A 143002-nucleotide genomic window follows, 5' to 3' on the forward strand; every position below is an offset into this window, starting at 1 on the left:
TTTCATTTGAAAGCAAATGAGAGGGGGGATCACAAAAAAAAAAGTCTGAAAATTTTGATGATGAAAATTTACCAAGTTTTGCACAAATAAATCTAAAATAGTTAAAATTAGATTGTAAAAGGTAAAAATTTGTTTGCAGTAAGCTTCTCAGAGAAAGCTCCACTATCAAAAATATATAGGGAATGGATTAAAATTTATAAGAACCAAAGCCATTCTTTAATAAACAAATGGTCAAAGATGTGAACAGGCAGTTTTCTTTTTTTTTCCAGTTCAATTTTATTTTACTTTATTTTCAGTTCTGAATTCTCTCCCTTCTCTCATCCACCGAGGAGGGTGAGAAAAACAGAATCTATTACAAAGATGTATAGTCATGTAAAACCAATTTCTTGAATTAGCTACATACATGAAAAAGAGAAAAACAGAGACAGAAAAAAACAGAAAGGAGAGAAAGAAAGTAAAAAGAATATGCCTCAATCTGCACTCTATCTGAAGGTAGACATCATGTTTATTATGAGTCCTCTGGAATCTATGTGTTGATCAGAGTTCATAAATCTTACAAAGTTGATTATATTATACTATTCTAATTATATAAATATTTCTTGTTCTACTCATTTTAGTTTGCATTAGTTCATATAAATCTTCCTAGTTTTATTCTGAAACTCCTCATCATCATTTCTTACAGTAATGTCAATGCTATGTCCATTGTATCATTCCACTAAGGATGCACAGACAAAAATGAAACAATCCTTACCCTAAAGAAGCTTGCATTCTAATGGGGAGACAACATGATAATAAATAATTCTGCAAAAAATTTTTAAAACAAACTCTCTACTAATAGATGGTTGCCTGCTCTGAAACTTCCAGTCTTAGATGAACTGAGAACTTCAGTGACTTGTCTAGACTTACACAGCTGGTATATGTCACAAGCTGCACTTAACAGGTCATTCTAACCTTGAGGACAGCTCTCTATTCTCTATTATAGGATGTTCTGGACTGGAGGGCTCTAGTAACTGGAAGATGATCTATATGATGACATGCTAATTCAGTTACAGCCCAGGTTGCATAAAGAGGTTTAGTATATAATTCCATCTGATCCCTCTAAAAGCATATTTCAAACCCCAGATATAACATCTTGACTTCTAAAACACCAAAATCATCTGCTCTCTCTCTACCTCTCTGTTACTATTTCCTTTTGATGCTCCAATAGGTGAATTATCCAAGGTATTGTCTTGGGTCCTCTTTTCCTTTCTCTCCCTGAGTAATCTCATTTACTCCCATAACTTCAGTGATCACTTTTCCACAGATAACTACTCAATGGATGATATCTTCCTTTATGAAGATGATTCCCAAATCCCCACCTCAAGTACCCTCACCAACCTGATAGACATACTCCAATTTTTCAATATCTTTCCTAAAACAGAATGCCATATCCCAGATCTAGTGTGATTAGTGAAAAACACAGTGGTATTACTGGCTTTCTTGTTCTGGACTCTGATTGATTCAGTTTTAAGAGGTGGGTGTTACAGCAGAGAAACTTGGTTTTTGGATTAGGACAATCTCAGGTCTTTCTTCTGTCACATAATGGTTGTAGGGCACCAAGCAAATTGTTTCCTTTCTCAGCACCCTGGGGCAACTCTTTAAGGCTATAGAAGTTGCTTATCTTCCCATCAGCAGAAAGAGTTTCCTCACTAGGCACTCCCTACACAGATAAGGGAACAAGTCCAGAAGAAAACAAAACAAAACACTCAGATCAATATCTTCAAATGACATTAACTCTTTTGGTTTCCATGCTACAGCATACTATAGGGAAGAGAACAGGCCTTAGGATCAGGAAAACTTGGCTTCATGAATTGTTTCTGACATATCCTGGCACATCTACCCATATAGTGGGCAGATTACTAAACCTTTTGGTACTCTTGAAGTAAAGATGCCAACTTCCATTGTTAGAGGGATTTTCCCTAAGAAATTTCTCTAAGAAATTCTTAGACAAATGAAATCACACATCTAGTCTCCAGACAAAACTATATTGATTAGGCTTACAGCCCACCAAAACTGTACATTATTTTTCACATAAAGAGCTATTTAGCCATCCCTCCCCAATTCTATAATAGGGTAGTTTATTTTTTAAAACGTTTTTACCAATTACATGTAAAAACAATTTTTTATCTTTCATTTCTAAAAAAAATGAGTTTCAAATTTTCTGCTTCCCTATCTCCCTCCCCCCTGCCCTGAAACAGTATGCAGTTTTATATACATTATATATGTGCAGTCATGCAAAACGTATTTCCATATTACTCATGTTGTGAAAGAAAACATAAATAAAAAAAGAAAAGAAATTAAAGTAAAAAAAATAGTAGTTTTGATCTTCATTCAGACTTCATTAGTTCTTTCTCTGGAGATGAATAATACTTTTCATCATAAATCCTTCTAAAGTATCTTGGATCATTGCGGAGAATAGCTAAGTCATGCACAGTCGATCATTGTACAATATTGTGGTTACTGTGTATACTGTTTTCCTGGTTCTGCTCACTTCACTTTGCATCAGTTCACCTAAGTCTTTCCAGATTTTTCTGACAGCATCCTCTTCATCATTTCTTACAGCACAAATAGTATTCCATTACAATCATATCCCACAACTTGTTCGCCCACTCCCCAATTAATGGGCATCCCCTCAATTTCCAATTCTTGGCCACCACAAAAAAAAGCAGCTATAAATATTTTTGTATATATAGGTAATTTTCCTTTAAAATTTTCTCTGGGATACAGAACTAGTCATGGAACTGCTGGATCCAAGGATATGCATGATTTTACAGCTCTTTGGGTATAGTCTCAAATTGCTCTCCAGAATGATTGGATCAGTTCATAACTCCACCAACAGTACAGTTTTCCCACATCTCTTCCAACATTTATAATTTTCTTTTTCTGTCATATTACCCAATCTTATAGGTGTGAGGTGGTATCGCAGAGTTGTTTTAATTTGCATTTCTCTAATCAATAGTGATTTGGAGCTTTTTTTTTACATATAACTATAGATAGCTTTGATTGCTTTATCTGAAAACTGCCTGTTCATATAATTTAACCATTTGTCAATTCAGCAGTGACTTATATTCTTATAATTTTGACTCAGTTCTCTATATATTTGAGAAATGGAGCCTTTATCAGAGAAACTTGTTGTTTTTTCCCACAGTTATGATTACTAACTGTATATTTCCATCTATCCTATTTTCCCCCGTTTATCCTTCTCTTCTTTCACCCTGTCCCTCCTAAAATGTGTCCTTCCCTTCCTATGTCTCTTTAGGGTATGATAGATTTCTATAACCTACTGAGTGTGTATTTATTCTTTCTTTGAGCCAATTTATATGAGAATAAGGTTCAAGTGTTGCCTACTTCCCCCATCTTCCCTTCCATTGTAAAAGCTCTTTCATGTCTCTTTTATATGAGATAATTTACTCCATTCTATCTCTCCTTTCCCTCTTCTCCCAGTATACCCCCCTCTTACTCACTCCTTAATTTTATTTTTCAAATATCATCCCATCATTACATACCCTTTGTCTATATTTCTTCTAACTATACCAATTCTTTTTTTTGGTCAGAAATCAATTCACATTTTTCTTCAAAGCTTTGAATTTAGGTGCCTTGACTTTGTTGTCTCCTTCTGAGTTTGTGTTTTGATCCTCCCTGTCACCATGCTAACTTTCTATGGTCAGGTTCTTCATTGTTTGTTCATTTTTTCAGCCTATTTCTTGCCTTTTAACTTTGTGTTAAAATTGCACTTTGCTCCTGGGGTAGAGGGGGCACTGTCCAAAGCTTTAGGTGTTTCATACTGCTGTTTATAAAGCTAATTCTGGGGACCTGTAAGTTTTCAGTTCTTTCAATGTGGTATGATCTAAAGAGAGTTGTGATCACTGCTCTCCCAGCTTGTATTCCAGTCTTTGAGTGACCACAAATATTCTTTTTCTGTCCTGGAACTGTGACTAGGGTACTCTCTCCCTTATGGCTGCATGCTCTAGTGCTCCTCCTCACCCTGGGATTGCCACCTGGAACCTCATATGGCAATGCAACAGAGTCCTGCCCTAGAGCCAGTAAATGGTTCCCTGTAATTTTCTTTTGACCAGTTGTCTAAACCCCTTTTCATCTGTGGCACATGACCTCTGGAAGTAGCTACTGATGACTCAGTCTCTCCCAAGTCCTGCTGCTGCTTCCCCAGGTGTGGCTAGGGACAGCCTGCTTTAAACCACCCTCCACTCTCACCACAGTAAGACAGATATTTCCTGCTTCTAAGGTAGTCTTGGGCTAGAAATGTTTTTCATCAAGTCCTTTATTTGGTTTTTACTACTCCAGAATTCATTTTGAGGTGTTATTTTAAAGTTGTTTGGAGGTAAATTTGAGAGGAGTCCATGCTTATACTCCACCATCTTAGCTCTGCTCCACAAGATGGTTTTTTTTTTTTAAACTTTATGCCACACAGAAACTTCCTTCATTCAGCATAATCAATGTCTCTTTCTTTAACATCACTGGAGTACGACATTGAGTAAGTTACTGATTTTTTCTGAACCTTAATCACTACAAAATGGTGATTGAGGGCAAGGCTAGGATTATACTCACTATAGAATATCTATTGTCCTGTTTAGTTCAAACACTCCATGCTTCGATGGATTTTTGTTGTTTTCTGAGAGTCATACAAAGATCTTTAGCACGAACTCTGAATATGTTGCCCAGTATCACTCAGACTGTTGTAGGTGGATAACTCATTCAGGCTAATTCTGTGCCCTTAGACTCAAAGAAAGTCTCAGGGTGATCAAAATAATAGTGTCTCTGCTTGGGATGACTGGAAGATCCCCATCACAACGTTTACTCAGAGTCAAGAGAAAAAGAAAACTCTTTGCATATTATAGGCAATATAATTTTGAACTACATACTGGGGATCTCATTCTTCCTACTTCTAGCTTCTGTGGGAAGAGGTTGTATTTGGAGTAGAAGACAAAATCACATAAGTTGAATGAGAAGAAAACTTTGTAGATTATATGAAGGTTTACTATGTGTTAAGAGAGCTAGAGATTGAATTGAGGGAAGAGAAATTTTGGAAAGTTGAGAAAAACTTAATGTAAAATCATCTTAAAGTTGGGGTCCTGGCTTTTGTGAGAGGATGAAGAAGGACCAGAATTTAGGAGGAGCAAAGAGTATCTGAAAAGAAAAACTCAAGGAAAAGAACGAAATCATTTTTAAAGAAAAATAATAAGAAAAATTAAGTGAAACAAATCGGTGGGTAAAACAAATTATTACTCTGAATTTGGGTGTGGAACAAGTCAGTAGAAAAAGAGGTTGGTAGATGGAAGAGGAAATCAGTGTAGCTCTTGAGATGTTAAGATGGATCAAAGGAAATTGGGTGTTACTGTTAAGTTATTAAGAGGAGATAATACTTTAATGTCTTAACTAGGCATTTAGGAATAGCGGGCAAATACCCAGAAATAGTTTTAAAAGGGGAATAAAAAAGGCTAAAAATTTTATCATTATTGAAAGCTATTATTTTAATCATTATTGAATCTAACAAATTTTGCTATAACTTGCAATGAGTATGAAATATTTGGATTTCTGCCATACCTAGTGAATACTGTCTATTTTCCAAGTAGACTCTGCCTCCTAGAAAACAAGGTGAAAGGATTCAATTAGTACCACTCTACATTCCCAGTTATTAGGGTTAATGAACTATTCTTTTAGAAAAGGAACTAAGGGGTAAAGCCAAGATGATAGAGTGAAAGGTCACAACTGCCAAGCCTCCCTCAAAACCTTTTCTGTACAACAGCCACAGAAAAATGCCAAACAAAATTCTGAGCATGAAAGCCAACAAAATTCACAATGAATAATTTTTTTCCAACGCAGGGCCCTTTAGGAAAATAGAAAGAAAAGTCTGTAGAAACTGAGATGGGGGCTGGCCAAGAAAACAGCATGGCAAAAACAGTATCTGCTGTGGGTGGTAGCAGCAGCAAAAGAGAGCAATAAGTTATAAGGCTTTTGAGAAAGTACATGGTTTAGAAATCCCAGGGAAACTATCAGAAAATGGAACAGCATCAATACATGTTAAAGTCTCTAACAGTCATTTTAACTGGGTAACACAAATGATCCAAAGGATTTATAGGAGCCCAAAAAACAGACAGAAAAAAGACATATAGCATTCTAACAAATTGCCACTTCTCTCTATTGAACCACCAAAAAAATTGAACTTGGATTTGCTATTGGGTCAACCCTGTTAAAATTTTGACAGGTCCCATTTTCTCAGAATTCTTCATAGGCCCTCTGCAAGACTCACTTTGCTGCCTTGTGGTTTATATTCTTAACCTCAACCCTTCCTTAAAAGACAAATATGCTTTGATGATTGGAGAAAGTAATCCTCTTCCCATCAGACATTCATTATATTAATAGTTGACCAGTTTTCTTCTCCAAGTAGACTGGAACAATATGTATAATTATCTCCTTTCACCAAGAAGCACGCTGATTTAGGAAATTATTTATTGCTCTAGAAAGTCTAATTTCCAAATAACTAAATTCTCAAATCTGAGAACTCTTGAATTTAGTTCGAGTGAGTATCAATGTCTGCTTCTGCCATGTACTTCTGTAGGAATTCTTTTGAGGCATGGATGATAAAATTCAGTAGTTAGTAGTTCTTTATGTTCTCTTAGCAATACATCCTTCTCATGGGGAGATGTTTCTCACATCCTTCCAAAGGCTCAGGTTCTAAAATCTCATTTATTTTATTGAGGACTTTATGATATTGTCCAGCAACTCTCCAGATCAATCCCTTTTAAAATTTTCATTCCCAGTTAAATATTTGCTTTCTTGAGGGAAAGGGGATGAGGGTAGAGAAAGGAAGGCTTTCACACAAAGGTTCATACTTCCAATTTGAAATTCTTCTGTAAAACATGGACAGAGGGTCTAACATTTAGTTGTTCATTAGATTAGATATTCCCCATATTAAGTCTTTGTGAGAATCTGAACATCCAATATCTGGTAGGCATAAATATTATACTTAACCTTAAATATTCAGATAAATTCAATTTTAAAATTTTACAAAATTCCTACAGATTCATGTTCTATAATATTGTCAAGTTATGCTATCCCTCAATTCAGGGAGTTGAGGATAAATTCCCTGATCACCTGCCATGTCTCTGGGTAACAAGGTAATAGAAATGTTTGCCAACTCTGTTCCTCTACCACAATGTTGACTCAATTTCAGGTTTCATAAACCATGATTGCATAGTGGAAATTCTTTTCTTTTTTTTAACAGAGTAAGTACTTGTTGAAAAGAACAGTGACACAATAATGAGCTTAAAGTTTTCATTGTAGGCTTTTTCCTCAGAAAGTGTGCTTGGGCAAAACTTTTTTCATCCAGTAGCTGATTGCAAGAATCTTTGAATTAAGAGATTAAGTGTACTTCAAAGGGGTCATATGAAGACTGTTCTCTTCTCCTATGACTATGCTACTGTTAAGTTGGCTAAATGATATCTGGCTCATTTATTCTTTTAAGGCTATTTGTTATGTTGTAAGTCTCTCTGTCAAGTATAATACAAGATTTTCCAAACCAAATACAAAGCATAGCACAGGACAAAGAGAACAGCTTTGGTGTTATAGACCTCGAATTCTAATTATAATGTTATTATGCTCTACCCGAGTGACGTTGGACAGGTGCCTTAACCTCTCTGAATCTCAGTTTCCTAGCTGGTAGAAGTACATTGAACTCCAAGAGCATTGAGCTTTTAATCTGTATCTTGTATCATCATAGCAACTATACCCTGGCTGCTTAAATGATAATATAAGCAAAAAGGAAGAAATAAAAATGTTTTAGAAATTTAAGATAAAGAATTATGAAATGAAAAAAGTTATATACTACTTAGAAGTTTCACATTTTCATAAAATGAATCCTTCCTTCAAGAAGAGAGACTGAAAACACCAGTCATAGTGATCAAACAATGTCATCTCATGGAAGTGAATGCTGAAAACCAAAAATTAATGATATCATAATTTCAACAGCTCTGACCTGAACATTTTAAACAAGATTTTGACTTAAAAGTAGAAAGCAAATGAAAAAAAACCATAGATTCTGATGAGCATAAGAGTAGAAAGAGGAATAGATTTGGAGTCATGAGATTTGATTTCAATCTTGGTTCTGCTGTTTACTATCTGTATGATCTTGGAAAAGTCATTTGCTCTAGGCATCAGTTTCCTCATCTGTAAATAGCGGAAAGGAGAACAAATTACACCCATCACTAAATATGTGTTCTTATAATCTCTTAGGTTTAATACAAGTTATACTATTACCACAGTGAGGAAGTCAAAACATCTTCATCACCAAACATCTCATCTCTTTGACAAACAAAGAGATGAGCCAGCCAAACACAACTCCACTTTAAAGAACAATTTTATTTAAAAGACGTCATGGAGTGAATGCAAAATTAAGCAATATTTCCTCACAAAAGAACAAAACATGATGGGAATGGAGAATACAAGGAGAAATGAGCCTATAAAAAGTTGTTTGGTATGAAAGACAACTAAATCAGATTACTCTGAAAACAATCTGGAAAGATTCTCTCTCTCTCTCTCTTTGCCTCTTTCTCTATTGCTCTCTCTCTCTCATACACACACACACACACACAGGAAAAGACATTTCAATATTTCTATAGCTATCTGTTTTTATCATCAACCACACTGTAACCACCACATTTAATTTCTTCTACCTCAGTACTAAATGCCACATGAAATGCTAGAGTCCCATAAGTTCCCAAAATGGGCAACATTGCCCCCTGGGGTCACTGGAATGATCCAAGGGGGGCAGTAGTGGCCTCAGGTGCAATGGGGGGGAGGAGTTAATAAAAATAAAGAGGCAATGGAAGCATTAGGAAAGAAGAGAAGAAAAAACTTTTTTAAATGTTTAGATGTTTCATCTGTTGTGTAACAGAATTAAAGTCATAGTGATTACATCATTTTCCAAATAAACACACAAACAAGTTGTAACTGATCAGTTGTCAAGTCTGCTGACAGGTCTTAACAAGCAAGTGTTGGCAGGAAAGCATGTCACACATTGTCGGGAAGTCCAGCATTCACTGGCAGGAATATGTATGTGCACGTAATGATTTGTTTACAATATGATACAATGCAGTTATATGACACAATAGTGCAGCATCAAAATTTCAATGCAGGAAAAAACCCACAAATTTACAACAAATTATTAAATTTGAGATATATCATTTTTAAAAATATATTTTATATTTTTTGAAATTACTCAAATTTAATATTTTTTTCAAAATGATGCAAATTTAACTTTCAAAAAAACCATTAAAGGGTTAAAGAAAGTAGATTTCCAGGGTGGTACTGTAATTTTTTTTTTAAGGTGGCAATAGACCAAATAAGTTTGGGAACCTCTGAGCTAGATTAACTGGAGAAAATAATTGGTGAAAGTACCTAGATACGACCAACTAAAAAGAGAGGAAATTTATGCTGGAAATATCAAAATATGACTCCCTTTTTAAGTTATAGCAGAAAGAATGTTCTGAAAAGACAGATTAAGTTGTTGTGCTCAGCACATAGTAGGCAGCTGATAAATGTTTCTTTAATTGAATTTAAAAAAAAACTATACAGGGAAAAATTGTGAACCTCAGAAGAAGACTCAAACAAATAATCCCTTATACTAGGAATATTTTTGTTAGTCAAAGTCTTGGATAAAGTGGAAATGAATGTGAACGCCTTCAGTGATACTAAGGTGGTCACTGAGATGCCTTGCTGGTAATTATCTAGGATATTGCTAATTTCTCCTTATTGTAGCTTAACAGAAGGGTGAAGATATTGACAGAATTAGGTATTTATTGGTCCCACATACTGATACCTATCATTTTTATTTATCTTAAACATAATGACTAACTCTCACAGAATTACTATAAGTTTCTCCTAAGGAGACCAGTCGGTGGAAAATTTATATGCAGAAGACAAGAGGAAGCTTATTATTATTATCTAATCTCTTTTTTTTTTTAATATTATGCATGGTATGTAACTTCTCTAGGTTCTATATAAGATGTAAGATGCTTGGAGGAGGCATAAAGTAGAAACCAAGCATTGTCTGTGACACGAAAAGGAAAGTGCTATCACTTTGAGCTGCCTGAGCAATAAAATACCTGCATCAGATAAACTTAAAACAAATGCAATCTTGTCAAACCACCACCAACATCTCAAGCACCACTTTCCCTCAGGCTCTAAAGATATCCTGGGGACTTAGCACCCAAGAGCCTTGGGAGGAACAGTGTTACTCATAACACCAACCCAGAATCCATAACTATCCTTGAGGGAAATAATCACTGTGCAGAAAGGGCCCACTTTCCTTACCACCACCTACACCAATTTGCAGCCATCATCCTGTCGAGATGGGACCTGACACATCTTTGGATGCTGCTTCTGTGGGTACTACCTCAGCAGACACAGCAACTGAAGATCCAGAAAGAGAATTCTGATCTCTAAAGTACTTGAAACTTTCAAATGATTCAACATAAGAAACTAATATAATTATCAGTAGAAATGGCATTTCTGATCTGTTGCACTATCCAAAAGATAATCATCAGGCCTTTCTAGCTAATTTGCTGCTGAAATCTATATGTTATGTCTCTCTCATTAGAATGTGAGGTTCTTGTGATCAGGGATACTGTTGCTTTTCTATTTCTGTCATCAATGTTTTGTTCAACAAATGCTTTTTCATTCACTCATGTCCAGGGCAAGAAGTCATTATTTTGCATTTACCTTTTTCTTGCCTGATGCTACATTTTGCCCATGTCCTCTGCTTTTATCCATCTTTACTAATTTCCAATTTCTATACTTATGGCTAACATCAAATATGAGACAAGGGTTATATAACAATGGGAATGATATCTCTCTCTCTCTCTCTCTCTCTCTCTCTCTCTCTCTCTCTCTCTCTCTCTCTCCCTCTCTCTCTCTCTCTCCCCTCTCTCTCTCTCTCTCTCTCTCTCTCTCTCTCTGTGTGTATATATATGTGTGTGTGTGTGTGTGTGTATATATATATATATATATATGCAGATGTATGCACTGTATGTATGTATGGAAGTACTGCTCTTCCATCTCAACATTCATAGGGAGGACTGCAAACTTTGCTATAAGAAGGGAAAAGCCTTTCTACATGCTGTTGCCTTTCCTGATTTCAATTCCAAGGATCAGCATGCCCCTTCCAGGATAAGCTCATTACTTCTAAACTTAACACTATGCTGGCTCAAGTCTTGATTGACTTAATCTCTCTCAAACTTTTCTTCCCTCTGATTGGAGGGCTGAAGGGCAGTGTACCAAATGCCTCCCAATTCCTTCCTTTATAGAGGGAAGAAACTGGACTCTGAGCTCATTCCACTTTGCATCTGTTGCCCTGCCTGCTTTCAGCTCCACAGAACAAGATAACCCAGTACCAACGGCACCCTAGTGTCCTGTCCATCACATGCTATACACTTGCTTTCCTGTCTCTTTATGCGTGTTGTCCCACGTCTTAGGTCATAAGCTCCTGGAGCATAGGGACTGCCTTTCTTTTATATTAATAGTATCTGCAGTACTTAGTACAGTGGCTGGCATGTCGTAGGCCCTTAACAAATGTTTATTGAATTAGACTGGGCAGAAGTCACTCCACTCAATCATCACCCAGGCTGCAACCTTATCTCAGCCCAAAGAGGATCCTACTCATTCTTCCAGTGGAGGCAGATACAAAAAGAGGCTATTAGAGCCTTTCTGGAGAGAGGCAGGAGGCAAGCTACACAACTCTGCAAAGTCTGCATAATGTCTTGAAGGAACTGTCCCTCAACTCTCACTCTGTTGACCAGGCTTCTTTTTTCCTTCTCAAATTCCTCACCCAAAACAAACAAATAAACAAAACAAAACATGCACACATACACCATCCCCCCCCCAAAAAAAACCAAAAAACAAAAACTAGTTTCATGATGTCAACTGCTGAATTTTGAGAAAACATCTCCAGTTCCATGATTATTTTGATTCAGGCCCAGATCCCAAAACAATATTATAAAATCAATATATGCTATAATAATTGGTTATATGAGAGTAAAGTGGGCGTAGGGGTCAGGGAATAATAAATATTTTCTTCAGGACTAACAAACAAGAGAGGTCTAAAGTATGTAAATCATACAGAAGCCTCATGCCCCTCTATCATGAATAAAGCTTCCTTCAAGAAGAAAACTGGGAGATACTGAATTTAGCAAGCACTGTATAGCAGTTTTAAAAAGAGATTGAGCATATTCTAGCAAACAAGAACTGACAGATTGCCAATGTAGAAATCATTTCTGAATCATCTATGTGCAGTCAAACCATTTGCAATTCAGAGCAAAGATCAAAATCCACATTAACTCAAATGTACATATCACTTTAGTATTACAAAGGGATTTTGTCACAATGATTCCCTGAGGCAGGGAGTACTAGTAATGCTCTTCTCACTTTATGGATAAGGAGACAGGTTCTCAAAGTGATTAAGTAACTTTCCCAAGGTTACTTGGTCAAATCCAGAGAAGATGCTAGAATAAAAGTATTCTGACCTCAAGTCCAGAACTCTATCTAATACACTATACAGCCTTTCTAAGAGGTGAGTACTGCCAAAAGTGTATCATAACTGAGGGAAGACCTAGGCACCTGCCCATTTCCTTTACTTCTGAGACTATATGAATTAGCTTAGTGTCTCATTGATGGATCATTATCATTTCTAGTTATTGTAATTCTCTCAGGTTATCCAGTATCATTGAATTTGGGTTGTAATTATAATAAAACAATCAAACAGGACTACAGAATTCACACAGCACTGCTCCTACACCTGTGGGAAACACTGCTTCCTGACTTGGTGTGCTTTGTTTCTCTCCAAGATTAGGGACTATAGTCTCTGACTCGGGCCAAAAGTTGCTTGTGCTTTATTTTTTTTTTCCCTGAGGATAAGGTCAAATTGTGATTTACGTATGATTTTGGGGGTAGGAACTCTTTGACAGCATGGTCTTTTGTTAGTGGAACTAACCATGGTTGATCACCATCTTGCCAAAAATACATTCATTCCTTCACTTGGAAGGCTGACAGATTTGGAGTCATCAGGGAAGTTTAACTTACAAGGTCTTACCTAAAACACAGCAAGACGTGTCTTAGAAACTTTACTTTGGAATAGATGAGAATAGAACTCACTATGCAACAGAAGTTTGGTATCCCATATTCTCCTTATATATATTTTTTAACTTCTTAAAATATAAATAAGAATGTATTCTTGATACTGCCCGGCATGTACCTACTTTTTTCCTTTTTTTCCCCCACAAGAGTCATTTCTAACTATAAAACAGGACCAAATCGGTTTCCTGCCATCATTTCAGATTGTTGAGCTATAGTATGCAAGTCCTAGCATTCAGAAGGACTTTTGTGACAGTAATATTATCAACTACAAAATCATTTTCTCAGGGTGAATTGATAATTGAAGAACCATGCAATAAAACTTCCTGTGTAAAGCCCTCTGACACTTGCAAAGCCTCCTAGACCCCACAAAGATGCCTAAGAGCCACAAAAGGAAGGAAGCTATAATTCTTTTCTGACTGTTGCAACTGCCACTATAGAGTCACTTGTCATTTTAATACACAGTTGTATAGACAAGGTAACATATATATCCTTGTATCATTAAATGATTAAGTTGCTTTAAAGGGAGCAGTTTAGTAAGACATACATGTAGGAGGCAAGCAATACGATGCCATGGAAAGGGTATTGAACCCGAAATCAGGGGAGCTGAGTTTGTGTTATGACTATGATCCTAACTATATCACCATGATTAGTTCCTTTATATTCTTAGAGCCTATTATTTCCTTAAAATGGAAATAATATTTTCACTGTATCTGTGGGTCATGAAGAAAGTGTCTTGCAAACTTAAAAAGTTATGAATATAGCAATTTTTCTCTCTTTTGAATTTCTTAATGTTTTATGTCTCTAGTGTTTTGTGGGATTGTTGTGATTGTTAGAATGGTTTTTACAATAATAAAGTAGTCATGTTGAAGTTCTTCATCTCCTGCCTTTTACTGCTACCCAATATAGGAGTCAAAGAGGTCAAATTTTCCTATGGATTTGCATTAGAAAAGTAATTTGGTCAATGGTAACTTATGGGCACAAGCAGTATTCAAGGAAGGCTGAGAGGTATAGTGAAACTAGAGCTGGATTAAGAATGAGAGGGCCTGTATCTGAAAAATAGCTTCACTTATTGTTGACCTGGGGCAAGTCACTCAATCTCTCAGCCTCATTTAACCTCATCTGTAAAATGAGAGGGTTGAATTAGATAGTCTGAGTTCTCTTCCAGTTTGAAATCTGTGATTCAATGAACCTGATGAGACATGCCAGGGCAATAATGATAGACATACATGTCCCCACTGGAAGCTGAAACACTTCATAACCAATAATCCAAGAAAGATGTTCTCCAGACATGTATGTTCAATTCAACTCTACAAATATTTACTAAGTGCCTATTACATTCAAGGCACAGAACATGCTAGGAATGGAGAATACCATTTAAAAAATGAAATATTCCCTTCTCTCAAGGAGTTTATGTTTTCCCAAAAATAGGATATGAGAGAGAGAGAGAGAGAGAGAGAGAGAGAGAGAGAGAGAGAGAGAGAGAGAGAGAGAGAAGTAAATACAAGATAATTGGAGGAGAAAAAAAAGCATTAACAATCCATGGGAACAGGGAAAGCTTCACAACATAAGTAATATCAAGACAGTGTCTAGAAAGAAGATAAGGATTCTGAGAAGAGGAAAAATATATATTTTCCAGGCATGGGCAAAAGGTAGAACATTTTTTTCCTGAGAACCACTAGCAAGCCATTTTGACCAAAATGTAGGCTCCATCAAAGAAAATAATTTTAAATAAATCTTAGCAGGTAAATTCAAATCAGGTTACAAAGGATCTTAAATGAAAGACTGAGGTATTTGCATTTTATCCTAGACAGAAATGGCTATTTATTGCAGGATTTTGACCAGTGGAGTAATGTGTACAAATCTGTGGCTTTGGAAAACTGTTTTGGTAGCTATATGAATAATAGACTAGCAAAGAAAGAGACTATAGACAAGGGAATATCTCTGAAGATACTAGAGCAGGCTAAGTGAGAAGGGAAAAAAGTCTGAAATTAGGATGGTAACTTTGTGAGTGAAGAGGAGACCAATGAAAAATTAACAAGCATTTATTAAACATGTATATGAGACCAGCACTGTGGTTTGAAAAACAAAAATAAAATTGCCCATGCTCTCATGTAACAAGTTCATACAAGAAGATGGAAAAATGAATGAGTGTAAGGCTGGACCATGGTAAGGATGGTAATGACTTCCATAAAAATGAGGACAACTGGAAGAGAGGCAGGTTTAGGGGAAGATGTTAAAGAGAACAAAAAGGCAGGAGAAAAATCAGAATATTATGCTTTGGAAAACAAAAGTGAAGAGAATATCTAGTAAGAATGAAATAGTCTGGAGAAATAAACAGAGAACCATTCCAGTATCTTTGCCATGAAAATTCCAAATGGAATCAGGAAGAGCTTGACACAACTGAACAACAACAACAGGAAAATAAAGACTGAGAAAAGGACATCAGACTTTACAGGCAAGAGGACATTGTTAACCTTGGAATCTTGGAGAGACTGGTTTCAATCAGATGGAAGAGTTGGTAGCCTAATTACGAGGAGTTGAGAAGTGAGTGTGGCTAACAAGGAGTGAATGCAATAAGAACTGAACACTTTTTTCTTCCTAGAAATTGTCAGAGAAAGAGAAGTCTGTGTGTTCGTTCATTTTTTTAAGGATAGGATAGACTGAACATATTTGTAGGCAATAAAGAAAGAAGTAACAAAAAGGAAGAGATTGAGAATGAGAATGATGGCCAGAATGATACAGGCCCTGGATGAGATGGGAGGGCATGGGATCAGGGGCCCACATAGAGAAGCTGGTGTTGACAAGAGGGCTAATCTTGTTTACCTGCCTAAAAACACCATGATCTAAAACAGAGACACATAATCTTGTTGCTCTCAACCACAAACCTGTAGTTATAATTCATTCTATTCTTGAGATTGGAAGCTCAAGTTGTAAAGGCAGTGGATAATTTTGTGCAACTTGGAAAAGATTATTAAAAAAAATCTGCGTTTCTGTAATTATATTATCTGGAGGAGAATGGCTTGTCGTTGCTATAGAATTGAATATTCTGGAAAGTCTAATAAGAAATCCAAGATACTAAATTATGAAAGCCCAGCCTAAACTATGACACATCACCCCTACTTAATGCATAGAAAGATCCAATTTGCTTCAAAGTTCATAATGTGTGGGGTCCTGGTCACAGCAACTGATGATCTTTAAATTCTAGTGAGATTTTCAAACAAACTAAAAAGATTATACACCACAGGGGCAGTGCCAGCAGAAGCGAAATCCTAGATGATTATAATAGGACTTGAACTTGGAGAGCAGACTACATTTGGGGTTAATATTTGGCAAAGGGCCATAGAAGAGAACTAAGAAGTTACTTATTGCCCTCTGAGGGAAGAACAAGATGAATAGGTCACAAACTAAATGACAAGGAGTTAGTGTCAGCTGGAACAAAATGACAGATGATTCCAACTGGGTTTCTTTAACCTGGAATGCTTATTGTACTTGAGATTAACATCTGGCAAAGGGCCACAGACCTGACCTAGAATTTGCCCTTTGAAGGGAATACAAGATGAACTAGTAGGAGACACACAGGTATACACATTAGGATGTGATTAATAAGGATTTCCATCTTTCTGGGACACTTACAATGACTTTGTTTAAAGTTGGAAAGAAGACAGAGAACATTGGAATAGTTCCAATATTGGCAGGACAATCTCTGAATTGTAAATCCAAGCATAAAGTGAGGGAAGGAATTAATCAATCAACAAGCCTTTATTAAATAGCTACTAGCTCTGAGCATATTGTTTGTCCTTTGTTCTTGAAGAAGACCATGACATTAGGGAGATGATGGCATGACATGCAAGCGAATTGAATTTAAGTGAGGGAAGGATGTGCAAAGTCATGAGCCTCCATTTCTCCTCCAGAGCCATTTGGGCCCAGGGACCAGATATACATCAGGATGACTGGAAATGGCCCAAGATGCAGTAGAAGACCTTGGACATTTTAAAGCTAAAATCTTTAGCAGGTCTCAGTTTGACTGAGGCAATGCCCATTTAGTGATTTAGACAAGGTTAAAAAAAAATGAGGCAAAGAATGGCCTCTTTAACCTAGTAAAAAAAAAAACAACTGAGAGGGGAAGACCCTCAGGGTTCCTGGCCAAATCATAAATAATTCCTATATATATTCCCTCTGAGTCAATCAGGGCCTGCTTAATCTAAAACAAATATGTACACCTTGGCAGCAGGCAGGGGCCAAAATTAAAATAGGCCAAACTTCTTCAGGCCGCAGATAGGTTTTTAGTGGCTCACTTTCCAAGTAAAGGAATAATTAATGATTAAACTATTTTGCAAATAAACCATATGTTTAAAAGGAAATTTAAATTAATATCAATTATTTACACTTATTACTTAAGGTTTTTATTTATCATGAAATCACATTAATGTTAAACAATTACTTTGCTCAGTAGTATGAGCTTTAATACATTTTTCAGATTTTCTTACTTGTTTACATTTAGTTAATGGAACATATTACACTTCTTGTCAGCAATCAGCTTATCCTTAGCTACTCTTTGCTGCACAGTAGTCACTGCAGTCATATGGGACAAATTTACATTCCCCAAACCACTTTTTTTCATTGGGACATAATCCAGAAACTGCAATCAGCAAACACTTTTTTATGAAGTCACCTTCAGTTAAAAGACTTTCCAGTAGCAGCAAATTCTTTAGAAATCTGAAAACCAACCTTAGTAGCTATCTCATTTTCCGATTTTCCTTTCTTGAAAAACTGCTGTTCCTCACTGAGATTTTTCAGCAATTTGGATTCTTTAATTTGTTTTTCATTGCTGTCCAATTTGCTTAAGTCAGGATGTTTTGATTCAAAATAGTGACAAAGATTATATTCCTTTGGAATGGTTATTGTTTCTCAGCAAACAAGGTACACTATTTTGTCTCTCATGTAAGTAAACAAGTACCTGTCTGTCCACTTCATATTAAACACTCTATGTTCTCATTCTATCTTCCATTTTCTTTTTATCACAAATTTTACAAGGTTACCCCTAAAACTTTAATGTTAGAACCAAAAAATCTCCACAGCAACTGCTCCCATACAAAGCAATACTGAACTGAGTGTCTGACCTTGGAAAGAGTGCCAGATACTCATGTAACTTGGAGGGCGGCCACACGGCGAGGTAGGAGAAGAAGCCTTGGTGTTGTTGCCACTCATCGCATAGTGGGCATCAGCTGTGTTGGCACGTGGCTGCACTCGCTTTGTCCCTGTTCAATGCCAGTAACGACTGAAAACACAGCAAAAAGATGAGACTCTCACACTTCTTAGATTAGAGACAGAGTGATGATGGAAAACAGGAGAGGGAGCATAATGGCCACCTACCTGCCAAGTTACACGATAGGGACAATAGTAACTAGTGGAAGAAGGCTTAAGCAGGGCACAGACAAAGCACTCGTTACATCTTTACTTTCTTTCCATCCTCTACATTTTTTGCAGGCCACCTGAAATCCTTTGGTGGGCTACAAGCAACCCATGGGCCATATTTTGTGCAGGCCTGATCTAAAAGCTGGTGCTTTGGTGGAAACCTGAAGTATTCTTTGAGGCAGAAGTGAGGAAGGAATGCTTTCAAGATGCACTGAAATGAACAATGCAAAAGCACAGGGACAGGAAAGCCATGTGTGGGCAACACTGCAAAAGCTAGTTTGGTGGCTGTACAGAGTGCAAGAAAAGGAGAAATAAGTATGAGGCTGGAAATATGGATTGAGAGCAAATTATGAAGAATTTTAAAAGTCAAACAAGGCTTTATATGTTTATCTTTAAAGCTATAGGGAGTCACTGGACTTTATTGAGTAGGGGAATAACATGGTCAGATTTGTGCTTAAAGAAAGTCATTTTAGCCTCTACATGAAAGAGGGTTTAGAGTAAGGAAAGATTTGAGGGAAGGAGACAAATTATGAAGTTTATTGTAATAGTCCAGTTGAGACATAAGGACCTAAACTAGAGTTGGGAAGTGAATGGAAAGGGGACATATTAGGGAGAATGAAGAGTAGAATTGACAAGTCTGAAACTAATTAGATATATAGGGTATGGGAGAGAGAGGAGAAATACCAAAATTTCAAACCTGGAAGGATGGAAAAAAATGATAGTGCCTTCAACAGAAAAAGGGAAGTCTGGAAAGCAGGAAGAGATTGAGAGGGAAGTCAACAGAGACTGTTTTGAACATACTGAGTTTAAAATCTCTCTCAAACATCAGTTTTAAAATGTCTACTAGACCATTGGTGGTGGGGGACTGGAGTTCAAGAGAGGCATTGGGTAGGATAGATAGTATCTGTGAATCAGGTGCATGTGATAATTAAATCCACAGAAGCAGATTATTTCACCAAGAGCAAGCATAGAGAGAGGAGAAGAAAGTCCAGGACAAAGTCTCTTGAGTACACCTACAGTTAGTAGGCACGACATGGATGATGAATAAATAAAGAACTGAGGACAAATGTAGGAGAAAGACCAGGAGAACTAGTGTAATGAAAACCCAGAGGGGAAAAGTATCCAAGATGTCAACAGTGTTAAATACAACAGTGTAGTTAAGGAAGCTGACAACTGAAAAAAAAAATCCTCAGCTTTTACAATTAAAAGATAATTTGTAACTACAGAAAGTGTTGCATGTGGTGTATGTTTTCTCCATTCTTCCATGCTTATACATAGATTTGTGTATGTTTTGCCTCTCCGAGCTGATCTGGAGTTCTTTGAGAAGTCTTTGAGAAGTCGCACAGAACGTTCTGTGTTCTTCCATAGTTGTTCCTGCAGTTCTGCACACAGCAGATGCTCAATAAATGCTTATTTTATCATAAAGGTCTATTTTTTATGGATAGGTTAATCCACATTGAAAGAAAGTCCTCTGATCTGGCCAGATATAAAGTTAATGTACATTAATTAACTGGAAAGACAGACTTTTTAAATTTATTTTTAGGCAATTGGGGTTAAGTGACTTGCCCAGGGTCACACAGCTAGTGTCAAGTGTTTGGTCTGAGGCCTAATTTGAACTCAGATCCTCCTGACTTCAGGGCCAGTGCTCTACCTACTGGGCCACCTAGCTGCCCCGGAAAGACAGACTTTTGAGTTTAATTCTTCTTGATCTTTTATGCTGCAGAATGGAATCAGAGAAGAAGCAGAGTAGTCAATGGAGAGAATCAGAAGGGAAATGGAATGCAATGGGGGTAACAGAGTAGAAGGAGAAACCCCTTCTCTGAGATCTAGCTCTTCTACTTACTATCTATGTTACTATCAGGGGCCCTCAATTATTTTACTGTCAGAATTTCAAGCTTTCATATAGGCACACCAGAGAACAAAAGCTCAGAAGCAGTTGTCATCACAGATACAATATCAGTGAACTTATAATAACGTTGCCCCTCCCTTTGATCCTCTCTCTGTGTAAGACCACATGCATTTTATAGTACAACTGAGTGCATAAGGCTTTGTCAATCAGTACACAAAACACAGGGGTACTAAAACACAGAAAAATATGGAAACTACCTAGGAACACTAAGCGCTTTATTTCTCTGTCATGAAGTGATTCCTTTTGTGTCTCTTGCTATTTGTTTGCGCTATATAGAGGATTGTGCACCAGGTATAGATGTCATTGAAGACAAAATATGCTACCACATGCAGTTCACTGTGTTGGATCTTACAGAAATGCTGCTTAGAAATTTAACTACAGGACAATTATTCCTATCCTATTTGACTATGTCTCTCCCATCCGTCCAGTAGGTTCTAATCAGTTTAAAATTATGTTCTGTGTCCTACGAGAAAGTCTCACTGTATCATGACCTATTCCAACCCTCTCAATTCCAAAATTCAATTTAACATTTATTAAGAAACTGCTATGGTCATGTTCAAAGTGTTGAATGTAACTATCAGAGGGGCTACCTGATCCTGACCCCGCGGTTGCAGCAGTGGAGCAGTTTTGAACAAGTTGGAGTTGATCCTGTGGTCTTTCTGACCTCCCCCTTCTCCTTTCCTGTTGTTGCACCTGGAGTCTGCTATTCTGACCAGGTGTCATCATTCCCTGAACCCCCACAGCCTTCTCTGTGGACTTTTGGCTGTTCTGCAAAATGACTTATGGAAACGCCATTCAGGGCCGTGCCTTCCATGAGACTTCTTCCCTGTTTAAGTATATTCAGATCCTTCTGTTTCTCCCCAGGCTCTCTAGTACTGTGGTGCTGTGCAGTGTCCTGCATTGCAATTCCCTTGCTTCGATTAAAGACCCTTGTTACTGCAGCCGTTTGGGATACAGACATAACAATGCGGTAGCCCCTGACCTCAAGTAATTGAATTCTACTGGAGAGATACAATGTGTACACAGGTAAAGAAATGTGAAACACATTAAAAAGTCATCTCAAGAGGGAGAGAACGTTCTCTTCTCACAGGATAAGGAAATGCTTTTGATAAAAATTGACACATGAACTATACCTGAATCAGACAGAAACCCGGCTTCCAGCTCCCAGTCCAACATTCTTTCTACTATGACCAGTCTGAAGTCAATTTTATAGGATAATATCATTCTAGATTTATTACTGGAAAGAGAACTGAAGACAAGCTGATAACAGAATTCAAGTTGAGTGGGATCTCTGAGGCAGTCCCCCGACGGTAGAAACATGACTGGAGCACCACTTATCCCATTCCTCTTATTTTAGAGATGAGGCAATTGAGGTCCAAAAGAAGGCAAAATGAACTCATCCAAAGTCACATAGCTAATAGTGTGAACAGCGAAGATATAAAATGAGATTATCTGACATGAAATCTAGAACTCTTTCCTCTTCAGAATTTAAATAATTCATAGTAAAATCTCCACAATCAAAAATCAAAGATCAGAGCAGCTCCTACATGACCCATGGTTTCCATTATCGAGCAAGTCATATTTGGAGCCTAAAGGTTCATATGTATACCCAGACAACACACATAGACTCTAACATAGGCACATGTACATACAAAGGGAAACTGCACAGGCCCAGACAATCACACACAAGAAGAATTCAGTTTCTAGATCTTGAAGGTCCTTTCAAATTCTGTAATTCTATCACTGCTTCATGATTCGATGGTTATTAATTATAATTTACATTTCTTTTTGAAGGCATATAGAGGCAATAGTAGTAAAGCCTGCAATTATGAATTCACTTTTTTTATGAATGCTTTTTTTAAGGAATTAGTCTTTTTGAGGCAATTAGGTGGTGCCAAGAAGAGTTGAGTTCAAAATAAGGCTCAGATATTTCTTTGCTTATTTTTTGACTGTCTCAGATTGTTCATCTATAAAATAGAAATAATAATATCATTTCTCTACTAGGATTATTATGAGGTTAAAAAGAAATATTCATGAACTGTTTTGCAAAAATGAAAGTGCTAAATTAATCCTATTACTATTATTATTATTATTATTATTATTATTTTGAGGGCACAATATCCAGAACAAGAGAGGTAACAGTCTCACTATAGTCTCTTTCCTAATCTAATCATATCTGGTATACTGTGAACAATTTTGAGATTCATATTTTATGAAATACCTAGAAAATATTAATAACAAAATAAAAATTATCTTAACCTTGTAAAAAAAAGACCTAGAGAAACAAGTGTATGTCTAGAATACATACACTTGATGTATGTTTTATGTTCAGTAATATGCAATTAAAACAATTTGGCTCTGGGTCTCCTTGAGGATAATACAATATTGGCTCTTTGATTTCTATATAGTCAAGTACATCCTTAAATAACCTGTTCCAAAGAGTTTTTGCCTTGATTGGAATAGATGATGGAAGGGATGCCATAAAATGATAAAATATATCTTACCTAGTACCTTGTCTATTGTAAAAGCCAAAGTGTTCTTTTGGTAGGATTGTCTGTTCTTGGTGACATGGTCTGTTACAAGTTCTATGAGTTGCTTATATTCTACCTATCCACTCTCAAAAGCAAAAAATCCATGTATACCAACCACAGTTTAAGCTTTACAGGTAAGCTACACCAAACATAGGTCCCATGCATTATTTGTTATCTTCTGTTGGCTTAGGCAAATATAATTTCTTTTGCATCTGATCTAAATTTTGGTTTGTTTTTTTTTCCTGCCCTGTATGTTAGAAGTCATTATGAAGGATTTTCATAGTTAAATATCAATTAACCTTGGGTTATTACTAACTTCTTCACATATAGTGTATAGCACTGAATTTAATTCACTATGTGTAAGGGAAACTGACGAGGATAGATCCTCCCCAGCCCCCTGTGTAACCATCTTATGGCCTAATAGTGTAATTGCCTCATGACCTGACATAAAGATAAAATGGACTTATCAAAGCATGGCCAGGATCAAGGAGACTGGAACATTAAGTAACAACTAAACAATGTTACCTGGGAAACCAATTTATCTCAAGGAATATTTTTTTTGAGAAAAGCCTGTAATTGTCCAAGGAATTGATCACTCCTTGGACAATTACACAACAAACAGCTAGTTGGAGCTCTGATCAAGCTCCAACCATTTTTAGAATGTGTATCTACCCTGGATCTGAGTATAGGAGACATACCCAAAACAAAATATCAAGATTGTTTTTCCCTGGTTTACATGGATATAAAAAGGGTTATTGGGAAGGGAGATCTTGAAGACTTTGCAGAGATAGGGACGCTGACTCTCTGCTGGAAACATATCCTGTGCACGGCTTTCGTTGTGTCCAGGGGTAGGATGCTCCCATTGCCTCCCTGACCAGACTTTTTGGTCGTTCTCCAGTCTCCCCGGTCTAATAGGTATTTGAGCTCACCTGGTCAGTGAGTGCGTATCCTTTCTTTTCTTATTCTGACTTTCCTTTATGTTGATTATTACTTATCACATTGAATGTTATACTTATTGCTTGTGTGGTTTTTAATCATTATTAATCATTGTAAATAAATGTGATTGTTTGTTAAGTTTATCCTGAGTATGTGTCACTATATCTTGAAATCCGAACCTAAATTGAATCTGCACAGTACATAATCCTTTTGATTACACTATGGTACTCCATTGTGAACTGACCTTCTCTCTTGATAATACAGCTACTCTCTTGAGTAGCTGACCAGCATAGCTACTGACCCCTATCAAATAGAACCAATTATAGAAATTGTCAAAATATTTCAGCAGATTAGTGTTTGTCTATACCTGAAGTCAAAGGTGCTTGAAATCAGAAAAAACTTTACTTCAGAACCTTCGGATATGTATTGACTGTGTGACCACCAGAGTGACTTACGTAACTTACTTAAGTCTCAATTTCCTCATCAATAAAATAGAAGCCAAAATATCCCCTACTTTATAGAGTTGTTCTAAAGATCTATAAATTCATATAAATAGATGTGACTACATATAAAAGACAATATATTAAAAAGATAAAAATTAATATTGCCTTGAGTTACTACCTTTATTGATTTCTGCTGTATTGATTCTGCAATGTAACTGATTTTATGCTGTATTGATTTTATAACTGAGTCTGTATCTGCCTCAAGCCACATCGCTACATCCTTGAATTGAGCTCAGGAATTTAGCTTTACCTTTGACTTAGTTTAAAGATATAATTAAAAGAAAAGTTATTATCTCTTATATTAGTAGACCCTGGGATACTTCCAGGTAATTGGTTTGTTACTGTTAACTCCACAAGTTACCATCCCCCAAAGATGTATGATCTTTCTTTGCCAGTCCTGTGAAATTAGGGGAGTTTTTGGATCTTTCAAGGAGACAGCAAATCTGATAGTTTTGATCCCCTAGCAAAGATTACAAGATACAGGTGAGTCCCATAAAATAATTAACATTCCTTAATTATCAGAGAGGAATATGATTAGATTCTCCTGAATTCCAGCTCATCTTTCTTAGTATAGTCAATTGTAAAGTTTTATGACCACCCAGACCTCTTCTTTCTTATGTATCAATAAAGAAGGGCCCCCCCTTCTCATTGGGGTTGTTGGCTTTACTAAGGTGGTCAGTCTGACTCATTTTGTTAAAACTTATACTCATCACTGTTAATATACTATTTTTGCTTGGAGTGTGAACCTCATTTTACCCTTATTATATTTACTCAAGACTATATATATACATATACACACACATACACATACATGCATATACATATATATACATATGTGTGTATATATAAGTATATATACATATATACACATGTATACATATACACACATATGTGTGTGTGTGTGTGTGTGTGTGTGTATATATATATATATATATATATATATATATATATATATATATATATCACTATATAAGATAGTGTTTTGCAAACCTTAAAGCACCATATCAATATTAGCTATTTTTAACATGTGTACTTAGTCTCCCAATTTATTGGTGATAAACTCACAGAGTCCAATTTGTGGAGAGTAGGATATCTCATTATGAGTAAGTCCTCTACTGGCAATTGCACCAGACTTCTGATTATACTTACTTTCCTAGTAAAAAGCTTTTTCCCAAGATCTCTAGGAAGGTACAAACATGTAACACAAAGAATATTTTGGACTTTGAAAAAGTCAACAATGATGCATGTGTGAGGCATCTAACTAATATGTTAAAGATTTTCTTCTTTTCTGCAAACCATTTCTCTGAATAGCTTCAAGATATGCCATGTCTAGGGTTGTGATTTTTTTGCTTCTCAGTTTCAGGGGATCACAAACTCTGACAAAGACTTCTATTTCTTAGACAGTAAAAAAAAATCCTCCCCACCCCATCCCTTTACCAAAAGGAAGGAAGAGATCATAGCCCTCTCCAGATGTTAAAGCGGAAATGTCACCATTGCCCCTGCAATGAACTTCTCTGGCAAATGATATTGGAAAGGTAGCTAAGCACAATCTAATTCTGTCCTCCAACAAGTTATCGATGACATTGATAAAAACACAGGACCAAGAACAAATCCCACGGTTTTACTTATGCTAAACCTAGTGCTCTGAATTACTGTCTGTATTTCACATCTCTCCATCTCATCCTCAAGAGCTGTAGGAGATACGTTGTCAAACTCTTCATTGAAATCTAGGTAAATGGTAAGTATAAAATCTCCTTGATTTGCAAGTCTAATAATCCTATTGAAAAATAAAAGAACATGAAATTAGCCTACCATGACCTGTTCATGGGAAACTAGGTTCTTTGTGATTACTTCCTTATCTAGCTATAGTCAGTAACTAAACTCTAAATTATACATTATATAACTTTCTCAGGAACTGAAGCCATGGTCACTGGTCTGTCATGTACAGACTTTTCTCCTTCAGAAAAAAAAAATGTTTAAAAAGTCAGAATTTGCCCTTCTCCCCTCCAATATTATTTCTCTATCATCTGTCAAAGATCACTAACAATGGCTTAGGAATCATAATCACCAGGAACTTCTTTATCCTGGGGTGATGTTTATCTCTATATATTGACTCAAAATAATTATCGGCTGGTTATACCATTTAACTAATGTTTTCATCTCCCAATTAATGATTTCTAATTAGTCCTTAATAATTCAAAGATCATTCCCTTTGGCAGAGAAAACAAGCAAAAGTAGAGTTAAATTGTTCTGCTTCTTTTCTGTTATAGTTGTTCCATTGACTCATCTGTTCTAGCCTTTTTTTGCCCTAATGTGGCTTTTAAAAAAAGTTATCCTTAGTTTTCCTTGACAGCCTCAGCTCATTCTAATGCTTACTGCCCCTGACATTCTCCTTCTAGGACTATGCTATACTTTTGTCCATTAATACCCTTTATTTGTGTAGTAACTTCCGGACTCACCGTCCCAGAATGAGGCCAGCTATAATCCTTAGACTTCTAAGGTACCTTTGAAGGATAGGAGTATTTCTTCTCTAAGGTCATTGGTACAGGGCCATTGCATCCCTCTCCCCCTCTGTTAGGCAACAATATCCAACGTTTATCCAAGAATATAAATCAATGTTCAAAAGATATAGCAAGAATCAAAGATACAGCAAGAATATAAGGTCCAAACAATTCCCACTACACTTTTATAAGCATTCTCTTCTGCACCACCACAGTCCATATGAAGAGTGGGTTCAACCTTCACATAGTTTCTAGATAACATTCACCCATTAGGTTTATTTTCAACAGCAACATATGTCTGTATGACTTACTTATCGTCTCAGGTACTACCAGGATGAGTTCTTCAGGTTATTCCAAAAGGCATCAATACTGGGATGAGTCTAATAGGTCATTCCTTAGGACTTTGATGTTGGGTTGGCTAGTAATGAGCATTGACTCTAATTCCCAGACCTCTGTTGGCTGACCATTCTTACATTTCCAAGCTCACAAAATCACAGATGTTTTCAATATGCCTTCAGCTAAAACAGGAAAAGGCAAATGCAAAACAATTGCTGTTGTTTGGTCATTTTCAACTCTTTGTGACCTCATTTGGTGTTTTCTTGGCAAAGATACTAGAGTGGTTTGCCATTTCCTTCTCTAGCTCACTTTATAGATGAGGAAACTGATGCAAGCAGGGTTAAGTGATTTGACCAGGGTCGTATAGCTAGTAAGTGTCTGAGGCCAGATTTGAACTTAGATCTTCCCAATTCTAGGAAAGTGCTCAATCCGCTGCAATCTCAGCTGCTCCCTCCCCCCCCCAAAAAAGATGGAGGTTTCTATTACTGGGCCATATATCAACTTGAGATGGAGATGCCCCAAGGCCCCTCTACTTAATAGCGTTTTCTCTCTCATTAGAAGACAGTCATGCAGTGAAGTATCTGACCAAAAGCAAAGTCATACGTTTTGTGATTAATGCATTTGAATGCACCACAGTTCTGTCTATGTAGCCAATCAACAGTACAACTTGTCTTCACCTGCTTAGCAGATTTGAATGAGTTATAGAATGTTTGTTAGTGTTCCAAATTAGGAGCTAGGGCAATTCCATTGCAAATGATCGTGTCTTTCCAGAAGCAGTCTCCCCAAACCCTTCCACATACACAATTACATCAGAAAAGCATGCTCCCTTTCACACTTTCATAAACATATCTTTTAAAAATATAACTTTAAAAAATAAAATATAATTTATATTTAATTATTTTATATTATTTATTACATATATGAGTCATATAATGAGTCAATGATATATTATATATAATTATATATATGTGCTAATTAATTCCCTCTACAGATGCATTAGACTCATGACTCCCTTTGCCTTTTCATTAGAATTATATTTCATTGTGTCTTTAGAATTCATTGCTTAAAAACTTTTCATTTTCTTGGGTTGCCTTCTTATTGGGAATTTTATTCAGAGTGACCCACCTATATTTTCTCAACCCTGTGAGATATTGTTGAGTTGAATTACACTGTTCTCCAAAACTTTTAGGTTCATATTTAATTATTTCTGAGTTTCCAGTCCTCCTAAGATTTTCTCTCAAATTCTATGTTTGGATAATCATTTGCCCCAAAGGTTCCCGTAATTTCTAGTTCAGTAGTCTTTCCCAGTTGGTCTAATTCAGGCAGAGGATAACAGTTACTTTTTTTTTCCTCTTCTGAAGGAGTTATACTCATTAAGGCAAGCTAAGAAAACATTAACTCTGCTCTTGGCAAAGAAAGCTAAAAAAGATGTGGGGATAAATGAGGTCTCCAATCAGTATTACATAATTCCTCCATGCTAAAACTGCCATTTGTTTCCTGAACTATGCAACAATTTCTTCTTTCTGTCTAGGTAGTCTATAGTATAGTCTGATGAAAATTATATTTCTCTTACTGCCTTCATTGGTCTTTACTAAAATGGTCTTCACTATGTTTCCTTCCAAAAGTTCTCCAATTTATTGACATGAATATATCTTATTATATAATGTTATTCTGGCTATCCCACCTTTTTTTAACCTATCTTTTTTTGGAATTAATGTATAATCTGGCAATTGATCTCATACACTAAGACTCAATGATACCTATGAGGTCAAATTTGTCTCCCTATGATAGGATTACTAGTTTTCCTTTTTTTTTCCTTTTGCAGACTTTGTGCATGTTTTAATAGACAAAGTAAGCCATGGATTTTATTTCAGGCTCCTTTCTTAGATTTTTGTCTTCCATAAATTTCCTAATAAATCCAATGTAATTTTTCTCTCTACATTTTAGCTACTCTGTATGACATGTAGCTTACACATATTAAATGCTCAATATTCTCTCATATCACACCTAACATCTAGGCAGTGAGTTAGCAACCAATTCTACTTGCTTCTTTTAAAAAATATATTTTTATTTTATTTTTAATTTATGAAATAAAACAAATATTTCTATAACATAGTATAATTTGAAAAAGATTACAAATGAAACTGCAAATCTTTTTAATTATAAAGTAATATTTGGTAATTTAGTAATAAAGTTATCATGTAAATTTCTTTTTTCTCTCCCCTAGCCCCAGAGAGTTATCATCATATACAAATATGTACATGTGTAAATACAAATACATATGTATATATATACATATATACATATATACATGTCATTCTATACATCTACTTATCAGTTCTTTCTCTGTATGCAGATTGTGTCTTCCTTCATACATCTTTTGTAGTTAATTTGGGTATTTATAACAGTCAAAACAACTTAGTCACTCAAAACTTCTTAAAACAATATTGCTGTTACTGTATACAGCATTCTCTTGGTTCTGCTCATCTCACTCTTCATTATGTCACAAGTCTTTCCATGTTTTTCTAATACCATCAAATTTATTGTTTTTTATAGTGCAGTAATATTCCATCACAATCATATACCACAACTTGTTCATCCATTCCCTAATTAATAGATACCCCCACAATTTTCAGTTCTTTGCCACCACAAAGAAAGCCTTGTCTTTTCATCTTCTGACCCTTATTGCATGTTGTTTCATCTAAATGTTTATATGGAACTACATCCCAATACCTTGGAAGATAAACATGTGAACCTTTTTCAGGAAAACCATCATGTTTGTTTCTTAGCTATGAACATTCAGTGCTACTTATGTTTGCTCTTTTTTTTCTTTTATATCATCTTCTAACACCCTCTAACCCCCTAGCACAGATTATGATTCTCTTCTGACTCATCAGATTATTTTTCTACCTTTTTTCTGATAAAAGTCTTTTTTTTTCAAAGAACACTTAATTCTCCTGGGTAATCAAAAGTGAAGAGGCATTCTTCATGCTCCCTTATATTTGCCCCTACTAGGGAAGCTAATTTACATTTTGGGCATAGATGATAATTATTTGTCTATTGTATAAAGACAAAAATTCACATATTCCTCTGTGGTCACTACAAAATTCTACCAGCTCTTTGGAATTTATGGAAGCAAGTTTCTCTGTCCTTTGTCTAACTGGTTAGTGTATCTCACAAACATTTTCCTTGGAAAAATTACGTGGGGGCCATTCTCCTATTCTTTTTAGCACTCTTGAACTTCAATGTCTCCTTACTAGCACAGCCAGGTTCCTTCTCCTCATTTCCCTTTATCCCAAGGCTTCTCATCCTCCTTCAGTTTAAATTTTCTCCTTCAGTTTAAGTCTTTTTTGTTACAGTTAAAATCTTCATTTGAATTTATCTCTTCTCCTTTTTTTCTTTGTCTCTCCTCCTCCTCCCCATCCTCCTCTTTTCCTAATTCCTCCTGCTTTTTCTCCTCCTCCTTTTCCTCCTCCTCCTTTTGCTTTTCTCTTTTCCATATAAATCTGGATGTGTGACAATTCCGCTCAAAATCTACAGTGATTCTTTGTGGCATACAGAGTACTAATAAAATTCCTAAGTCTGGCATTCAACGCATTCCATAACTCAGTACCACCCTACCTTATAATTTTCAACATACTTTATATTATGTTCTGTATACTCTATCCAGTGCATCTTGGCTTAAGCTGTTCTCAATGCTTAAAATGTCTTCCCTCCACTGTCTTACCTGCTGAATGGTTCTGATGCTCCAAACATATATTATCTGTACCATAAACCTTCTCATATCCTGACCATTTGTAATATTATTGCTATTAATTATTATTATTATTAATAACATCAATTCTCATTATAATAATATTTCATCTTTATATAATAATTTAAGGTTTTAACAGTGTTTCTATCTTAATAGTACTATAAGATAGGTAATGTCAGCTTTATTATCACTATTTTTCAACTGAAAAAATGGGAGGTTCAGACAGTGAAGTGCATTAATTACAGTTAGACAGCTAATAACAAAGTATGCTATTCTAGAGTATTTTTCAGGTAATGAGGCATAATCTAGTTATCTCTAGATAGAACTTATTTTCCCCACTAACACTAAATACCATAAAGGCAGAAACCTAAAAACAATTACCAGAATTCCCTGCACATAAGTGGTATATAATAAATGTTTTCTGAATTAAATTGAATTTGGTTCTAGAATACACAGGAAAGATTTTGGCCCACCTTACTTTTTTTTATATGCAATGCTATTTGTTGGCTCTTTTCAGTACCACATCTTGAGAATAATTAAAAACTTTTTTTAAAAATTAGCTTCAGCTTCTCTCATAATTGAGGAAAAAGAGGTAGATAAAGATATGTCAAATAAGTTATGGAAAGTTATTATAGAGTAATAGGAAAGAATGTGGTGAGCCAAAGCAGACAGAAAGATTGGAAGCTTGGCTGAAACTTAGCCTTTCCTCATATAAGAAAACAATTTGGCCTTTCACAATTGTCTTAAACAGGGAAATCAACCATATCAGCTTATGTCATCTAAGTTGAAGCTCTAAAATCAATACAGTGTACCTATTCATACCCCACCACACCCCAGTACTAAAGGATTTGTCATACAATCAGGTAAGCTTGGTAGTTGCTGTGGTTTAGAAATAATTCAACCCAGAAAAGGCTCCAATAAAAGCCTGATATTTCTTTCTCTCAGATATTTCGAAAGACTATGAAGTTATTCATAATTAAGAGTAGCAGGGTGCTTTGCACACAGGTTATTGGGTTGGTTTTTTTTTTTAGAATAATCACCAACCTAAACTTCTAACCCACCCAAACCAAAATGCATAATTCACAAATAAGCTCAGGACTTAGAACCGAGGAGAAGAGGTAAAGCCATACACATGACACCTTCTGCTTTCTCCTAATGTGCTGAAAGCATTATTCACCTGCTAATAAACCTAGGCCCTAGCTCTGATTTATTCCTAGTTACAACTGAAAAAAAAATATTATTTGTAATATACACTTCATAATAGAACATTACCTTAACAATCCAATTTGGATATCTCCAAGGTTATATTATTCTCAAGAATTTATCTGTAAACATATCTGTAATTGGCTTCTTCACCAAGCCCATAGGAAAAAATGCCTCAGACAACTTGGGCAAGAAATCTGACCTGTGGGCCAAAGGGTTTATCCAGCATTCCCTAAGTTTTTTTTTTCCTTTGGATGAAAGGAAGCTTGTGGAAAGAAAAAGATTCCAGGTAAACTTTAGGGACAAACTGAATACACCCAAGTGCTATTTAAGGTGAGGCTACCAGAGTTCACAGGGTTCACTGACATGTGGATCAGATTGATGACCAGACATAAAACAAGAGGATAACCCAAAAACATGTATCTAGGTGCAGTGAGGAATCTCAGACAAACTAAAAATGCCTTCTTGTTTCTTTTCTATGCATTCAGGTAGAAGAATAGTCTTCCCTTGTCCATAAAATGCCCTTCAATGTGCTGTTTTCCCTCTTGCCCTCTTTGAAGGTTAGGTAAGCTATACAAGTCATTGAAAAGGGGTTTCCGTTTCTTTAATTATTTTACTTTCTACTTAATCCTAATTGATTGATTGCTTTTTGTAAAAAGTAATACTCCTTTTCAAATGTGGGAGATATGTTCAAGCTCAGTTAGGGCCTAAAGTCACAGGATTAAAGAAAGGGGTAGTGTTCTTATTATCCCAAACCATTGCAAAAGTATACAGACTAAATATATTCCTAGACCTAATATCTCAAAAATAAAACAAAGAAATCAGGAAGGGAGGGAGGAAAAGAGGAAAGAAGGAAAGAAGAAAAGGAGAGAAGAAGGGAGGGAAGATGGAAGGAAAGAAGGAAGAGAGAGGAAAGAAAGAGAAAACAGGAGAAAATGGAGGAGAGAAAGGAGAGATGGGGGAGGGGGAAATACAGTGATCCAGAAATCAATATTCTGTGAGTAAAATTCAGTCTGAGTGATTTTGAGTGACAGGCTTTGCCATGCACATTTCACAAAATTAGCCACTGGAGAAAAAAGACATGGTCTAGCAAGAACCTCATGTCTCTGCAGTAGCCTTGCAGGAATGTTTGTACTGTATATATGCAGTGACCATTGCGATTTAGCAAATACCTGAACTCAACCACATAATCTCTCCCTTGTAGTTAGAATCATTCATTCCTCCATTCATTCACTCAATTTTATCATCAAAATATCTCTCGTTTCTTTACTCTTCTCTCTCTGCTCGCAAACCTTCCACTCTCAGGCTTCCACTACCTCTTTCTTAGACTACAGAATTATAATGGTCACACAATAGCTATTCTAACTTCCCCTCTTTTTCCTTTCCAGTTTGTAGTACACCTAGCTATCAAATTAGCATTCTTAAACACAAATCTGACCATGTTACCATTTTATCCCAAAATGTTCATTGGTAGTTACGTGATTGGAAAGATTATGGTATAATAATTTATATATTACTTTACCACTTTACAAACTATAAAGGAGAAAAATTATATCAAATTTGCACTAATTAAAACTGAATACACATAATAAGGCAGAAACATTATGCAACTTCTAGGGCTGTATCCCAAAGAGATCATACAAATGGGAAAAGGACCCACATGTACAAAAATATTCATAGCAGCTCTTTTTGTGGTGGCAAAGAATTGGAAATTGAGAGGATGCCCATCAATTGGGGAATGGCTGAGCAAGTCGTGGTATATGAATGTAATGGAATACTATTATGCTCTAAGAAATGAGAACGGGTTGACTTCAGAAAAACCTGGAAAGACTTGTATGGTCTGATGCTGAGTTAAGTGAGCAGAACCAAGAGAACTTCGTACACAATAACAGCCATGTTGTGCGATGACTAACATTGATAAACTTAACCCTTCTCAGCATTACAAGGATCTAAGACATCTCCAGAGGCCTCGTGATGGAAAATGCTATCCACATCCAAAGAAAGAACTATGGAAGTTGAGTCGCTATCATTTTTTTTCTCTTCTGTTGAGTTTTGTTTCCTCTTTCTGATGGTTCCTCCTATCGGTTTTAATTTTTACTTACAACTTCACTAATGTGAAAATATGTTTAATAGGGACGTAAATGAATAGCCTATGTCAGATTGTGTGCTGTCTTGGGGAGGGTGGTGGGGAGGAAGGGGGAGAAAAATTTTAAACTCAAAAGCATATGAAAGTGATTGTTGATAAATCAAAATAAATAAAATTTTAAAAAAGAAGCATCATGCAAGTTAAAAGACTTATTGAATAATATTGATGAACTAAACACTGATAGCCACTACTTACCCTTCACAACTCTAGCCCACCCTATAAGTCAAGACTAGCCATTATAACTGAAGTCCCAGGCTTAGTGATTCAGAATTCAGAATACAGCTGCGTCACTGTGTGGTTCACCAAAGGCACTGACTCTGACCACCACTATAAGGGTATAGTGCAATACCCTTATGAAAGGGTAGAGTGTAATACCTTATTATGTAGTAATACTACATAAGAGATGTAAAATGTTGATTCTGCAATCTATACAAAGAAAAGGAATTGCAGCTGTTAGGAAATCAGGGGCAGAAAATATGACAGTGTAGAAAAAAAAACCTAGAGATTAATAGGGTTCTATAGTCACGGAAGGGGCACTAAAAATCAATCCTCTCCTGAGAAAGATTCCCCTGAATAGGCAACCAGTCAGTGTCACTCCACACCCCAATCCCAACACATACAAGTTTAGGAGGCTAAGGATACCCAATCTAAGGCTTTTGTGCAAAATAAAAGCACTCAGCACATCAATGTAGGATTGTAGAGGGATCAGAGATATGAATGAAAGAAACTAGAGAAAAGCAACTAGAAAGGCAAAAAATGCAGAATAGTCTGATGATAACTCTAGCTCCCAAGCAATTAAATAGTGATCCTCATAAAGACACATGGATTTTAAAATTAAGGCCTTAAGATATTGAAAAAGTATTACACTGTGATTGTCAATGAATTGGAAAAACTACAATAAAAAGGGGAATTCATTAGATATTCCAGTGATTGTGGAATAAGAGCAAAAATCTCCAGAAATTTGAGAGAGAGAGAGAGAGAATGACATCTCAAAAATATAGAAGTGGAAGAAAATTTGACAGGAGAAGCAAAAGACAACCTCAAAATTTCTACACAAGTCAAAGCAACTAACCTGTAAGAAAGGATGTACAGATATTCCTTAATAATGATAGACATTGAGGCACGACCTGGAGGGGGCAGATCGGACCGTAGCCGAGGCCAGGCAAGGGAGGGGCCTCCTAGGGGCCTCCAGATGCCCGGGTCTCCCTCTCCTTCCTCCGAAGGGGCGCGAGACTGAGCATGGGGATCCAAGCCCACTCAAGGGGCGTTTCCTCATTGGAGGAAAAGAGCAAGAGCGGAGCTGGAGTCCTAGGCCCGGGCCGGCCGAGAGGACACGTGGGGTTCCGTTAACGTGCTCCAGAAGAGAGCGACGCGGCTGTTAAGAAAAGTCGCTTTGAAGGAGGCTCCGAATCCAAGCCCGGAGCAGCGGAGGGACGCCCCTATTCAGTGAAAAAATATGGATCTTTAACAACAAAACATATGAAGCATTCATGCCAAACAAAAGAAAGCTGAGCAAGTCATTCAAGTTGCAAAAATTCCAAGCAAGAAAAACACAAGAAAGTTAAATGAGAACAATTATCAAGAACAGACTAAACAATGACAAAATTATCTTTTGTTTCTGGAGTTCCATTGTTACAATAATAAATTTCATTGTAATGAAAGACCATCAAGGGACGAACAGAACATAAGAATCTCTAGATATAATATTAAAGAGTCAAGGGAAGGGAAGGAGGAAGCTACTTAGGCTCAATCTCATACTTCACTAAAACTGAATCAACATATTTTAGAATAGGAATAACACAACGAAGTAATGTAAAGTGGTTAAAAAGCCAGAAGACACAGAAGAGATCTGAAACTATATCCCATCCAGCCTGCAGGTAAGTAGAGACAGAAAAGTAATGTCATTTGCTCCTCAAAAAGTGTTGGATACCATAAGCAATTAAAATAAGAGAAATGGAAAAATGGGGGGGGAAAAAAGATGGGAAGGACTTAAAGGTGGGGCTCACTCTAAAAGGGGAAAGGAAAATGACCTGTTAAAGAATGTTTACATTGGGATGGAGGGAAGAAATCCATATATTCAGTAATTGATAGGTGCCTTACTATTCAGTTTCACTTGGGGGAAATGGGCACAACAATCTGGTACAGGTCAAGAAATAGAGAAATTGATTAATAATAATAATAGTTGGTAGGTATTACTTTGGCAAAGTGACCTACAGTCACACAGCTAGTAATTTTGGGGGATTGGATTTGAACTCAAGTCTGGCACTACAACATAGCTACTTCAGTATAAAAAAGGAGGCACACAATTCACAGAATCAATCAAGTAGTCTAATGTTTATAAACCCAAAGGTCCTAGCTACTGAGGAAAGAATTCATTATTAGGCAAAAATTCTCGGAAACACTGAAAACAGTCTGGAAGAAAAAAGATATAGTGCAGAATGAGAAATACGTTCTTTGAAGGAAGGAAGAAAAATGGAAAGGGAGAGGAGAGAAAGAAAAAGAGAACAAATATGTTTATTCAAGCAAAATATATTCCTGCATTGGCCATATTCAAAGAACGTATTTCTCATTCTGCACCCTGAATTCATCAACTCACTGTCAGGAGGTCAGTAGCCTGCTTCACTCAGTTCTCAGAAATTATTGTTAATTAATTAATACACTGTTTGGAGTTGTCAGGTTTTTCAAAATTGTTTTGGCTTTATAGTATTATTGATATTTAAATTGTTTTCCTGGCACTACTCACTTCTTTCTGCAAGTTACTTTAAATCTCTTTCTTTTATCAATTTTTTGGCAACATAATACTATTCTATTACATTCATTTTCCATATTTTGTTCATTCTGGAATAAATGGACATGCCTTAGTTTTCAGTTCTGTGATACCACAAAAAAGTGTTGTTGTTGTTGTTGTTTTGGTACAAATAATACCATTTCCTTTCTTTGATATCTTAGGGTATAGACCTAGTAGTGTTAATCATGAGTCAAATATGTATACTGGTTAGTAACTTTTATATTAATATTTGTGATTGTTGTTGTTGTTCAGTCAATTTCAGTCATGTCTGACTCTTTGAGACCCCATGTGGTGTTTTCTTGGCAAAGATACTGGAGTGGTTTGCCATATCCTTCTCCAACTCATTTTACAAATGAGGAAACTGAGGCTAACAGAATTTAATGACTTCTCCAGGACAACACAGCTAGTAAGTATCTGAGGACAGATCTGAACTCGGGAAGATTTCTTCCCGATCCCAGGCCTTGAACTCTATCCACTGTGCCGCCTAGCGGCCTCTTATACTAATATTACACAATATTGTACCAAGAGATGACAAACTAGATACTCGTAAGGCAAACTTGGAATATCTCTAGGAACTGAAACTGAATGAAGTGAGCTAAAATAGAGGAATAATTTATACAGTGACAACATTATAAAAGAAAATAACTGAATGACTTTAAACCTCTGATCAATACAGTAATAAACCACAAATCCGGAAGACTGAATAAAAATAAAATGTAACAGTGGCTACTCTACTACTTGGAGGCTAGGTATGTTATATTTTACCCTTGCCCCAAGATTCTCCTGCTCTCTTAAGGGGGTATAGACTTATCAGGCTCTCCATAAATACCTCCAGCCCCAATTGATACTGTTCCCTCTATTGTAGAAGGACAATTAACACTCAGATTACCTTTCACAAAGGAATATTTACTTCAAATTATGTTCACAAACATACAAACTCCACTAGTATGTGGAGCTAAATCCTCCTCCCCCCCAAAAAAAATAGCCTCCTTAGTCTCTATGAAGGGGAAGGTATTGGGTTCACAGCTTAGTTCATTTTTATATAGCATAGCCTAGTTCCAGCCTCCCTTGGTCTATATTCCCAGGCATCCTGGCTTCTTAGGGCTTCCGTGACAGGCTGACTGGCTGCAATGCCCCTTCTGGAATCCTGACTCCAAGATCACCATGGCTCAAACTCCCAAGTCCATTGGGGACTACCAGCCCTACCCCACCCCACCCTCCAAAAATAAGAAGCAGAGTAGAAAAAATATACATCCTTAGGCCCATTTCCCACAATTGGGATAAAAGGAAGTTCTTCCACTCTTAACTAGTTCAGTTTATGGTGTCCACGCTGCTGGTAAACTGTGATCTTCAACCTCTGAAAGCAGCAGGAAGGGACTGGGAAGAAAGAACCAGGCAGGAAAGGAGTAATTAACTATCTATCTCAGCCTAGCCAGTTTTAGAGATGCAACCTTTGCTAACCTGTTCTAAGCAGCCAATAGAAGGGGAATACTCATAACCATGTGGTAGAGGATCTGAGGAACCACAGGATCTCCATATTTGTCAATCTGGCCATGTGGAAAAGCCTCCTTGCATGTGTAACAGCATTATCTATAACTGAGAACAAAATGCAACTTAAATATACATCATTAGTGGAAAAAATCAATAAATTATAGCATAACAGTACAAAAAAGTTTAATTTTCCTCTTTCTTTAATATCTTTGGGGATATATACTTAGTTGTAGTATCACTGGGTAAAAGACTAGGCACAGTTTAGTAGAGAGATGAGCATAATTCCAAATTACTTTCCACAATAGCTAGACCAATTTACAATTCTAAAAGCATGTTATTGTATCTGTTTTCTTTGTTTTTTAATCAAACAATATAGAAAATTGCCAAAAAATGAGAAATTTTTTATTTTACTGGAGCTGGAATAAGAAAAAGGAGTTATTGATTAAGAATTAATTGATTCCAGTGACTTACCCAGGGTCACACAGCTAGTAAGTGTCTGAGGCCAAATTTCAAATCGGGGAGATGAATCTTTCTGACTCCAGGCCTGGCACTCTATCCACCATACCACCTTTCTGCCCCCAATTATTAACATTACCACACACTTAATATTTGTTTTGCACCGATGTACACGCAACACAATTGAGGTAGATAGAAAGCTGACCAGAGTCTTACCTTCAGGACAAAGATGACAAGAGACTAGTTTAATTCCCTCTGCCAGGAAATGAGAAGGAACTTTCATCACTTGGACTCTTCAATAAAATGATAGTGTCAGAGTTTGGAAACCTGCCATTTTTCCAAAAGTTTCTTTGGACTTTGTGGTTTTATTTTTTTTCTATATACATTTATGTATTTTTAGTTTTCAACATTTACTTCCACAAGATTTTGAATTCCAAATTTTCAACCCATCTTGCCCTTCCCCCCACCCCAAGATGGCATGCATTCTGAATACCCCTTCCCCCAGTTTGCCCTCCCTTCTATCTCTTCCCCCCCTCCGACCTTCTCTTATCCCCTTCCCCTTCCACTTTCCTGCCAGGGCAGGATAGATTTCTGTACCTCATTTCCTGTATTTGAAACATTTTTTTTTAAACACGTGTTTCTAAAACTCCCTTCCTCCCACCCCACCCACCCTCTGAAAAGGCAAGCAACTCAATACAGGCCATAAACATGCAGTTATGCAAAACACTTCCATAGTAGACATGTTGTGAAAAACGAACTCTATTACCCTTAATCCTATCCTGCCCCCCCATCTATTCTATTCTTTCTTTTGACCCTGTCCCTCCTCAGAAGTACTTCCTTCTGATTACCCCTTTCCCATTCTGCCCTTCTCTCTATCATCCCCCTGCTCTCTTATCCCCTTCCTCCCCTGTTTTCCTGTAGGGTAACACAGATTTCCATACCCATTTGAGTGTGTATGTTATTCACTCCTTAAGCCAAATTCTATGAGAATAAGATTCCCTCATTTCCTCTCAACTTGCCCTGTTTCCCCTCCACTGTAGTAAGAACCTTTTCTTGTCTGTTTTGTACAAGATGATTTACCCCATTCTACCTCTCCCTTTCTCCTTCTCCTAGTATAATCCTCCCTCACCCCTTAATTTTATTCACCCCTTCATCTTCAACTCACCATGTGCCCTCTATCTATCTATCTATCTATCTATCTATCTATCTATACATACATACATATAATTTTTTCTCCCTTCCCACTACCCTAATACTGACAAAGTCTCATGAGTTATAAATATCAACTTTCCATGCAGGAATGTAAACAGTTCAGCCTTAATAAGTCTCTTATGATTTCTCTTTCCTGTTTACCTCTTCATGTTCCACTTGAGTCTTGTATTTGAAAGTCAAATTTTCTATTCAGCTCTGGTCTTTTCATCAAGAATGCTTGAAAGTCCTCTATTTCACTGAATGACCATTTTTTCCCCTGAAGGATCATACTCAGTTTTGCTGGGTAGGTGATTCTTGGTTGTAATCCTATCTCCTTTGCCCTCCAGAATATTATATTCCATGCCCTCCAGTCCTTAATGTAGAAGCTGCTAAATCTTGTGTTATCCTGATTGTGTTTCCACCATACTTGAATTGTTTCTTTCTGGCAGCTTGTAATATTTTCTCCTTGACCTGGGAACTCTGGAATTTGGCTACAATATTCCTAGGAGTTTTCCTTTGGGGATCTCTTTCAGGAGGAGATTGGTAGATTCTTTCAATTTCTATTTTGCCCTCTGGTTCTAAAATATCAGGGCAGTTTTCCTTGATAATTTCTTGAAAGATGATGTCTAGGCTCTTTTTTTGATCATGGCTTTCAGATAGTCCAATAATTTTTAAATTCTCTCTCTGGGATCTATTTTCCAGGTCAGTTGTTTTTCCAATGAGATATTTCACATTGTTTTCTAATTTTTCATTCTTTTGGATTTGTTCTACTGTGACATGATTTCTCATTAAGTCACTAGCTTCCAGTTGCTGTATTCTACTTTTTAGGAAGTATTTTCTTCAGTAAGCTTTTGGACTTCCTTTTCCATTTGGCCAATTTTGCTTTTTAGGGCATTTGTCTCATTGGCTTTTTGGACCTCTTTTGCCATTTGTGTTAGGCTATTTATTAAGGTGTTATTTTCTTCAGTATTTTTTTGGGTCTCCTTTAGCAAGCTGTTGACTTGTTTTTCATGATTTTCTTGCATCACTTTCATTTCTCTTCCCAGTTTTTCCTCTACTTCTCTTACTTGCTTCTCAAAATCCCTTTTGAGCTCTTCCAAGGCCTGGAACAGATTCATATTTTTCTTGGAGGCTTTGGATGTAGGAGCTTTGACTTTGTTGTCTTCTTCTGGTTGTATGTTTTCATCTTCTTTGTCACCAAAGTAAGATAATATAGTCTGACTCTTTTTGCGCTGCTTGCTCATGATCCCAGCCAATTACTTGAGTTTTAAACTCTTTGTTAAGGTAAGAGTCTGCTTCCAATGTGGAGAATGTACTGTACCAAGCTTCTAGGGTTTGTACAGCTGTTTTCAGAGATACTTGTAGGGACCTGTAAATTTTCAGTTCTTCCAAGGTGGTATGATAAGAGTTGAGGTGTTTACTCTTTTCCTGGCCTGTACTCTGGTCTTGAGTGACCGGCCACAAGCAGTCTTTTCTCTCTTGGAGTTGTGAGGAGGGTTTCCTCTTCACCATCACTACAAGCTCTACCAGGCCAGAACTCCTCCTCACCCCAGGACTGCCATCTAGAACTGTGAACCAGATCCTCCCCCAGGCAAAGCAAGAGATTCCTGCCTCAGCACCAGCAAAGAGATCCCTGCAGTCCCCATCTGAACAGCCACTTGATTCCCCCTCAGTCTGTTGGCTGGAAGCTCAGAACACAGTCACAGCCCCCGACCGCACTCTGAGCTCTGAGCTCTGGAGGTGGCTCTGACCTAGCTCCTGTCTCAGCACCACAGAAACAGACTTTTCCCACTGACCTTCTAAGTTGTCTTTGGTGTTCGTGGAGTGAGGCGTCTGGAAAATGCCACAGCTGCCTGTGATTCTTTCCTCTGAGGCCTGCTCCAGGTTCACTGTGGCCTGCATGTTGAACTGCGCCCCTCTCTCCTCTTGTCACGATATGCCTTTCCGATCAACCATACAGACTGTCTTGGGCTGTAAATTTGTTTTACTCTGTCTTTTTGTGGGTTCTGCTGCTTTAGAATTTGTTTAGAGCCATTTTTATACTGGTATTTGGAGGGGTTTGGGGGAGAACTCAAGAAGGTCACTGCTTTCATGCCGCCATCTTGGCTCCGCCTCCCTGGACTTTGTGGTTTTAGAAAATCAGGAGACTGACTTTCTGGTCAGATACACCAGTGGAAGAAAAATTTTTAAATGTAGAGCTTTGGGAGTTCCAATTTCCTCAGTTCTACTCCCAGATACCTTTTTCCCCTAAAATGCATGCTGGATGCCAGCAAGAGACCACACCTCACTTGAGTCAAACCTAACTTTACCGACATGCTCAGTTTCAGGGAAGCCAGGTTGGGACATATTTAAAGGCTATCTATGAACCAGAAAGCCAGGCCATGGGGAGAGAAGGAGAGAGATTTTCTTTAATTTAAATAAACACCACTTTGTCAAAGGAGAAAGAGAGAGAGAAAAAGAATCAACCAATTAACAATATTAAGGACTTAGTATATTCCAGGTTTTATTCAAGTCACTGGCTTTAAAAGAGAAAAGAGTTGAATCCCTCAGAGAATTTACATTCAAATGAGGCAATCAACCTATAAGTAAGCTAAACGGCTCAGTGGATAGAGTGCTGGGCCTGGCCTCAGGAAGATCTGAATTCAAATTCAACCTCAGACACTTATTAGCTGTGTGACCCTGATTATGTCACTTAACCTTTGTTTGCCTTTATCCACTAGAGTAGGAAATGGCAAGTCACTTCCGTATCTTTGCAAAGAAAACTCCATGCACAGTATTGGTGTGCTATGTTTCACAATGTCAAGTAGAGTCACACAGGATTGAAGAACAACGATAAACCTATAGACTTAGAGATTTACCTTGAGCAGGGCTGAGGAATCTACTCTTTAAGAAAAGTAGCCTGCACAGAACTAAGAATTTTTTTTTCATTACATTTTTAAATGGTTAAACACACACACACACACACACACACACACACACACACACGCACACACACGAAGAATATTTTGAGATATGTGAAAATTATATGAAATTCAAATTTCAGTGTCCATAAATAAAGTTTATTTGGAATACTGTCATGCTCATTCATTTACACATTGTCTATTATTGCTTTCATGCTACAAAAGCAGAATGAAGTAGCTGCAACAGAGACCACATGTGGTACTCTCATCATTTCACACTGCTGCTCAGCAAACTACAAATCACTGTGATGAGGTTTTTAACTCAGCAGCATTTCAAGCGCATGCATACTAACTTACTGAGACATTTTCTTTCATTTATTTATTTTCATTACTAGTGCACACCATGTTAAAACAAGAAAAGAAGAGGAAAAAAAATTTCTAATGTAATTTTTTGAGCTACAGGCTGAGATTGAAATTTTGTCAATGACATCCACTTCCAGCCAAAATTATGGAACATTGAGTAGCTTTTGCTGTAAATTTGGTAATGTTTCTTAAAGAATTAAAACTAAAATTACAAGTGAAAACAGTTCTTAAATGCAAAACTAATATTACAATAAAATTGATTCCATGTTGACTCTCATTGTTTGAATCACAAGTAATTTATACACTTCCTGTGATGTCAATGTTAAAATGAACAAAAAGCAAGATTTCCATTCCTGCACAACTTAGCAATGAATAAATTTTCAGAGCTCAAACTACGGTTACAGGAACTTTTTTCAGACCTTGACCCAAATGCAAAAGAAATTTCCATACTTGAGAATCCATTTAACAGTGTAATTAAGGAATTCCCATATAAACTTCAATTAAAAATGATTCATCTTCAATTAAATGACATACAAAAAGCCAAATAAGTAGAGAATCAAATTCTGTAGATGCCTTTCAAGTAACACATATACTAAATTAATATCATCAGCTCATAGATTGACACTACTATTTGGCAGTATCTGTGTGAAAAGATTTTCAAAGATGAAATACATAAATTCTTATTACAGATCAGCATTGTTGTTGTTTAGTTGTTTTTCAGTGGTGTCTGACTCTTCATCAGCCCATTTGGAGTTTTCTTGGCAGAGATACTAGATTGGTTTGCATTTCCCTCTCCAGTTCATTTTACAGATGGGGAAACTGAGGCAAGCAGGGTTAAGTGACTTCTCCAATCTAGTAAATGCCTGAGTTCAAATTTGAACTCGAGGAGATGAGTCTTCCTTACTCCAAGCTCTGCACTGTATCCACCACACCACCTAGCTGTCCTTACATTAACAGGTGAACATTGGCAATTAATTTTGATGATAGACAAGACAAACTTTGAATCCCAACTAATCAAAATTTTAGCCCACAATAAATATTAGATTTTCATTAGTAGATTATATTACAAAAATATTCCATTCTATTATCATTATTATTATTACTATTATTATTATTATTATTATTATTATTATTATTATATGCTGAATTTCACCATTAAAATTTTGTGGAAAGTTGTTTTCTCTTTTGTTATATATGTATCTAGGTAATATTCTGATTTTGCCTCTTAGCTTATATGTCCTATATATTTATTATCTCTCCATTTACAGAAAACGTAGTTTGTTCTTCCCTGGCCTAGAGTACTGGAATGGTAAGTGACTAGATCACCATAGACAGAATGTGTCAAAAGTGAGACTTGAAAGTAGGTGTTCCGAGATCGTAGGTCAGCTTTCTATCTACCTCACTCCTGTTGCCTGTCATAAATACAAAATACACACAAACAAATATTAAATGTGTGGTAATATTATCAATTGGGGCAGTAAAGTGGCACAGTTGATAGAGTACTGGGCCTGGAGTCAGGAAGATATTTCCCTGAGCTCAAATCTGGCCTCAGACTCTTACTAGTTAGGTGACTCCAGAGAAGTCACTTCACCCTATCTGCCACAGTTCCTCATTTGTAAAATAAGCTAGAGAAGGGAATGGCAAACCACTTCAGTATTTTTACCAAGAAAACCTCAAATGAGGTCACAAAGGGTTGGACATGACTGAAATGACTAAACCACAATAACAATATAAACAATTGGAGTAGAAAGACCAGGAAAGACCTCTTATCTATAAGTAATATAAAATATGTCAATTGAATCATAAAAAAAAAAATCATAGACTGAGAACCAGAAGGAGTCATAGAGGTCATCTTTTTGAGCCTCCCTTCAATTTGGGAGCTAAAGTAGAATTTTGAACTAAAACTGACAAAGCTTTCAATCTAGCAAAAAAAAAATCAAGTTAATGTAGAGAAATTCTGTTCAACAGTATACTCATCCTTTCCTTTAGTAATAGGAAACAAAAAGGACATATATTTTATTCAACTTGTGACTCTAGTATGAAAGAAAAGCATGACTCAGGAGCCAAGATACTGAAATGTACAGCACCTTTTCCCAAAATCTGAAAGCAGTTTGATCTGAATTATTTTTGTTATGTGTGATTCTTTTTGTCTCTCTGTCTCTGTCTCTATCTCTTTCTACCCAACTCCTCCCCCTCCTTTTTTTTTTCCTACTCCCCACCAGATTTCCTGATTCTGTGGTACTTGTCAGTAACAGAAGCAAAGAGATCAGGAGTGCATTCCCATAAGTTATTCAAACCAGGCTGAATCAGGAAGTTTGTTCTCCCAGGGATCTCAGTCTAGTTTTAAAACCAGTTCAGTTTGTATTTAGCCCTATAAGCTTTGAATAAACATCCAAACTTTTTAGATGCTACTTACCATCTACTTTTCTGCCAACTTTCATGACTTGTGACTAGCTCCAAGAAGGCTAGATAACACAATCTTTGTTTTGGAGTGACCACTTGCTTACTACCCACAGAACATTCCCTGACTTGAAGCCAGGTTGGGGACCATTGCAGTACTGGTGGGAAAAAGAATAATATGAACAAGAAACAGAAAGCTCTTCCTCTCTATATTGTATCACTCCATACTCTCACGACTCTTATCAAATCACTAAGCTCTTGTCAAATCACTAAGTATAAATTTAGACATGATTTGTTTCTCACATTTTGATAGCCTTTTATATTTTTAAAAATTTTAGGAGTAGCTAGGCAGCACAGTGGCTGGAGCACCAGGGCTGGGGTCAGGAAGATTCATCTTCATGAGTTCAAATCCAGCCTCAGACACTCACTAGCTATGTTACCCTGGGCAAGTTACTTAGCTGTTTGCCTCTGTTTCCTTAATTGTAAAATGAGCTGGAGAAGGAAATGACAAACCACTCCAGAATCTTTGCCCAGAAAACCTCAAATGGGGTCACAAAGCATTGGAAATAACTGAACAACAACAATTTTTAAATTTAATTTTTTAAGCTACAGGCAGCTGGTGGTGCAGCAGAGTTCCAGGCCTGGAGTCAGAAAGGACTGACTACACAAATTGATATTGTTAAGCAAAATTAGAGAGGCAGTATGGGGTATTATATAATGAGTTAGCCAAGAGTCAGGAAAACATGGATTCAAGTCCTGCCTCTTAACTATACCATGTGATCCTGGAAAAATCACTTAATTTTTGAAGGCTGTAATCGGTGCTTTAAAGCAGTAAGTTGTAGGACAGTTGACAATCTGAGTTAATAAAGGAGCATCCTACCCAAGAAATTCAGTAAATCAATAAAATCACTGGTTGAAGACTGTTTAAAAAGTAATATAAATCAACATGTTTGCCATATCTGACATTTGCCTATTTATGAACTGATAGTTTACCACCCCTCTCTCTCTCCACTAAGATGGAGATGTATTTCACTCTCAATCCTCTGAAGCTACCTTCTAAAAATTGTTCCCCCTCCAACTCTTGATGTGAGTGTAGCAACTAGCAGATTGATAACTTAGTAGGTAAATCCTAGGAAATAGACGCTAGGTGACTTACCCAAGATTACATAACTTATAAGGTCAGGTATGGTATTTGGACCCAGGTTATCTTGAGTCAAAAGCCATCACAGTGCCATGGACCTTCTTGATAAAAACCCCCTCCTACAAAATGCCACAAGCTGTTAGAAAAGAGTAACCAATCAATATATCAATAAGCATTTATTAAAGATGTACTCATGACATTAGAGGCACTGTGCTCATGGATGGCCTTAACCTAACACAGAAATGCATATCAAGTATTTGTTTAATTTAATAGAGAGAGGAGCAGCTAGGGGGTACAGTGAATACAGCACCAGAACTGGCCCTAGAGTTGGGATGACCTGAGTCAAATCAGGCCTCAGATACTTACTAGCTGTGTGACCCTGAGCAAGTCACTTAACTTCAGTTGCCTCCAAAGCATAGCCCCAGAAGGGAGGGGCACCGAAGAATGTCTATATATATTCAATAACTACAGCAATGCTAGCAAAGCAACAGAAAATATTGCTATCAATACTTCAAAAATCACTCATGAGCTCCCCTTGGTGGTTAAAGTAGTCATAAATTTTTGTGTGATGTTAGGAAACTACGCTCATAATTTTATTGCATACTTCAATAATTGCCTTTACTGTCTGGAATGGTGAAGTTTGGCCTTTTAATAAATATACCTTGACACCAGTGATACATTGAAAAAAAGAAAAGAAAACATATAACTTTCACTTTTAAGTGATAAAAAAATATTGACTAGTACGAGACAAAGCTGGAGTAGAATAGTACTTTATAGGAGAGGCTGGCGTCTGTACTCTTTAGATATTTTTCCACCACTTGAGAAGGAACCTAAATGTGCTATGCTTCAGAGTTCTCCACTGACAGTTTTCATAGTACTAGTCCCAATAAGGATAAGTCCATCAGTCTTTACTAATGACACTTGGAGTCAATAAGCTTAGCTTTGCCATTTAGTAACTATTCAACCTTTCTCTCTCTGGGCTTGTCCTAAATAATGCCTGAGGTTCCTTTCAGCTTTACCATTTTATCATTCCAACCCCACAGACAAGCCAGATCATTCTCAAACAGGTAAAAAGAGCACTTCCCAGTACAGTAAAACAGCAGTATTAGAGGTAAGAAGAGGATAATCAAGGGGCAAATCCACAAAATGGTCTAGGTTGAATAGAGTTGACATGCTTGTGCCAAAAGTTTCTTGATAGACCTTTATTCTCCCATCTGCTTGCCTGAGTATATAGGAGATTCAGCTTTCAAAGTTTATGGGTACAAACAATATTTTTTCCTATTTCATTCCATCTCTTTCTGTTCTAGGAAAGATTAAAATTAATTAGAATTAAAATTCTATCAGAGATTAAGAGGCTTCCTAGCATTATAGAGTTTACAATGTGGTGGTCTGGGCAGGGGTTGGTGGATGTATAGAAGACCCATATGATAGAAAGTAAAATAATAATTGCTAGCATTTATATAGCACTTTAAGATTTGCAAAGTACATGTTATCTCATTTGCTTCTCGTAACAGCCCTGTGAGAGAGGTGCTATTATCATGCCCATTTTACTAATGAAGAAACTAACTGAGGAATTGAGAAGTAAAGTGGATTTTTCAGGGTCACACAAGCTCATAAGTGTTTGAAGCAGAATTTGAACTCCTCTTTCCTTGACTTCAGGTCTAGCACTCTAGCTACTGCGCCACCTAGCTGCCTAAAATATGGCAAAAGCATGAAGCACAAAAGAAGTTCCAGGTCCAGAAAGAAAGGTTATTTTTTTATTCCCCTGGGGAACTTAGAGAAAGCCCCATAGAGAGGATGGCATTTCATCTGCATTTTTCAAGTGAATAGAATTAAAACAGTTGGAAATGAACAGGATGGGTAATTCCACAGGAAGAACATTTCAGCTACAAGGAACTTTGTGAGAGAGAGAAACAAGAGACAGAGATCAACAGAGACAGAGAGAGGTTAAGAGAAGATGCAAAGAGGAAAATTCAGAGCATCAAACCAGTGCTCAGGTCAATAGCAAATAAGTATGAAAAGGGTCATCAGTTGCCTAAGTGCCCAATAAGAAAATGATGTGGGCACACAGAGGGGCATATATGGGATAGGGCCCTTCTCTGTTAAACAAATTCTCACACCAGTCAGTTTCCAAGTTTTCTTCCACCACATTTTCTCTCCAACCTCTGCCTTCCATTCCATTCACATATTCAAAAACTTTGCATAATAACATTTTTCATTACTAGACTTTGTTGCTTTAATGTTTTATTTATTTCTCAGCTTCCCCCTGTCCAAGTCTCATTTTTCTTGATTTAACCTGAGAAACAAAACATTAAAGCAACAATACCAACTCACTAATGCTATCAACAAAGTCTAGTGTCACTGGATCAAAGAATATATGTTAGAGAGTAAGGTGTAAGAAGACTGGCAAGGTAGGAGAGGGCTAGGTTATGAAGGGCTTTGAATGCCAAACAGAGTGTTGGATATTTATTTGCTCATGGAAGCAATAGGAAACCACTGGAGTTTATTGAATGGGGGTAGAGGTGGGGTAAGGGGAGAGTTACAATCAGACCTGCATCTCGGGAAAATCACTTTAGTGGCTGAAGGAAGGATGGATTGAAGTGAGAAGAGATCTGAGGCCTGCAGACCCACCAGCAGGCTGTTGCAGTAACCAAAGCATGAGGTGACAATGGCCTGTACTAGAGTGGTGTCCGTGTCAGAGGAGAAAAGGAAGCCCTCTACAGCAATAAGGAAGGAAGGTTGGAAAAGGAACAGCTACAGGAGAAAGATAATGAATTCCATTTGGGGCATAAAATGTCAACTGAATATCCAGTATGAGAGGTCTGAAAGACAATTGAAGAGGCAAGATTGGAGGTCAGCAAAAGACTGAGGCAGGAAAGGTAGATAGATTTAAGCATCGTTAACCTAGAAATGGTCATGGTCATATCTCTTTTTGTCATTAGAGAAATAAATACATAGTTCATCCTGTTTTATCCTTGAGATTTTAGTAGTATATAGAGTTTAATGTGAGGAAACTCCCTCTCCCAAGGTAGAGTCAGGGCTATTCTGTACCTTAGGGTGTTAGAAAGATGCTAGGGGCACTGGGAGATATGAGTGGCCTTAAACAAGCTGACCAAAATCATACAAGCAGTGTCAAAGGAAAGACTTAAACCCAAGTAGCCTGGACCTCAGGGCCAGCTCTCCATTAACTCAACCAAACAGACACTTGTTTTAGTTTCAAAATACCTTTCAATCTTAGATTGTCCTTTCTAAGATATTTCCTTGCATTATCTGGAATTATATTCAGAGGGGTGCTCTGATTTGAACTTTATAAGTTTGTGGGGATGGAGTACATAAACGTGCAAGACCCAACAGACTAATAATAAACACTATTTGACACACTCCAGTGAAAAGAATACCAAACAGTGAGTCTATACATGGGCTCTACCATTGCTAATTGCATGACCTGGGTCACAGGATCATGGATTTAGAAGTTGTAGATGATGTGAAAGCTATCTAATCCAGTTCTCTCACTTGACAGACAAGTTAATCAAAGTGTAGGAAGACAGTCTTTCTCTCTTCCCTATCTTCCACCCTTATGAAAGTGAACTTTAGCACACATTTGATGATCCCTTAAATACCTTAACTTCTCAGTTCCTCAGTCTAATCAATTTCCATGACATATTCCTCCACTCCACCTGAGCGACACACAAAAAATGGTCATAAACTTGTGCTTTCCATCACTCCAAGGTTTTCCACTTCCTTAATCACAATCACAAAATTCCTCTATTTTTTCACAGTCTTTTGTCATTTTCTTTCCCTTTGTCTTATGAACCCGAACCCTGTTTGTCCACCTCATAGTGACCTCCATTCCCTCTACCCCTAAGTTCTTTTCCAGGCTATCATATTTGCATTGGCTATACTCTTCCATATGTCCAATATTTGGTAAATCAACACTGTCTTCTGCTCTAGAATTCCTTGTCCTTTGTCTTATTGCTGATTGTTCCCAATTCCAAGCCTGGATCATTCCCATCATCTACCAACTTTGCCCTTCTTCAAATGCTGCTAAAGAGAGCTAGAGGAAATCAGGAAAGCAATAATTACTACGTTGTTGTTGTTGTTGTTGTTGTTGTTGTTGTTGTTGTTGTTGTTGTTCAGTTGTCTTCAATCATGTCCAACTCTTTGTGATCCCATTTGGAATTTTCTTGCCAAAGATACTGTAGTGGTTTGCCACTTCTTACTTCTGTACATTTTACAGATGAGGAAACTGAAGCAAACAGAGTTAAATGACCTACCCAGGGTCACACAGCTAATAAGTGTCTGAGGCTGGATTTGAACTCATGATGAGGCTTCCTGATTCTAACCCCAGTGCTCTATCCACTGTGATATTCACTGCAAAGTTACGTTAACTGTCTCTCACTAACCATGGGTTTTCTTGAAGTTCTATCCTGGGGCTTTTCTTTCTTTTGGCCTGTATCACAGGATCTTAAGCTCATGTTTTTGTTTTTGTTTTTTTTCACATCATGGACCCCTTTGGCATTCTTGTGAAGCCTATAGGAACCTTCTCAGAACAACATTTTAAAATGCATAAAGTACATAGGACTACAGAGGAAACTGATTGTATTGACATTATCAATTTTTTTGTAGTCCTCAACTTAAGCATACCTGTTCTATATCATCTTAGTTGGTTATCTAATCAGTTCCCATGGGTTCAGTGATCATCCCTATGCAGATGAATCCCAGGTCTATATATCTAGCCTTAACCTCTCTTTTGAGGTCTATGATTACATCACCAACTACATTTTGGATTTCTCCAACTGATTGGTTCTGTGGTCATCTCAAAAGTATGATGTCCAAAGTAGAATTTCGTATCATTTCCCAATTTCCTTCCCAGTTATGCAGGCTCACTATCTTGGTGTCATCCTTAGTTCCTCACTTGTCCTTACACACATCAAATTGGTAAATGAAGTGTGCCCTCTTTACCTTCACAGAATCTCTTCTATATTTCCCTTTCTTATGATTCATGTATCCATAGCCCAAGCACAGACTCTTATCACTTCTTTTCTGAATTGCTGTAATAGCATTCCAATTGATCTTCCTGCCTCAAGACTCTTCCCACTCAAATCTGTCCTCTATTCAGCTGCCACCAAAATCTTCCTGAAGTACAAATCTGGTTGCATGCCCCACCCCCAACTCAATAAACTGCAATAGATTTCTATTACTTTCACAATCAAATATCAAGTCATCTCCATATTTGATATTCAAAACTCCTTATAATCTGGTTCCTTCCTAATTTTCTAGTCTTCTTCCATATTATGATCCCCCAACACTGGACAAACTGCATTTCCTTGAGCTTGATTTCATGATGCCCTTATGTTCCTTCATTTTCAAAGAATTTCTTCACAATTTAGAAACATTGATTGTCATGGAAGCTTCATCAGATCATAGGATCATGGGTTCTAGAGTTAGTAGACATCTTAGAGATAATTGAGTTAAAACACCATATTTTACAGACAAGGCTACTGAGATATCAAAAAGGGGACTCACTAAATATCTGAAATCAAATATTTCTCACCTCCATGCTTTTCAGCTGACTGGCCTATATGCCTGGCTTGCTTTTTCACTCATATTTGTGCCTCTTAATTTCCTGGGTTTCCTTCAAAACTTAGCAAAAATCCCATGTTCTAAAGAGGCCTTTCTGGGTCCCCCAGCTTCTAATGCCATGCATCCTAAAATCACCTACCATCCACTCTGTATATAACTTATATGTACCTAGTTGTTTATACATTGTCTCCCTCCTTAGAATGTAAACACCATGAGGTCAGAGACTATTTTTTGGCTTTCTTTGTATCTACAACATTTAGCATAATGCCTGACACATAGTAAATGCTTACAGACTGACAAAACAGTTAAGGAAATATCCCAAGGTCACAAAGACAGTAAATAATAGATGCAGAACTAAAAGGGACCTTAGAGAAAATCTATTCTAACATCTTCATTTTCAAAATGAAAACAACAATAATGACAAACAACAGCTAGAGGGGATTTGCCCAGTGATAGAGGTTAAGTAGCAGAGCTAGTATTCAAACACAATTTCTCTGACTCCAAAATCATTCTTCTTATACTCTAGCAAGGGATTTCCTTTCTCTGGATTACTACTTTTTACAAACTTCTTACTACTTCTTACAACAACTTACAACTACTTCTTACAAACAAGAGTATTGGTCTAGAGAATTCCTAACTTTCCTCTATACTTAAAAATTTGCTGATTGCATGATAAGGCAATATTTGAAATAAGTTGTGCTTCCTTCTCACTTTTATTAACTCGTATCATGTGTGTGTTCAGTTGTGTCCAACTCTTCACAACCCCATTTTGAGCTTTTCTTGCAAAGATACTGGAGTAATTTACCATTTCCTTCTCCAGCTTATTCTACAGATGAGGAAATGAGGCAAACTGAGTTAAGTAACTTATCCAGGGTCACATAGTTAATAAATGTCTGAGGCCAGATTTGAACTTATAAAGATGAATATTCCTGATTCCAAGCCCAGTGTTCTATCCACTGTCCCATCTAGCTGTCTTTGTTAATTCTTTGTGTTTTATTTTATTTTGTTGATTTGTTTGTTTTTTCAGTGAAAGACCACAGCCCAAACTGGGAATCTAAAAACAGGCAGAAATGCACTATCAGTTAAAACAATTATTAAATACCTGATTTCCTGTATGATGATGTGGTGCTAAGCACTATTCAAAGAGAAAGACATAACTACTGCCATTGCTCTTCATGAATTTATTATCTAAATAGAGAAACAGATACAATATCTGTCCTGTTAATGTTGACACACTTCCTGAAATCTAGCCACAGACTACTTAGAATTGTTGTAGCCATAGATTCCTAAGATATCTGTGGACCCCAGATCAAGACCCCCGATCTAATCCCATCCTAATTCTAGTTCTCCACCTCACTTCCTGGATATCTCCCCACATTCTTCCTTCAATTACTCCCCCACTCCCACTTGTTTTAGTTCCCCTTTATATACTGTCTTCCCACATTAGAATGTAGGCTCCTTAAAGTCAGGGATTGATGCTGTATTTTTGTGGAGCTTCAAGCATGAATGAGGAAGAAGAACAACAAAATAATCAATTCTGAATGTTGTGGCATGATAATGACAGGATTTGGCTCTAAAGAAGAAATATGTTAATCTACTTCCCTCCTTTCTTCGAAGAGATAGGGGTCTGGGGTTGTGGAACACTATATTAAATATGGGACTCAGTTGATAAGTTGGTTGGTTTTACTGAAGTATAATTTTAGAGCTGAAAGAAACCATTGAATTCAAGAATTCAACCCTTTCATATTACAGATGAGGAAACTGAGGCACAGAGAGTTGAATTGACTGGCCAAGGTTAACACAGCCAGAATGTGTCAGAGCCAAGACTTGAATCCTGTTCTTCTTGTCCTCAAGGCCAACCCTCTATTGACTACAGTGTTGCCTCTTTAGCCTACATTATATTTCATCAGCAACATTATATAGAAAATAGACTTATGTAGGATATTTTGGATACCCAAGGATCATTCATAACATTTCTATGCAAAAGTGTGCTATAGGAAAATGAGTTCCACAAAAACTGACTTAAAGTGAACTTTTAAACAACATCGATCATTAAATTTATATGATCACAATTAGAAGATTTCTTTTCATGTGCACATATATGCATGGGTATAATTAAAGCCATTATGCCTTAAGTGTTCAGGATTTGTTCTAGTGGATAGTTTGCTGGATTTGAAGTTGGAAAGACATGATTTTTAGTCCTCCCTCTGCCTCAACATTTACTATCTATATCAGTCTAAGTCATTTTGCCATTCTGAGTCTCAGTTTTCACACCTGTAAAATTAAGGGGTTGAACTCAGAGACCTCTAAGTTCCCTTCAAACTCTAAATCTATAATTGTTGATTTTATCATAAGTCTATTGTCAGAACTATATACTTCCAACAATTTGTTATGACTTACCATATGTAGAAAGATGATAGTGAATATGAACAGCAGTCAAAGTAGCTTATTGGTCCCTAGAGCATAATACACTATTCATGTGTGATTGCAACTACCCAGAGATTCATTGTTAATGAGATAATCTGCTGTGATTTTTATGATGCCTTTGCATTCCTTCATTTTTAAGGAATTTCTTCAAAATTTACATTCACTGATTATCATTGAAGCTGAATCAATTCATAAGATCATGGGTTCCAGAGCTAGTAGAGAGACCTCAAAGATAATCTAATTAAAACACTTAATTTACAAACAAGGTGATTCCAAGGTATCAGAGACAGGACTTACTAAAGAAATCAAGTGATCACTTAAATCAATTCCATTTATTCAATCCAAATCTTACATATATGACATAAATATATTATATATTCACATGTTATATAGAAATGTGATATATATGCGTATGTATGTATGTATGTATATATGTATATTACTAGTGCTTACAACAGTCCCTGGCAAATAGTAAGCACTTAAATGCTTCTTGACGGACTAGTTTTATAGTACCTACATGACGTAATACTTAGCATCAACAAAATATCAGATATAATGTTGTATGGAAGAGAACTAGACTTGTAATCAGCAAAACTTGAATTTGATTACCACCTCAGACAAACACCAGCTGCATAACCCTGGGAAATTGCTTGACTACTCAGTGACTCAGTTTCCTCATCTGTCAAATGAGATAGTTAGACTAAATGGTCCCTTCTAGCTTTGAATGGATGGGACTATGAGTAACTTGGCTAAGTAAATTTAGTCATGTCTGTGTGAATTATATACACAAACAATAAAGCTAATCTGATACTCTCAGCAAAGGAATATTGGAACATTTCCCACAAAACTAGAGAGTATAGTTAATTCTTTTTCAAATAATTTACTGTTTCTACATAGGGGATAGTGTGGTTTGATTGCTAGAGTGTCAGGCTTAGAATCGAAGTCATGGGTTCAAATCCTGTCTCTAACACCAATTGGCTGGATAACATTTGTTAATGCCTAAAGATTTAGATACTAAATGATCTATATAGGTAGAGGGAGTTGCTCAGAGTTCTCCATGCTGATGAAATCATAGATCCTTTTCATATTCAAAAAAAACCGTTGGTTTTGAAACAGTGGAAAAGTCATATATTTCATTTTACAACTGTAGAAATGGTCTTACAAATTCTGTTCTGATGCAATGGTGGGAAAAAAACAAGAGTTGAGACTCATCTATGACAAAAATTAATTTGTCAAAAATATAAAATAGTTATGATGTACAATTTCAAGCATTCAAACAATGGCTGGAACCTCGTCAGACAAGTTGCACTGTAACTTGATACAGTTTCCAGAAATGGCATGACAAATTCTGTTTCAAGGCCATGTTGACTTAAAATTAATTACACAACCTTGTATAACCAGAATATGCCACAACAGGAAATGATATGCTTTATACATATATATGTGTGTGTGTGCATATATACTGTTCCATTCAGATCCTTAAATATACAGACCTTAGATCTTCCTAAAGACAGAACAGGTGCCTCATCTTGCTCTAAAAATCACTGGTAAGTGACAACCTTTTTATTTCAGTATAAAAACTCTACTTTCACATTTTTTTGTCATACAAGCCAGTGAAATGACAGACCTAATAAACTGTCATGACCACCAGTGAAGTGACATATCATTGCTAATTCATTAAACAGAAAGATTCAATTTCATCCTTTGAAGATAAGGATAGAAGATGTAACCTTTTCATTTCCAATGTAATTTTAGCCCAATGGAAATACTGGTGATAAGTTGTTTTATTGGGAAGACCAATGTGATTAAATTCTCTGTTTGTAGTATCTAAGAATAAATTTTCTTTTTCTATATATGATAGGAAATTCAAAGGTAGCTATGGGGTAGGTAATTTAAAAAGGAATTTGATTGAGTATATGTGTATGTGAGTGTACTCTCTATCATTATTTTATTTTATTGTAATTTCAATACTCTGTATCGATCATTTTCAAAATGAGAAGTAGCATATCAACTTTTGTTTTTAGGTTAAAATTTACCAATCCTAAATAATGGCATAGAAGTTGAAGTTTAAAGTGTAAGTTCACTTTTTCTACAAATAATAAAAATGCTCAGAATTGTTGTACATAAAATGTCTGCATTAAACTTGAAGAAAGTTAAAATGAGCTGCATTGTATTCTCGAACATCTGACGTTTGTAGATGCTTGGAAGAATTACAGGGGATTCTATCCAAGAGCTGACTCTGTTCAAGTTGAGAGAGAGAGAGAGAGAGAGAGAGAGAGAGAGAGAGAGAGAGAGAGAGAGAGAGAGAGAGAGAGAGAGAGAGACATGGGGAAAGAGAGGGCAAGGAGGAAAGAAGAGGGAAAGAGGAGGAGGGGAGGGAAAAAAAGGTATTTATTGTGTGTACCCATTGGAAGGAGGTAATTTCTATACATTAAGAACATATTGAGCATATTAAGTGTTTTTTAGGAAACCAAATATCATTTTTCTCTCTCAGGGATGTATTTTTCTTCCATAGTTTTAACTAATTCATCTTGCATCACTGTAGTACTCTCCACACTTGTGGTTTACCCTGTCCCAAAGGAAAGAGGACCTAGCCCCAGGATGGTTACTAAGAGTCAGACCTAGAAAATGTGATTGTGGAATTGAATCCCTGAAGTATAACCAGAAAATAATAAAATTGTAGTCATATTTCCAGACTATTTAAACCTTCTACAATGAAGTCATCATAAAAGAAATAGAAGCATAAGAGAAACAGAGGCCAGTTTCTGAAGGTTAGACTAAGCTAAAAGCAAAGAGAAGCAGTAAAAGTGAAAAGGTAGAAGGATTTTTTTAGCAGGGCTTTTGATTTTGTAGTTTAATTTTTAAATTTCAATTAGATATTAGATATTAGTGGGAGGCATCCTATTTAAACTTTTAAGTTCAAACTAGTTTAATCTAGTTTAAGCTAGAGTCCCCCATCCTCACTCTATCAGATTAAAAAAAATAAGTTCTTCAAAAATGAAAATAAAAACATACAAACAATACTCCTTGGCAAATAATTTTGCTGATATGCTCTATAAGGCTTGTAAAGCAACTCAAGTAAATTCACCCAACACTTAATAAGCACCTGCAAGATGATACGCCAATATTTTGTCTCAGTGGGTTATCCCCTACAGCTTACACCTTTTAAATTTGTTTGATTCTGATGCTTATATACATGGGACTGAACTTCCAAGTCTCATTATGACATGATTGTGGGCTAGGAAGTTGTCATTTTTGTTCTTATAATTTCTTTACTTTCCATTTATATTATATGGGTAAAATGTTTGCCCCTTAATACTGAGATAGCAAAATTAAAGAGCCTGAACAGCTTAGTCAGTGGCACATCACACTCCGAGGGAATGCGGAATCAGAAGACTTGGGCTCTAGTCCTATCCTTAACTTGTCACTTGTGTGTCACTTGTATGAACTTGTCACTTCCCCCCTCTCGGACTGACTTCTTCATTTGTAAAATGAAGAGGTTGGAGCAGATAATCCTTAATATACATAATAATTCTGACGTTATGTAATTCTACGTAACGTCTTAGGTATGATTCTGAATCAGGTAAAACAACCACACATAGACAAAAAAAAAATCACCAGGGACATCATATACTGTTATTGTTGAGTCATTTCAGTTGTGTCCAACTCTTCACATCTCCATTTGGGATTTTCTTGGCAAAGATACTGGAGTGGTTTGCAGTTTCCTTCTTCAGCTCATTTTACAGATGAGGAAACTGAGGCAAACAGGGTTAGGCAACTTGCCTAGGGTTACATAGCTAGTAAGTGTCTGAGGCCTGATTTGAATTCATGCCTTCCTGACTCCAGGCCCAGCACTCTATCTACTGCACCACCTAGCTGCCTTAATGTCATATACACCAGAGAGATAACTAGTGTGGAAAAATCAGGGCTTCATTTTAGGGAGCCAAATTTAGAGGATGCTAACAACATTCGCGTTTCTTCAGCACCTAGGGGGAAAAAGAATTTAGAATCTTTATAGCAAGAATAATTAGTTAAAATAGGAAACTACCAAATGTCATTTAGATTGACTTCCTCCTCAGTAGCTTGCCCATCCCTTTCCTCTTCATCCTTATATCAGTAACCCAGCACCATTGTATACCCCTTACTTTGCTCCAGCACCCTTAACTCTGCACACTTTTTGTATACTTGCCTCATAAAAATTCCTGATGGCTGCTTTGTTATGCATTCTCATGTGTGTGAGGAAGAAGCTCACCTTTGTGAAAAAATGCCGCACAAAGAATTCCCAAGATAAGGCTAATCATGTAGGCCATCTTAGAAAGTTGTTCTAGATTGAAGCACTACGTAAATCATTTGGTAAAAGGTATCACTTTTACAAATTTATTTGTAAATTGTTATTATTGTTGTACAAATAGCAATGATGTTATCTGTCTTCTCACACAATTTGTGAGATGATAGGACAGGGTTAGGAACTAGGTCTGTGATCCCACTGGTATCAGGAACTCTCAAATGAAGAAACCTTCTATCAATCTAGCTTGGCAGCATCTCTGCAACTTACACTGTTGGGGTTGTTGAGAGCATTGAGAAATTAAGTGACTTGCCTCTAGATCATCTAGCCATTGTATGGCAGAGGACCAGGTCCTCCTGATTTTGGAGTAAATCACTGTCTCTAGAAAAATAATACCATTCAGGGCCGCTAGGTGGTGCAGTGGATAGAGCACCAGCCCTGAAGATGCTCAAATGTGACCTTTGACCAAACACTTGACACTTACTAGCTGTGTGACCCTGGGCAAGTCACTTAACCCCAATTACCTAATAAATAACTAGAATAATACCATTCATTTATATATTGTTTAAAAGTTTATCAAGGACTTGATATTGTCAACCTTTAAAAAGAGTTTGTCTTAGGAAGGACAAAAAAAATTAGCCTGCACATGCATGTTTGTTTATCTCAAAGCTGGTGGATCATGCATATAGAGATATGCATGGGAGTTTATTGTAAAAATGAGGCTACTTTGGAGTTGGGCCACACTGATTATATATCCATAGAGAAAGAACGTGTTTCCTTTTACCTCCCCCTGACTCAGGATGCCTGTATCACCCAGTATTATAGTCTCTATATGTATATATACAATGAGAAAGCAATTTTCTTAATAAATTAAATTGTAAATACAATAAGTGTCAAAATTTTAGTTTCAGGATGTCTGTGTTTCTTCTATCATTAACATGCCATAACATGACATGACATGTGTCCATAAAACACAAAGATAAGAAAAGTCCCATTACTCAAGATAGTGTCTGGTTCAAGGCACTTTGTACTTGGCAGTCATAAGCAGAAAAATGCTCTTTGTCAGCTTCATCTGGCCTTGCAGTTGCTGACACAGGAAGTGGCATTCTGGGTTCACTCAGAGAGCAGAGCAAAGCATATCTGTTATGCCAGAGCACACAAGGCATTATGGTAGGTTAAGCTCAGAGTGGGCCAAAAATGTCTTTCTCCTGATTGGCCAATCCAGGTTTTAGGCCTTTCTCAGGTGACAGGGTTCAAACTGGTTTGGGGAGGCCCCTGGCCGGTTCACAATATCAATCTGGGAAGATAGATAGTACTAGTATTAATATACCCAATTTAAAGATGAGGAAACTGAGGCGCAGCAAGACGGAGTCACTTCCTCAGAATCCCGTGATTTGACCTTGGAAGTAGAGCTCAAACCCATGTCTTTTGATATGAAGTCTAGGGATCTTTCCATCAAACCACATTACCCATCTAAATTGTATAGAGACTTTTAACAATTTGAGGCAAAGATGTTGTACTCTTTAAAATTTTTATCTTGTAACTGTAATTTATTGTATTTTTTAAAATTATTTGAAATAACAGCAATATTGCAAGAGGCAAATGGCAAATACAGTGTAAAAACCCTAGAGCCAGGAAGACCTGAATTTTAAATCCTAGCTCTGAAACATACAGGGTAAGTGACCCTGAACATGTCAAGGAACCTCTCAGTGCCACAGATAACTTTCTTTTTTTTTTTTGGCTAGGCAATGGGGTTAAGTGACTTGCCCAGGGTCACACGGCTAGTAAGTGTTACATGTCTGAGAAAGGATTTGAACTCAGGTCCTCCTGAATCTGGGGCCAGTGCTTTATACACTGAGCCACCTAGCTGCCCCAACAGATAACTTTCTAAGTACAGAAGAGATGCTGACCTGTGTTAGGAGGTAGAATTTCTGCATTATAGAATTCCAAGTGTCAATGGAATCATAGGTCCAATATCTCTCTATACCACTGAGTAGTATCACATAATCCAAATTTCTCATTTTATAGGTAACAAAACCGATGCTTAAAATGTCAAGTGGTTAACCAAAGTTCACACAGCTAATCAATGGTAAAACCAGAACCTGAAATTAGTTTTTCTGATTGCAGGATTCATGCTCTGTCCACTATAACACATGACATTACTATTCCTATTTTTAAAAATTAGGAAACTGAGGTAGAATGAAATGGAATAATTTGGCTAAGGTCATACTTCATATAATGATTATTTTTCAGGGTAATGGCATGTGTCATTTTGGAGATATGCATTTTTTAAAAGAAGAAACTATTTTAATTGGTTTATACTGCGAATCTTATTCTGAATCTCAAAGTACAATTCATGTGTGATAGATAGTATGGAGAAAAGGTGCTGGGTTGGATATTATAGGTCCTAGATTCAAATCCTGCCTCAACCATTTTCTACTTGGGCAAATTACGTAACCTTTTTCTGGTTTTCAGCTTCTTCATCTGTAAAATGAGGGGGAGAGGAGAATATTGAACTAGGTGTTATGTAAGGTCCCTTGAAGCACTAAGTCTATCATCCTATAACTCAAATCTCAATATTAGTTCGCTAACTTCTCATTCTCTGGTAGTAGAATTGAGCTTGAAAGGAAGAAAAGCAATACATAAAGGGGAGAAAGAAAGTCGAACCAGGCAGAAATGGTGTATAACTCACAAGAATGTAAAAATGCTTGTCAAGGGAGTTGAAGTCATGGGTTGTTAGTCAGCTAGGTAGCTCAGGGAATAGAGTGCCAGCCCTGGAGTCAGGAGGAAATGAGTTCAAATGTGGCCTCAGACATTTCCTAACTGTGTGACCCTGGGCAAGTCACTTAAACCAGTTTGCCTCAGTTTCCTCATCTATGAAATGAGCTGGAGAAGGAACTGACAAACCACTCCAGTGTCCTTGCCAAGAAAACTGCAGATGGAGTTGAACACAACTGAAAAACTACTGAACAAAAGTCACAGGTTTAAGTATAAAGGTCGTGATGTTTGCTCTATAGCAGGGATTCAGTGGTTCTTAAACTGTGTGTATGTGCTTGTGTGCCTTAAGTTCCTTCGGCAATGTGGTGAAGCCTCTGGAGCCCTTTAAAAATACATAGAATTACAAAGAAAATAAATTATATCGATATATATTTTTTTTAATTACAGTGAAGATAAATTACTTGTCCAAGATCATACAATTAAGTTTCTTAGGCAGAACTTAAATCCAGGTCCTCTTAACTCTATCTTCTTTTGCAAATAGTAGGTATTTTTGTTCCTTTCATCCATTTGGTGCCTGAGCATAGGAAAGTCAATTTTTTTTAACCTTCCTACTAATGTGGCTCTCATTCTTTGTTCCAGCCCAGATTGACCAAATGTCAGAAGGACTAGCAAGCTGAGTGCTGAGTCAGCTGAACTAAACATCAAGATGTTTGAGAAGCCTCATTCATCAATGAATATTTATTGGGTGCCTAGTACTTTCAGTAGGAGTGAGGGTAGGGGAAACTTTTTTTTTTTTAATCAGTGAGGTTCTTCCAGGAGCAGTGAGAATTCCTGAGCTGGGATTCCATATTGTCTAACAAAAGTCATCAGGGCTCCTATTCCAGAGGATGTTCCTTTCTTTCTCATTGTTCAGCCTTTTTTCAGTCATGTCTGAGTCTTCATGATCCCAGTAGCAGTTTTCTTTGCAGATACTGGAGTAGTTTGCCATTCCCTTCTCTAGATCATTTTACCAGGAGGAAACTAGGCAAACAGGGTTAAGTGATTTGTCCCAGGTGACACGGCTAGTTAAGTGTCTGAGGCCAAATTTGAACTCAGGAAGATGAGACTGATGAGGTCTAGAGGTTTAGGGGTTCTGGGACCCCGAGATCACGACACACGGGGCCTGCCTGAAAGAATTTGACCCAAGCCCTCTTTCAGCCAAAGACAAGGTTTATTAAAGCTCCACTGATTTAGCCAGACTCTTAAGGAAGAGAGTGTGTAAGGTATTGGCTAGACTGTGAGAATCTGAGCATTGGCTAGATTCTAAGAACCTGAGCACCTTAAAGGAGACAAGATGGACCTATATACAAAAAGACCATGGGAGGGATCTAGGAATGGCCCAGTAATTTGGGGTGACTGAAGGAGGGATCTAAGGAAGATCTGGATGGGAGTGGCCAGTAAGCTGGGGTGAACAGAACTCCTGGGACCTGGACCATGTGGCCAAAGGAGTTTAGTTAGGATTAAGGGTGGGAAATGGCCAGGGGCATAGGGAGATAAGACAACGGAGGTCATAGGCAGAAGGAAAGGCCATTTGATGGGATTATAGCCTCAGGCAAACACAGAGATTTGACCATGTGGGAAAGTCCAGGGTTTTTCCTTTTTGGGGTCTAGATCCCAACGCCATGATGCCTAACTGCCCTTCTTTCTCATTGCCTCTGAATAAATATAACAAATTGCTCCTTGGTGGATTCTAGGACTAGAGAGCTTGGGTTGGTATACAGCCTGAGCAGTCATCTGGAAGTTGATGGCTCCAACCCTAGAAGAAAGGAACCTGGCAAGAATATTTAGTAAATATGGACCAAACAAACACAAGAGAAATATAATCAGTAGTGGAATAAAAATCAAGACTTCTTGACTTCAGGCCTGGCACTCTATCCACTGTGCCTGATGCAGTTTCAGGGTTGAGGGGTGCTGGGTCCTGTCTGAAAGAATTCGACCCAAGCCTTCTCTCAGCCAAAGACAAGGTTTATTAAAATATCCATCATATTGGGCAGACTCTTAAGGAGTCTGAACATTAGTAAACTATTGGCTAGATTTTGAGAATCTGAGCATCTTAATGGAGACAAGATGGACCTTATATATGGAAAGACTGTGGAAAGGATATAGGAGTGGCCAAGTAGTCCATGAGGCAATAGAATTACCAAGGGTGGGAAGTGGCCTGGGGCCATAGGGAGGCAAGACAATGGAGGGGAGATTAGGTATAGCCACAATGAAAGGCCAATTGATGGGATTATAGACTCAGGCTAAAGCCAGAGGTTGGCCATGTGGGAAAGTCAAGGGTTTTTCCTTTCTGGGGCCCAGATCCCAACGCCATGATGCCTAACTGCCCTTCTTTCTCATTGCCTCTGAATAAATATAACAAATTGCTCCTTGGTGGATTCTAGGACTAGAGAGCTTGGGTTGGTATACAGCCTGAGCAGTCATCTGGAAGTTGATGGCTCCAACTCTAGAAGAAAGGAACCTGGCAAGAATATTTAGTAAACATGGACCAAACAAACACAAGAGAAATATAATCAGTAGTGGAATAAAAATAGGGGCCAATATAGAAAGAAGCCAGGACTCCCATGAAAAAGATGATTTTGAAGCACTAAAATTATTGTGAATTTCTTGCATCCAACTAGCTTTTTCAAAAATATGAGCAATGCAGAACTCTACCTGCCCAGAATTGTTGTTATACATGTAACAAAATGTGTTTGCTAAAGTGCATACACCCCCACTGGATGCAAGCAAGTAGTTTAGGGCTGTTCTATTATCTAGAACTACTTTTGCTAAGGAATCTAAAGATTGCTGGATTTCCCAAAGACTATAAGCTGTCTCATTTGCCAACTGGTGAGTAATCTCTGTCAGGTTAGAGAGAATATGTTCATGTTGTAGATGACCATACCAGGGCATGAGATACTCTGCTCTCTTTTTAAAAGACCAGAGAACATTTCCCCAAAATCCATGCTTTGCCCTTAAGTTAGAGACTGTGGGCTGTGTGGCATTGAAAATGGAGAAGGGGGGTGCTAAAATCTGAGGGTGCACACCCCAAAGTCCTTGTAGGGTGTCAAACATTGGGTGGCCAAGACAGTAGTTCTGGGGTCTTGCCATGTGTTGGCACTTCATTTCACCTTTTCCCCATAATTCTTGTCACTAGTGGTATCTGCACAGACTGTAGTGCAGGTCACAGTATTAGCAGAAACTCTTACAAGCCCTCCCTCCACAAGGGTGTTAACTTGTCTAGTGGCCTTGGAGCTTGTCTCCCAAGTAGGGGAATATTCCCCTGTGGAGAAGCAAGGTGTAAATATAGAAAGAGTGGCCCATAAAGAAGTGGCAAGCATAAATGGAGTGGCATAAACTTCTGAGAAAGTCATATTGGGAAGGGGGGGCTTTGTGGAGATGAGAGTTACTGTGTGGGTGGGAGTGGTCTAAAGAATTTCCCAGTTTAACTAGGGAAATATTTCCCTACTTTTGGAGGCCAAATGTAAATTTAGGGGCTTCCTCAATTCGAATGACTGTAGCAGTCACTGCCAGCAAGCTTGCAGGCCTTCCAGAGGCTCCTGAGGACCGAGTTAGGGGCATGGAGGTCAATTTAGATTTTAAAATCACAAAAGCTTTAGCCTGGTCTGGGCCCCACTCTACAGGGAGTGAGTCAGGGCCTAGAGGAGTGTCATAAAGTGGCTTAACAATCAAACTATTATTAGAGATCCAGAGTCTACAAAATCTATCCATGCCTAGAAAAGTTTGAAATTGTTTCTTAGTGGCTGGGACAGGGAGTTTGTAGCCTGAGAATGGGGTCTCCGGAAAGCTCAACAAAAGCCATTAAGTAAGAAATCTCCACCTGTTTTCTTTCTCTGCAACAATATTTTTCTAACTCTGAGAGGGTCTTTAGCCATAATGTCCCAAAAAGGGGCCATGCCTCATAATTTTCCAGGTGATATGAAGGCAAAGAGTGTTGCAAAAATGCACCAGCTTTTTCTTTTTAAGTCCTTTACAGAAGCTAAAATTTTTCCAATTTTGTAAAAGACAGTCCAAAGGCGAATTCTTGGCAGTTGAAGAGGACTGACCCATTGTGGGCTTAGGGGAAAGAAAAAAAGGAAAAAAATCCAACAGTTTCCCAATTCTGTAGCACCAAGAGAACTGAGAGGATTGGACCTACACTTGCTGATAGGGAGTTCATCCTCTATGTTAAAGAAGGTATACCCAGGTCCAAGTGCTCACACAGGGGTACTGGACTGAGAGCATGAGAGCATCAGGCAGAGTTTGAGACAGCCTCGTAGCTGTCTGCCCTAGCAGGATCTGAGAGATCAGTCCCGAAAACACTTCCAAGCCAAGCCTAGCTAGCAGCTTGGAAATCCCCCTCCCAGACATAAGACAACAAAGGAATTGGGGAGGGGGAGGCTTAAGTTGTGGCTGGAGAAGAGTTTGAGATTTGGCAGTTATTTCCCAGTCAGAGAACCATATGAAGAGGTCCAGAGGTTTGTGGGGTGCTGCTGGGAACCCCCAAGATGGCGACACTGGACCCTGCCTGAAAGAATTCAACTCAAATCTTCTTCCGGCCAGAGAAAAAGTTTATTAGTGATAAAACATATAGGTCCGGTGATGCCCATAATGACGAGTGGGAATGAGAAAGTCTCAACCTTTTGGGTATGAGATTCTCAGTGTCTGAATGGGGGCCAGGGTAGATTTTTTATCCACTGAAGTGACTTTGGGTGGCCAGAGAAGGGGGCTGGGAAAAGAGTCTAGGTGAGAATTCTTATTGGAGGGTCTGAGAGATTGAATAGACAATGGGAATAGATAATGAAGGGAACTGGAAGGAAGTAAGGAACCTGAAAGTTTAAGGGTTTTCTGGGGCCTGTAGACAAATGGGAGCCACATTGTTTTTAGAGCCAGGGGCAAAGGCACATCAGAATAAGATCAAAAGGACAGGCTAAGGCTTTCAAAGGGAGATGAGAGCCTGGGGCCTGTAAACAAATGGGAGTCAGATTCCCTTTGGGGCAAGGGGCTAAGATCTTGGCTTGGGCCCACCCCATCATTATCATCTATTCTTTTCTAAAAGAACATCCTTTTAGAAAAGAATAGGTGATAGGTGTAAAAATCATCATTCTCCTTTATTGTTTAAAAGTCCATTGTACCCATCCTGCTTGTATAACTAAAACATAAACTTGTGAAAACTGCTGCTAAGGGCTCACTGATTTTTGTGTACAATGATGCTTGTGCTCTGAGCATAATAGAATTTTTTTCATATTTCTGTATCATTGATTGTTAGGATTGGCAGCAGCATTTATCAACAAATTTTTGATAATATTTATCACAGTTATTGTTGGAGCAGCTAGGTGGTACAGTGGATATAGTGCTAGTCCTCAAGTCAGAAAGACTTATCTTCCTGAGTTCAAATCTGGCCTCAGACACTTAATAGCTATGTGACCCTGGGCAAGTCATTTAACCCAGTTTGCCTCTGTTCTTCATCTATAAAATGAGCTGAAGAAGGAAATGGAAACCACTTCAGTGTCTGCCAAAAATAACCCAAAGAGAATCATGAAGAGTTAGATCCAGCTGAAATGACTGAACAACAACAAACCTGTTAAAAGAAATCTTGGTTCAGGACTCACCCAGGTCAATGAGCCAATCAGGAAAAGAAAGGCAAAGGTATTTTATTATCATACTAAAGGCAACAAGCAATTGGAATGAGACTAGGAGTAAACAACTTAAATACAATGGTAAAGAAATGCTGATTGGTACCAGCATTATGAGGAAATGGATTTACACCACCTTAGATTTTTCCCCTTGTCTAATTACTAGGACATTTCTAGAATGCTATTTCCTGCAGGCTGATTGTGCAATTACCCAAAGGTCAAGCAAGATTTAAGCATGGGGCACCTTGGACTAACTTTGCATACACAAAAGGATAAATTAGGTTAGATCAAGATCAAGTTGTCCTGCCCAGAAGCCCTCCAGCCTACACAAAGGAAAAATTCACCTAGAGAGACTCTTGGGTAAAAAAAAATAAAAATAAAAAATAAAAAAGTTGACTAACTCCAATTTAGAAAATTGCAGAAATAGGTTAATGTTCTATATTGTCAGTGTTGTCTGTCTACCTCTTGGACCTGAATAATCTATCAGATATTAATGATTGGACTTTGGAGGAATCAGTCTGATAGTTGTCCTGATTTTTCTAATCAACATGGTGTGCAATTCAGGAGCTGAAAGCAAGAGAAATTTTGCAAAAGCAAAGCTGAACAGCTTTATTGTTTTAATTGGAAGGCCTCCTCACACTTCAGTCTGGGTGAATACCCAGGCTAGGACTAGGATTTGTCCAAACCCTGTGCCTTTTGACCTTATTTTCTGCAGGCAAATTAAAAAGAAAGTTGCCTGTCTGATTGTCATTTTGTAATTACTGTATTGTCTTGGCTACCTTCTTTGTCTAAAATCTTGGGTAGTCTTGGTCTGGTCCAGTCTGATGTAAATCTAGAGTGATTAGAAAAGAATCCCTAGTATTAATATAAGTCTGAAATGAATCTCAATTCCTCCTGTGGCCGTCATTGATCATTATGAGATCTCTTAGTATCTGGTAATTCTAGTCTGCTTCTGGTAATTCTGGTTTGTGACAAATTCAGAAGCTAAATTATTCCTGGTCAAATCTACTTCTATCCTACTGCCAACTTGGCAGTACGTAGGGGCCAGAATTAAAACAGGCTAAACTTCTTAGGGCCACAGATAGGTTTTTAGTGGCTCGCTTTCGAAGTAAAGGTATAATTAATGATTAAACTGTTTTGTAAATAAATCATATTTTTAAAAAGGGAAATTTCAATTAATATCAATTAATTATGCTTAGTACTTAAGATTTTTATTTATCATGAAATCACATTAATGTTAAAAAATTACTTTGCTAAGCAGTACAGTTTTAATACGTTTTTCAAGTTTTTCTTACTGTTTACATTTAGCTAATGGGACATATTACACTTCTTGTCAGCAGTTTGTCATTCTCTGGAATCATATTTGAAATGAAAACTGACAGTAGATGCCTCATTTTCTGAGTTTACTTTCTTGAAAAACTATTGTTCCCCACTGAGATTTTCAACAATTTGGATGCTTTAATTTGTTTTTCATTGGTGTCCAATTTGTTTAAGTTAGGATGTTTTGATTCAAAATGGCGATGAAGATTGTAATTACTTCTCAGCAAACAAGGCATAATATTTTGTCTCTCTTGTAAGTTACCAAGCATCTTTGTCCAATCCATGTTAAACACTTTATGTTCTGATTCGATCTTCCATTTATTTTTATCACCCATTTTAACAAGGTCATCCCAAAATCTTTATTATTAGAGCCAAAAAGTCTCCACAACAACTGCTCACATACAGAGAAATACTGACCTGAGTGTCTGACCTTGGAGAAGGCGCCAGACACTCATGTAACTTGGAGGGTGGCCACGCATTGAGGGAGGGAAAGAAGCCCTCACGTTGTTGCCACTCCTCACACATCGGGCATCAATTGCATTGGTGCGTGGCTACAATCGCTTTGTCCCTGTTCAGTGCCTGTAATGACTGCACACAGCTGATTCTCACACCTCTCAGACTAGAGACAGACTGACAGTGGCTGACTGCTGTGGGTCATGTGGTAAACAGGAGATGGTGTGTAGTGGCAACTCACCTACCAAGTTACATGATAGGCACAGCAGTGACTAGTGGAAGGAGGGTTAAGTGGAGCATGGACAAAGCTCTCATTGCATCTTTATTTTCTTTTCTAGTCTCTACATTTTTTTTTTTGCAGGCCATCTGAAATCCTTTGGTGGGCCAAAAGCAGCCCATGGGCCAAACATCATGCAGGCCTGCTATAGACATACTTTTGGATTGTTTCCTGGATAATTAGAAGAAAGTTTCATTGAAAAGAACTTAATCTGTATGAAATGTGGTTTTGACTTTGTGAAAATGTCTGGGTGTGGTTATCTTCTGAAACTAGACATCTTTTTTTTTTTTTTTTGGCAATTAGGGTTAAGTGACTTGCCCAGGGCCACACAGCTAATAAGTGTCAAGTGTTTGGTCTGAGGCTGTATTTGAACTCAGGTCCTCCTGACTCCAGGGCCAGTGCTCTATTTGCTGCAGCACCCAGCTGCCCCTGAAACTAAACATCTATGACCCCAGGGAGGATCTTTTGAAATTTAAACTTCGCTTAGGCTTATGTTAGTTATTGAAATTTCATATCCAGAGTAGTTTGTCATTCCCTTCTCTAGCTCATTTTGCAGATGAGGAAGTGAGGCAAATTGGTTTAAGTGACTTGCCTAGGGTCACAAAATTATAAGTGTCTGAAGCCAGATTTGAACTCAGGAAGATGAGTTTTTCTGACTCCAGGCCAAACACTCTATTCACTGTGGCACCTACCAACCCCTAAAACACCTCTACTATGTGTCTATAATTACTGCAATTCAAATGCTAAACCCACCTTCACAAAAACCTGGGACTTCCAATGACCTTTTAATTAAAATTTCAGTGGGAAATAAGTATTAAGAAACAAATAGGAAAAGACTGGGGATTTTTCTACTGAAAGTTTCAAAGTTCTCAAAAGCATATAACCTCATCTTTGAGTTTCTAATTCTGGCTTGGGAAATAATGAGCTAAGAGGTAAACATCTTCCCCTCTGCATAAATGTAGAGCCTTGCCAACTAATTAAGACTAAATTTGTGAATTGAAAGAAAATTTGTTTACTACACGTTTCTCAAAATTATGATGAAAATTTGGTTTAGATGTTCCTATAAATTCTGAAATACTCTACTAGGTTTTTAGGGTAAGAGGATCTTTTTTTTTTCACACAAAGAGCACACCCCCATCAATCTTTCTTTCTTCCCTGGAGGACAGAAAATTCTTAGCTTTTCAACAGATTATCTAAAATGATAGAAGGGGGAAGTGACAAATATTGGAGGGAATGTGGGAAAATTGGAATACTAATTCATTGTTGGTGGAATTGTGAACTGATCCAACCATTTTGGAGAATAATTTGAAATTATGGCCAAAGAGGTATTAAACTATCTGTACCCTTTGAGCCAGCAATATCACTATTTGATCTATTTCCAAAGATAATTAGGAAAAAAGGAAAAGAACTTATACGTTCTAAAATGTTTAAAGCAGCTCTCTGTGGTGGCACAGAACTGGAAACTGAAGGGATGCCCACCAGCTGAGGAATGGCTGAAGAAGTTGTGGTATATGATTGTGAAGGAATGCTATTGTGCTATAAGAAATGATGAACAGGTTGATTTTAGAAAAATATGGAAAGACTTGCATGAAATAATGAAGAGCAAAATGAGCAGAACCAAGTGAACGTTGTATACATAAACATCAATAATGTTTTAAGAATGATTTTGAATGAATAAGTTTCTTGACTATTAAAAATACCAAAATTAACTATAACAGACATATGAAGAAAGACTCTATCTGTATCCAGAGAAAAAAATCAATAAATAGAAACATGTATAGAATAATTTTACATATATATACTTATTTGTGTCTAACATAGCCATCTCCAGGGCAGGAGGGAATAGGTGGCTGGGAGTGAAGAAAACAAAAGAAATTTACATGATAATTTTGTTGATTCTTTGAAAGGAATAGCAAGTTGTAAAACATAGATTTGCAGTTTCATGTGCAATCACCTTTTTTTTTATTGTACTATGTTATGAAAGGCATTTTTATTCCATAAATTTAAAATAAAATAAAATAAACCCACCAATGCCAGTCTCTGAAGTGTTCAAGAAGTATTTAGGAGAAATTCCCCTAGAGTATTATCCAGAGGAAAAAAAAATACCATTAAGATCAAAATGTTTAATTACCCTATACTGGTCTCTGAATGCAACTAGTGTAGAATGCCTAAATTGATAGACAAATGAAATTTTTTTTAAGGTAGTTCAATAATGCATTCAATTGGATTAATGTCAATTCACTGGCAATAAGTTTTATTTTAGGTTAATGTTTTTAAATGTATGATATTGTTTTATTCTAGTACTATGCTTAATTTCTTGCACTGTGATTTTGGAAAACCATAGAAATGCCAAATCTGATTTTTATTACATAATTTTCTACAGTATATGTGTACCTCTTTTACCAAGCTATTAATTCTCTCTCCATAATTTTCTTGCATATTTCTCATTTCTTCCCCCAATTTATCTTCAATCATTCTTATTTTATTTAACAAATATATTTTTTGCTTTTTTTGTCTCTTTAACTTTTCTAAAAAATTTTCTTGGGCTTTTGTGTAATCTATATATTTTTTTCCCTTTAAGGCTTTGCTTGTAGATGTTTCAAGTCATTTTCATATTCTATGTTTGTTTCTTGTGCTTCTCTGTTTCCATAATAGCTTCTTATCATCTTTATTGTCAGATTCGCTTTTGCTATTATTATTATTTGCTCACTATTCCAGTCTTTTTATTGACTTTAAACTTTATGTGGTGTTGGGTCTGCTCGCCTTGGGCAGAGGTGGGGGTGGAGATGTTTGACCTGAGCTTTTTCCTTTTATATCTTTCTGTTGCTTTCATAGCTCAGTCTAGGAGCCTGTAAGTTTTCAATGCTTCCAAAATGGTATTATCTGGAAAGATATCTGTTCATTGCTGTTCTGGTCCACACTCTGCAAATTTCTGACCTGGTTTGGGTCTGTTGGCTTGGGTACACTTGAGTTTTCTGTAGAATGTTGCTAGACCTAGTCACAGTTAGCCCTCTAAGAGGTTTTTCAGGTTCAGAGCAAATGAATTACTGGCTCCCTCCTTGGCTTTGGTCTCCAGTCTCAGCTTATTCCACCGTAGGCTTATATTCAGAACCAAAGGTTAAAAATGAGTCCAAACTCTGTTCTTGGGCTCAGAGTCACATTGTTAAGTTTTTGGTTCCTTTCTGCTTTATAGAGGTAGGATTTCTACTCCATTGTGACCCATGACAGCTCTGCTCTGCCCATGTATTGTGATTAGGAACTGGGTGATGGGTGACAGAGATAATAAATGATAAATGTTTCTGTTCCCAGTGCTAGTACAGATGTCCTTTTGATCATTTTTTGCTCAGGTGTTCAGTCTTTTTACCATGCCTAGGTGCTAAGCTGCTCTCTACTACTATAGGCTGTTCCCTACTTCTATTGCTGCACTGTGCTCCTGGCCAGCCCCCACCCCAGTGTCTACAGATCTCTCTTTGTGTCCTCCTAAGCCGTCCTGGCTGGAAAAAAAAATGGCTCACTGTGACTTTTCTTAAAAATTTTCTTGATTAGAATTTGGTTTGGTACATTTTTTAGGTTCTTATAGAAGGGCTGTATTGGGAGACTGTGGCAAAAATGCTAGCTTTCATTCCTCCATCTTGATGCTGCCTCAGAAATGCTGCCAATTTAAGATATGATAGAATGTAATGGATTTGTTGAAGATTACCTCCTCTTTTAATGTGAATGCTTTGATTTTATAACTTTGAAATTTACTTACCAAAACATTTTGTAGTTAAAGATTGTTCTTAAAATTCAGTGGACTATATTCCAATTCATCAGAGTTAACTTGTTTGATCGGGGAAGCCTCCTTATGTATGAGAGGCTTTGCTAGACCTACTAAATTTTCAAAGTTCATAAATAGTTATAAACTCTATGGTGGGAAAAGTACCTTATGAAAGGATTAGGCAAATAATGGTTTTGTCCATTGTACCCCGAGACTAGAAATGATTTTGGACATTATCTTATAGAGGTACTAAGTCCTTCCCTCATCTCAACACAAGCACATAGCAAGTTCCATTTCTTAAGGCTTATTGCAGGATATCATTTTCCTTGTTATAATAATAGTTGGTTAATAGCAAATAACAATTGATATAACACTTTCCTATCTTATTTATTAAGTGCTAAAAGTTCTTTCCAAAAATATTACTTTTATATTTAAAATATTTCTTTTTATATTTAAAAATATAGCAAAAGTAGGGGATGATTTGTTTAATTATTATATAGAAGTAATTTACATGATGAATTGTATGACTGCTGATGACAACAATTATGAAATTAGACAGGGAATAGTTTGTATTAATATTATATCTTTGAGCCAACTTGGAATCAGTAGACCACAACTTAATAAGATTTTTCTTTCAACCTTAAGGGTTACCTAATGCAATCCCTTAGTACATTATGGCAACTGTGGCCAGTCTTTTTTTTTTAGTTATTCTTCCAGATTATGAGTGAATAGTCATGAATTCATTTTATGCATAAATGTGAATATTTTATTAATTTCTCCTTAATTTTTTTTTTAATATCAGTATGTATCTATACTAGATAAGCAAAATGATGCAGCAGTGTTTATGGAAAGAACATGTATGTACTTAGTAAGTACTGTAGATAAATGCTTTATTAATTGCTATTTATTGTTAACTATTAGTGTAACAAGGAAAATTACATACTGCAATAAACCTTAAGAAATGGAATTTGCAATGTGAGATGGAACTATAATTTGATTTGCTCTGAGTTTTGAATTCAGGTATAGCTAACTGTTGTCAAGCCAGCACTCCACCTTCCAAGGGAGTTGTGAAGAGCTTTCCAGAAAGGATGCCTTCTGGAAAACACTGCTGGTGAATGTAAATGACTGGAAATGTTGAGAAAATGGCATTACAAAAATAATGGCAGCATCATTTTGACTCAATTTCCCCACTGTGCTAATTCCTTTCTGAACAGAAATATTTTCCACCTTGTTAATTCTGAGCCTGGTTATGACAACTAATGAGTAATGTGAAACTCTGTTGCATGGTTGGCTATTCCAAAAGGTTTTCATGAATTTTACCCAAAAAACAAACAGTAATAAAGGAAGTTTTCCCTGGCATACATATGCCAGGTCAGTCTGTGACTTTAGACTTAGGCATGAAATAATGCTGATTTTGTCATGTGGCATATAAACTTCTGACAGAGTTCCAGATATGAAAAATAAATTTGTTAATTAGGCCAGCAAATAATCAGGAAGTTGAGGTGTATTTTGTCAATGAAATATGAAAAGGTAGCATCTCAGGCCACCTTCAATCTCTATCTCCCTTCCGACAATGACCTCCCCTCACAAGCAAAAAGGCAATCTTGAATGGTGGACATTTAATGATGAGGTAGGGTAAGAGTTCTCAACTCCTCCTGTTGGGGGGGGTGGGAGTGGGAGTGAAAGCTGGTAATGTGGCCTGGTCCTAAGATTCAGTAGCTTCTATCGGTCTGGGAAAGGTAGTCTATCCTGATTAGGATCTTTCCAGCTAGATTTCTCCTTTGTAGACCAGGTCACCTCCAACTTTAATGAAGGGAGAAAGGACAAATGAGTCACTTTTTATAGTGTGGAATGAGTTAAGGATAGCTTCTGGCTTGTGGGTAAACAAATAGGTTGAGCCCAGGCCTTGAGAGACGCTAGATAGCATGTGATCACATTCTCTTGCTAGAATGGGAGAGGTTTCTCTAAAAGCAAGAGTAAAATATGGAGGTTCAGAAAAGAGAATGTTACATTTTAATATTACTAACCAATTTGATATAGCAAAAAATAATTTTCTTTGTTTTCAATTAACCTTAATCTTTTCATAACTAATCTCACTAATCGTGACAAGAATACAAATTTTTTTTACTTGTAAATTTAGTTTTATTTATTTCATTAAATATTTTTCAATTACATGTAAAAATTTTTAACAGTTTTTAAATTTTGAGTTTCAAATTCTCTTCCTCCCTCTCATTCTTCCTCTACTCCATGAGAAGGAAAGCAGTTTTATATGGGTTATATATGTGATATCATGGAAAACATATTTTCATATTAGCCATACTGCAAGAGAAAACACACAAAAAAAATAAAGAAAAATAAAGAAAGTAAAAAAGTGTGCTTCAATTTGCATTCAGAGGTCATCAGTTTTCTCCCTTGAGGTAGATAGCATTTTTCATTATGGGTACTTTGGCATTCTCTTGAATCATTATCTTGATAACTAATTCTTTCACAGTTGATCAGCTTTCAATATTGTTAGTATTTAGCACGATGTTGTCCAAGTTCTGTTCATTTCATTTCGTGTCAGTTAATATAAGGATTCCTAGGGGTGGAACCAAGATGGCCAAGTAAAGGCAGACATTCTCCTGAGCTCTTCTAAATTCTCTTCCAAACAACATAAAACAATGCCTCAAAAAGAATACTGAAATAGCAGAACCAACAAAAAAACAGCGTGAATCAATTTTTATAGTACAAAACAACTTATAAGGTGAACAGAAAATGTCTATCTCATTGGAGTGAGAATGGAGTACAGTACAGCACAGACCTCAGGGTAAACCTGCAGGAGGCCTTGGGGGCAGTTGAATCAGTGGTGGTGGTGACTTCCAGAGCCTTCAGCCCATAGATAAAAAGGGAATCAGAAAACTGCTTAGAAGGAGATTGTAAGGGACTGGCACTGGGAAAAGATTCTATTTCATTGACCATCTGACATTTCAGGTAATAGTCACAGGGCAAGGAGGAGCACTAGCAAGAGCAGGGACTCTGGTCACAGTTCCAGAGTGGAAAAGCATACTTATGGTCACTCCCAGACCTGAACACGTGACAGCACAGAACTGACCACAACTCTCATTAGCTCATACCACCTTGGAAGAACTGAAAACTTACAGATCCCAAGAATTAGCTTTGAAAACAGTAGCAGGAAAAATCTGAAGCTTAGGATAGTGCTCCTCTCATCCCAGAAGCAGAGCCCAATTTTAGCATAAAGTTGAAGGTCAAGAAATAAGCAGGGAAAATGAGTAAATAACAACCAACAAAGAATCTGACCATAAAAAGTTACTATAATGACAGGGAAGATCAATACACAGACTCAGAAGAAGACAATAAGATCAAAGAAACTCCATGCAAATCCTCAAAGATAAATGTGAATTGGTGTTAGGCCTTGGAAGAACTCAAAAAGGATTTTCAAAATCAAAGTTGAAAAGTTGGGAAAAGGAATGAGAGTGATGCAAGAAAATCATGAAATAAGAGTAAAGAGCTTGGCAAAGGAGGCATCAAAAAGAAAATACTGAAGAAAATAACTGCTTAAAAAACAAAATAGGCCAAATGGTAAAAGAAGCACAAAAGTCCACTGAAGAGAATTCTTTAAAAAGTGGAATTGGTCAAATGGAAAAGAAGGTACAAAAGCTCATTGAAGAAGATAATTCTTTAAAAGTTAGAATTGGGCAAGTGAAAGCTAACAACTTCACAAGACATCAAAAAATAATAAAGTGAAATCAAATAATAAAAAATAGAAGAAAAGTGTGAACTATCTCATTGCAAAAAGCAACTGAACTGAAAAATGGATTGAAAAGAGAAAATTTAAGAATTATTGATGTACCTGAAAACCATGATCAAAAAAGTCTCAACATCATCTTTCAAAAAAATTGTCAAGGAAAATTTCCCTGATATCCTAGAACCAAAAGGTAAAATAGAAATTGAATGAATCCACCAGTTACCTCATGGAAGATAACCCAGAATGAAAATTCCTAGGAATATTACAGCCAAATTCCAGAACAACCATGTCAAGGAGAAAATACTGAAAGCAGCCAGAAAGAAACACTCCCAGTATCATGGGGACTCAGTCAGGATAACATAAGATTTAGCAGCTTTTACATTAAAAGATTGGAGGGCTTGGGATAGGATCACAACCAAGAATCATCTACACCACAAAACTGAATATAACATGCTTAAGGGGGAAAATGGAAATTTAACAAAATTAAGGATTTTTAAGTATCTCTGATGAAAAAACAGAGATGAATAGAAAATTTGACTTTCAAATACAAGACTCAAGAGAAAAACAAAAATATAAACAGAAAAGAGAATCATAGAGGATTCAATAAGGTCAAATTATTTAAATTCCTACATGGGAAGATGATACTTATAACTCCTATCATTATTAGAGCATTTGGGAATGTACATAGACAGAGGGCATGGATGAAAGTTGACTATGATGGGATGAAATCTAAAAAAATTAAATTAAAGGGTGAAAAAGAGAGATACACTGGGAGTTGGGGGAAGGGAAAGGAAGAATAGGCTAAATTATCTCATAGAAAAGAGAATCAAAAGAGTTTTTACGGTGAGGTGTAGATGAGGGTTGGCAGATAATGCTTGAACCGTACTCTGTTTAGAATTGGCTCAAAGAGGGAATAATAGACATACACAACTGGGTATAGAAATCTGTCTTATTCTACAGATAAGTAAAAGGGAAAGGAGATGATAGAAGGGGGTGGAGCTCATAGCAGGGAGGTAGATTGGGATAGGTGGTGATCAGAAGAAAAACACACTTGAGGAGAGCAGGAGTGATAGGAGACAGAAAGAAGGATGAATTGGGGGTAGGAAATTGGATACAGGGTAATACACAATAATCATAACTGTAAAAACAATTTTACAGCAAGTTTCTGTGATAAAGGCCTCATTTCTCAAATATATAGAGAACTGAGTCACATTTATAAGGATATAAGTCATTACCCAATTGATAAATAGTTAAAGGATATGAACAGGCACTTCTCAGATGAAGAACACAAAGCTATGTATAGACATGAAAAAAATGCTATCGACTAGAGAAATACAAATTAAAACAACTCTTGTGAGATGAAATCGAAGCTATCTATAGTCATATTTTAAAATGCTTTAAATCACTATTGATTAGAAAATGCAAATTAAAACAATTTTGAGATACCACCTCATACCTCTCAAGTTGGCTAATATGACAGAAAAGGGAAATGACAAATGTTGAAGGGCATGTGGAAAAATTGACGCACTAATGTACTGCTGGTTCAATTGTGAACTGATCCAACCATTCTGGACAGCAATTTGCAACTATGCCCAAAGGACTATAAAACCATGCATACCCTTTGAATCAACAATACTGCTACTAGATCTGTATTCCAAAGAGACTTTTTTAAAAAGGAAATTGACCTAGATTTGCAAAAAAATATTTATAGAAGCTCTTTTTGTGTTGGCAAAGACTTGGAAACTGAAGGAATGACTACTAATTGAGGAATGGCTGAACAAGTTATGGCATATGCTTGTGATGGAATACTATTGTGCCATATGAAATAGATGATTTCAGAAAAACCTGGAAAGACATTAACTGATGCAAAGTGAAGTGAGCAGAACCAGAACAGCATACACAGTAACAGTAATATTGTATAATGATCAACTAAGAATGACAGCTATTCTGAGCAATGCAATGATCCAAGACAGTCCTAAAGGTCTGATATTGAAAACTGCTATCCATTTCCAGAAAAGGAACTGATGGAGTCTGAATGCAGATAAAAACATACTTTTTTGTTTGTTTGTTTTTTGCTAGGTAATGGGATTAAGTGACTTGCCCAGAGTCACACAGCTAGTAAATGTCAAGGGTTTGCGGTCAGGTTTGAACTCAGGTCATCCTGACTCCAGGGCCAGTGCGTTATCTACTGTGCCACCTAGCTACCCTCAAGCATACTTTTTTTACCTTTTTTAAAATTTTATTTTTTGAAGGGTCTGTATTTTCTTCCACAACATGACTAATATGGAAATGTGTTTCACATGACTGCATATGTTAAACAATAAATTGCTTGCTGTCCTGGGGATAGGGAGCAGGGAAGAAGGGAGAGAATTTTAAATTCAAAATTTTTAAAAACAAATGTTAAAAATTGTTTTTGCACATAAATGAAAAAATAAAATATTGAAAGTATTTTACCTATATAGGTAAAAAAAAAAGACAAAAACTTCTGAGAGTTTTTTGACACTATTCTGCTCATCATTTCTTTTTTATATAATTTCTTTTTTATTATTAATTAATTTATTTTTAGTTTTCAGCATTCGCTTCTATAAGCTTTTGAGTTTTAAATTTTCTCTCCCTCCCTCTCCACTTCCTTCCTGAAGATGGTATGTAATCTGATATAGGCTCTACATATACATTCATATTAAACATATTTTCACAATAGTTATATGTAAAGAATTAGAACCAATAGGGGGAACCACAAGAAAGAAGAAACAAAACAGAAAAATAAAAGAACGAATAGTATGCTTCAATCTGTAGACTTCATAGCTCTTTCTCTAGATGTGGATATTTGCTCATCATTTCTTATAGCATAGTAGTATTTCATCACAGTCATGTATCACAACTTGCTCAGCCATTCCCCAATTGATGAGCATCCCATCAATTTCCAATTCTTTGCAATTACAAAAAAAAAATTCTACCTAGACAAAGGTTGGGTGAGTGAGTCTATTAGAATGATTTAAAGGATTTAAATGTATGGCTAAGAAAGAGAGATATCCAGAGAGAAGGGGTAATGGAGAGGAAGAATGGGGAATTTTTTCTCATGTAAAAGAGACATGCAAGGAAGAGTTTTTAGAGTGGGGAGGGAGAATGATGAGTCAGGGAAGTTGGGAATCAATGCTTGAACTTTACTCTCATCTAAATTGGTTCAAAGAGGTAAATTTCAATTCATTCTTGTTCTGGCTTTTGTAGCTGCATGCTTAACTTATTAGTCTGTTCTTTCTCTCTTTTATTGCTGTACACATTTAGAGACAAAAAATCTCCCCTAAGTATTGCTTTGGTGGCATCCTAGAAATTTTGGTATGTTGTCTTGTTGTCATTCTCTTTAAGGAAATTATTATTTCTGTGATTTGTTCTTTGACACACTCATTTGTTAGGATTAGATTAGTTTCCAATTAAATTTTAATCTGTGCTTCCTGGGTGCTTTATTGAATGCAATTTTTATTTCATTTTAGTCTGAAAAGGATGAATTTAATATTTATGCTTTTCTGCATTTGAGGTTTTTATGCCCTGTACATAGTCAATTTTTGTGTAAGTGCCATGTATAGCTGAGAAAAAGATATACTCCTCCTTATTCCTATTCAGTTTTCTCTAGAGGTCTATCATATTTAATTTTTGTAGATTCTATTCATCTCCTTAACTTTTTCATTATGTATTTTATGATTAGTTTTATCTAGCTCTGAGAGAGGAAAATTGAGGTTTCTCACTAGTACAGGCTTATTTTTTGTTTGCTCCTGTAATTCATTTAACTTTTCTTTTAAGAATTTTGATACTATGTCATTTAGCACATGTATATATTTAGTATTGATATTACTTTATTGTCTATTATGGGATGTTATGGGTGTAAAAGCAGTAAGATTTGCCAGCTGTGAAGTGATGAGGAGAATAGACTTTCTCAAATAGAGAATATTAGATGCTGAGCAGTATGAAGAAGGATTTAAAATTGTGTAAGTTAATCAGTATTATATAGGGATGTGAATAATAGCCTGTATTTATCAATTTAATCAATTGAGTAACAATGTTAATAAAGATAATTATTTTGCATTAAGTACAATCAATGCATATGTGTATCAGTGATTAAACATGGTTATTTTATTATCAAATAGAATTACTTAGTAACTCATGTTCATTAATTTAGTTATTATAATGTCTCATATTTACATTGGACCTCAAAAAGTACGAGACGATCATCCTATAATAATCCTATGAGGTAAGTAGATCAAGTATTATGTTATCATTACTATTTTATAGATAAGGAAATTGAGAGTCAGAGATTAAGTGACATAAAATACCATGACACTGGAAAATGTCAAGGGCAGGAACAAAATTTCTTTTCATTACATTACGCTTTCAGGATTAAAGGATTGGTGATGACATGAGAGACAGCGAGAAGCCAAGAGGGCTGGATGGTATGGATGTCAGTATTTGGGGATTTCATTTGTATCCAGACATTTCTTAATGTGTTTTAATTTTTTCCCTCCTTCTTCCTACATATTTCCTCCTCCTCCTATCCTCTTTATCTCATAGTTTTTTCTTCTCTTTTCTTTCACATAGATATTATAGAATGACAAATTCAGAAGAGGTGTCAGAGATCATACAATTATCATTTCTTTCACAGAAAGAAAAGTGAGGCGTAGAGAGAATAGGTAAATTGTCCATGATTATAGTTAGGGCTAGAACCCAGATCTCCTGATTCCCAGTCCAGAGATAATATTTTCTGCTTTGGCACAGTGCATCTTTCACATATGTGTATGTGTGTGTGTGTGTGTGTTTATGTATACACACATACATATATACATATATATGTATATACATATATACGTATACATATATACGTATATATGTATATACATATACATATATATACATACATATATATATATAGATAGAGAGAGAGAAAGAGAAAGAGAAAGAGAGAGAGAGCTCTTTAAACCTTAAGGAATTTTAAACACTAGTTATTGTTGTTAATGAAATATCAAAAACTCAAATTTCAAAAAAAAATATAAAGTTATAGAATGTTAGTTCTTAGTACTTAGCTAACATTCCTTAAATTTTGGAGAAAAAAAAATCAATTAGGGTTCTACATTCCCACTCCACCCTTAGCTAAGTGTGTCCTGATATAAAATAAACAAGAAGGCAGGGTTGAAATGCCCTTTAGTGAACAAAGCTGCCGTTCACTTCTATTGATGATTCTCATATGTAAGGGACAACAGGATTCAGTCTATCAAATTAAGCTAGAGATACTACCCTAGAAGATTCCATGCTGCCTGACACTCTTACAGAATTAAGGATTGTGTTCATCATAGCTTCTATTTCCATAAGAAAAGGAATCTTTTTCCTTCCAGGGTTAACACTGCTGTAGCACATTGTGGGTGACAGATATTTCCTAATTAATATCACAAACATTAGCTGTTTGTCTACTTCCATCTAATACTGGCCTTTAAATGCACAGTTGGTTTAATGCTATGCATGGCTTCATTGGAATTATAGCAGAGCAGAAAAATAATTATGTAAGTCAAAAGAAAGTAATATGTGTGGGTGTTCCCTCTCCCTCTGCTGAGGCTAGTGAAAAAAAAATGAATTTTCAAGCAGAATTTTGTTCCTGGTGAATGGGAAATGGAATGGTAGTTTGAACTGCTGGGGGAGGTAGAGAAGAAATAAAAACAAAAAAAAACCTGGGCTAATCATCGAGACATTTAAATTTGGTTCTTGGTCATAACTCTAAGTAGTTAACTAGTTATAACTAGTGTGCCAGTCTCTTGGGATTTCAGTTTTGTTGTTGTTGTTCAGTCATGTCAGTGGTGTCCGACTGTTTGTGACTCCATTTGGGGTTTTCTTGGTATAGTAACTGGAACAAAGCCTTTTCCTTCTCCAGTTCATTTTACAAATGAGGAAACTGAAGCAAACAGGGTTAAATGACTTCTACAGGGTCATACAACTAGTACATTTTGGAGGCCAGATTTGAACTCAAGAAGACGAGTTTTCCCTACTGCAGGCCTAATGCTCTATTCACTGGACCACCTAGCTGCCTGATTTCAATTTTATCATCCCTAAAATGAGGATTTAGTACCATGACCACACATGGGGAATAATAACTCAACTTTATAGAGCACTTTAGTAATCTTCTCTGGTATTTATAGAGTTCTTTATGATTTGCAACTGTGTTTTTATAAATTATTTCATATGTTTTTCACAATAACCCTGTGAAGAAGGCAGTATAGGTATTTTTATTACTATTTTCTAAATGAATTTGAGCCTTGAAGAAGTTGTCTTTTGCCTGTAGTCACACAATTTAATAAGTATTAGAAATGGGATTCCAAATATATCTCTTCTGATTTCAAGTTTAAACTCTTTCTATGACTCCAGTCTGTTTCCCAGATCATACAGATGTAACCCAAGTCCCAAAGCCCATTATTACAAGAATCTCTTCTCATTTGTGGAGAATAATGTCCCACACCTGTGTGAAGAGTAAGCTAAGTTGGTGAGAGCTGGGAGAAGAGAGATCTGGTCTCTTCGGGCTCTTTGGGTTCTTATGGCCTCCAGCCTTGAGAGAAATGTTCTGTGGATTCCAACCTCTTCTTGGGGTCCATAACGAAATAAAAAGATTCTAGGAAGGAACTGACAGGATAGAGGTTGCCAACTTCTCTACATGTTGGTTTTTTAATGCCCTGCACCTGCCTGAGAGTTGGACAGTGTTGGTGAGAGTGGAAAAGAGAAATCTAGTCTCTTTCTGAAATCTGATCCAGTTTGAAGAGAGTCTTTTTCTCCCTTAATAGACATAAAGAGAGATTAGGATTCCATGTATCTTTTCTCTCGGGACTATGAGTCTAGAAAAACTCAACAAGCCTGCTCTTATTAACTCCACCTACACCTCATACAGGTGCAAGACATAGATCTCCACCAATGAGGAGAGAGTCCCATACATGGTTTGGGGGCTCTAATTACATTAGCACTATCATTTGAATTTAAGCTGAAGAAACTGAAGAAACAGCTAGTAAGTGCCACAATTAGGTTTCAAACTCAGGTATGGCTAGTCTAGGACCAGTGCTGTTTCCATGATATCACATTGTCTCAACAAACATAAGATGATGTATTAGACAGCAAATGGCAAAAAAAAAAAAAGATTTTTAAAAAACAGCAGAAGTCTCAGAGAAGCAGTGGGGATTCCTGTAAAGAAATTCCCCTTTCTTGGACAATAAATCCTCAAAGATCCTATTTTTAAGGGATCTTTCCTTTCTTTTCATCTTATTTAAATAAATATAATAAAATATTTTGTTTCAGTAGGGAATGGGGGGAGGAGAATTTATTGATATATGTGTATATACATGTATGTTTATATGTGTGTGTGTGTATACATACATATGTATGTATATGTATAATCCACTATGGTAGACAAAAACATGAGCTCCTAACATTTTCACATCATGAGCCCTTTTGGAAATTTAGGGAAGTGGACCACTGTTTAGAATCCTAATTTAATATATGAAATAAAATAAATAGGATCAAAAAGGAAATAATGATGTTAAAATAATTATTTTTTTAAAAATATGGACCCCAGATAAAGGGCTCCTGCTTTATAAGAGTATAAAAAAATGTCATGTGAGCAATAAGGTGGACTAGACATTTTCTTTGATCCTCATAACCTCTTAAATCTTTCCAATATAGAAATTATACATTAAAAGTAAAGCAACTCCAGCTTTCTCCTTTGTCTAGAATATCAAGAATCCAAAAGAAAGTTTAAAAAAATGACACTGAAACTCCCTCAGCACAACCTCTCCCCGTCTCTCATGCTATCAGCAGCAAGACTATAGTTAGCAGATCCAAGGAAATAACTAGATTTACAACATAACCCAGCCCATAGCATAGTGCTCCCTCCCTCTTTCCAGGGCTGTGAAATCACAGCTCCAAGACTGCAGAAATTACCCAGCTGCAGCAGGCAGCCAGGCAGATTGGTTTAGGAGTAGAGGTCTATCAGGAGCCACAACCCTGTAGCACCAGCATGGCTAATGCCTTAACTGCTGGTATTGGGGGTGTCAGGGTAGACAATTTTGTTGCACCAGCAGAGTTTAGAAATGAGGTCAAAAAATCTTGTTACATCAGCAGAGCCTAGAGCCAGGGTAGACAACGTTGTAGCATCAGGGCTGCAAAGCTCTGAACGACTGGTGCCAGGTCAGAGAACTAAGGAATAGAGGCTGCAAGACAGGACACCAGGACAGGACACTGTATGTGTGGTAGAAGTGGCACTGTACAACACTCCATCTAGCTTGAGGGAAGGAACACAGCCCTAACACCTTCATTCTCTTTCCTGATGGTGAGAAAGGGTGGGCGGAGGTGGTGGGAGAGAATATCAGTATAGTTGACTCCCAAAGATGACATTGTAAATGGACTAAATAAACCGTCTCTACTGGAAGAGTGGCTCCAAGAAGACACATCTTGTATCTCCTTTGTATCTCCCTAGTGGGCAATAAAATCCTCTGAGCACAGCGTTTAGTAAGTATTTATTAAATTGTATTTCTTGAATTAAAAAGGGGAAAAAAGTAATTTAAAGGTACAAAGGCTTATGGGAAACCCTGTAGAGGCATCAAACCACTGGCCTGGCCACCACAAATGCCACAAACAGCCTGCAAAACTCCCTAGTGTGGGCAGAACCAGAATAAAATACAATAAAATGTTTAACAAAAATAAATAAAAACCGAACATAATGTTAATTTGTGTCTTTAGTTAAGTCAACATGTGGCCTTTAGGAATCTGTTTCCATTTGAGTTTGACACCAACTGCAGTAGATGGTTCAAAGAATCTCAGATAAGACCATGAAGGTCATCTAATCAAAACTTTACGTTGACAGTGAATCACCCTTATGAAGTCCCCAGCAAGTGGCCATTTTTTTTGTCTGCTTCGGTAGCTCATTATATCAATCTTCTGTTCAAAACATTCAATGGCCCCCTCTTTTCTACTATATCAACTCCTCTCTCTGGGTTATCAAGGCCTTCCTGGTCACAGAATCATAGAATCTCAGAAGTGGAAGAGCCATCACAGTCATCTATTCTCCTGATTCCTGAATAAGAATTCAAACTCTAGCTAAGTTCATTCCTTTAAAACCACCCTCAGTTCTAGTCAAGCAAGCAAATATGCCTTCCCAGTTCCCTCCCTAAAACCTCTCCTTCTTGTTTTTCCCTATATAGATTTCTCTTTTTTCTCTCTTCTAGTTCTCCAAACCTCGATTCCATGTGTAATTAGCCCTGATCACTTTACTTTCCATTGAACTAACTCTTTTAAGCTTCACCATTCACTGCTTAACTTTCTACTTAATCCCCAGGTGCTACAGCACTTCTAGGTGCCAGCAAATGCCAGACACCATGTACTAACAGAATTAGAAATTATATTTTAAAAATTACCATACCCTTGTATAAGACCATGGTGTGTTTGTAACTGGAAAGCTGCATATCATCCAGGTTGGTCACTATAGCTCAAATGAGATAGGAAAAAACTGGAGAATGCTTTCTGTGTGTGTGTGTGTGTGTGTGTGTATGTGTGTGTGTGTGTGTGTGTGTGTATGTGTTATGATTGTTGTTATGTGTTTATCTATTTGTCTCTGTGTGTCTGTGTCCATGTGTCTGGCAGGGAGAATAGGATGGAATGCTGTCATTTAAAGATATACTGAAAAGATTAAAATCATTCAGTACTGATAACAAAAGTAGAAAGAGAAAATGATCAAAGAAGGGGATGAATAAGTTCACCGAACATTAGAATATTAGATTTCAATGGAACTATCATGAGCTTGCTCCAGGTGAGTCTAGGATCAATAAAAGGAAGCACTGGCCTACTTGACATGCCAAGTAATCAAGAGAATAAACACTTGATCTCATGAGTTGGTACATGTTGTAATTATGTTTTCAAAAAAACCCCATAATATTCTTGAAAGCATAGCTCATTTCTCTAACACTTCACTTACAAAGTCCTTTCTTCATAGTTTTGGTGCAAATTATGTGAGGTGGGAAATGAAAATATTTTTATTCCCATTTTCCATTTTGTAGTTGAAGAAACTGAGATAGCCATGTTAGAATCAGTTTGGTGGTGGTGGTGGTGGTGATGATGATGATGATGATGATAGTTAAGAATGAGACTAAGAGACTTCCTAGGGTCATACTGCTACTAAGTTTCTGAGCCTGATTTTGAATTCATGATATCAGGTCAAGCATTCTTTCCACTACTTCCTGCTAATCTGACAAAACACTAATCTTTGTGATGATGATGGTGATGCTAATGATGATGGCAAGGACAGAATTTTACATGCTTTTGGTTTTGTTTTTCAGCAATGATTTTACTACCTGTGCTGCTTTCCTTAACTGCCATACTGCTCCCGTCTTATGGTGATGCACAGGTATGACTAATCGCTCAATAACTTCCTTCCATCATGCTAGGAATTTTCCCATGCCTGGCTAAGTGAGCCTTCCAGGAAATATCATTTCTATATAATATACCCTAAACTTTCATATCTAAGCTTACTTTAGGTGCAAGACATTAATCCATAGAACATGTATTCTTATGATTTTATGGATAAAGAGACACAAAGTTAGATGTCAATGATTCCTTTCATTTTCTTTCCATACATTTTCTCAATTCTTTCATACTTGTCTTCTACATCTATCCCATCTTTCTAATGCCCTAAGTCTCTTTTTCACCAAGCTGTTGTTTGAATGACTACAGGTGAAGATCATTGACTGGAGTTAGTGCCAATGGTATTGGTCTTGTCTTCCAGACAAATAACTACAAACTTAAAGGTGATTTATATCTGTATCACCACCTCTTGGCCAGTGCTTTTCATATAATAAGTGCTAAATAAATCACTAATTCATTCACTTGTCATGGTGCTTTTCTCACCTTACATTTTCTCAGTTCTAGGTCTTATGGCCAGGTTAGTCCAGGGCCAGAAGCAATTGCTTATAGTTAACATTTATAAAGCATTTTAAGGTTTTTTAAGCACTTTACATATAACTGGCAGCTAGGTGACACAGTGGATTGAGCACTGGTCTTATAATCAGGAAGATTTGTCTTCATGAATTTAAATCCAGCCTCAGATGCCAGCTGTATGACACTGGGCAAATCACTTAGTTTCAATTTCTTCGTCTATAAAATAAGCTAGAGAAGGAAAGGGCAAACCACTCCAGTATCCTTGCCAAGAAAATCCCAATGAGTTCAAGTATAGTCAAATAACTCAAAACCAAATTATATATAATGTGTGTATGTGTGTATACAATTTTATCTTCACAACAACCCTAGGCTGCAGATGTAGTCATTACTCCTGTTACACAGATGTCCAGGAAATAAAGGCTGACAGAGGTTGTTATTTTCCTAGGCTCACACAGCTAGTAAGTAAATGAGGACACTAACATCCTATAATTACTTCAGATATTTTATATTCAATATATTGTATTACTTTCAATATCCTAAATATTCAGTGATTACAAATGAGTTCAATTGAGATGCAGCTGGTCATTTTTAGTGTAACAAATGACCTGAAATAGTTGTATATATTGTATTACTTGAAGTTTTAATTATATAAAATATGATAATTAATTATAAACCAATGAAAATGTGGTGAATATAATGAATAATGAAATCACTTCACAAGATTGTTATTTGTACTAATAGGGACTTAATTGCATATCATAGATTATCATTACCTTGGGAATAATGATAAGACTAAGGGAGTTGAACAAATAAGTTCACTAAAAATGAGGTATTTGATTCTGAGTGTCAACATTTCTCTGCCATTTAAAGTTTTATTAAATGGATGAGAATAAAGACAGTCCCAGTCCCAGTCCCAGAATCATTTCTGTTGCTTCGTAAATAAGGAATTCCTCTATAAAACCCAGTCTCTGCATGTCCTTTATTACCCCTATACCTCCCCTAATGTTCAGGAGCCCTCCCTCCTCACTTTTTTTCTACATCTCCTGACCTTATGATCTTCTATGACTTTCTACATTTCCTGACCTTATGATCTTTTATGAAGTGGAACTTTATGTATCTTACCTGGGACACAAACTTGGTCACCAGTGCCAAATGACCATCTGTTTCATCAATGGAGTTTATATTCTTAAGGTTAGGACAGGCAGATACATAGAATTAGCCATGTTCTATCCAAGGATAATGTTCCATGAATGACAGAAAGAAATGTCACTTATATTTTCTCTTTAGAATTTATGTCAATGGTTTTAAACCACTGTACCAACATAATATCATAGGGAAAGAGACCAGACTTGTGATTCCATTTGTATTGGAAACACCTGTGAGGAAATCCCTTTACCAATTCAGGTGAGCACCTGCTCTGCAACTCAGTCTCATAAAGTATAAATGAATTGGCCAAGGTCACACAGCAAGTAAATGTCAGAATCAAGGCTTGAACACGTATAATCCTGTCTTATAAGGGCAGCTCTCCTTCCATTATTCCATGCTGCTTCTTTCAATAAATTCATAGTAGGTGTTTTGTACTTGCTACTTAATATTAGCCCTTGAACTTGATAAAACCCTAGATTGAAAGTAAATTGCAGCACAGGCCAAGCATGAATACTGTTCAACAGAAGTGGTTGGTGGAAACTTATCTTAAATATTTTAGTGAAGAGCCCATGTGGTGAAAGATGTTAATAATATGGTAGATATTTATCTTTCTGAATTTATTTCAGCTAAGCCTATCTGTGACTTAGAAGTTTTTTACATGAAACAAGGATATTTTTTCTGGATCTAGGATGCTATGATTCTATTTTGCATCTGCTTAGCCTATCTTGGAGCTCATAACATTAGCTAATGATATCTTGGAGTTTTAAATTATATTTTCCTATTTTACAAGTTTTCTATGACAAAGAATAAGAAAATCTATGCTATTTGAGACATTTTATAATAACTTAATAAAATAACTTTTTAAAATATTTTAATGAATCGGATTGGAAAGAATTGGAAAGAATATTCAGTTTTGAGGATTAACCTTGGTGAGATCTCTCTTCTCATTTTTTCCCCATAGAGTGTATCCTTTGAATCTCTATCAACTGAACATGAAGAAATTCAACATGAAATAGTGGACAAGCACAATGCTCTGCGAGCACAAGCCTCACCCCCTGCTGCAAACATGCTACAGATGGTAAGTTTCAATCCTGTGTGGGGGAATGGAATATGGATCAGGAGATGTAGTTTGCAATGATGATGTCTTAATTAATAAATAATGATATTGCCTGCAATAATTATATTTTTGATTTTATAATATAATGCATAATTATATAATGGCATACCTTTTATATCATTCCAACACAAATATTAAGTATCTGCTGTGCTAGAAGAGCTAGGAGCAATGCAAAACTGAGAGAAGATACAATCCTTTCTCTTATAGAGCTTAGGCTGTAGGAGGGGCCAACGCAAACACAAGTAATTATAATAGAACATATCACAAATGTATAATGAAAGTTCACATTTTTTTGTGGATCCCAAGGGGGAAGGTTTCTAGGAAAAAAATGGAGTTGTGGAAGAAGTTGTCATTTACATGGTGCTTTTTAGTTTTCCATGTGGCTTTTAAGTGATTCTTAACAATCACACTGTGAGGTACACTGAACAGGAATTATTAACCCTTCCCCCACCTCCCGACTGTATGGAAGAAGAGAAAAGTTTTGGAGAAGCTATATAATCTGCCACAGATCACAGAGCTACTAGGTTGCAAAACTTAGTTTTTTCAATTCAATAGTATTCTTACTATTTAGTGTTCAATTCAATAAAAATTAAATTAAAAATGTACTGAAATAAAGTTGTGACACAGGGTGTTGTGCCAAGCACACTCAGGCGTCTCCTTACTATACCATGGTTATCTCATGTCACTGCAGAGCAAAAATCTAGATCGACTACAGATGGGATAAGGGGTGGGGAAGATAGTTAATCATTAAACCCTGCTACACTTGTCTTCAGTTAACTGCTTTATTTCCCTCAAGACCAGCAAAAGAAATCTAAGAGAGCCTACAAATTAATATAAGACAATGAGCAAGAGACCAAGATAAAACTAGAAGCTAGGCCTTCTCAGGCCTAGGGCAGTGCTCTTGCCTTAAGGTGTCTCACAACATGTAGGGGGCATTTTCTCATGCCAAGAAACAATACTACTCTTTGGTCACAAGTACTAACAACTTCCAAACACAGGTCATTGGTGATGACTAAGTAAGAAAATGGAGACGATTTGGTACAAGCTGTTTCCATGAGAGGAAAACAAATTCAAAGTGTATGCCTGGCTGATGATGGGTCATTAACATGGTCTTTAAAGTGAATTCATCTTTATCCCAAAATGTCAAGGGCTTATGATTTCATTAATGATGGTAACTTCACTGAGGCCAGTAGCAATGACCCTGTAACTTAATAGTAAAGGTTAGATGCAACTGGATGGCACAGTGGCTGGAGATCTGGACCCAGAGTCAATTAGACCTGAGTTCAAATTTGGCTTCAGACACTTATTAGCTAAGTGACTATATGCCAATCACTTATGAGTCACAATCTCTGTCTTCTTCAATTTCCTCAAGTGTAAAATGAGAATAATAATAACACCTACTTCTCTGTTTTGTTGTTTCAAATGAGATGTGTGTTGAGCCTTTAGCCCAGTGTTGGTGCTTAGTAAATGCCTGTTTTCTTCTTTCCCTCTTCTAAAATTGCCTGGAACTCAAAGAACTTGAATGATTCCCCATGGTCACACAGCTAAATATCAGAGACAAGGCAAGAGTCCAAGTCTTTCTGATTCCAAGTCTAGCTTTGTTGTGCTGCATTGCCTTTTCATTTAATTATAACCTACTTGTATTTTTTTAAGAGAAGTGAGCTTGAATCTTGGTTCTAACATTTTCTAGCTGTGTAGATTTAAAAATTCTATTAACCTCTCAGAAATATTTTTAAAGAAAAAATAAAATTATACTTTTTGACTCATGAGATTATTATGAAGAAAGTTGCTTGTAAATAGTAAAATGTCATACAAATTATATATTATCATCATTGTTGAATATTTGAAGGGTGACCATTACTATAATAAGTCATTATTATTATTATTATTATTATTATTGAACACCCAGTGTATTATTATTACTATGCCTTTTTCACATCTTTTCCCTCCAGTAGACTATAATAATATCCATGAAGGCAGATATAGTACCTAACTTAATTTTTTGTGTCCTTACATGATACTTGAATTAAAACAATTCTCTCACTATAACAGATAATTATAAATATTTTAAGTGAATTGAATCAAAATTTGGACTTAAATTTTCAGTTGAGATATATATAGATATAGATATAGATATAGATATAGATATAGATATAGATATAGATATAGATATAGATATAGATATAGATATAGATATAGATATAGATATAGATATAGATATAGATATAGATATAGATATAGATATATAGATAGATATATAGATAGATATAATATGTATATATATATTTCTTTTTCTTTAAGGAATGGAGCGAAGAAGCACAAAAATCAGCCCAGAGCTGGGCAAATAAATGTACATTAACACACAGTGATGTAGCTAGCAGAACAATTGGTAAGTAAAAAAAAAAACATACTTTCAATAAAGGAGAAATTTGTGACTTGGTGACTGAACGTATTATGCTGTGACACTTTGAAACATCTGTGTCCTCACTGCTGTGGCAGCCTCTTCCCTGCAGATCATAATATTGACCCAGCCTCATATACTGTGTTACTCTGGATTTGCTAGGTCCTCCATCAGAGGACGTAGCTTTGAACCTAGTTTAACCAGTTACCTTCTGTGTGTCCTTAATCAAGTTACTTATCTTCTTTGTTCTCAGTTTCCTCAATTCTAAAAATAAGTGGATTTGGACTTCTCCAAGGTCTCTTATAGGTTTAAAACACACACACACACACACACACACACACACACACACACATATGCATGCATATGTATATGTGTGTGCCTATGTGTATGAACATATATGGATGGAGACATATTATTATATCATATCATATCATATTATATTATATATATATATATGCAATCAGTAAATATCTACCTTTTCTACCCCCCCTTGAAAAGGAAAACAAAACAAAATAAAACCAACCATTTGTTTAAAAAAATTATAGTCAGGCAAAACAAATTGACTATATATGTATGTATATGCATATATATGTTTGTTTACATACACATACATACATATATACACATATATTCTTGTCCTATGCTCTGAGTCATTCAACTTTCTATAAGTTGGTAGCATATTTCATCATTATTCCTCTGAAATTGTTGATTGTTACATTGGTTAGAATTTTTATTTCTTTCACATTTGTTTGTCTTTACTATATTATAGTATTTGTATAAATTGTCCTCCTGCTTCTATTCACTTCCCTTTGCATCATATAAGTCTTCCAAGGTTTCTTTGAAAACATCCCCTTCATCTTATACCACAATAATATTGCATTACATTTATAAGCCATAATTTGGTCAGCCATTCTCAATTTACCACCTCAGAAAGAGCTATAAATATTTTCATGTATCTTCAGGATTTGTTTTCCTTAGGACTATTCTCTACCTTAAGCTACCCTCCCCATAATTCCCTTTTCTCCCTTTTCTTTCCCTCCTATATTTCTATTGAGAAAAATGCATTTTTTACTGACATTTATGTGTTTATTTCCCTCCTTTCATCAGTTCAGATGAAAGTAAGGTTCAAGTGTCAGCCACTCTCCTCAATCCCTCTTCTTTATTTGTACATGTGTCTACTTGCATACCCTGATTATGTGAGACATTTTTCTCTAACTTTCTTTGTCCTTTTTGTCTCTTTCCTTTCCTTTCTGTTTCAGTCATGCTCTAAGCATAGTGAGCTCTGCACCCACCCCTTCCCCCAGTGTCTGCAGACCTCTCTATCCCTCTACACTGAACTGGACTGCAAAAAAAATGACTCACTGTGATGTTGTTTCTTAAATTTCTTCATTGATTTGATCTATTTCAGCTCTCCCTCAAGATTTTTTTTTTCTAGATCTCTCTGGAGGAGTTTGGAGAGAGTTCCTCACTGCACAGCTTTTTTTCAACTTAGCCATCTTGGCTTTGCCTCTGTGTGTTTCTCTACATACTCAATAGATGACCCATTCAATGTGTTTCAGGACTTCATTTGGTTCTCTTCACAGCTAAATGCTACCAGTGCATTTGGACTTTTCATCTATTCTGTCTCATTCCTAAAGGGTCAACCTATATGGCCAACCCACCTCTGTTTCCAGTCATATATGTCATCAATAGTATTTTTTATACCACTTCTTGAATCCAATTCACCACTGAGAACATCAATTCATGGCCTTCATGGATATTTCCTTTGGCATTAGTCATAGTTGTACCCAACACTGTGCTAGGTACTATGGGAAATATACAAAGTAAATGACATGGCTCTTAGCCTTAAGGAACTGACAGTCTATATGTGAAGATAGAACAAGTATCCATGAAACAACATCTATTCAGAAATTATACAAGTAATTACAAAAGTAATTTAAAAATAAATGAATCGATCTCTTGCTATTGAAGAAAAGTCCAATGTGTGAAACCACTCTTATTCATTATTACATTTTAAGTGCCAAAAATATAATGGCTTAACACTGAATAACATTTATTACAATAGAAAAAAATAATAGAATAATAAGGATAGTTTAATTACATTGATATCAATAACACTCATTTTAGCTTCCTGTCTTGTGATAACTCTTGTCACTTTAATTAGTTGTTAAACTGATTAATGTATAAAGTATGTGTCTTTTGCTTTTTCCTACTTATCCCTCAAGAATTTTCTTCATGATTTGTTCCAATGTATAAACTCCAGCACTTATATTTAACTTGAATGCCTCATTAGCATATTGTGTTAATGAAGAGCAGAATGAATGAGGAGGCAAAAAATCATCTAAGACTATCAATTAATTAGTAGCAAACTTTCTGAGCGAATTTAGGAGCAGACTCAGTTTCCAATTTGTCCCACATCATGACCATCATCCTCAAATATTTCAATATTCAGAAGATGCAACTAAAAAAATAACCTACTCTAGAGTAACTGCAATCCTGCTGCAGAAGGGCAGATTTAAGTTGAGTCGACTAAAGCTGGGAAAGCTAAAAGGTGAAGAAGAGGAGGGAGAGCATTCTGGGCATCAGAGATAGTCAACATAAAGGCAGGGAGTCAAGAAATGCCTAGTAGTGTCAGAGGAACAAAAATAGGCTAGTGGAACTAGAGTATAGAGTACATCCAGAGCAGTAAAATATAAGAAGGTTATACAAATGAACAGTTTTCTGTTATATGTCCAGCTATGCTCAGAGAAGGTCTTAATCAGGGTGACTGAAAGGCGGATTTTTTTTTCCTTTTTGGCCACAGTAATTCAAGGATGGTCTCATAAATCACTGGACTGGGAGAGTATTATGAGCTAGGCTAGTCGAAATAATACTCTTCTCTACAAAGTCACAGAGTTTTGAAGTTGAAGTTATTTCTCAATGCTCTAACCATCTCAAGCCCAAGAAACCCTTCACCTCAGTTCAGATAAATATGAATATAACTACACATTAGACTTCAGCTTGCCTCATTCTACTGCCAACATCTGGAACTTGCATGTCCCATTCCCAGATCCCAACCTCCCATTTTTCCATCTCTTTGACACTGTCATTCATTCACAGTAAATATTCTGATGACTTATTTTTTTCTAATTAAGACTCTACCATTCATCTTTATCCCTTACATTCATAACTTTAGGGTTATGTTAGCTTTTCTCATTATTCATATCTTAGTTCTAAATATTTACAAAGTCTTACTGCCTTGAACTCCCACCACATCAAATTCATCTGTCTTTCCCTCTTAATTATTTTTTTCCTTTATTTTTTTCACTCTTAATTCTGAAAGACACTATCTCAGTAATGGGATTTCATTGCTGCCTAGTGAATTATCTCATTAGTCTACTAAAAGGAATGTCTTCTTCTATACTCTCCCTCAAATCTCTTCAATGTCTTTCATTTGCTGCCAGAGTAATCCTCCTCACGCATACATATGGTTTAGCCACTTTTCTGCTCCAGAATTTCCAGTGTCATACACAGCCATCTAACAGAATTTGAGTATGATCCATAGGCAAGGTATTTGGTGAGCTAGCAGAAATTCTGGTATTGCTATAAGGGACCTTATAATCAAATATAATATAAATCAAATATCATATAAAAATAGTACATGAACATTAAAAGGGAGGCAATGCAAGGCAATGGAAAGAACATTGAATTTGAAATCAGAGAACCTACCTAATTTACATCACTGCTATATCTACTTTTTATTTGTTGCCTTAAGTAAATCACCAAATCTCTTCAAATTTTTTTCTTCCTTGTCACATTTTTTACACATCAATAACTTTATTAGGCATTACACTTTGCTCAATCAATCCTCAGTTAACAGGCCTGATTTACAATTTTTGCTACCAAAAAATGTGGGTATAAATATGGGAAATATAGGTCCTTTCCTTATCTCTTTGACTTCTTTGAGGTACAGTGGTAGTATGGGATTCAAAGTTATAGACAGTTTCAGAGGCTTTTTAGATATAGTTACAAATTGTTTTCGAGAATAGTTAGACCAGCTCACAACACCAAGAAGAGTACAACAGTATATGTTTCTTCTCACATCACCTCTGACAATTGTAATTTTCCCTTTTGATTTTTGTTGTTATCTTCAACAATCTGGTGAGTGGGAATCTGAATATCATTTTTTGAATGCATTGGTCTTATTATTGATCATTTGAGACATTTTCCCTATGGTTTTTGATAGTTTATATCTCCTTTGAAAACTGTCCATTCATGTCTTTTGGCTGTTTACCTCTGGGAGAAAAGCTTTTGTTGCTTTATATATGTATTAGGTCCTGATATATCTCATATATCAGAATTCTATCTAAAAAATTTGTGGCAAATTTCTCTTTTTCGCTGTAAATTTGCTGTGTATTTTTTTTACAGTGAACTATATAGTCCTTCTAATTATAACAGCATCTTTTTTGTGAAAATATGTTCAATTTTATGAAAGAAAAATTATCCCTTTAATTTTCTGGGATCATTTTCTTCCAATGTTTGGTCAGCCATTCTTCCCTTATCAACAATTGTGAGAATTACCTTCTTCACTTCTCCTCTACTGTGTTTTTTGAAACTGTTTTTCATATTAAGTCATATGTCCAGTTTGTGGTTATTTTTGCTTATCACATGATACAAAGGTCTAAACTGAATTTCTTCCAGACTGCTTTCCTGTTATCCCAGCAGTTTTGTCTAATAAGGAGACTTTAACCTGATATTTGGTGACTTAGATTGTTTGAATACTTTGCTACTATATTCTTTTGCTTCTGTGTTTGATCCCTTTGAATTTGAAGATATGTGGGAAGCAAGTGTTAAGGTCAATGATAATTATATGTAAACAAGGTTAGATGATCATCCTACATTTATTTTTTTTTACTGAACACTCATTTTTCTTACTCATTTTCATCTCAGGTTCTAAGGTATTCAAAGGAGTATGATCAAATTCCCACATTAATTACTAAAAATGTATCATCTCTTGAACTACTATCTCTGAAAGCCAACCTCAAATTATATTATTAATATAAATATTAATTACTTAATAAAGCAGAGAAACTTTTTTCTCAAAAGTTTTTACTCATCTTCTCTGTCTATCCCTCTTGATCTCTCACATTCTCTTTCTTCATAGATATAGAGATAGAGATAAATAGTTATAGATATATAATATATATGGATATGTATATAATAGTTATAGATAGATATATGTGTATATATTTGGACATGTAGATCCATCTATATTTAGCTATAGACCTCGATTTTAAAAGATCTAAACATTTAGATTCTGGAATAGATCTAAAAATAAATAATATAGATATTGATCAATCAATAAACATTAATTAAATGCCTACTATATGCCAGGCACTGTGCTAAGTCCTGGGGATACAAAAAAAAAAGGCAGAAGACAGTCCTGCCATCAATGAGCTTACGCTCTGATGCGAGAGAAAATATGCAAACAAGTATATACAAAGCCAGCTATATACAGGATAAATGGAAAATAATTAACAGAGGGAAGGCACTGGAAGTAAGAGGGTTGGGGAAAACTTCCTATAGAAGATGAGATTTTATTTGGGAAATAAGAGAAGTTGTCTTGTAAAAATTAACATATAATATAAATGCAGTACATGCAATATACATATATATATTGTATATACATATATACATATACATATATACACATATACACACACACACATATATATGCACACACACACACACACACACACACACACACACACATATATATATATACATACACAGAGAGAGAGTATAGCAAAGCCACTCCAACATCCAGTCTCTTAGATTTGAATAAACATCAATGATATTGACTATACTTTCAGCAGTATATTTTTAAAAAATTTACAAAGCATTCATTGTGAGAAAAATCATAGCCCTAGTCATTTCTATCCATCATTAAAATTTCCATTTTCAGACAACACAATTCCACTTTTTGGAGCCAAGAGGCACAGTAAGAAGTAAGTTATCAACCCAGGAAAAACCTTGAACCAGCAAAAAGACAGGGCACAGCAGTGTAGCCCAGGAAGCTTGGGGGATTAAGGGAAAGGCCCCTCTCCTTCTGGGGGAGGGATAGCAGTACAGGACAGTAGGTGTCCCAGTAGGCCAGAGGCAAGCCCCACCTCAGTATACCAGGAGGAGATCCTGAGACCCAGGTTGGTGGAGCAGGCAAGTACCAACACCAGGACCCCTGAGAGCTTCAATATAGGCAGAGGAACCAGTACACACCAGCTCAGAAAACCACCATAATCCCACTTTTCAGTTTTCTCAAGATACCAATCACAATCTTGTTCCCAGAATTTTCATTTTTCTCATCATTATAAAAATGAAACATTTTTCTCAAAATATCAGTTCTCCTCATCCTATTTATTTCTATTCTTCTCTTCAACCTTACAACTTAAAAAGAAATCATCTCTCCAGAATAACAATTAAAATTTCAGTCTCTCAAGATTTTAATGCTCCAAAGATATAGGAAAAGAATCTATATTTGTGGGAGAGACTATTTAAGCTGTGGTTACAAATATTATTCTCCCATCATAAATGGTTCATTTTCTTCTCAGGGAGCATATGTGGTGAAAATCTCTTCATGTCAACTGCTCCCGTCCCATGGTCAAAAGCTGTCCAAGCTTGGTATGATGAGGTTGAATATTTTGTTTTTGGAAAAGGATCAACTTCTAACCAAGCGGTTGGACATTACACTCAGGTAAGGAGCAGAAATAATTTGGAAGACAGATTATGTTCAGTAGGATACAATGGTACAGTAAAACAAATCCTAAAGACTAAAGTTTGAATTTTGACTCTACCTACTTACTTTCTATTTCATTAATCTTTCTGGGCCTTGGTTTCCTCACTTACAAAAATGAAGGGATTGAACTAGATGAGTTTTAAGATTATGTCCAGGTATAGGTCTCTTAACCTAATCAAATTTATTGATTTTTTTTCTTTTTTGCATAATTTTTAAACTATCACAGTCATTCTTCATAGTGAGAATAATATAAGCCTTATATATTTTTGTAAGCCTTATTAATGTAAGGTTTGTAAACCTCATTTTAAAATATAAGATCTGATGATCTTCCCCCTCTAATTGTTTTTTCTGAGATTATACAATTTAATTCCTTATTTTTAACACCTGAAATTGTTTCATTCATTAAAAGATATAGGGCCTCCCTTCTTTGGAGAGGTAGTAAACTATTAATATGGAAAAATTGTATATAGTACCAGTTTCAGTTGAACTCTTAGGTTTTGTTAACTATTACATGTATGTATATACAGATAGATTATATATATGACATACAAACACACACATACATATATATATGTATATATATATATATATATATATATATATATACATATATATATGACAGTTGCTGAGAAGAAGAGGGAGTGGTGTATTTGGAAATAAAGATCATGGGAAAAGTACAATTAAGCATTTTTAAGAAGATTCACTATTAATTGTGCAGAGAGCAATTTTGATTGAGTATTTCTGTTGGAGATTTGATTTTGAGGGATACCAGATTGAGTGGAAGATGAGTAGGTGACAGCAGTGAATGTAGGTTTCTTTTTTTAAGTTTGGCTGTAAGAGGGGGGAAGCAGAGTTGGAATAATAGCTTCAGGGGATTGGATTTATCAAAGGAAGATTCCTTAAGGATGGAAGGAACACTGAACATTTTTATGTGAATAAGGTAACGAGCTAGTTGAAAGAGGTACAAGTTGAGGAAATGATTGAAGTGGCAAAATACCTGAAGATATGGGAGAAGAGGGGATAAAAAAAAATGCCTGACTTTGTAAAGGAGGAGATCCTTTTTTTTCTTTGTAAGAGATGGAGTAAACAATGAGAAAATCTGCGAACTGTTTGAGTTGTGGTCTGTGTATTGGAGGTAGTGGAGATTAGCATTGAATGGCCTCTGCTTTGTTCATGTAAGAGTCAAGATCTGACTAGAGCCAAGGGGTGATGTAGAAGGCTTGAATACAGAAGAGAAGGTTTAGAATAGTTACTCTGGGGAATGTGAGAGTCAGTCATGGAAAGCTGAGAGAAGCACCTAGAAGCAATAGGGACCAGATGAAATTGAATAACAGTGATGTTGTTGTTGTTGTTGTTGTTGTCGTTGTTATTTTTATGGATTCAGTCAGTGTAGTTATGTGACTTTTCAGTGACATTTAACAGATTTCAAGTATACACAGAAAAGCTGTTTGGGAAATGCTGTAGGAAAGGGGATGGGACAGGGAATGAGAATTGGGGTTTTGTAGTAGGGCAGGGGGACAAGAGTTTAAAGAAAAGAGTGTACAACTGAATTGATCAATCTACAAAGGGAGGGAAGGGTGACTAATGGTAGTGAAGTAGGAAGGCAAGAAGGGTTGGAATGACAAGAGGCCAGTTGAGAATTAGGACAGGTATAAGGACAAACTTCAGACCTTCAACTTTTTAAGTGCTATTTCCACTTACTTAGCACAATATATACTAAGATAATAAAGTTTAAGTATCTGTATCAGTGACATTGAGAATAGTTCTTTGGGATTTCTGTTTCATTTCACATGCTTTTAAATTGATCTACAGATGATGGTAGAATAGTGTGGCCTAGTTGGGTCTCATACTAAGGTTTTTTTTTTCATGTTCTCTCTCCTCTCCATTATTTTTCCACCCTTTGTGAGGCAAAATCATTTATAATCGTCCATAATTCTCCTGCATGATTATAGCATGCATTATTGGGAAGAAGAATCCTAGTTAGTTTTGTCCAGATCAGTTGATTAAATTACATAAAGGGTAAGGTAACAAAGAAAATGTAATGTTGAAATCTTAAATGAACCTAAAAACAGATTTACATTTACAAGGTGTGAAGAAATTCTTAGATAAAAATTAATGGAATCAGAATTAACCAACTTCAGGACCAAAAAGAAAAAATGTTCATTTTCCTAATGGCCCTTAAAAAAGTGAGACACAGGGGCAACTAGGTGGCACAGTGGATAGAGCACTGGCCCTGAAAGTCAGGAAGACCTGAGTTCAAATCTAGCCTCAGACCAGAGACCTGACACTAACTAGCTGTGTGACCCTGGGCAAGTCACTTAAGCCCAATTGCCTCGCCAAAAAAAAAGGGGGGGGAGAGACACAGAGGATGGAGTTGAGATGGTAGAGTGAAATCAACATTTTGCCAATTCTCCCAAAATACCCTTTCAAATAAACAAAAATACCTAAAAAAATGCATCAAACCAAATTCTGTGCAGGAAAGCCAATTTAAAGTCACAGTAAGTTTTATTCCAGGTAAGGGAAACTTAGGAAAACAGAAAGAGGAATATACAGATATTGAGGTAGGGACTGCCTAGGAGTGTAGTATGAGGCAAAAGCAGCACTAATAGTGATGACAACATGGTTGTGGTGGCAGTGACAGCAGCAAGAAGCAGACCGATACCCAGAGACTACTGTAAGGTGACTGAACACTTGGTCAGATCTCAGGGAAAATTTGTACTAGCAATGAAAGCAGAAACAAATGCAATCTGGCAGCTCTGTTACTCATAACTGCTGTACAATTGGCAGTTCCAGGGCAGGAAGAGAAATGGACATGGTTGTGAGTGAACTAGGCCCTACTTGGGTAAAGACTAGAGTACAGATCAGGAGGGCTGTAAGTAGACTTCTCCCTAGATTATACCACATCAGAAGCAATGAAAGCTTACAGGTTCTTAGCGAGCTGTGAAAGCAGCAAAAGGATATAAAAGGAGCTCAGGCCTAATATCCCCCCATCCTGAGAGGTGAGTAGAGCCCAACTCTGGTCCTAAAGTCAATTCCAAATAAGAATAATATCCAAACAAAGGCCAAAGTTAAGAAATAGGCTGTAAAAATGGAAACCAAAAACAGAACCTGACCCAAAAAAAAGCTTTGGTGACATGGTAGGGACAGCAAGACTACATCTGTATAGCCTATATTTGAATTGCTTGGCTTCTCAATGGGGGGGGAGGGGAAGGAGGAAGGGAGAGAATTTAGAACTCAAAGTTTTAAAAATTGTTTTTACATGTAACTGGGGGAAAATAAAATACTAAATAAAAAAGAAATTTAAAAAAGAAATTATTGATTGTTTCTATGATTTGTTTCTTGATTCATTCTTTAGGATTATTTGGTTTGCAATCCTACCTTTTGATTTTTTTTTTAACTTTAGCTGAAGGGTAATAGATTCTGCTTTAGCACCTTACTTTAACTCTGTATATGTCTTACAGATACAAATGTATCTCTTGTAAACAACACATTGGGTTCTGTTCTCTAATCCATTATGCTATCCACTTTATTTTTTATGGGTAAGTTCATCCTAGTCACATTCACAGTTATGATTGCTAACCATGTATGGAATCCTATTGTCTTCTATTTATCTTTCTCTTTTTATTTTTTTTTACCATCTTCCCTCCTCAAAAATCTGTTTTGCATCTAACAACTGCCTCCCTTAATCTACTCTCCCTCTCATAATCCCCTTCCCCCTTCTCCTATTTCCTTGTTAAGTAAATTGAATTATCACCACCCCAATTTGGACCAGTTCAGATGAGAGTGAAGTTCAAGTGTTGCCTTCTCCCCTTCCCATTTTCCCTCTATTGTATAAACTCTTCTTTTGCCCCTCTTTCATGTTAAATAAATTTCCTTTTTATTTCTTCTCCCAGGGCATCACTCTTTCTCACTCTCCTCTTCTTTTGATATCAGCCCAATATAATTTGCTCACACATGTGCCCTCTAAGTAGATCCTTTCTTTCTGCCATAATAATGATAAAATTCTTAGAGGTCATATGTACTATCTTCCTATATAGGAATATAAATGGTTTAATCCTGTGAAGTCCCTTTTGATTTTCTCTCATGTTTACCGTTTTTATGTTTCTCTCGAATGTCATGTTTGAATGTCAGCTTTGGTATTTTCATCAAGGACGCTTGAAAATCCTCTATTTCATTAAATGCCTTCCCCCTGGGAAGATCATTTTCAGTTTTTCAGGATAGATTAGTTTTGGTTGTAATCTTAGGTACTTTGCTTTCTGGAATATCATATTCCATGCCCTCCACTCTGTTATCATGGTAGCTATTAAATTTTGTGCAATCCTGATTATGGCTTCAAAGCATTTGAATGTTTTCTTTCTGGCTGCTTGAAATATGTTATCCTGGAACTGGGAGATCTGGATTTTGGTTATACTATTTCTAGGGATATTCATCTTGTGGTTTTCTTTGAGAAAATGACTGATGGATTCTTCCAATTTCTAATTTGCACTCTGGTTCTAAGACATCTGGGAAGCTCCCTTTATAATTTCTAAAATTATTATGTTTAGGCATTTTAAAAAATCATGCCTTTCAGGTAGTCAAATAACTCTTAAATTGTCTTTCCTTAATATATTTCTGAGTCATTTTTCTATTCCTGGGAGATATTTCACATTTTCTTTTTTTTCCCAAAAATTTTGATTTTGTTTCATTTTCCTGCAGGGTAAATAGATTTCTATACCCAAATGATTGTGTATGTTATATCCTCTTTGAGCCAGTTCTGATGAGAATAAGGTTCACTCACTCACTCTCACCTCCTCCATCTTCACCTCCAGTGTAAAAGCTTTTTATTGCCTCTTTTATGTGAGATAATTTACCTGATTCTACCTCTCCCTTTCTATTTCTCCCAGTATATTCCTCTCTCACCCTTTAATTTTATTTTTTAGATATCATCATTTCATATTCAACTTCTACCTGTGTCCTCTATCTACATACTCCTTCTAACTACTCTAATAATGAGAAAGGTCTTATGAATTACAAATATCATCTTCCTATATAGGAATGTAAACAGTTTAACTTTAATAAGTCCCTCATGATTTTTCTCTCCTGTTTACTTTTTTATGCTTCTCTTGAGTCTTGTATTTGAAAGTCAAATTTTCTATTCAGCTCTGGTCTTTTCTCTCAAGAATGTTTGAAATTCCTCTATCTCATTGAATATTCATTTTTCCCCTCATGGATTATACTCAGTTCTTCTGAGTAGATGATTTTGGGTTATAATCCTAGCTCTGGGATATCATATTCCAAGCTCTCTGACCTTTTAATGTAGAAGCTGCTAAATCTTGTGTTATCCTGATGTGGTTCCATGATACTTAGATTGTTTCCTTCTGGCTGCTTGAAATATTTTCTCCTTGACGTGGGAACCCTGGAATTTAGCTATAAGATTCTTGGGAGTTTTCATTTTGGGATCTCTTTCAGGAGGCGATTGGTAGATTCTTTCAGTGATGATTTTATCCTCTGGTTCTAGAGCATCAGAGCAGTTTTCCTTGATAACTTCTTGAAAGAGGATATCTAGACTCCTATTTTGATCATGGCTTTCAGGTAGTCCAATATTTTTTAAATTAATTCTCCTGGATCTATTTTCCAGGTCAGTTGTTTTTCCAATGAGATATTTCCCTTTGTCTACTATTTTTTTTTCATTCTTTGGTTCTGTTTTATTGTTTCTTGATTTCTCATAAAGTCATTGGCTTCCATTTGCTCCATTCTAATTTTTAAAGAATGATTTTCTTCAGTGAGCTTTTGGGCCTCCTTTTCCATTTGGACAATTCTGTTTTTAAGGCATTCTTCTCCTCATTGGCTTTTTGGACATTTTACCATTTGGCCTTGTCTTTTTAAGGTCTTATTTTCTTCAATATTTACCAAGCTGTTGATTTGTTTTTCATGATTATCTAGCAACACTCATTTCTCTTCCAAATTTTTCCTCTGTCTCTCTTACTTGATTTGCAAGCTTTTCTATGGCTGGAGACCAAGTCATGTTTTTTTTTCCATTTTACAAGGTTGAAGAAGTTCTTAGCATGATTGTTTGCCATACTCCCTAAATTTCTTTTTTGATGACTCATCATGGAGTAGAAATGAGCATAGGTCCTTGAAGACTATGGTAGGAAGGAAAAGCTTGCCTAAGACATACCCAAGTGGCAGATTTCCAATTCAGGCCCTATGACAATGTTGTCTGTTGTCTGGGGACTACCTTTACTATGTATAAAGAGAACCACCAGAAGGATGATCTCCAGTTGATTGTGGTGGGGTTTTTTTGGGTCCCTTGACATAGATGCAGCAATCTATGCAGGTAAGTAAAAAGTAGTTATTTATTTATATCCAGGGAAACCATTGCCCCCCACTCCAATTTACCTCTCCCCATAGGAAAATAAAAAGAAAAAAGGAAGAAATTGTGGATTCTTGCAATCCTGGAAGCATAGGAGAGTTCATACTTTTAAAAATATTCTTATGTAATTTGATTTTTGCATTCTAGGTGATGTGGTATTCATCTTATAAAGTTGGATGTGGATGTGCTGAGTGTCCTAATGCTTCTTACAAGTACTTTTTTGTTTGCCATTACTGCCCTGCGTAAGTAAAAACAATGGAATTTGTAAAAATAGTAACATTAATAACAGTATTTGAAATGTTTGAATCTTTCAGAAAAAAAGTTGTAATAAATGAGAGGAAAATACATATGACCATAGAAATGAACTTCAAAAAAGAATTTCAGAAGGTTCAAATTTAATTGTATTAAATGGCAACACTTTTTCATATGAATGAAACGTGGTATATTAGAAAGACTCCTGAGTTCTGAGTAAGAAGAAAAGAAGAAAAGTTCTGATTCCCATTCCAACTAGTTATACAATCATGGGAAAATCAAATCACCTCTCAGAGTCTCAGTTTCCATATTTATTAAATCAGTACAGTAACAACGTCATCATTCACCTCTCTGGGTTGTGATGAAAGTACCTTGTTAACCACAAAACAGTATCCAAATATGAGTTATTGTCTAGAGGTGATCAGTAAATTAGTATTTCTTAAGTGCCTGCTACGTGCCAGGCATTGCATTAGGCAGTAGAAATACTGCAGTTCACTAACTGGAAGTGGATAGCATTTTTCGTTATGCATCCTTCGGAATTGTGGTGAGTCATCATTGTGTTAATTAGAGTTACAAAGTCAATCAAGCAGTCATTCAATCAACATTTGTTAAGCACCTCATATGTTCCAGGCACTGTGCTAAGCAGTGCTATGGATACAAAAAAAGAGGCAAAAGACAGTTACTGAAATTAAGAGGGATTGAGGAAGGTTTTCTATAGCAGGTATGATTTTAGGTGGCAGTTAAAGCCAGGGAAGTCAGTGATCAGAGCAAAGAACAAAGAGCATTCCAGGCATGGGGAACAGTCCAAAAAAATGCTCAGAGCCAAAAGATAGTCTTGTTCTTGAAATAACCAGGAGGTCATTATCACTGGATTTTGATCCAGAGTCTACTTTGGGGAGTAATTTCCCTATTATTATAGAGGGCAACATCATCATCCCACAGTCCTTCAAGTTTGCAAACTAGGGGTCATCATGGATTCCTCACTATCTTTCATATGCCCACATACCCAAATTATTGCCAAGGCCTGTAAATTTCACCTTTGCAACATCTCTCAAATACCACCCCAACCCCCACCCTTCTCTTCTCTGAGACAGCCACCACTCTTGTGTAGGCCCTCATCACCTCATGTGTTCATTACTGCAATATCCTTCTGGTGGGTCTACTTCCCTCAAGTCTCTCCCCATTCCAACCATTTTCCCTTCAACCATTAGAGTGATTTACCTAAAATGCAGGTCCAAAAATGTCGCTCCTCTGTTCAGTAATCTCCAGTGGTTCCTGATTGTCTCAAGGAGCAAATATAAAATGCTCTACTTAGCATTCAAAATTCTTTATAACCTAGCCTCCTCTGACCTTTCCAGTCTTCTAACATCTTACTCTCTAATACATACTCTTTTACCCAGTCACTGGCCTTCTGGTTGTTCCACAAGGAAGACATACCATCTCTCAGCTTTAGAAATTTTCTCTGGCTGTCTCTCATGCCTGGAATGCTCTCCTTCCTCTACTCCAACTACTGATGTCATTGGCTTCCTTTAAATCCCATCTAAAATCCCACCTTCTATAGGAAGCCTCCTTCAATCCTTCTTCATTCTAATGCTTTCCCTCTTTTTATCATTTCGTATTTATCCTATCCATTACTTGTTTTATATCTGCATGTTGAGTCCTCCTCTAGACTGTAAGATCCTTGAGGACAGGGGTTGTCTTTTGCCTCTTTTTGTATTCCCAACATTTAGCACAGTACCTGGCACAAATTAGGTACTTAATAAATATTTATTGACTGAATCAATGAATGATAGGGGAGAGATAAGCATATTTGTAGGCAGTAGAAAATCATCCAGTAGAGAGGGAGAGACTGAAAATAAGTGAAAGAGTGGATATGACAGTGACCATAATGTATTAGAAGAGATAGGATGGAATGGGATCACTTGATAAAATAGAGGGATTAACATTGGTAAGGAATAAGGCCACTTGATCATGTGCGTCAGAGGTAAAGGAAGAGACATTGGCAGGAGGCACCTGAGTGATAGGAGATAAGGAAGAGGGGGTAAGAGGAAGTTCATCATGAATGACCTCAATCTTTTTTCAGTAAAATATGAGGCCAAGTCCTCAGCTAAGATAGCAAGGGGGAGAAAGAGACTTGGAAGTTTTAAGGAGGGTTAAAAAGTTTTGGAAGAGCCACTGTGGAGAATAAGATAGTGAGTTGGTAAGAGAGCTGTAGTAGGATTGCCTAACAGCTACTCTGACTACTGAACTACCTGGCTTTCTTTAAATCATACCTAAAATCATACCTGCTACAAAAAAAACTTTCCTCAGTCCCTCTTAACTCCAGTCATTTCCCTCTGTTAATTATTTCCTATCCATCCTGTATATATTACATTCTTTGTATATATTTGATTGCATGTTGTTTCTCCCATTAGATTGTAAGCACCTTGATGACAGGGGTTGTCTTTTGCCTCTTTTTGTATCCACAGCACAGTGCCTGGCACATATTAGGTGTTTAATAAATGTTGATTGAATGACTCCTTGATTGACTTTGTAACTGTAATCAACACAATGATGACCCACCGCAGTTCCAAAAGACCATAGTGAAAAATGCTATCCACCTTAAGCTGGTGAACTGATAAACTCAATATGCAGACTGAAGCACATTTTTTTCTCTTTATTTTTCTTGCTTTTTTTTTCAGAACTTGACCAATGTGGAAATTTTTGCAATACTTTATGTGTGTAAAGAGTTTTGCATTTCTTGCATTATCAATAACTGAAAAAGGGATACAATTTGGAATTGAAGATAAACTCAAATTAAATTAATTAAAAAGAGCAATAGGGAAGCTAAGAAGAGGGAAAAGTTTGGAGGGAAATATAATGAGTTCAGTTTAGGTATGTTGATTTTAATGTGTCTAGGAGACATCCATTTTAAGATATCTAATAGGCACTTAGGGGCAGCTAGGTGGTGCAGTCCAAATCTGGCCTCAGACATTTACTAGCTATGTGACCCCAAGCAAGTCACTTAACCCTATTTGTCTCAGTTCCCCATCTGCAAAATGAGCTGAAGAAGGAAATGGCAAACTACTCTGACCTTCTGCCAAGAAAAACCTAAATAGGGTCAAAAAGAGTCAGATACGACTGAAATGACTGAAAATCAAGACATTTAGAAATGTGAGAATGGAGATTGGGAGACATTAGGGCTGGACAAGTAGATCTTAGAGTCATCTACATAGCTATGATCATTGGAATCACAGGAGTTGATAAGATCACCAAGTAAAATAGCACAGAGAAATAGAAGAAGAGGGCCCAGGATAGAGCCTTGGGGGATATTCATGGTTATCATGTGTGACTTGGATGAAGGAAGAATAAGCAAAGCAGACAGAGAAAGAGCAGTTAGAACTAAAAGAGAGCAATGTCATGAAAAAAGGGAGATTGACAGTGTCAGAAGCTACTAAGAGGTCAAGAAAGATGAGGACTGAAAAAGGGCAATGAGATTTGGAAAATAAGAAATCATTGGTAACATTGGACAGAATATTTTTGTTGGATGCTGATACTGAAAGCCAGAATAAAGTAGTTTAGGAAGAGAATGAGGGAAAAGGAAGTAGAAACATCAGTTGCAGATAACATTCTCAAGGAGTTTAGACCAAAAAAAGAAGAAGATATATAGGATGATAATTAGTAAGGATGGATGAATCAAGTGAGGATGGAAGAGATATGGGTATATTTGTGAAAAATAGGGAAGCACTCAGTAGATGGGGAGAGACTGAAGATTAATTAGCGAGTAGGAAGAAAAGAGGGGCAGTTTGCAATAGGATGTAAGAAGGAATGTCATCACTTACTTATGTAGAGGATTGTCTTGGCAAGAAGAGAAGTCTTTCCATTTGAAAAAGGCATGAAGGAGATAATGGTAGACGACATTTGAGTGATGTGGGACGACGAATGGAAGAAAAAGGATGAATGACCACAATGTTTTTTTCAGTGAAATACAAGGCAGGGTTTTCAGCTGAGAAGGTAGAAAGAAGAGTAATTATGGAAGTTTTAAGGAATGAGGAAAAGGTTTGAAAAAATGAAAACTTCCAGGAATATTATAGCCAAATTTCAGAGCTACCAAGTCAAAGAGAAAATACTGCAAGCAGCCAGAAAGAAACAATTTAAGTATCATGGAGACACAGTCAGGATAACACAAGATTTAACAGTTTCTACACCAAATAATCAGAAGGCTTGGAATATGGCAATACAGAGGGCAAAGGAGCTATGATTACAACCAAGAATCTCCTACCCAGCAAAACTGAGTATAATTCTTCAAGGAACTCTTGATGAGAAGACCAGAGCTGAATAGAAATTTTAACTTTCAAATACGAGACGCAAGAGAAGCATAAAGAGGGAAACAGGAAAGTGAAATCATAAAGGACTTAATAAAGTTAAACTGTTTACATTTGTACATGAGAAGATGATACTTGTAACTAGCTGCTACTGCTGCTGCTGCTGTTTGTCCTTCATTCTCGAAGAGGACTGTGACATCAGGAAGGTGATGCCATGACATGCAAGTGAACTGGATTTAAGTGAGGGAAAGCTGTGCAGTCACTAGCCTCACTTTCTCCTCCAGAGTCATGCCCAAAGGAATGCAAATTTGATCACTTAGATTTCTTTCTTAAGGACTGTTCCTGAAACACAAATCTCTCTGGCTCTCATTGGTTGGCTAACTTGTAACTCATAAGAACTTTCTCATTATTAGGGCAGTTAAAAGGAGTATATATAGACAGAGGATACAGGTGTGAGTTGAATATAAAAAGATAATATATAAAAAAATAAAATTAAAGCATGAAAAAGGAATGCACTGGGAGAAAGGGAAAGGGATAGGTAGAATAGGGTACATTATCTCATATAAAAGAGGCAAGAAAAAACTTTTACAGTGGAGGGGAAACTAGGGGAAGTGGCAGGGAAAACTTGAATCTTAATCTCATCAGAGATGGCTCAAAGATGGAATAACATGCACACTCAATTGAGTATAGAAATCTATCTTAATCTTCAGGGAAATAGGAGGGGGAAAAGATATGAGAAGGGGGAGCAGGTAATAGGAGGGAGGGCAGATTGGGGGAGGTGGTAGTCAGAGAAGCAAAACACTTGCATATATATATATATATATATGTATATATACATATATATATATACATATATATATATATACATATATATATATATATATATAATTTTCCCCCAATTACCTGTTAAACAATTTTCAACATTTTTTTAAAGTTTTGAGTTCCAAATTTTATCCCTCTTCCCTGACACGGTAAACAGTAATATATAGGTTTTATACATGGGCAGTTATGTAGAACATTGCCATATTAGTCATTTTGTACAAGAAGACTTGAATAAAAGAAAAAGAAAGTGAAAAATATCATACTTTAGTCTGTATCCAAACAGTATCAGTTCTTTCTCTAGAGGCAGACAGTCTGTTTCATCATCAGTCGTTTGGAATTGTCTTGGATTATTGTATTGCTGAGAATAGCTGTCATTCGTAGTTCTTTGTTGTGCAATATTTGTTACTGTGTACAACATTCTCCTGGTTCTGTTCACTTCACTATGTATCAGTTCATGTAATTCTTTCCAGATTTTTTCTGAAATCTTCCTGCTTGTCATTTTTAACAGCATGTTAATATTCTATTATAATCATATTCCATAGCTTGTTTAGCTATTTCCCAATTGATGGGCATCCCTTTGATTTCCAATTATTAATTATCACAAAAAGAGGACCTATAAATATTTTTGTACAAACAGTTCTGTTTCCCTTTTTGGGGGGAATGTCCTTGGGATATAGTCCTAGCAGTGGTATTGCTGGATCAAAGGGTACACACAGTTTTAGAGGCCTTTGGGCATGGTTCCAAATTACTCTCCAGAATGGTTGAATCATTTTACAACTACATGAACAGTGAATTAGTGTCCCAGTTTTCCCACATTCCCTTCAACATCCAACATTTTACCTTTTTGTCATATTAGCCAGTCTGATAGGTGTGAGGAAGTACCTCAGAGTTGCTTTAATTTGCATTTGTCTCATCAATAGTGATTTAGAGATTTTTTTTTCATATGACTATGGATAGCTTTGATTTCTTTGTCTGAAAATTACCTGTTCATATCCTAGCAAAGCACTTTTGCAGAGGTACAAGTTGAAAAGAGAGAGAATAGAATAGACAGGGGAAAATAAGGTGGAGAGAAATACAGTTAGCAATCATAACTCAGAAAAAAAATTTGAAGAAAGTTTCTCTGACATAGGCCTCATTTTTCAAATATATAAAGAACTGAGTCAAATGTATAAAAATAAGAGCCGTTCCCAAATTGATAAATGATCAAAAGATGTGAACCATCAGTTTTCAGATAAAGTAATCAAAGCCATCCACAAAAACATGGAAAATATGCACCAAATCACTATTGATTATAGAAATGCAAATTAAAACAACCCTGAAATATCACCTCACACCTATTAGATTAACTAATAGGATAGAAAAGGAAAATTACAAATTTTGGAGGGGATGTTGGAAAATTAAGACATTAATGTACTGTTGGTGGAGTTGTGAACTGATTCAACCATTATGTAAAGCAATCAGGAACAGTGCCCAAAAGGCTATAAAAACATGCATACTCTTTGAACAAGCAATGCAGCTACTAGGTCTGTATCCCAAAAGAGATAAAAAAGCAATAAAAAAGCAAAAAGGAAAAGGACCTATATTTACAAAAAATATGTATAACAGCTCTTTTTTGGTGGCAAAGAATTAGAAATTGAGGAGATACCCATTAAATGTGGAATGGCTGAATGAGTTATGGCATATGACTGCACTGGAATATTATTGTGCTGTAAGATTTAATGAGTAGGATGCTCTAAGAAAAACCAAGACTTACATGAACTGATGCAAAGTGGAATGAGTAGAACCAGGAGAACACTCTGCACAATAACAACAGTACTGTAAGATGATCAACTGTGAATTACTTAGCTATTCTCAGTAATACAATGATCTAAGACAATTCTGAAGGACGTATGATGAAAATGCTATCCATCCTCAGAGAAAGAATTTATGGTGTCTGAATACAGTTAAATGCCTACTTTTTCTTTTTTTACTTTATTTTTCTGGGAGAGAGCAGTGGTCTATGTTTTCTTTTACAACATGACTAATATGGACATGTGTTTTGCATGACTATACATGTATAACCTATATCAAATTGTTTGCCTTCTCAATGAGGGGAGTGAGGATAGAGGGAGGAAGAGAATTTGGAACTCAAAATTTTAAAAACAAATGTTAAAAATTGTTTATACATGTTATTGGGGGAAAATAAAATACTAAATAAAAGATTAAAAATCAGTTCAGGTAGGTTCTAATTGTCCAAAGAGATTAAGCTTCAGGTAGAGCTGGACCAGCTATGTGAAAAGAAGAACAGTATGTCACGGCAGAAAAATGATTAGATTTTTAGTCTGAAGGTAGGAATTAAAATCCTGTCTTAACCATTTAGCTAGCTTTATTCCCACAGATAAACCACTTAATCTCTCTGATTTTTTTTCTCAAATCTAAAATGAATGCATCGGGTTAGATAATTTTGAAAGTTTTTCCTAGCTCTATTAATCTATGTGCATTTTTATTGCATTCTATGATGCTGTTGTATCTGTTGTCAGAATCATATGAAAATCAAGGTATTAATAACATCTTTGGAGGTCTGCACATACCTAGGGAGTTTAAGGACATAGTTTTCCCCAGTGTGTACCCTAATATTCTTAATACACAGCTTCTAAAACCCCTTAGCATGGACAAAATAGTTGATAAGTATGAGAGATAAGACACAGCTCAAGCCTTCTGAATGTAAGCCCAATTCTTTTTCTGCCATTCTAAACTTTCTATTAATATACCTATCTAGGTGGTTAAATTTAAGCCATATTTTGAACATAGAAATGTTTGTGAAAACCTCTGTATGTTGTATCCTGCTATGAGAATTGAGGTTTGTCAGAAATCATTTTCTTGTTCATGCAGGCACATTACCCACCTTGTGGGAGTTTTTAGACAGAATGGCATAAAAAATCTTTCTATGATGCCAGTATGAATTTTTGCAGAGGTTGGCTTATGTCTTACTAAACTAACCTCTAGGAAATGTATGGACTCAAGAAATAGTCATTTAATGGTTTAATGTTGACATCCATGGAAATATGCAGTGGAATGCCCTGTGAATCATTTTTATGTTTGAATTGGATGAAGGTATATAATGCATGCTCATCAGATGTGCAGATGGTATAAAGGTGAGAGAGAGAGGTATCCACAGAATGACAGACTAAGGATCCAAAAATGCATTAACAGGATATGGTTCATAGGCTAAATCTATTACCCAGAGAGTAAATAGGGATAAATGTAAAGTTATACACTTGTGTGAAAAAAAAAATCAGCTTTATGATACAAGATGGGTTAGACAATAAAAAGATCATATCTAAAAAAGATAATGAGTAGGGGATAGTTAGCTGACTTCAGGTTCAACGTAAATCAGAAGTATAAGTATGTCAGCCAAGAGTGAATGCAATCTAGGACTGCATTAAAATCATAACTTTCAAGAATAAGGAGGTACTTCAGTATTATCCACTAGTCTCCTCTAACATTGTCACCATTCTGGTGTATGCTCTCATCATCTCATTCCTGAATTACTGCAATAACCTGCTGTTGGTTCTCCTGGCCACAATCACTTCACACTTCAGTTTATCTTACACTCAGCTGTGAAAGCCATCTTCCTAATGTCCAAATCTGACCATATCATTCACCTGCTCAATAGACTTCAGTGGGTCTCTATTGTCTCCAAGGTCAAATATAAAATTTTCTGTTCATTGTTCAAAGTCTTTTGTAACTTGTTCCCACCAGCGCTATTCTAGTCTTCTTACACCTTACATCCCACTCTACATACTCTGCATTCTCATATCACTAGACTCCTTGTTCCTCAAATAAAACACTTCATCTCCTGACTCCAGACATTTTCACTGACAATTTCATTTTCACTGCAAAGTTCTGCCCCATCTTCTCTGTATCTTGGATGCCTTGGCTTACTTCAAGTCTCAGCTAAAATCCCACTTTCTACAGGAAGCCTGTACTAAGCACCTTTAATGTTATTTCCTTTCCTCTGATGATCATTTCCAATTTATGCTGCATATATCCTGTTCTCATATAGTTGTTTGCATAGTGCATCCCACACTGGACTCCTTGAGAGCTCATTGAGAACAGGGACTGTATTAACCTTTCTTTATATCTCTGGCATTTATCATAGTGCTTAATACATGGTAGGTCCTTAGTAAGTATTTGTTGACTGATTGACCAGACAGATAATATCTAGGCAAGTTTGTCCAGTTATAAGGAACATAGTTTAGGAAGGACATTGACAACCTGGCAACTGTCCCCAAGGAAGGTGACCAGGATGGTGAATGGTTTTAAGTCCATGCCATATAAGGATTGGTTGAAAGAATTGGGGTTGTCACTTTTTATTTTTGATTATTTACGTCGGGTGGAGAACCTGCAGCCTGAGGGCATCATGTGGCCCTCTAGATCCTCAAGTGCAGCCCTTTGACTGAATCCAAACTTCACAGAAGAAATCCCCTTCATAAAAGGGTTTGTTCAATAAAACTTAGACTCAGTCAAAAGGTTGCATCCAAGGACCTAGAAGGCCACATGTGGCCTCAAGGCTGCAAGTTCCTCACTCCTGATTGAAGTGTTTCCTTGAAATGACTGTTTTCCAATTGTTAAATTGTTTTCCAATTGTTAAATATTCTTTTCATTACAACAAATATTTACTATAAATGAAGTGTGTGCAATACTCACTGTTCAAAGGTAAGAAGAGATACCAAGTTTAGAATAGATGAGGTCCCTGTCCTCAAGTGGAAGTACAATATAGACACATAACAATACAATACATAATACGTAACAGACACATAAAATATGTATCTACAATTACATCAATTTGAATATCTCCACCAATCTAGATGTCAACCCAAATGACCTGATACAAACATATATATACATACACCTATGGTAGTCGGGAAAGGGACTTATTCCATGCTTGATTTCAGAACTAGGGGCTTTGATCTAAATCCCTTTAGCTGCTAGAGGAAGGTAGCAAAACACTCAAATTTTCCCCAGAAGTCTGAACTCATCAATATGCCACTTAGTCTCTGCATATCACAGCTTAGTTTGCACTCTCCAATATCTACACCAATAAGTTGCCAGTTCAACCCCATGGTTGAAGGAGGCTAGTAAGGCTGGCTTCCATGTAGGCAAATCTATCTCCCCAAAACACCCTTCCCCACCCATGCCCAAGGCTGCCACATCATATGAATTGGAAAGATGGAGCCTCTGGTGTCTTACCCTTTTAGCAGCTTTCATTTTCTCTTTCCCAAAAGTCCCTGCAGGGATCAAGGTCAATCTCTTTCCTCAAGTCTGCTCCCATATTCATTGCCAAAATCAGGTTACTTTAGATGTAACTTTAATTAAAGAGCTATAAAACTAATTGCCAATGTCATTTTGGCAACATATTGTAAAAGAAAATATTTGAGAACAATGTCAAAAATGACTTAAATGTCTTATCTCTTCTTTTATATTCCAGTGGAAATATTTTGCCTCGACAAAATTCCCCTTATGAAGTAGGAACACCATGTGCCAAGTGCCCAAAGAACTGTTCCAACAACCTCTGCAGTAAGTTTGAGGGAATTAATTTGCTTACCATGAGGATTCAAAAACAATTTCAACTTTTATTTTGGAGGAGTAATATATCAATTGAAACCATTTAATCATGACCAATTACAGATAGTTCATTTGAACAGATGACTCAAACTGTTCTAAGTGATCTCATTATTTCAGTTCAGTGTATTATGATCAGGTTACAATGAAAAATAATGTTATACCATGTGAATTAAGACACATAGTCACAGTCAGTTTCTGGGCATTTTCAAAAATAAAATACAATGAAAGCAGACAATCAGCTAACATTTATGTACATGATTGTGGCCCACAAGAAAATGTTAAATTATCCATGCCTAGTCCATACATTACATGGAAGAAAATAAAAATCCCATGTGTCTCTAAGTAATAATGTTGCCTTGAATTTTGCAAAGGTCAATATATTACCTTTAATATTTTTATAAGGCATTTATCTGCTGCATGTTTGATTCAAGGGCTTCACATGGGACTGAAGGGATGTGTGTGACCCTCTAGTCATGGTGTGGATACTCTGTACTTTACACCAAATATTCTGCCAAATATTTTTCTTGCTGAATTGGTAATCTGTTATGTTATAGGATGGGGTTGGCATAGCTTATACGGAGCAGGAGAATGAAGCTGAATTTTTTTCAATGTTTGCTTTAATTTCAGCTAATCCTTGTGAGCACACCGATGGTTATTCAAACTGTTCTCAGTTGAAAAAGCAATATTCCTGCAGTAATCAAATTGTCAAGAAAAATTGTAAGGCTTCCTGTGAATGTACCAATAAAATCTATTAAACTTCTCATTGGAAATTTGCTTCCATCAATAGGGATAATTGGAACACAATAATACCAGCAACAATTATTTTAAAATTATAACATGCTTGTAGTGAAGCCATAAGATACTATTCCTGATTAGTTTCAGAAATTTGTCATTTGATTGTGGGCATCAGTTTCTTTTTACCAAATCATTTAGGGGTTTGCATACATCCTATAAATGATTTCTTAAACTGACTCACTAAAATTAAAAAAAAATAAAATGATTGTAAAACCATCTTTGTTTCCTAGCTTTAAATTCCTAGGTCAATAATATGAAAAAGAGAACAAACTATGATAACTTTTTTTTAATCTTTATAGTGTTATAATTTTTTTTAGTGTTCTTTGCAAAAATAAATGGATTGAAATTGTGTTTACAATTCAGCCATATACATAACTCTAAGTTCTGAGATCACAACCGCTCTGGTCCTGAGCTAACTTTGAAAATTCTGTCTTTAAAAAACAAAATACAAAAAGAGTTTATCAGTCGCTATGCAAATTGCTTCTCTTCAGGATGAAGAATTACTTCTAATATGCACTTCCTACTTTGTCATTATGGCCTTTTCTGTAACTTTACTTATATCAATCAGCTTTTAGAATAAAAGATTTTCAATTTTTCCATCTGAGTCTTACTTGGTAACAAATGATTCTTGGATAGCATCTACAATGCTGACAAACCTTAATCATACCTAACAATTTGGACCCACTTTCTAATTTGCTTTATGACCTGGCCTATCAGGAGGATGCCCATTCCTGAGCAAGCTTTCCCAGTATTGAGAATTAAATTCAGACAAGAAGGATCCCTTACATTAATCTAAGCCAAATCTATAGAAAACAGAATCATTGCTCAGATCTACTCATTGATGTACGTGGTTTCAAAAAACAGTGCAGGACTTAACAGTGGATCACAAAAGATACCTAGCAAAGCAGATATGCATGACACAAAACTTTGATGTATTGCCCTCTCTGGAGCTACAACTTGAGCTACACACAATAACAGCAAAGAAGACAGCAGAAAAAAATCGGTATCCACTTGCCTGCTATTCGTTATGAAGCACTGTAATTTACAGAAGAATTGTGCTGGTCTGACAAGAATGGACCAGCATTAAAGACCATAAAAAGTTGAATTAAATATTTCTCTGACTTTACCAGATGTAGGTAGAGCCCCCAATGATTCTTTGCAGTATACATCCCCCGTAGAGCTTCATTATTAACCCATTTAAGTATGTCTTAGCTTCTTTTATTTAGGGGTATTTAGATCAGTGTGTATTTTTATGACTGCCATGAAGGAGTCTGAGAAAAGTGTACTCCTGAAGTAAAAAAAAAGTAGAAAGAGAATTATAAGTGGAATCTCCACTGATTTGCCATTTTGTACTTTTCAAAGCAAATCTAGTTCTAAGTCATTACCCACATCCCAGACAAATACAAGTCCTCAGCACACAAAACCTAGACATAAACAATTGGTTAATGTAAGAGGATAATGTTTCTTAATCTAGTGGGGAAAATATTTTTGAAGAAAGCTTAATGCAGTATTGTGTGTATGTATGCATGTATGTCTACATATATACATATGTGTGTATACAAATATTACATTATTTCATTAAGCTTTCATACATATATGTGTGTGTCTATAACCCAAAGTGAGAAGTCAGAAGAGCTCAACGAGCCTCAACACCTAAAGATTCCTGAAGAAGACTTGAAACTTGAAGAGGACTGAAAAAGGCTGGAGCTCCTCATACATAGCAGGGCATTCATCTCCACAAATACAGAGAGAGTCCCATAGGAATTGGCTCTGGAATAGGGGTTAAATATGTGTGTGTATGTATATGTGCATACATGTGCAAATACAAGTATATTCATTTTCACATATACACATATATGCACAGATATAATTTTACATATATATAAATTTTCCAGGTCTGTGCTAATTGTGACTCATATGCCACTGAGTTGAATCACCAAGTGTTGTAAGCAGTGCCCATGAGGTCCTATATACCAGCAGTTGTACGTGATCAAGCCAGGTCTCATTTCTAGTTTCACAAGAAAATTATCAAGGAAAACTGCCTTGATATTCTAGAATCAGAGGGTAAAATAGAAATTGAAAGAATCCACCCATCATCTCTTGAAAGAGATCCCAAAAGGAAAACTCCCAGAAATATTATAGCCAAATTCCAGAGCTCCCAGGTCAAGGAAAAAATATTGTAAACAGCCAGAAAGAAAGAATTCAAGTAATGTGGAGCCACAGTCAGCATCACTAAAGATTTAGTGGTTTCTACGTTAAATGATTGGAGGGCTTGAAATATGATATCTGAGAAAGCAAGTAACTAGGATTATGACCAAGAATCACTTACTCAATAAAACTGAGAACAATCCTTCAGGAGAAAAAATGGATACTCAAAGAAATTGAGGACTTCTAAGCATTCCTGATGAAAAGAGCAGTGCTGAATAGCAAATATGACTTTCAAATACAAGATTCAAGAGAAGCATAAAAGGGTAAATAGGAAAAGGAAATCATATGGCACTTAATAAGGTTAAATTGTTTACATTAGTACATGGGAAGATACTTCTAACTCTTAAGAACTCCTTTATTATTAGAGCAGTTAAAAGGAATATATATAGATCAAGGACACAGGTATGAGTTGAATATGATGGGATGTTATCTCAAAAATAAAACTAAGGGATGAGAAAGAGAAATGCACTGGAAGAAAAGGAAAGAGAGAGGTAGAATGAGGTAGATTATCTGACATAAAAGAGGCATGAAAGAGCTTTTGCAGTGGAGGGGAAGATGGGGGAAGTGGCAGGAAACACTCAAACTTTATTTTCATTGGAATTGGCTCAAAGAAGGAATAACATATACATGGGTATAGAAATCTATCTTACCCTACAGGAAAGTAGGATAGGAAGGGAATAAGAGAAGGTGGAGTACTCATGGAAGGGAGAGCAGATTGGAGGAGGGGGTAGTCAGAAGCAAAACACTTTTGAAGAGGGACAGTGTGAAAGGAGATAGAACATAAAAGGGGGAACTAGGATGGAGAGAAATACACTTAGCAATCATAAATGAAAAAAATTGAAGCATCTCTTGTCTAGTCCTCATCTCTCAAATATATAGAGAAATGAGTCAAATTTATGGGAATAAGAGCCATTCCTTAATTGATAAAATATAAACAGTTAGTTTCCAGATGTACTTATTAAAGCTGTCTATAGTCATATGAAAAAATGCTCTAAATCACTATTGATTGGAGAAATTCAAGTTAAAACAATTTGAAGTACTACATCACACCTATTAGATTGGCTAATAGGATGGAAAATGAAAATGACAAATGTTGCAGGGAATAGAGGAAAATTGAGACATTAATACACTGGTATTAGAGTTATAAACTGAATCAACCCAAAGGCCTATGAAACTATTCATACTCTTTGACCTAGCAATACCACTACTAGGTCTGCATCCCAGAAAACATAAAAAACAAAAAGTCAAAGGACCTATAATTACCAAAAATATGTATAGTAACTCTATTCTTGTGGCAAAGAATTGAAAATTTAGGGGATACCCATCAATTAGGAAATGGCTGAACAAGTTGTGGTATATGATTGTGATGGAATACTATTGACTATAACAAATGATGACCTAGATGCTCTCAGGAAAACCTGGAAAGACTTACATGAGTTGATTCAGAATGAAATAAATGAGTAGAACCAGTAGAACTAAATTGTACACAGTAACAGCAATATTGTAAAATTATCAACTATAAATGACTTAGCTATTCTCAGCTATACAATGATCCAAAACAACTCTAAAGGACTTATAATGAAAAATACTATCCATCCCCAGAAAAAGAACTGATGGAGTTTGAATACAGATCAAAGTGTACTTTTTTTTTATTTTATATTTCTTGGGTTTTTTTCTTTATTTTGGTCTATGTTTTCTTTTACAACATGATTAAAATGGAAATATGTTTTGAATGACTACATGTATAACCTATATCAAATTGCTTGCCTTCTGGAGGGAGGGAGAGAATTAGGAACTAAGTTTTTGAAATGAACTTTGAAAATTGTTTTTGCATTTAATTGGAGAAAAAATAAAATGTTAAATTAAAAAAGAAACCCTAAAAATTTAACATTGTAGTTCTAACACTGTACTGCTTTGACAAGAATCCATCAGTCACCTATTATTACATTTAAGACAATATATTAGTCACTGAGGGTACAAACACATTTTTAAATCATCCCCTGAGCATAACAAATGAATTATTCTTAAGAGATACATTTACATAGATCATCCCTTTATATCTTGAGAAAGACCACTGAAATTATCCAATCTAAACCCATGATTTTACAGATAAGGAAACTGGGGGCTAGAGAGGTTAAATAATTTGCCCAAGACCACAAAAAAGGCAATGTGATGGTGGCAGTATTTGACTGATGCCTGGGACCCTTATCACAATCTGATATTGTACTTCATGCATCAGATAATCAGTAAGGATATCTAAATAGCAACTAGAAATCATTATTATATAGCAACTTGGAGTATGACCCAACTCAAAGAATATATCTCTCAAACAAGTATTTTTTTTTCAGGTTCAGTAAGATTATGAATGTGAGTGACTGAACATTCACTGAAAGCCACAACTTATGAGCCCCCATTAATGTGTTTACCTTTACTATTTAGCCGGAGGACACAATTCAAATAAATGGTATTTAATCAATTAATCGGTAAGAAGTATTTATTAAATATCTAGTAGGTGACAGTCACTGTACTTAGCACTAGGAATATATGTACAAAGATTGAAGCTATCTCTATTCAAAATGAGTGTCCTTTCTAATGAGGGAGACAAGAACATAATAAAATATATAAATGAAATAAATATAAACTAAACAAATACAATTATATGCAAAGTATTTAAATACAAGGTAGTTTGGGAGGGAGACTACTAGAAAGTTGTGTGTATAGGAATGGGGTGGATCATGAGGTATTATGATAATAATGATGCTTGAGCTATGTCTCAAATGCAGTGTTCTATGAGGCAAATGTGCATTCCTGCTACAGGGGTAGACCAGTGCAAGGCATAGAAAAAGAAGATTCGGTGTTCTGCTTTTTTCTTCTTTTTTTTTTTGTTTTAGGTAATTGGGGTTAAGTGACTTACCCAAGGTCACACAGCTAGTAAGTGTCAACTGTCTGGTCTGAGACCAGATTTGAACTCAGATCTTCCTGGCTCCAAGGCCGGTGCTCTATCTGTTGTGCCACCTAGCTGCCCAGAGTGTTTTGCTTGAGAAACAGAGAGAGAGGCCAGTCAAGCTGGATCTTAGGAAATGGGACATCAAGGAAAATCCTATGAAACTAGAAAGATATGAGTCAAAGATGTGTAGTGCTGTGACAGCTAAATAGATGAGTTTATGTTTTATTACTGAAACAACAGGAAACCACTAAACTTATTGGAGTAAGAGAGTCTAGGTCTAGGCTTAGTCTTGGTCAGGTCTCGGCTTAAGAAAAAATTGCATTATAAGTAATATGTAAGATGAACTGCAGTGGAGAGAGATTTGAGGCAAGGAAATCAAATAAGAAGCTATTATAATAATTCAAGAGAAGTGATGAGAACGTAAATTAAGGTGGTATCTGGGTGAGTGGAGAGAAAGGGTAGAGTTCAAGTGATGTGAAAGTAGAAACATCAAGTTTTGGCAACTGATCACATATGTGAAGTGAGGGAGAATGAGGAATCAAGGATATTGTCAAGATTATGTAACTAATATGCCAGAAAACTGATGGTGCTTTTAATAGAAACAGAGAAGACTGGAAGAAAGGAGGGGTTTAAGGAAAATGATCCTGAATTCAATTTTAGACATGTTGCATTTAGGATGTTCCCATTTGCAAATGTCCTATAATAATTAAAGAAAAGTAGCAATGAAATATTCTCCATGTAATAATGGCAACATTCCCTGAAAAATATACACACCATCACTATTAATGAACATGAGCTGCCTACAGGAACTTTCCAACTGGAGGTCCTATAAGCTTCTCAAATTTAACATACACAAAACAAAACTCATCATCTTTCCCCTCAAAAAACTCTCCTCTGAATAATGCTATTACTATTACACACCATCTATTATGGCACCATCATGATTCTAGTCACCCACATTCATAATCTCAGTGTCCTTCTTGATTTTTAACTCTTACTCCACATATCCAATTGGATGACAACTCTTGTTATGTTTATCACTACAACATCTCTCAAATATATTCTCTCTCTTCTCCATGAACACAGTCACAACCCTAATTCAAATCCTCATGACCTCTTTCCTTCTTGCAATAGCATTCTATGTGGTCTCTTCTTTACTTATACAACCACTGAAGTGATTTTTCTTTTAAGTGTATGTCTGATCACATCACCCTCATCTTCCTGATCAATGAATTCCTATGTTTCCCTTTGTCTCCACAGTCAAATATCATTTGTTATGTTTCACACTTAATCTCATGACTGGGTATCTTCCTACTTTTCAAATCTTCTAACACTTTTCTCTCTCTTCATTTTCTGTGACTCAACCATACTGGCCTACTCATTGTTCTGCATGCAAAACACTCTATTCTACATCAACTGTGTCTTTGATTTGGTTATAGCCCCCACTCAGATTGCACTGCCACTTCTTAGAATGCTTGATTTCCTAAAACACAGTTCAAGTGCTACCTCCTACATAAAGCCTCTGATGGCATTTAAAAATGCTAGTTCACTCTCTCCCCAAACTACCTTTTGTATATTTTATATACATTCTATATATACTAAGAGTAATACACGAGGGCCTAGTACTTAGAATATATGTGGATCTGCCCTTCTGACTAGATTACATAGTGCATATGCTGTAATATTCTCTGTCTGCTGCCAATTCAACACTTAGAAATTTGGGGAACCAGTTTCTGGCCAAGGATGACCACGTGATGATGAAATGTCTTCTGCTTGGCTGTGGAGCCAAAAGAACTCATCACTACATAGAGGCTAATCAATAAATGAGTGTTCATATGAAAGGTTCAAGCAGATGAACAAGGCTAGAAAAGAACTTATCCAAGGTCTCAATAACAGCCAGACTCCTAGGACTTAAGGAGCAAGCACAACCATGGGATTACCTTTTTACCACAGCCTATCAATGAATTGACTCAGAAACCCAGACAGTACTACCCTTACAACCAGGCAAGTGGGACTCCTGTTTTGTCCTGAGCCTCAGAGGTCCCCATGTTTTGGAAGATGGCAGCAACAGCTTCTTAAAGTCCCAATAACTCTGATTTGCACCTACTCAGTGACTTACCCAACTTGAGACGAAGAGATTATGACCAACTTCTGATTTTAGAATTAGCTGTACTTTTGATGTTAGCCTGGAATCAGGTGTTCCCAGTACCTATTAGGTGACTTAAAGACAAAGATCATGTCTTCCCATAACTTTACCACAGGACTTACATTCAAAGTGCTAGAGCCTTTCATCTCTTTCTTGTGACATTGTCATAATGCTAGTAGAGCAAACGAGTTATCCAAGAGTTGCCTTTTTCTCTCACCATACAAACATCCTATCTCCTTTTTGGGTCACATATCATTTACTCCTGTGATCTTTCATAATTCCTTCACTTGTTGTGTTACTGACTATTCACAACCACCAAAACCTTCAACATTACCATATAAAGTAAGACTCATTTTTAATTTCTTAGAAGTCAGACTATTCCATGAGTCACATGCAAATAATAAGCCATATGCATACAGTAATTTAAAAGTTGGGCTTTTGTTTAGGAAAGAAGTTTATGGTAATTAAAAGAAGCCTGGAATTTCCTGAAGGCAATTCAGCCCTACTATTTATATGCCAAACTCACTGTCTACTTCTGTATGTATTTAAAATTTGTGTGCTAATGAGGAAGCTTCATTTTCCAACTAAATTGCTAGATGATAGATAAGAGAATTTATTAACCGATTACACTATGCCAGGCACTCTGGGAATACAAAAATAAACAAGCAAGACAGTTTCAGCCCTCAAGGAACTTACATTCTAATGGGGTAAGGTAACACATAAGATTGCAACATAATGCTATCCATAAATAGGAGCACCTAGAAGAGTTCTGTATCTATAGGCAAGGGGAAAAAACAAAACAGGAGACTCCGTTTCCCCCAACTATTACAGAAGAGATCTAGAAGATCCAGCACAGAATCAAGAGGGGATTCCTCATAGATGGAGGGGTAGGTATTTTGAATGTTAGTATTTCCAATTTGTAGTTGAATAAACTGTAGCTCACAGAGGCTAAGTGAATCCTAGTAAGCATCAGAAACAGGATTCGAACTCAGCTCTTAAGGCTTCCAAATCCAACACTTTATCAGTGTGCCTTATTACTTCTGTGCATGAAATAGGAGAGTGTATCACTGGGGTGGAGAGGAATTAGAACTGAAGCAGGTTACTCATCCCTTTCCTTAGATTTAGATCCAGCATATTGTAGGCAATTGTGCTTTTTTCCATGTCTTCTTGCTGCAAGTAGGGCTTAATTCTATGCTTTTTAAGCATTTGCCAATTCTATACAGAAATGTAACATTATTGAAAAATATTAATTACTCATTGTGACCTACACATTATATAAATGAACGCTCCAGTAATTTCTTTGGAAGTCGTTCTTATGTAAATAATATTTCATCATCTAATGATGTTTCTCAATTGCCTATAAACCAAGAGTTTTTTAGCCTTTATAGCTTACTTCAGGAAGAAGGAATATTTATTTTTGTAGCCACAAGAAACTTCAAGTGAAATACGTGCAGACAATGAAAGAAGCAGGTGCTAATGAACACAAAGTAATTTGATTTTGTCATAGGGATTGTTAGATTTATGACCTTGGAATGATAAGACTTTGAAAGGTGGAGATTCCTTTGAAGGCAGCATTTAAGATAGCCTCTTGGGAAATAAGCATTATCCTCATTTGCATTAGATCTTTTCCTTGGTGGGAGTGAGTAGAAAATTACCCTGGAAAAAGTTATGAGAACTGTGAGATATTTCTTCTCTATTGTTTTGACAGTGGATTGTGAGAAATTAAAAATAATAATAACAAAATGTACAGGATTTGAACAGTAGATTGTAGATTTGAATCTCAGTTCCTACAACTTGTTTGAGTAGCTCATGTCACCCACCTCCCTAGAGGTGAGTTAGTTTCCTCCTTTGTAAAATAAGGTATTTGGATTTAAAAAGTCCTTTAAAAGTCCTTTCCATGCCTAACTCATATGACTCTTAAAAAAAATACCTCTATACCTGTTTTCCCCTTTATAACAAGATAACCAGCTGGTCATTCAAAGAATCAACAAAACAACTGCTATAATTAATTCTCTTACTGCCTGCTTTCTCAGTCCACTGACTTTTACAGTTGTCTTGCCATCACTTACAATTATTCTGTCCTTTCAGGCAACCAACCCCATAACTCATTGTTCATAACAGAGACCATGTCTTAGAGAAAATTCCAACTTGGGGCCTTGTTCTCTTGACTTATGACTCCCTCTCCTGGAACACAATTTCAGGAAAGTCCCGGCCATGTTTCACTTCACTCCCTCCACTCTGACCACCTCTACCACAAACTTAATGTCTCTACCTCACCCAAAACTCTTTTGAACACAGAAGAGAACATAGTAAATATTTGTTTAATTGATGTGAATATTTATTAAATTATTGAAAACTATCATTTTCAAAGTAGATTAAATAATCAAAATTAAAAATAATCTCTTCTTACTTACCTCTTTGGCCATGTTTCCTTTTTGATGATGAGAATGAGAAATTGACATTGGGGATGCATGCAACTGCAAGATCTATGGTGATGGGATGACTCTTTCTTCAGCATAGATAATTTTTTTTTCAGAACACAACTAGCTCTTGTTTACAAAGTCAGTTGGCTCTACTTGAGTAGCACATTTGGGTGCAAGAGTCTCTTTCCATTATGATACTGGAGGGTAAAATGAAACTTCCTCTATAAAGCTAAAATCTACATGTCTTTCATAGGATCTCAGATTTGGAATTATTCTTATTTTCTATCCAGTCCAAATAATACCTTAAAAAGAATCTACACTCACTTACTAGCTGTGTGACCCCGGGCAAGTCACTTAACCCCAATTGCCTCACAAAAAAAAAAAAGAATCTACACTCTAACACACTTGACAAGTGGCCTTCTAGTCTCTGAAGCTCTCCATTGAGGAAGAGCCTGACATGTTTTAAGTAAACCCACTTTAGTTTGGGACAGTTCTAACTGTTAAGAAGTTTGACTTTGCTTTCATTTATTTTCCCCCTAGCATCCGCCCTAAAATATGTTGCTCTTGCAACTTACACTCATTGCACCTGGTTCTGCTCACTGTGGCCCAGTAGACCAATGATAATCCCTCTTCCATATTACAGCCTTTTAAATACTTCAATACAGCTGTCATGTGCCCCCAGAGTCTTTTATAGTTCAGGATGATTATCCCCAAGACTTTCAACCAAACCTGATAAGGTAGGTCCTTTGCCATCCTAGTCAATTTCCTTGGGATGTTTACCAGATTATCAATGTCCTTCTGAAACTATGGTGCATAGAACTGAACACAAATCTAGAGTTAAGTGACTAGTAATTTAGTCAATCAATAAACATTTTTCAAGTACCTTCTATATATGGGACGCTGTGCTAAGTACTAGGATACAAAGAAAGTAGAAGACACTTCCTGCTCATAAGGAACTCACAGTCTAATGGGGGAGACAGCATTTAAATAGCTGTGTACAAATAAGGTATATGCAGGATAAATTTAAAATAATCAATAGAAGGAAATCATTAGAATTAAGGGGAATCATGTAAGGGAGTATAAGATTTAAGAAGCCTGGAAAGATGGGGGTGGGGAACAGAATATAAAGGGCTTTGAATGTCAAACAGAGAATTTTATATTAAGTCCTGAAAGTGATAGGGAACCACTGCAGTCTGTTGAGTAGGTGAATGGTATGGTCACCTGCACTTTAGGAAAATAACTTTGACAGCAAAATGGAGGATGAACTGGAGTGGAGAGAAACTTGTGAAAGGGAGACCAACCATCAGGCTATTGCAATAGTCCAGAAAAATGAAGTAATGAGGGCCTGTACCAGGGAGGAGACAATCCAAAGGAGAATAGGACCAAGTAGGGAGAGACCTTCCTATTCCTGAAAGCTGTGCTTCTTTTAATGCAGCCCAAAACCACATCCACTCTTTTGGCTGCCGCATCTCATTGGTGACTCATATTGAAGTCAAATACCTCTGCCTAGATCTTTTTCAGACAAATTGCTGTCTGTACATGTCATACTTGTGAATTTATTTTTTTAACAGAAGTGGAAGATTTTACATTTATCCATATCATTTTAATCTTATTAGATTTAGTCTGTTGCTGTATCCCATTTGGATCTGGATTCTGTCTTGGGTTAAATATCTCTTTCAGCTCTATGTTATCTGCAAATTTTATGAGCATTGTTCTACCATCTTCACCTCAGTCAATCTTAAAATGTTAAAATATTAACACATATTAAGCAGAGATTCTTTGGGTACTTCACTGGAGACCTCCATAGAAGTCAATGTCAACCCATTAATGACTACTCCTTGAGTCCAGACATCTTCGAAGTTAGATAATTAGCACATAAGCTAACCACTGCAAAAATTCATACTGGAATCACTGAACATCATATGTAGGCCTATCTAAAATTTCCTCACAGTGGGGGATGTTATTGCATGAAAAAGAAAATGAGTTAAACAGCCCCTACTTTGCACAGAAGGATAAAAAAAAAAATAGGGGTTTTCAAGAACATCTGTGCTTTTAAAATATAGGTTAAGTGTAACCACCTAGATTGGCATTGTTAGTGGTAGCAAGGAAGAGTACAAAGAGAATTGGCTTTGGCTTCAGAAGGCCTGAGCTCAGTCTTGGCACTCATGCTTATTAGCTATTTTGCTCATGGCAAAGGGATTAGAAGTGGTATTATAGGAATATTATGTTTCAGACTGAGTAAAATTATGTCTGTCAGATATCCAAGGAAGTTGTTAATAGGCTAGCTTTTCACATTTGGGGAGTTTTTGTTTTGTTTTGTTTGTTAAGCAACGCAACAGAATAATAGAATATACTACATATACCCATAGCTTAGTAGAGCTGGAAGAAACCTTCAAGATCATCTAGCCCAATCATTCAGTTTAGATTTAAAGAAACTCAGATTCAGAGAGATTAAGTGATTTACTTAAGACAAATAGCTAGGTAAATAATTGATGCAGAACTATAACTCAGGTCTCCAAGATCCAAATCTCCATGAACATGCCTCACATTCCAGATAACTACCTGATTACCTGAGACAATTCCACAAGAGGCTGAAGTTCTATGGACAATGGGAACCTACCTGAACTCATTCCTGAATGATCATCATTTCTCTATCCCATTCCAACCCCATTTAAGTGATTCTGAACCCTCTGTTGTTTCTCTATTGCCCATCGACTGCTCCCTTATTCTGATCCCTCACAAGTCCTCCAACCTCCTATTCCAAAGACTTCTTATGCATTCCACTGTGCTCTCTGAAATGCCTTATCCTCATTTAATTAACTAGATTTCATCTTAAAACCGTTTTATTTTCTGGTTTCCTCCATCTTCTTACACTCATTGATTACAGGTTTCCTCACAATGAAACAGCTTCAGGAAATGACCTTTCCAGTACTCTTTGCACTTTCACTCAGACATCTCATTTCCAAGTCACTGGCAATGGTGGGGGATTTGGAATATTCCTTACTCCAAATTGCCAGTTTGGAGCTCTCTATCTATCACCATTACCTAGTGACAGCCTTTGAGGTATATTCAATACATATTTCTTACCCAATAAAGATTCTGGTAGCTTTTGTATATAGACTTCAGGAATACTCTTCTTCCTTCCTTGATACATTGATATGTCTGGCTCACAGTCTTTCTCTCCTCCCCAATTCCTGTCTGTCACAACAATAGAGTACTTCAACATACATAGTGAGCTTTCCTCAAAAACTCTCTTCTCCTTGTTCTTCATTTCAAATAACTCAAATGTCTTCCACCACTATATCCTCCTTCTCTCCTGTTTCAAATGAAGGTTAACCCAAGGCAAACTCCCCTACATGCACAGTAGATACATCTTCATTATCTGCCATCTTCAATAAACCCTCTCTTGATCTACCTATTCCTTCTAACTCTTATCCTATACATTTTCTCCCTTTTGTGTCTAATCTTCTTAGAAAACTTGTCTACAATAGGTCTGTTAAATTACTCTTCTCTCATTCTCTTTTCTTCTCTTTGCATCCTGGCCTAAAACCTCATCATACAGTCAAAACTATTCTCTCTAGAGTTACAATGATCCTTCAATTTCTAAATGTCATGGCTTTTTTCTCAATATCCATCCATCTACAACCTCTGACACTACGAATCTGCCTTTTCTCTTTGATACTGTCTTCTCTAGGTTTTTATGAAACTGATTTCTCACGGTTCTCCTCCTACATGTCTGACTTCTTCTCTGTCACATTCACTGGATCTTCATTCAAGTTATGGTCAATAACTGTTTGTGTCCCCCAAAGCTACATCCTAGGCACTTTTTCTTCTACTTCTTTGATGATCTTATTAGCTCCCATGATTTCATTTATGATCTCCATGTAGAATGTAGGGGATTCTCAGATCTATTTATCTAGCCCCAATCTCTCTCCTGATCACTGGTCTTGTATTTCCCACTGACTGTTAGACATCTCAAATTAGAAGTCTCTTACATTCTTAAATTCAACATATCACATTTGAACTCTTTGTCTTTCATGCCAAACCTTCCATCCTTCTGAAATTCCCTATCACTCTTGTTAGTATTACCATCCTCTCAATCACCCAGACTCACAACTTAGTCTTCAGACTTGACTCTTCACTCTGTCTCATCACTCATATCCAATAAGATATCAATTAACTGTAATTTCTGTCTTTGTAATAACTTTCACATACACTCTAATCCTTCTCTCCTTTCATACTGCCACCACTCTGGTACAGGTCTACAGCACAACACTTGAGAACTGAATTTAACTCTTGCCTGCTGTGAGTCTTTTCCCCACTGTACTCTATCTACCACTCAGCTGTCAAATTAATCTTCCTAAAGCACAAACCTGTTCCTATTGTTTCAGTCTTTTTACAAGTTTCTCCCACCCCTATAATCTTTGGTCCAATGATGCAGGCTTTCTTGCTGATCATTTCATACCACACACTGTCTCCTGATCGTCAACATTTTTCCTAGTCATTCCCTATGCCTCTGACTGTATACCTCCTTATTTCCACCTCTTAGCTTCCCTAGTTTCTTCCAGTTGTAAGCTAAAGTCTCAGCTTCCGCAAGGAGTCTTTCAAGGGCCTCCTGAAGTTTAATGCATTGCATCTGGGACTATCCCTAATTTATCCAGTAAATATTTTGTTTTTACATAATTGTTTGCATGTCACTGCTCTTATTAGACTATAAGCTCCTTGAAAGCAGGAATCATTTTATGCCTTTTATTGTATTTTCAGTAATTAGCACAGTGCTTGACATACAGTAAGTACTTAATAAATGCAAATTGGTTTTTTCTAGACAATACTAATGTCTGGATAGTATTTTATGGCTAACAAAGCACTTTTATCACAGCCCAAGGAGGTAAGTAGAGAAATTATTATTAGAATCATTTTACAAATATGCAATCGGAGAGTCTCTGGAGTAATACAATTTGTCCATGTTTATAAAACTAGTAAGTCTGAGGAAAAGTAATTTTACTTATGTCTCTGACTTGGGGTTCAGAGTTTTCTCTAATATGATATGCTGTTTCAATCTTATGAAAAGTAATTGCCTTTTAATAAAATTAGATTGGAACTTTTCTGAATTCTTTTTGTATTTCATTTCTACTAACAACTATATTTTCCTCCAGTTTGTTGTAACGTATGGTTTTCTGGATAAACACAAAAAATTTTAAGTGCTATTATCAATAGTAAAATTATCCACAAATTTCATTGTCTTTACTTAACCAGGATGACAATGGCAAGCATAAAAGTATTTGAACTTTTTTTTAGGATAATAGAAACTCCATATCCAACTTGGTAAAAGTTGGTAAAAGCTAGACCACACTACCTAGACAGAAAAAAAGTAAAATACAAAGGAGGTTTTTTTTTCCTTCTCCAAGAAATATTTTTAGTCCTGAAAAGATCTAGGATTTTTTTGGGGGTGGAGGGGGAATGGAAAGGAAACAGCCTTTCAAGATGGTAATCCTAGAAAAAGCATATCTCAATAAATCTTTTTGTATCAAAAATATGCTGACTACATCCTGGATGAGGCCCCACAAAATACTAAGGACCTCTTGAGAAGCTATCCTGCTCAACTTGCAGTTGAAGGTTAAGTCCCCAGGAAGGTGACTATCTCAGCTTCAAGGTACTTTGTGGTGCGGCAGTCAAAATCAAAACACTAGTGAAGGGGGGGAAGGAAAAAGGAGAAAGAAAAGCATAAATGGGGGGTGGGGAAAGGATGGAGAAAAAGACACAGATAGTAATCATAACTGTGAATGTGAATGGGATGAACTCTCCCATAAAACGGAAACGGATTGAAGAATGGATTAAAAACCATAATCCTACAATATGTTGTTTACAAGAAACACATTTGAAAAAGAGTAACACATACAGGGTAAAGGTAAAAGGCTGGAGCAGAATATATTATGCTTCAGCTGAAGTAAAAAAAGCAGGGGTAGCAATCCTGATCTCAGACAAAGCAAAAGCAAAAATAGATCTAATCAAAAGAGATAAGGAAGGAAACTACATCCTGCTAAAAGGCACCATAGACAATGAAGTAATATCATTACTAAACATATATGCACCAAATGGTATAGCATCCAAATTCTTACAGGAGAAGTTCAGGGAGTTACAGGAAGAAATAGACAGCAAAACTATACTAGTGGGGGACCTGAACCTCCCCTCTCTGCACTAGATAATCTAACCACAAAATAAACAAGAAAGAAGTTAAGGAGGTGAATAGAACATTAGAAAAGTTAGGTATGATAGACCTCTGGAGAAAACTGAATGGGGATAGAAAGGAATATACTTTTTTCTCAGCAGTACATGGCACATACACAAAAATTGACCATGTACTAGGGCATAAAAACCTCACAATCCAATGCAGAAAGGCAGAAATATTAAATGCATCCTTTTCAGATCATGACAATAAAAATTATATGTAATAAAGGGCCATGGAAAGATAGACTAAAAAATAATTGGAAACTAAATAATCTAATCCTAAAAAATGATTGGGTCAAACAACAAATCATAGAAACAATCAATAATTTCATTCAAGAGAATGACAATAATGAGACAACATACCAAAACCTATGGGATGCAGAAAGCAGTTCTTAGGGGAAGTTTTATATCTCTAAATGCTTACATAAATAAAATAGAAAAAGAGGAGATTAATGAATTGGGCATACAACTAAAAAAACTAGAAAAAGAACAAATTAAAAATCCTCAACTAAACACCAAATTAGAAATATTGAAAACCAAAGGAAAAATTAAAAAATTGAAATTAAGAAAACTATTGAACTAATAAATAAAACTAAGAGCTGGTTTTATGAAAAAACCAATAAAATAGATAAACCTTTGGTTAATTTAAAAAAAAGAAAGAAAACCAAATTACTAGTATCAAGAATGAAAAGGATGAAGCTACCACCAAGGAAGAGGAAATTAAAACAATAATTAGGAATTATTTTGCCCAACTATATGCCAACAAATTTGACAATCTTAGTGAAATGGATACATATTTACAAAAATATAAATTGCCCAGATTAACGAAGAGGAAGTAAAATACTTAAATAACCCCATCTCAGAAAAAGAAATTGAACAAGCCATTGATGAACTCCCTAGGAAAAAATCTCCAGGGCCAGATGGATTTACATGCAATTCTATCAAACATTTAAAGAACAATTAATTCCAATACTATATAGACTATTTGGGAAAATAGGTGAAGAAGGAGTCTTACCAAATTCTTTTTATGATACAAATATGGTGTTGATACCTAAACCAGGAAGAGTCAAAATAGAGAAAGAAAATTATAGACCAATTTCTCTAATGAATATAGATGCAAAAATTTTAAACAAAATACTAGCAAGTAGATTGCAGCAACTTATCACAAGAATAATACACTATGACCAGGTAGGATTTATACCAGGAATGCAGGGTTGGTTCAATATTAGGAAAACTATCAGCATCATTGAGCATATCAACAACAAAACCAACAGAAACCACATGATCATCTCAATAGATGCAGAAAAAGCTTTTGATAAAATACAACACCCATTCCTATTAAAAACACTAGAAAGCATAGGTATAAATGGAGTCTTCCTTAAAATAATAAATAGCATATCTAAAACCTTCAGCAAGCATTATATGTAATGGGGACAGGCTAGAAGCATTTCCAATAAGATCGGGGGTGAAACAAGGATGTCCATTATCACCACTGTTATTCAATATTGTACTGGAAACTTAGCTTTAGCAATAAGAGAAGAAAAAGAAATTGAAGGCATTAGAATAGGCAAAGAAGAAACAAAGCTATCACTCTTTGCAGATGACATGATGATATACTTAGAGAATCCTAGAGAATCAAGTAAAAAACTACTTGAAATAATAAACAACTTTAGCAAAGTTGCAGGCTATAAAATAAACCCACATAAATCATCAGCATTTCTATATATTACCAACAAAGCCCAACAGCAAGAGATAGAAAGAGAAATCCCATTTAAACTTACTGTAGACATTATAAAATATTTAGGAGTCTACCCCGAAACAAACCCAGGAACTCTATGAACACAATTACAAAACACTTTTCACACAAATAAAATCAGATCTAAATAATTGGAAAAACATCAGTTGCTCATGGGTAGGCCGAGCTAATATAATAAAAATGACAATCCTACCTAAGCTAATTTACTTATTCAGTGCCATACCAATCAAACTACCAAAAATTATTTTATAGAGTTAGAAAAAATAATAACAAGATTCATTTGGAAAAACAAAAGGTCCAGAATATCAAAGGAACTAATGAAAAGAAATGCAGGGGAAGGTGGCCTAGCAATTCCAGATCTTAAATTGTATTATAAAGCAGCAATCATCAAAACTGCTTGTACTGGCTAAGAAATAGGGAGGTGGATCAGTGGAATAGGTTAAATATGCAAGACACAGTAGTCAATGACTATAGTAATCTATTATTTGATAAACCCAAAGACCCCAGCTTCTGGGATAAGAACCCACTCTTTGAAAAAAACTGCTGGGAAAACTGGAAAAGAGTATGGCAGAAACTAGGCATAGACCCAAATCTCACACCATATACCAAAATAAAGTCAAAATGGGTTCATGACTTAGATATAAAGGCTGATACCATAAGTAAACTGGGAGAACAAGGAATAGTTTACCTATCAGATCTATGGAGAACAGAAGAATTCATGACCAAACAGGAGATAGAAAAGCAAAATGGATAATTTTGATTACATTAAATTGAAAAGTTTTTGCACAAACAAAGCCAATGCAACTAAGATTAGAAGGAAGGTAGAAAATTGGGAAAGAATTTTTACAACCAGTCTCTCTGATAAAGGCCTCATTTCTAAAATAATAGAGAATTAAGACAAATTTATAAGAACACAAGCCATTCCCCAATTGATAAATGGTCAAAGGATATGAACAGACAGTTCTCAGATGAAGAAATTAAAGCCATCTATAGTCATATGAAAAAATGCTCTAAATCATTATTGATTAGAGAAATGCAAATCAAAACAACTCTGAGGTACCACATCACACCTATCAGACTGGCCAACATGACAAAACAGGAAAATGATAAATGTTGGAGAAGATGTGGGAAAATTGGAACACTAATACATTGTTGGTGGAGTTGTGAAATGATCCAACCATTTTGGAGAACAATTTGGAACTATGCCCAAAGGGCTACAAAAATGTGCATACCCTTTGATCCAGCAATAGCACTTCTAGGGCTATATCCCAAAGAGATCAAACAAATGGGAAAAGGACCCACATAAACAAAAATCTTCATAGCAGCTCTTTTTGTGGTGGCAAAGAATTGGAAATTGAGAGGATGCCCATCAATTGGGGAATGGCTGAACAAGTTGTGGTATATGAATATAATGGAATACTATTGTGCTGTAAGAAATGATGACCAGGCTGACTTCAGAAAAACCTGGAAAGACTTATATGGTCTGAGGCTGAGTGAAGTGAGCAGAACCAAGAGGACTTTGTACACAATAACAGCCATGTTACGCGATGACTAATATTGTTAAACTGAACCCCTCTCAGCATTACAAGGATCTAAGACATCTCCAGAGGCCTTGGGATGGAAAATGCTGTCCACATCTGAAGAAAGAACTATGGAAGTCGAATCGCTATCACTTATTTTTACCTCCTGTTGAGTTTTGTTTCCTCTTTCTGATGGTTCCTCCTATTGGTTTTAATGTTTACTTACAACTTCACTAATGTGAAAATATGTTTAATGGGAATGTAAATGTAAAGCCTATATCAGATTGTGTGCCGTCTTGGGGATGGGGGGGAAGGGGAGAAAAATTTTCAACTCAAAAACATATGGAAGTGATTGTTGATAAATCAAAATAAATTAATAAATTTTTTTTAAAAAGATACTTTGTGGTTATTCACTCTTAAAACTAGAATTTTCAGCTGTCATCGATGTGTTTATATTTAATGGCCAACTAATAGACACAATTAGCACAAAGCAAAGTCACTTAATGATTACTTTGAAAAGAATAAGGATTATAAAATATTTCACCATAACACTTAGAAGCCCTTTGCTGCATGTACATACTATGTTAACAAAAAGAGTGGGCACACACTTTAGGAATGACTGTCCATAAGGAACCTACATGATCCAGCTAACCCATACTTCTGACACTAATTTCCCCTAGTTTTGCTCCTGTCTAACCACTTTTTTGTTTTGGGTAAATTTAATAAATATAGACTGAGGTACAGGCTCTGAACAAAATCAGTTTATTAACAGTGATGTGTATAACTGTTATCAAAGCATATCAGAGTGGCAACCTCAGTAACACCAGCAGCCCCAGTGAGAAATCTCTGATCTGAGAAGGCTTGTGTCTGATGAGAGAATAAGAGTGCCTCAACTTCATGAAGACACTGCATTATCAAAGGGGAACCCAAAACCAAATCAAAAGTCCATTCCACCAAAACAGTAATGGCAGCTATGGTCCAAAGGCATGGTGGTACTCCAATAGCCACAGCATTAAGCTGAGCAGAATAATAATGTACTAGGTAGAGAGTAAGTTATAATGTTTGAGTTAGTACACCAGAAGTCAAACTTCTCTGCTCATGTACAAAAAGAGTGAAGGATTTACTGTAATCTGAGAGTCCCTGTAAAGACACAATAACAGGGCCATTTTGAGCTCTTACAGAGCTAAGAGATGTTGATGATCTAGCCGCAAAGGTTCTGGAACAGAATTTTTAGTCAGAGAAACAAGGGGCTTGGTAATCTCACTGAATAAAAGTATCCACTGGGTACAGTATCCAGTTGCCCTAAGGTTGGCTCTCAGCTGCCACTTAGTGGTAGGTGCAGAGAGCTGCTGGATAGCCTGAATATATTTAAGAGAAACAGAAAGAGTCCCAGCAGCCAGGATAAACTCCAAATACTCCACCTGTGGAAGGCACCATTGGACTTTAGACTTAGAGACTTTATGGTCTTTTTAGTGAAACTCCAGTAATAGATGAGGGGTATCTTACTGGCAAATCACACCATCTGGTGCAGCCAGAAGCAGATCATCTATATACTGGACCAAGGCAGCACCTCTAACAGTGATGGAAGCTTAATCTTGAAGCAAAATTTGAGAAAATAAAGTGGAGCTTTCTATACGCCCCATATAAGTCCAGGTCCTTTGTGAATGTTTCTAGGTAAAAGCAAATAGATGCTGGGAATTTGTGTGTATGGGGATTGAAAAAAAATGCTGAGCAAAGATCTACTACAGTAAAGCAGGTTGCCTCACAAGGAACTGAAGAAATGATAGCAGCATAATTGGGTAACACCAGATGCCTAGCTATAACACAAGAAATTGTGTGCAAATCCTGAACAAAATAATAAATAGGATTACCATCAGAACTTGCTTTAGGTTTCTTAATGGGGAAGACTGACATATTGCATGGGGATTTACAAGAAGTGAAAATACCTTAATCTTTTAATACATCAATAATAGGTGAGATACCTTCAATGGCCTCCTTGGACAAGGAACATTGGGAGATGGGGGAGGAGGCTCCTTGGGTTTTAATAGTAACAGGAACAACAGATTTTGGGAGACCTAAGTCTGAGGATAAAGAAACCCCCAGGGAGTCAGGGATAAAAGAGGGGACCTTAAAAGTGTTTCTAACTGACTCTTGGTCATTTTGAACAATAACTGAAAATAGGGAGAGGAAGTCCTCAGGTAGGTGTAGGGACAGAATATCATCAGGGCAACAGGAAATAGTTGCCCTAAATTTGCATAGGAGATCTTGTTCCCATAGGTTTACAGGGGATAAGAAGAAATGAATGTTCCACAGAAAGGGGACCCATGGAAATTGTGTGAGGGGACAATTTAGGAGCATGCTGAGGCTGCTTGAAACTTCAACAACATTTTAAGACTAAATAAAGGCAGAATTGGAATCAGGCTTACTTATTAAAGTGAATTAGAGGGGGTGGAGCCAAGATGGAGAATGAAAGCAGTGACTTGCTTGAGCTCTCCTCCAAACACCTCCAAATATCTATAAAAATGGCTCTAAACAAATTCTAAAGCAGTAGAAGCCACAAAAAGACAGAGTGAAACAAATTAATAGCCCAAGACAGCCTAGATGGTTGATCAGAAAGATACATCATGCTGGACAGGGAGAGGAGTGCAGTTTGGCATGGGCGCACAGGCAAAACAGGCCTCAGTGAATCTGAAGCAGGCCTCAGAGGACTGAATCGCAGGCAGCTGTGGTGGTTTCCAGACCTCTCAACCCACAAACCCCAAAGACAACTGAGAAGGCCTGTGGGAAAGGTCTGTGACTGCTATGAGAGAGAGAAGCTCGGTCCCAGCCCCAGTCCTCAAGTTTGGCCCTGAGTAGTGGCTGATTCCTGAGCTTCCAGGCCCACAGACTAAGGGGGGATCAAGTGGCGGATTGCAGGGATCTCTTTGCCAGTGCAGAGGAAGGAATCTCTTGCTTTGCTTGTGCTTGGATCTGTGTCACAGCACTGGGTGGCAGTCCTAGGGCGAGGAGGAGTGCTAGCATGGTGGAGCTAATAATGGTGGTGCAGAGCAATCCTCCTCACAGTTCCAAGGTAGAAAAGAGTGCTTGTGGTCACTCATAGAACAGAGTCTAGGCCAGGAAAGGAGTAAACACCTTGCCACTTATCATACCACCTGGGAAGAACTGAAAATGTACAGCTCCCTAGAAGTATCTCTGAAAACAGCTGCACAAACCCCTAAAACTTGGGACAGTACATTCTCCACACTGGAAGCAGACTCCTACCTTACCAAAGAGTTTAAAACTCAAGTAATTGGCTGGGATCATGAAAAACAAAGGTCAAAAAAAAGTCAGACCATAGAACCTTTCTTTGATGACAAAGAAGATCAAAACATACAACCAGAAGAAGTCAACAAAGTCAAAGCTGCTACATCCAAGGCCTCCAAGAAAAATATGAATCAGTCTCAGGCCATGGAAGAGCTCCAAAGGAGATTGAGAAACAAGTGAGGGAAGTAGAGGAAAAACTGGGAAGAGAAATGAGAGTGATGCAAGAAAATCATGAAAAACTAGTCAACAGCTTGCTAAAGGAGACCCAAAAAATATAGTGAAAAAAAAATAACACCTTAAAAAATAGCCTAACCTAAATGGCAAAAGAGGTCCAAAAAGCCAATCAGGAAAAGAATGCCTTAAAAAGCAACATTGGTCAAATGGAAAAGGAAGTCCAAAAACTTACTGAAGAAAACACTTCTTTAAAAATTAGGATAGAGCAATTGGAAGCTAGTGACTTTATGAGAAATCAAGACACTGTAAAACAAATCCAAAAGAATGAAAAAATAGAAAACAATGTGAAATATCTCATTGGAAAAACAACTGACCTGGAAAATAGATCCAGGAGAGAGAATTTAAAAATCACTGGACTATCTGAAAGCCATGATTAAAAAAAAGAGCCTAGACATCATCTTTCAAGAAATTATCAAGGAAAACTGCCCTGATATTTTAGAATCAGAAGGCAAAATAGAAATTGAAAGAATCCACTGATCACCTCCTGAAAGAGATTCCCAAAGGAAAACTCTTAGGAATATTGTAGCCAAATTCCAGAGTTCCCAGGTCAAGGAGAAAATATTGCAAGCAGCCTGAAAGAAACAATTCAAGTATTGTGGAAACACAATCAGAATAGCACAAGATTTAGTAGCTTCTACACTAAGGGACCACAGGGCATGGAATATAATACTCTGGAGGGCAAAAGAGATAGGATTACAACCAAGAATCACCTACCCAGCAAAACTGAGTGTGATCCTTCAGGGGGGAAAATGGTCATTCAGTGAAATAGGGGACTTTCAAGCATTCTTGATGAAAAGATCAGAGCTGAATAGAAAATTTGACTTTCAAACACAAGACTCAAGTGGAACATGAAGAGATAAACAGGAAAGAGAAATCATAAGAGACTTATTAAGGTTGAACTGTTCACATTCCTGCATGGAAAGATATTTTTAACATTTGTAACTCATAAGACCTTTGTCAGTATTAGGGTAGTTGGAGGGGGGAAAATTATATGTATGTAGATAGATAGATAGATACATAGATACATAGATGGCACAGGGTGAGATGAAGATGAAGGGGTGATATCTAGAGAATAAAAATTAAGGGGTGACAGAGGATTAAATTGGGAGAAGAGAAAGGGAGAGGTAGAATGGGGTAAATTATCTCACATAAAACAGATAAGAAAAGGCTTTTACAGTGGAGGGGAAGTGGGGGAAGATGAGAGGGAATGAGTGAATCTTACTCTCATAGGATTTGGCTTAAGGAGGGAGTAACATACTCACTCAGTTGGGTATGGAAATCTATCTCACCCTACAAGGAAATAACAGGGGAAGGGGCCAAGAGAGCAGGGGGATGATACAGGGGAGGGCAGATTGGGGGGAGAGGGTAATCAAAAGCAAACACCTCTGAGGAGGGACAGGGTCAAAAGAGAGAATAGAACAAATGGAGGGTGGGATAGGATGAAGGGAAATATAGTTAGTTTTTCACAACATGACTACTCATAACTACACATGTATAACCTGTATCGAGTTGCCTGCCTTTTCAGTGAGGGTGGGTAGGAAGGGAGGAAGGGAGAAAATTTGGAACCCAAAGTTTTAAAACCACATGTTAAAAACATTTTTTTCTCATGCAACTGGGAAATAAGAAATACAGGAAATGGGGTATAGAAATCTATCCTGCTCTATAGGAAAATAGAAGGGGCAGGGGATGAGAGAAGAGGGGGAGAGATATAAGGGAGGGCAGATTAGGGGAAGGAGTATTCAGAATGCATGTCATCTTGGGGTGGGGGAAGGGGCAAGATGGGGTGAAAATTTAGAATTCGAAATCTTGCAGAGGTGAATGTTGAAAACTAAAAATAAGTAAATTTAAAATAAAATAAAACAAAAAGAAGTGAATTAGAGGCTCCGGTATGTAGGAAACAATCATAGAAAGTTTCCCCAACCTTAAGGGTGGTATGCGGTTTACCATTTTGAGGAGAAGAATGAACTGGGTTACTGGGGCCAGGACATCAAGTTCCGGGAGGAAAAAAATGAAAGAGTCCTCTTCAGGATTCACGACTCCTCCATCTCCCTCATACCTTTACGCATTTGAATTTCCCTAAAAACCTCTTTAGTTATCTCCCCTTCCCCTACCCATTTGTAAGATCCCTTTTCTTTTTAAAGTAGTGGGCAATATGACCCTCCTTTTTACATTAAAAAATGTTTACATGACTCTTGAGTCTCTGAAACTGCCCCTGAAATTGCAATGACTAGTGTCTCCATGACAGTCCATGCAGCAGTCTCTGAGAGAGCCTGCATATGGGCCTTGGATACAACCAGTACAAGAGCAAAAATAGGTTTGTGCCAGGGCAGCTTGTACTGGGGCAAGAATAGTTT

The 143002-nt window shown here is 36.5% G+C and overlaps 1 protein-coding gene across 4 annotated transcripts; it reads left to right on the forward strand.

Moving 5' to 3' along the window:
• Positions 1–35787: 35787 nt before the first annotated feature.
• LOC110213587 (cysteine-rich secretory protein 3-like) lies at positions 35788–118480 on the forward strand. Of its 4 annotated transcripts, XM_020993960.2 has the most exons (9): positions 35788–36296; positions 44877–44917; positions 87718–87785; positions 90423–90539; positions 92880–92967; positions 99567–99709; positions 106251–106345; positions 116952–117040; positions 117716–118480. In XM_020993960.2, the coding sequence occupies exons 3-9, from the start codon at positions 87720–87722 to the stop codon at positions 117841–117843; spliced, it is 726 nt and encodes a 241-aa protein (XP_020849619.1). In that variant the 5' UTR covers positions 35788–36296; positions 44877–44917; positions 87718–87719; the 3' UTR covers positions 117844–118480. The 4 variants fall into 4 exon arrangements, with proteins under 4 accessions (XP_020849619.1, XP_020849620.1, XP_020849618.1 ...); XM_020993961.2 differs by lacking the exon at positions 44877–44917; XM_020993959.2 differs by lacking the exons at positions 35788–36296; positions 44877–44917 and adding an exon at positions 56598–56706.
• Positions 118481–143002: the final 24522 nt, after the last annotated feature.

This window comes from Phascolarctos cinereus, unplaced genomic scaffold, assembly GCF_003287225.1.
Source record: "Phascolarctos cinereus isolate Bilbo 61053 unplaced genomic scaffold, phaCin_HiC Scaffold_5;HRSCAF=322, whole genome shotgun sequence".
Classification (NCBI taxonomy): domain Eukaryota; kingdom Metazoa; phylum Chordata; class Mammalia; order Diprotodontia; family Phascolarctidae; genus Phascolarctos; species Phascolarctos cinereus.

Coding starts and splice junctions, on each gene's coding strand:
- LOC110213587 (XM_020993958.2), top strand. CDS start 81,780: ATGAGAGACAGCGAGAAGCCAAGAGGGCTGGATG. Junction 81,814..87,717: donor GAAGCCAAGAGGGCTGGATG/GTATGGATGTCA, acceptor TTTGTTTTTCAG/CAATGATTTTACTACCTGTG. Junction 99,710..106,250: donor CGGTTGGACATTACACTCAG/GTAAGGAGCAGA, acceptor TTTGCATTCTAG/GTGATGTGGTATTCATCTTA.